Source organism: Triticum aestivum, chromosome 4B, assembly GCF_018294505.1.
Source record: "Triticum aestivum cultivar Chinese Spring chromosome 4B, IWGSC CS RefSeq v2.1, whole genome shotgun sequence".
NCBI classification, from domain to species: Eukaryota; Viridiplantae; Streptophyta; class Magnoliopsida; order Poales; family Poaceae; genus Triticum; species Triticum aestivum.
Genome location: NC_057804.1, coordinates 437,862,894 through 438,007,072, shown reverse-complemented (window position 1 = coordinate 438,007,072; position 144,179 = coordinate 437,862,894).

The window sequence follows — 144,179 nt, the reverse complement described above, 5'->3', positions numbered from 1 at the left end:
TGGTCAACGACCGACTTCCATCAGAAGAGTACTGTACATGGAGAGGCTGACAGCTGGGTCCACGACAGCCGCAAGGAAGTGCCTCCTTATTACGCGGAAAATAATTATTCCTCCACCTGACAGCAGGGACCCACCGGACGGGCCACCAGTATTTTGCGAAAAAACGTCTCCCCCCTGACTGCTGGGACCCACCGGATGGGCCACCGTATTTCGCGAAAAAATGTTCCCCCCACTGTCAGCTCGGACCCACCGGAAGTGCCTCCTTATTACGCACAAAAAAATGAATACCCCCCTGCTAGCTAGGACCCACCTTGGTGGGAGGCTGACTTGTGGGCCTACTAAGTTGACTGGGATGGAGGCCTTTGTCAACTTTAGTCAATATATGAACGATTCTAACTCAAGTGACCGTACAATGTCCATCCAATGGCCGTAGTGCTTCTTCAACCTCTGGTCTTCCTACTCCAGCCGCCCAAAGCAGCGCCGGTCATGCCGCCTGGTCCTGCCGCCTGTGGCCGGCTGTGATACCGCGGAGGCCTCACCGCCCCCTACTACTCCCACCGCTGGCCAGGCCATCCCTCTACGCACCCACACCCCCTGTTATTCTGCGGCGACGGCAGCCTCACACCGCAGCCAAACGAGTGAACCCTCATACTCCTCTACGCGTGGGCATCCACTACCGCGTCTTCCCCGGCTCCGTGCCGTCCTCTTCCTAGGCCTCGTCGTCGTCCACCACCCTGGTGCTCTCGGCGCGGCGTGGTCAACGTGGTCAAGGAGCGACTTCCATTGGACGTGGACTGTACGTGGAGAGGCTGACAGCTAGGTCCACGGCCGTAGCAAGGAAGTGCCTCCTTATTACGCGTAAAATAATTATTCCTCCACCTGACAGCGGGGACCCATCAGACGGGCCACCATATTTCGTGAAAAAAATGTTTCCCCCTGACTGCTGGGACCCACCAGCTACATCTTCACACGCAAGGAAGTGCGTCTAAAAAAATGATTCACCCCCATGACTGCTGGGACCCACTAGCTACATCTTCGCACGCAAGGAAGTGCCTGATAGTCCGGACCCACCTGGTCGAAGCATATGTAGCGTTGTCATTCTGGTCGCGAACGTGTACGTACATATATACTAGTCGATGTAGAGGCACACGTGTCGTAGTAGAGGCGCGTACGTGTCGTAGTAGAGGCACGCATGTAGCATGTACACGTACATACAACAACCAGTGTGCAAGAAAGAAAATATGGGCACGTATGTGTACATACGGGCGGGGTCTCGAACGCCTACTCGCGCATACGTACGGCCAGGGCTCGTGTACATGGTTGGGTCGGAACGGAGAAACAGCTTTGTTGTCGTGTTCATGGGGAGGCAACAGAATGCGTCGTGTTCATGGGGAGGCAACGGAATGCGTCGTGTTCATCGGGATGCAACGTAACGCGTGGGAGCCAACCGGCTGGGTCGAAATGGAATGCGTGGTCATGTTCATCGGGAGGGCTTGGATGGAACAGGCGATGGAAACGAGGCCTGGCGTACCGCAGAACGGAGGAAACGGCCTTGTGTTTGACCGGCCACGTTCGAAACGGGGTCTTGTTGATCAGGAGGGGTGTGGTGTACCGCAAAACGGAGGAAACGGACCTCCTACGGTCGAAACGGGGGTCCTGTTGATCGGGAGGGGTGTAGCGTACCGCAAAACGGACGAAACGGACCTCCTACGGTCAAAACGGGGGTCCTGTTGATCGGGAGGGGTGTGGCGTACCACAAAACGGACGAAACGGACTTGTGTTCGAGCGCTATGGTCGAAACAGTGGTCCTGTTCATCGGGAGGGGTGTGGTGTACCGCAAAATGGGACTCCACGGGATACTGTTCATCTCCACTATCGACCTCCTCCAGCCTCCATGGGCTATCGTCGACCTCCTCCAGCCTCCACGGACTCCTGTTCATCCAGCCTCCACCGCGCCCTACTCCAGCGGCTACTGTTCAACCACCCCTCCACGGGCACCCCTCCATCATCTACTATTCATCCAGCCCTCCACACCACGGGGTCCTGCATCCACCCCCACTGCTCACTGTTCATCCACCCCCCCCCCCGTAACACTCACTGTTCATCTAATCGATCGACTTCAACTAGCAGCAGTAGCGAAGGAATCGCTCGATCGGGTTCAGTTAACAGCCATCGATCGATCGCTCGGGTTCAATGACGCGTAGCCTGCAGTGCAATCGCTCGGGTTTAGTTAGAGCCCAATGCCTCGCTCGGGTTCAGTTAGAGCCAATGCATCGCACACACGCATGTACGTGTACGAGAGAAACGCGCATCGCTCGGCCCCCGACCTCCCACCGTAACCGGGAACTCCCTGAAATTTTCCTCGCCCTCGCTTCTACCACGGTTTTTCCGTCATGGACGGCCCAAAGAATGTCATGCAGCTGCGTCTCCGGCCCACCCAGGACGAAAAGCCCATTTTCTGTCATGATTTTTTGTCATAGAAGTAGGAGCCCACCACATCTGTGATGATACCGGGTTTTGTCACAATTATCATCATAGAAGTGTCATATGTATGATAGAAAAAAATTTCGTTCGGCCCAAAATGTCACGGATGTGTCTTTTTTTGTAGTGCTATGCCTTGTTTCCTACCATTGCAATACTGTTTACGCTCACTTTTATCATTAGTTACCTTGCTGTTTTTATATTTTCATATTACAAAAACCTTTATCTACCATCCATATTGCACTTGTATCACCGTCTCTTCGCCGAACTAGTGCACCTATACAATTTGCCATTGTATTGGGTGTGTTGAGAACACAAGAGACTCTTTGTTATTTGGTTGCAGGGTTGTTTGAGAGAGACCATCTTCATCCTATGCCTCCCACGGATTGATAAACCTTAGGTCATCCACTTGAGGGAAATGTGCTATTGTCCTACAAACCTTTGCACTTGGAGGCCCAACAACGTCTACAAGAAGAAGGTTGTGTAGTAGACATCAAACATCTTATGTTGCAGACTACTCAGACGACGAATAAAGTGCGATAGGTCGTTGTTTTGCACTCAGCTATACCGTTGGAGTTGATGGACTCATTTACCTTCGAAGCTTCCGCAGTTATCTAGTTTAGATGGCCTTGAGCCATGATATTTTTGTAATCATACTCTTTATGAGGACTCGATGTAATAAGTGTGTGATTGAAACTCTATTATAATTCCTCGAGTATTGTGCGTGTCAGCATTATAGATCTAGGGATGACACTGATGCACAGAGACTTGACTGTTTGAGGTCCGGTTGCTACAGATGGCCAACGTGGCTAGCTGGATGAGTTGGCGTCCAAGTGGAAGACGATGAACAAGGGAGTCAATGTAGTGGGCTGGAAGTTGTTTTGGGCATCGTTGGTTCTCTCTCTATATCTATCTATCTATCTATCTATCTATCTGAGTTTCTTTCTTCTTTTCCACCAAATAAACTAGCAACATGCCTGTGAGTTGCGGTGGGAGTTTTAAAGAAATATCATGTAACACCCTGATAGTTAAGCTACACTGGCCCCATGCTAAATGTGACATGTCATCAAGTTTTGCAAGGTTAATTGCCCCATTGATAAAAAACCAAATTCAAATTCAAATTACAAGTCAATTTGTTATTCCTTCAAATAGTAAAGAAAGTGTTTATTGGGTTGCAAATATTCACTAAGTAATTGTCATGAATTAACCAACATCAAATGGGTTATAAAAATGCCCTTACCATCTATTAGACACAACCAACATCATTAAATTGAGCCATTTCAATTTAAATAAATACTTAAACATTTCAAACTAAATTGAAACTGTTTGTGCTAACTCAAAATGTTGCCTAATAATTATGTGCTAAATATTAAGTTCAACTAAATTCATTTGCATTAAATAAAAATGCAAAACAATGAAGAAAATATATAACAGGAAAAGAAAAGAATAAAAGAAAACCTTCCACTGTTGGACTGGGCCACAAGTGCACGGTGTAGACCAACACGACTCCCCTCCCTTCTCCTTCATGCTCATCCATGGCGCATTGTACACGCACAGATCCACGCCCTTGATCTTCACACGTCGACCATCCCGTGACCCCCTGGTGGATAATGAGGCCACCCCCGATCCCCCTGCAAACCCTGCCCTCAGTTTTCCCCTCTGTCTCGCTCGCCCCTTCGTCTACATCGAGCCCTGACGCCATGGTCGAGCTCATTGCCATGGCCACCATCGCCCACGCGCCATGAGAAGGTGTCCACAAGCTCCGCCTCCCTCCTCTACTTCGACTACACTGATGGGCTCGACCTGGGCACCTCTACATCGCCGGGATCGAGCGCTTCTTCCCCTTCGGTCATCGACGCCTCTCCATGGAATGCACTGCCTCTGCTACTCCTAAGCCACTCATCGAGCCATCTTGAGCTCTATGATGAGCTCCTTGGCGTTTTCCCTCCGCTCTCTCCCTCGATCCATCGAGCTAGCACCACCATTGTCGTTCTTTACTCCGGCCGAGCTCTGTTCCCACCAGCGAGGCCGCCACTGTCACCCTTGTCCACCCTGTGTTGAACCATCACCTTTGTCGTGCTCCTAGGGTTCCCAGGATGCACGTGCATTGTTTAGCTCAATGAATAGGTACATGTGGCCTCGATTTCGTCTATGCGGAAGCCCGGCCACCACTGCTCATTGTCATCGTTGCTAGTTCCAACCAACTTTGGTCGAACCAGTGCCACTATTTGACGCGAGTTGTTGTGTGCGTTCGAATGCATCTAACCACACCCAAAATCGTGTCCTCTGGAGCGTTTCCGATGAGCTCCATGCATGCTGCCGCGTACTTCCGTCACCGCCGGTGCGTCGCCGTGGTTTAAACCGCATTGGGTCACCGACAGGTGGGCCCCAGTCATCAACTATTAGATTAGCTATTAATCTGCTTGGCTAACCTCGCTAACAGTAGGACCTACGTTCTATCGTGATTAATTTGGCCACAACCACTGACCCTGGATCCCACTAGATAATCAGATTAACCAAACAATTATATCCACTGTTTACTGGATGTCCCTATGACATGTGGGCCCCCTCGACTAATTAATTATCTTAAATTAATTCTAATATCAGCTAGTTAGATATCGTATATCTTTTAACCTTTGTTTGTTTCTGAAAATAAATTTTCCGTTCCAAGAATATCACATAACTATCCCAAACATTTTGAAGTTCGGGGTTCTTGGAAGCAAGCAGACCGTAATGTAATTCTAGACTTTTGGATCAAAGGACTTAAGTCTCGTTATCCATAGCATCAGCAGGAGAATACTTAAGCATCCAATAGAAACAATCTTTTTTGGCACTTTAGAGGACTATCCTCACATTACGTTTACCAATCATAAAGATTCAACCAGATAAATACGCAGCACCCAAGACGGGCACCTGAAGGCCCGAAGATCTTGATGGAGAGATAGACTCCACCAACTTGAAGCGGAGGACGTGTCCCTACACAAGATAGTGGGCACGGGCGAAGGTTTTTCCCCCGCGCCTAAGGAGCATGACGTGAGGCATGGGGAATTCCACGTCCACCCACGTGGCGCCATTGCAGCAGTCGCTCGTGCACAACCACGGCTGATCGACCTCCATCACCCTGGTGAAGGGGTGAGGGAGCCGCAGGCGGCTGCGGGGAGGATCGCACATCTTGATGGTGAACTCGAGCGTCGTGTACCCCGTATGCCCCACTACCGGGACGAAGCGGTTGGAGGAGAGACAACGAGCGCACCACTCCGTCCACCTTGACCGCGGGCCCTGCATCGACCCTGACCTCGCCCCACGACCCCGCCTCGTGCGCTAGAACCGGCCTCCATGGCTGCGGCCGAATCTAAAGCTTGGTATCAAGGAGAAGTTCTTGTCGCTGTGACCGAAGCGCGAGCCCGACCTCTTCCTCTCACCATGATGGAAGCAGAAGAAAAGGAAGAAAAGAAGGTGGATGAGCATCACCGCCCTCTTCCTCTCGCCATGATGGAAGCAGAAGAAAAGGAAGAAAAGAAGGTGGATAAGCATCACCGCCCTCGCACCCCTTCTTTTTATAGCGGGGAGCGTGGAGGTTGGCTCTCCACTACCCTGGGGTAACTGCCCCACTCCACCAATCTAACTCCCTACACCCATCATTGGTACCGCAAGCTGCTATAGCAATGGTTTTTAACCCCTTTCCACGATGGCATTTTAAACCGTCGCCAAGTGAGTGTGTGCGATACAGGGGTTCTTCCCACATGACTCAAAAACCGTCGGGGATAGGGATCCATGATGCAAATGCCTTGCCAAATGTAATCGTCTAGGATGCAGCACAAACCAAATTCTATCACATGTGTGGATCGATGGTTAAACGTTTCTAATGACACAATGAAACCAAACGGTCTGTCATAATGAACCGTTTGGGAAACATTATCTAAGGCACACTGGGCCAACATATGAACTGTGTGCGATATGTGCCCCATCGCACACGAGTTTTCTGCGGAACTCGTCTTCCATGCATGACTCCATCGCACACATTTCTGAACAATTACCGTGCGCGATAATGTTCTATCACAAACGGTTCAAGAGCCCCTTCGCACACATACAAGTGTTGCAGACCGTTTGTGATTTGCTGTGTATCACCAATAGTTGTGGTAAGAGTGACGTGTGCTTTTCGCTTAGGATCCCACACGTTTCCTAAAAAATTTACGATTGAGATTGTATTTTACATTGGGCTGGGTTTACTCTGAGGTCTCATGTGCGATAATGTGGTATCACAAACGGTTCCGGAGCCCCTACGCATATGTAGTAGTGCTGCAAATCGTGTGTAATCTGTTGTGTATCACCGAGGATTCTGCTAAGATTGGCGTATGCTTTTCGATGTGGATCGCACACACTCATCTAGTTGAACCGTGTGCAAAGCAATTGCCAGGTTAAGGCAAAAATATCCCATTTGAATCGCCATGCAAAAAGAAAATTCACCACAATATGCAATTGAACTAATAGTGTCCACACGAAGAACATTCATCAGATTTCGCAACAATTGCAATGGAACAAATGGTAGCTAAATTACAATGATTTGTCGACATATATATGCATTACATAATTAATCATAGTGTACAAAATACGAAGACCTCATCAGATAGAAAACAATGGATCCAAGCGTATATCTTTAGCGTCTAACTCTTACTCAATGTTTCAGGAGAAGGCATGCTGAAATCTTCGTTATCACCAATGGGATTGATGTAGTGATTCAGGAAGAAAACGCTGATAAATCTCCGAGCCATCAGCAATTCACCAGCGGGGAGTGGTTCATGGGTTCTCGGTTCTAAGATGAGTTGTAGTATTTTTAAGACCAGAATGTGCCATATGAGTGGAGTAGAAGATATTAATTAAGATAGACTTAGAGTACTAATTCGTGAGCATCTTCACAACTATCACCAGATTTGCATATGGAGATCATGTGTCTACAAACATAGTATCCATAAAGGTTGATCCCTGCTTGTTGCTGAGGGCACTGAATTTTTTTATACAGAATTAGTCATGTATTTGTCCTGTTAGGAACAACCTAACCGGTGTTAGATGTTTTTTCTTTGGACAGAAATAGAAAGAGGTTTATGTAGAACTTGAAAATTTGACTAGTGTAAGGAAAGGTATTTGCAGACTATTGGATACATTTTTCGAAAATAATGAATTTCAGTGTGTTACCGGAGAAACAATCTCGTGGTGCAGAGGTAGTTCCCTCTTGAACAGGTTCCCTGGTTTAGTTTTCCACAATGCGAACACACTGCAAATGAAGATGAATTTTCACAACATCAATTATTGAACCAGATATGAATGCAAATTAATTTCAACATCATAGAATTGAATACCTATCCATGAATTGCTGAAGATGCGTCAGATCCTGAGCATTTATTGACTCTCTGAGAGAATCCATGTAGTAAACTATGTTCTTGTTTGGAACAATGAATACCAATATCGAGTGATTGTTGCATATTAAGAAAGCCATGAACTTACGAATTATGTCGAAATCTTAAAGATAATCAGTGTATGTATGATTGTTTATTTGACTTACCGTTCATGATATGGTCAGAGAAATGATTTTGCATGGGATGTGTTTTCGAAGATACGGTCTACCGTGTTAATAGCCCACTCCCGTTCATCCTTACCATGTAATGTTGTGTCATTTGCTAATGCAGGATCTATGAAATACACACTCTCTCTTTTTCTTCTCTACGCATTTGATACGTCTCCAACATATCTATAATTTTTGATTGTTCCATGCTATTATAATATCTGTTTTGGATGTTTTATATGCATTGTTATGCTATCTTATATCATTTTTGGGACTAACCTATTAATCTAGAGCCCAGTGCCACTTTCTGTTTTTTCCTTGTTTTTGAGTTTCGCAGAAGAAGAATACCAAAACGGAATAAAACTTTATGATGATTTTTCTTGGACCAGAAGACACCAAGAGGACTTGGAGTCCAAGCCAGAAGACCCACGAGGCAGCGGTAAGGGTGGAGGGCGCGCCCCCTGCCTTGTGGCCCCTTAGGAGTCCCCTGACCTACTTCTTTGTCCTATATATTCACATATACTCCAAAACCCTCAGAGTAAGCCACCAAAATACTTTTCCTCTACCGCAACCTTCTGTTCCCGTGGGACCCCATCTTGGGGCCTTTTTCGACATCCTGCCGGAGGGGGGTTCGATCATGGAGGGCATCTACATCAACCCTATTGCCCTTCCGGTGAAGCATGAGTAGTTTACCTCAGACCTACGGGTCCATAGCTAGTAGCTAGATGGCTTCTTCTCTCTCTTTGATTCTCAATACCATGTTCTCCTTGATATTCCTGGAGATCTATCCGATGTAATCTTCTTTTGCGGTGTGTTTGTTGAGATTCTATGAATTGTGGATTTATGATCAGCTTATCTATGAATATTATTTGAATCTTCTCTGAATTCTTATATGCATGATTTGATATCTTTGTATTTCTATTCAAATTATAGGTTTGGTTTGGCCAACTAGATTGGTTTTTCTTGCAATGGGAGAGGTGCTTAGCTTTGGGTTCGATCTTGCATGATTTCACCCAGTCACAAAGTAGGGGTAGCGTACACATTTTGAATTGTTGCCATCGAGGATAAAAATATGGTATTTCCATCATATTGCTTGAGTTTATTCCTCTACATCATGTCATCTTACTTAAGGCGTTACTCCGTTCTTTATGAGCTTAGTACTCTACATGCATGCTGGATAGCGGTCGATGTGTGGAGTAATAGTAGTAGATGCAGGCAGGAGTCGGTCTACTTGACACAGACGTGATGCTTATATGCATAATCATTGCCTTGGATATCGTCATAACTTTGCACTTTTCTATCAATTGCTCGACAGTAATTTGTTCACTATTTGCCTTCAAGAGAGAAGCCTTTAACCTATGCCCCCCGGGTCTATTTTTCATCATATTCATTTCTGATCTACTATTTTGCAATATTTTATTTTCAGATCTATAAACCAAAGAAACCCCAAAAAATATCTTTATTTAGTTTTATCTATCTCTATCAGATATCACCTTTGCAAGTGACCGTGAAGGGATTGACAACCCCTTTATCACGTTGGGTGCAAGTGTTTGATTGTTTCTGCAGGTGCATCTATTGGGAACTTGTGCGTTTCTCCTAATGGATTGATACCTTGGTTCTTAACTGAGGGAAATACTTATCTCTACTGTGTTGCATCACCCTTTCCTCTTCAAGGGAAAAACCAACGCAAGCTCAAGAAGTAGCAGGAAGAATTTCTGGCGTCGTTGCCGCGGAGATCGACGTCAAGCCTACCAAGTACCCATCATAAACTCTCACCTCTTGCATTACATTATTTGCCATTTGCCTCTCGTTTTCCTCTCCCCCAGTTCTAAAATGATTTTTGAAATTTTTTGCCTTTTTATCCGCCCTTTTTCCTTTTGTCTTTTCATTTGCTTTTTTTGCTCATGTGTTAGATTGCTTGCTTTGTCACGATGTCTCTAGAGAATACAAAATTGTGTGACTTTTCTAATACTAATAATGATGATTTTATTAGTACTCCTATTGCTCCGGCCACTAGTGTGGAATCTTATGAAATTAATGCCGCTTTTTTGAATCTTGTTATGAAAGATCAATTTTCCGGCCTTCCTAGTGAAGATGTCGCATCCCATCTAAATAATTTCATTGAGTTGTGTGATATGCAAAATAAGAAAGATGTGGATAATGATATTGTTAAATTGAAGCTATTTCCATTCTCACTACGAGATCGTGCTAAAACTTGGTTTTCATCTTTGCCTAAAAATAATATTGTGGAATAAGTCTAAAGATGCTTTTATTTCCAAGTATTTTCCTCCCGCTAAGATCATCTCCCTTAGAAACGATATTATGAATTTGAAGCAACTTGATCATGAACATGTTGCACAATCTTGGGAGAGGATGAAATTGATGATACGAAATTGCCCTACTCATGGTTTAAATCTACGGATTAGCATACAAAATTTTTATGCTGGTTTGAATTTTGCTTCTAGAAATCTTTCCGATTCGGCCGCGGGAGGTACTTTTATGGAAATTACTTTAGGAGAAGCTACTAAACTACTAGATAATGTTATAGTTAATTATTCTCAATGGCATACCGAAAGATCTTCTACTAATAAAAAAGTGCATGCGATTGAAGAGACTAATGTTTTGAGTGGAAAGATGGATGAACTTATGAAATTGTTTGCTATCAAGAGTGCTCCTATTGTCCTAATGATATGCCTTTGTCTACTTTGATTGAGAATAATAATTAATATATGGATGTGAATTTTGTTGGTAGGGACAATTTTGGTAATAATGAGTATAGAGATAATTTTAATTCTAGGCCATTTCCTAGTAATTCCTCTAATAATTAGGGTAATTGCTACAAGAATTCTTATGGAAATTATAATAAGATGCCCTCTGATCTTGAGAACAATTTTAAAGAATTTATTAGTTCGCAAAAGAATTTCAATGCTTTGGTTGAAGAAAAAATGTTTAAGATTGATGATTTTGGCTAGGAACATGGATATAATTTCTCTTGAGATTGATTCTTTGAAAATTAGATCTATTCCAACCAAGCATGATATTAATGAATCTCTGAAAGCTATGAGAATTTCCATTGACTAGTGCAAAGAAAGAACCGCTAAGATGCGTGCTAAGCGAGATTGGTTTGTAAAAGCGTGTTCTTCTAGTTTTTGTGAAAATAATGATGAAGATCTTAAAGTGATTGATGTGACTCCTATTGAATCTTTGTTTTCTAATATAAATCTTGATAAAAATGGGACTGGAGATGAGTCAACTTTAGTTAAAAGGCGTCCCAATAATTTGGAGTTTTTAGATCTTGATGCAAAAATTGATAAAAGTGGGATTGGAGAGGTCAAAACTTTAAGTAGCGATGAACCCACTCTTTTGGATTTCAAGGATTTTAATTATGATAATTGTTCTTTGATAGATTGTATTTCCTTGTTGCAATCCACATTGAATTCTCCTCATGTTATAATCAAAATAAAGCTTTTACAAAACATACCGTTGATGCTATGATGAAATCTTTTGAAGAAAAGCTTGAATTGGAAGTTTCTATTCCTAGAAAACTTTATGATGAGTGGGAACCTACTATTAAGATTAAGATTAAAGATTATGAGTACCATGCTTTGTGTGATTTGGATGCTAGCATTTCCACGATTCCAAAAACTTTATGTGATGTGTTAGGTTTTCGTGAATTTGATGATTGTTCTTCAAATATCCATCTTGCGGGTTCCACTATTAAGAAACCTATGGGAAGAATTAATGATGTTCTTATTGTTGCAAATAGGAATTATGTGCCCATAGATTTCATTGTTCTTGATATAGATTGCAAACCTACATGTCCTATGATTCTTGGTAGACCTTTTCTTAGAAGGATTGGTGCAATTATTGATATGAAAGAAGGAAACATTAGATTTGAATTTTCATTAAGGAAGGGCATGGAACACTTTCCTAGAAAGAAAATTAAGTTGCCATATGAATCTATTATGAGAGCTACTTATGGATTGCATACCAAAGATGACAACATCTAGATCTATGTTTTTATGCCTAGCTAAGGGCGTTAAACAATAGCGCTTGTTGGGAGTGTCGGTGTCAAAACTGGAAGATCTTGGGTAGGGGGTCCCGAACTGTGCGTCTAAGGATCAAAGGTAACAAGAAGGCAGGGGACACGATGTTTACCCATGTTCGGGCCCTCTTAATGGAGGTAATACCCTACTTCCTGCTTAATTGACTTTGATGAGTATAGGGGTTACAAGAGTTGATCTACCTCGAGATCGTGATGAATAAATCCCAGATGTCTAGCCTGTATGATTGTGATTGCCCCTAGGGATCTAGGGTTGTACAGAGTCGGTTACAGAGAAAGGAAGGCACATGATCCGAACACCAAGCTTGCCATCCACGCAAAGGAGAGTCCCATCCGGCACGGGGAAAGGACCTTCTATCTTGTATCTTCACGGCCCATCAATCCAGCCCATGTCACATAGGCAGGTTCCTTCTCCGAATACTCCAAAGCAGTCCTCCACACAAAATAGTTGTATCCGGCTCCATCAAATAATCACAGCCTTAAGCTGTAAGGGAAAAATATTCAAAATGGGCAATTTTTCTGGTGAGGCATCATGTCCTCGCCTTGTTATTATGCCGAACCATTTCGCTGCCTTCGCTTCGTGTTTCGAGGCATGGCCATAGGCACGTCTTGTGAAAACAGAGATCTTGCTCCCTTATCACGGGATTATCATCAATAGGGGTTTGGGTAATCCAAACGTGTCGTTCACATGTCCCCTTGGGAATAGGCAAGATTTAAGGCTTGTTAGGGGACGCTTGACATCTACTGCCTCTATAAGAAGATAAGGATTTGTCTTTTTATCCCACGCCTTCTTCCTCCTCAGCCCATTCGCCATTCAAGCTCTAGCGCCCAAGTGCTAATCTTTTCCATTGCCACCAAACCCCCCGGCCATGTCCGGATCTGGAGTGCAGGGCAAGTGGATGGCTTCCTCTATCAAAGAGGAGAACATCAAGGAGCTCTGGGAGGCTGGGTACCTGGCCACGGATATAATCTACCGGCTCCCTGCCAAAAAACATATCATTCCCACTCTGAAGCCTAATGAGAGGGTAGTGTTCATCCCCCATTTCCTTCGCGGACTAGGGTTTCCCCTTCATCCTTTCGTCTGCGGTCTCGTGTTTTACTATGGGTTAGACTTTCATGATCTAGCCCCAAATTCCTTCCTCAACCTTTCGGCTTTTATCGTCGTGTGTGAGGCATTCCTCTGCGTCCCTCCCCACTTCGGCCTATGGATTAAGGTCTTCAAATGTGAAGCCGAAGGTGGTCGAAGGCCAACAAGCGGAGTGCGGCGGTGCCATGGTGAGAAAACTCCCCAATGTCACCTGGCAAAAGGGTACCTTTGTGGAATCCGTAAAGGGATGGCAGCAGGGGTGGTTCGATATCACGGAACCCCGTGATGCCACATGGACCGCCGCTCCTGAGTTCAAATCTTGGCCCCGATGCGGCTTACATCCTGGCTCAATAAGGGCCTAGATTGGGAGTCGCCTGATGAGGTGACGACGCTGGAGAGCCGCATCACGGGCATGATAAACAAGAACACCGGCCTCGCCGGCGTGATCCAGCTGATGCTTTTTCACCGGTTTCTCCCTTGTCAACGCCAGACTCAACATATGTGGGAATTCGATCCGGCCGGTCCTTGGACCCTGCAATGGTTCTTCGGCACAACGCACGAAGACATATGGAAGCTACTCTTCAAGGCTCAAAAGTCGTGGCCGGAGACAACCGAAGACCACGGCCTTCACTGCGCACGTCCGACCACTATCGTAAGTTTTATGATAACTTTTATTTGCAAATGCAAGGAGTATATTGAACTTTCTTACTCCCAGGGCTAGAAAAAGAAGGCGGAGCAGATCAAATGTCCGGCTCCGCTGCCCGAGGACCAGGCTACCCCCTTGCTGACAAAGATGCTGGTTCCGACACCATATCAGGTGTTGGAGAAGAAGGCCAAGAAGAAGGGCAAGGAGGCCAGAGGTGGCCTCCGTCGTAGGGGTGCTTCGGACACCGTGTCTGAAGATTCCGAGACCTCCTCCTCCCATGATGAAGATGTAGAGGAGGAAGAGAGTAACTCTCCCCCTAAGGGGGGTGAGAAGAAAAGGGTAGCTTCCACGGATCTAGAGGCGGAGGCGACCAAGAAGGGAAAACCCTCCCTTTCGGACGATTCTAAAGCGGATGCCGATGCCATCCCCGAGTGGCACCCCAGACCGAAGCCCTTAGCTGGATGTATCCGAAGACACCATACACATATCCGAATTTATGCCTTATTATATTAACATACTGAATTGCACATTGCAGACCGGCTCGCGACCTCCCCCAATGATCATCGTCATCTGGGAATTTGCTAGGGACGAACGCGATGGAGAGCGAGTCACCTCCGCAGATTTCTCCACCCACTGCTACGGATAACACCAAAGTGTTGTCCCGAAAAACCTCTCCAGGTCATGGGGAGGTGCAGGAGGCCGTGAAGGTGGCGACGGAGGGTAATACCTCTGTTGCCGGAGAGAGGGGGAAATCCACCCCCATGGAGACCAGCGACGGGGGACATGCTCAATTCGGCCCCCAACCAAATATTATTCCGGAGACCCATATGGCTCTGGAATCAGACCAACAACCTTCTTCGAGGGAAGAAGGCGCGCCATCTCCGCCGGCGTCCTCTATCAATCCGGAGGCGCCGGACACTCTGGTGGAAGCGCCTCAGAGTGCTTCCATTGTAGAGGAACACCGTACCCTTGTGGGTACAGTGGTTGAAAGGGTTGGTTCCACTAAGAGCGGATTAAACCAAGCCTACACCAGCCTTCTAACAGGCTTTGAGGTATGTGACGTAATATAATTTTGACTATTTGCCAAAGGAAAACTTGTATATAGATAGTAGCCCCTGAGACTCTGTTCGACGTTTGTGAAGAAAAACCGAACAGAGGATTGAATAATGCTTGGCAGGAGCTAACATATATGTTTATTTTGATGAAGAGGTTGCGATGCGAGTGGCAACTTCGCATGCCACCGAAGTGTCCTAACTAAGGCGGAAGTTGGAAGAAAAGCAAGGTATGTAATACCGAAGCATATCTGAAATGATGTGAGATCCAATTTGTTATCTCACTGAGCTTTATGATTATGCTCATAGTTGACACGTCGGAGGTCGAGGCCCTCAAGAGCGCACTGGTCGAGGCCAAAAAGGAGGCGGACGAGGAACGAGCCACCAGTTTAAAGCATGAGGCGAGGTTGGATGAAGTCCAACAAGAGCTCACTGATGCTATAAGCAAATGTGAGTCCTTGGAGCGCAAGGTGTCGGATCGAGACTCCGAACTTGCTATGGCGCTCAAAAGTGTGAAGGAGGCCCGGGTTGAAGCCTAAGGCGCTTGTCAGGAAATCCGAGAAGCCAAGCAGATCGCGGCGGGTAAGGCCTTTAATATGTAGAGCAAATTTGTAAGGACAAAATACACCTTTCTAACACGCATTTGGAGTTCTCCAGGAGTGTTTGCGGATTTGCCCCGAAGTGCTACAGATGCTGCGGATTTCTTCCGAGCCAATGAGGAGATCTCAATAGAGAAATTGTTCTGGTCGCAGTACCTTGCACCAGAGCAGCCCTTGCCCCTCAGTGATTAGCTGAAACAGCTGACCGAGCTACATAGGGTGGCCGAACTGGCCATGAAGGATGTCATAGTCCATCTTTGGCCAGCCGAACCAATACCTAGTTGCTACTTTGGGCTTGTGAAGCGGCTAGTCGATGCCTGCCCATGACTTGATGCTATAAAGCGGTCAGTCTGTATCGAAGGTGTCCGGATGGCCTTCGCCCGTGTCAAGGTGCAGTGGGCGAAGATGAATGCCACCAATCTTGCAAAGGAGGGACCACCCGAAGGAAAGGAGCATCGTACGCCGGAGAAATTTCAACGACATCCTTGAAGGATCCCTCATTATAGAGGGCCTGTGTTCGAAGGACATCATTTTTGAAGAAATGTATCCATGCTGCTCAAACTTTGTATAATGAAAACAAGGCATTTGTATAATTTTAGTCTTGTTTCATCTGAAATTATTTATCCTCTGTTGCGGCCATTTATTGAATCTGAGAGTTGGCCAGTCGTCGGCTTTAGCCTCTCACGTAGATACTACGGGGGTGTTTGGAACAGCACAAAAACACACGTAACCGAACAATTTGGTCCTTGAAGGAGGTGCTAGTGCGGTGAACTAGGCAATCAGACTTATGCGGCTTTATCACTCTCACTTAGCCATAGGAGTTTAACAGTTAGATTGTAGGCGCAGCCCCTGGTATTTTTCAGTGATCCAAACTCAGGTGTTGTAGACACCTGAGCAGGTAAAAACCCGTCCTCCGTGTGACACAGAAAAAATCGCAAGAGATTCATACTGAGTCGCTAAATAGATGACCAGCTCTCGCCGCATCATGACAGTCAGTTTCCAGCTTTCTCTACTGAGGTGTTTATCCGGCTAACCAGAAACAGAATCGCAGTAGTTCTACCTTAACTTCCTTAGCCGAACAATTAGAACGCAAGGTAGTAACCATAGGAGCCGGGCAACCCAACTATTGACCCAAGACCTGATTCAGAGCCGATGCATATAATGCTAGATTCGGAACGCCAAATTGCACTGTGAAAAGTGTTCGGACTTATGGTAAATTTAAGAAATGTACGTAGCTGAATGGAGCCCCTAGCGATTTAGGTCGTGACGAGGTGTACATGACAATCAGACAAAAAAGAATAAAAAATACAAAATAGGAAATAAGCCAGTACCAAATAGTTTGGACAAAAAATTGTTTCCATTATAGTCTGATTGATACGTCAAAACGTATTTGTACAGATAATGCTATAAGCATCGAGGCTATTTTACATGCCGAGCAAAAGGGAAAGCTGTGTACAAGTACTAAAAAAGGGGAGGAGGTGATCTTGAAAGATCCTTTAGGTACTCCACCGTACATCTGCGCAGCTTTTCGCCTTGGTGTGTGATCCTTTCAGAGGATTAAAGGATAGGTTTTCATAAGGGGCCAGAAAAAGGGCCCTTGACACCATAAAAAGTTGATGTGGGTTGTAAGGAACCTAAAAAGGAAAAATGAAGTTAAGAAAAAGATAGATGGGGGTCTTCTACCTCTTGAGCACTGCGTTGGTTTTCCCTTAAAGAGGAAAGGGTGATGCAGCAAAGTAGCTTAAGTATTTCCCTCAGTTTTTGAGAACCAAGGTATCAATCCAGTAGGAGGCTCCTCAAAAGTCCCTCGTACCTACACAAACAAACAAGAACCTCGCAACCAACGCGATAAATGGGTTGTCAATCCCTTCACGGTAACTTGCAAAAGTGAGATCTGATAGAGATAATAAGATAAGATAAATATTTTTGGTATTTTTATGATATAGATGGAAAAGTAAAGATGCAAATAAAAGTAGTTGGGAAACTTATATGATAAAAGATAGACCTGGGGGCCACAGGTTTCACTAGTGGCTTCTCTCAAGATAGCAAAAGTATATACGGTGGGTGAACAAATTACTGTCGAGCAATTGATAGAAAAGTGCATAGTTATGAGAATATCTAGGCATGATCATGTATATAGGCATCACGTCCGCAACAAGTAGATCGAAACGATTCTGCATCTTATTATTACTCCACACATCGACCGACTCCTGCCTGCATCTAGAGTATTAAGTTCATGAAGAACAGAGTAACGCATTAAGAAAGATGACATGATGTAGCGGGATAAATTCAAGCAATATGATATAAACCCCATCTTTTTATCCCCGATGGCAACAATACAATACGTGCCTTTATGCCCCTGCTATCACTTGGAAAGGACACCGCAAGATTTAACCCAAAGCTAAGCACTTCTCCCATTGCAAGAAAGATCAATCTAGTAGGCCAAACCAAACTGATAATTCGAAGAGACTTGCAAAGATAACCAATCATACATAAAAGAATTCAGAGGAGATTCTAATATTTCTCATAGATAAACTTGATCATAAACCCACAATTCATCGGATCTCGACAAATACACCGCAAAAAGAGTTACATCGAATAGATCTACAAGAAGATCGAGGAGAACTTTGTATTGAGATTCAAAGAGAGAGAAGCCATCTAGCTAATAACTATGGACCCAAAGGTCTGTGGTAAACTACTCACAACTCATCGGAGAGGCCTTGGAGATGATGTAGAGGCCCTCCATGGTCGATTCCCCCCTCCGGCGAAGCGCCGGTGAAGGCTCCAAGATGGGATCTCAAGGATACAGAAGGTTGCGGCGGTGGAAATAGTTTTTCGTGGTGCTCCTGGATGTTCTCGGGGTACGTGGATATATATAGGCAAAGGAGGTAGGTCAGGGGAGCCACGAGGGGCCCACGAGGGTGGGGGGCGCGCCCTCCTTCCTCGTGGCTTCCTCATCTAGTGCTTGACGTCCACTCCAAGTCTCCTGGATTGCGTTTGTTCCAAAAAGATTGCTCCCGAAGGTTTCATTCCTTTTGGACTCCGTTTGATATTCCTTTTCTTCCAAACACTAAAATAGGCAAAAAAAATAGCAATTCGGGTTGGGCCTCCTGTTAGTAGGTTAGTCCGAAAAATGTTATAGAAGTGTAAGGTAAAGCCCATAAACATCCAAAACGGGTAACATAGTAGCATGGAACAATCAAAAATTATAGATACATTGGAGACGTATCAAGCATCCCCAAGCTTAATTCTTGATTGTCCTCGAGTAGGTAAATGATAAAAACAGAATTTTTGATGTGGATTGCTACCTAGCATATTTCTCAATGTAATTTTCTTTATTGTGGCATGAATGTTCAGATCCAAATGATTCAAAATAAAAGTTCATATTGACATAAGAGTAATAATACTTCTAGCATACTAACAAAGTAATCATGTCGTCTCAAAATAACATGGCCAAAGAAAGTTATCCCTACAAAATCATATAGTCTGGCTATGCTCAATCTTCATCACACAAAATATTAAAATCATGCACAACCCCGGTTTCAGCCAAGCAATTGTTTGATACTTTAGTATTTTCAAACTTTTTCAATATTCACGCAATACATGAGCGTGAGCCATGGACATAGCACTTTATGTGGAATATAAGGGTGGTTGTGGAGAAGACAAAAAGGAGAAGATAGTCTCACATCAACTAGGCGTATCAACGGGCTATGGAGATGCCCATTAATAGATATCAATGTGAGTGAGTAGGGATTGCCATGCAACGGATACACTAGAGCTATAAATATGTGAAAGCTCAAAAAGAAACTAAGTGGGTGTGCATCCAACTCGCTTGCTCACGGAGACCTAGGGAATTTTGAGGAAGCCCATCATTTGAATATACAAGCCAAGTTCTATAATGAAAAATTCCCACTAGTATATGAAAGTGACGACATAAGAGACTCTCTATCATGAAGATCATGGTGCTACTTTGAAGCAGAAGTGTGGTGAAAGGATAGTAACATTGTCCCTTCTCTCTTTTTCTCTCATTTTTTCCTTTTTTTCTTTTAATTTATTTTGGTGGGCTTCTTTGGCCACTTTTCTCTTTTTTATGGGCTTCTTTGTCCTCTTTTATTATTTTTTCATAAAGTCCGGAGTCTCATCCCGACTTGAGGGGGAATCATAGTCTCCATCATCCTTTCCTCACTTGGGACAATGCTCTAATAATGAAGATCATCACACTTTTATTTACTTACAACTCAAAAATCTTAGAACAAAATATGACTCTATGTGAATGCCTCCGGTGGTGTATCGGGATATGCAATGAATCAAGAGTGACATGTATGAAAGAATTATAAAGGTGGCTTTGTCACAAATACGATTTCAACTATAGGATCATGCAAAAGCAATATGACAATGATGGAGCATGTCATAATAAACGGAACGATGGAAAATTGCATGGAAATATATCTCGGAATGGCTATGGAAATGCCATAAAAGAAGAGATGCTAGCAATGGTGGTTGTGTTGAGGAAGGTATATGGTGGGTGTATGGTACCAGCGAAAGTTGCGGGGCACAAGAGAGGCTAGCAATGGTGGAAGGATGAGAGTGCGTATAATCCATGGACTCAACATTAGTCATAAAAACTCATATACTTATTGCGAAAATCTATAAGTAATCAAAACAAAGTACTATACGCATGCTCCTAGGGTAAGGGTTGGTAGGAGTTAACCATCACGCGATCCCGACCTCCACGCATAAGGAAGACAATCAATAAATAAATCGTGCTCCAACTTCATCACATAACGGTTCACCATACGTGCATGCTACGGGAATCACAAACTTTAACACAAGTATTTCTTAAACTCACAATTACCCAACTAGCATGACTCTAATATTACCATCCTCATATCTCAAAACAATTATCAAGCATCAAATTGATCATAGCATCCAATTCACTTCCTATGATAGTTTTTATTATACCCAACTTGGATACCCATCATTCTAGGACCAAATTTATAACCATAGCAAATACCATGCTGTTCTAGAAGACTCTCAAAATAATATAAGTGAAGCATGAGAGATTAAAAAAATCTACAAAATAAAGCCACCGCCGTGCTCTAAAAAGAATAAGTGAAGCACTAGAGCAAAACTATCTAGCTCAAAAGATATAAGTGAAGCACATAGAGTATTATAATAAATTCTAAATCAAGTGTGTATCTCCCAAAATGTGTGTACAGCAAGGATGATTGTGGTAAACTAAAAAGCAAAGACTCATATCATACAAGACACTCCAAGCAAAACACATATCATGTGGTGAATAAAAATATAGCTCCAAGTAAAGTTACCGATAGACGAAGACGAAAGAGGGGATGCCTTCCGATGCATCCCCAAGCTTAGGCTTTTGGTTGTCCTTGGATTATATTGGGGTGCCATGGCATCCCCAAGCTTAGGATCTTGCCACTCCTTATTCCATAGTCCATCAAATCTTTACCCAAAACTTGAAAACTTCACAACACAAAACTCAACAGGAAATCTCATGAGCTCCGTTAGTGCAAGAAAGAAAAACCACCACATAAGTTACTGTAATGAAATCATTATTTATTTATATTGGTGTTAAACCTACTGTATTACAACTTATCTATGGTTCATACCCCCCGATACTAGCAATAGATGCATCAAATTAAGCAAACAACACACGAAAAAAAGAATCTGTCAAAAACAGAACAATCTGTAGCAATATGTAACTTTCGAATAATTCTGGAACTCTAACAATCCTACCAAAATAGGAAGTACTAGGCAATTTTTCTATTGATCTACTGCAAAAATAATCAACTAAAAATCACATTTCTGTGATTTATTAAAATTATTCTCGTGCGTGCAAAAGTTTCTGTTTTTCAGCAAGATCAAATTAACTTTCACCCAAGATGATCCTATAGGTTCTACTTGGCACAAACACTAATTAAAACATAAAACCACATCTAAACAGAGGCTATATGATTTATTTAATACTAAACAGGAGCAAAAAGTAAGGAACAAAAATAAAATTGGGTTGCCTCCCAACAAGCGCTATCGTTTAACGCCCCTAGCTAGGCATTAATAATTTCAATGATGCTCATATGAAAGACAAGAATTGAAGTGCAAAGAGAGCATCATGAAACACGTGATAAACACATCTAAGTCTAACATGCTTCCTATGTTAGCAAGCAAAAACTAGCATATGCAAGGAAGCGGAAAGAAACGATAGCAATCTCAACATAACGAGAGGTAATCTAGTAACATGAATTTTTTTACAACCATATTTTACTCTCTCATAATAATTACATGTGGGATCATGAGAAATTCAACAAAATAGATATCACACAAAATGTTTTCAACACAATCCACATGCATATGAAGTTGACACTCTTCCAAAATAGTGGGATTAACATTAACTAAAGTCTTGACCTCTCCAAACCCGCTTTTATCAAAAAATTCATAAGATTGAACATTATCCAAATTTGTGGGATCTAAAGTTGACACTCTTCCAAATGCACTTTCAGTATTATTGCAAACATTATTATCAATCTCATATTCATCACGGGGCTTAAATAAAATTTCAACATTATAAGAAGAATCACCCCAATCATGATCATTGCAACAAGTAGTGGACATAGCAAAACTAGCATCCCCAAGCTTAGGGTTTTGCATACCATTAACACAATTGACATTAATAGAATTTACAATAAAATCATTGCAATCATGCTTTTTATTCAAGGAGCTATCATGAATCTCTTCATAAATTTCTTCATCACAATTTTCAGATTCACGAATTTCAAGAAAAAACTCATAAAGATAATCTAGTGCACTCAAATCACTAGAAATTGGTTCATCATAATTGGATCTCTTAAAAAGATTAGCAAGCGGATGAGGATCCATAGATCTTAGGTTCTTTGTTTAGCAATAAATACACAACTATTCCAACAAACGAGCAAACGAGCCAAGTAAGACATCAAGGTAAACGAAAAGACGAACGGAAAAAGGGCGAATAAAACGGCAAGGGTGAAGTGGGGGAGAGGAAAACGAGAGGAAAATGGCAAATAATGTAATGTGCGGGAGCTAAGTTTGTGATGGGTACTTGGTATGTCTTGACTTGAGCGTGGACCTCCCTGGCAACGGCACCATAAATCCTTCTTGCTACCTCTTGAGCACTGCGTTGGTTTTCCCTTGAAGAGGAAAGGGTGATGCAGCAAAGTAGCGTAAGTATTTCCCTCAGTTTTTGAGAACCAAGGTATCAATCCAGTAGGAGGCTCCTTAAAAGTCCCTCATACCTACACAAACAAATAAGAACCTCGCAACCAACGCGATAAAGGGGTTGTCAATCCCTTCACGGTAACTTGCGAAAGTGAGATCTGATAGAGATAATAAGATAAGATAAATATTTTTGGTATTTTTATGATATAGATGGAAAATTAAAGATGCAAATAAAAGTAGATGGGAAACTTATATAATAAAGGATAGACCCGGGGGCCATAGGTTTCACTAGTGGTTCTCTCAAGATAGCATAAGTCTTACGGTGGGTGAACAAATTACTGTCGAGCAATTGATAGAATAGTGCATAGTTATGAGAATATCTAGGCATGATCATGTATATAGGCATCACGACCGCAACAAGTAGATCGAAACGATTCTGCATCTACTATTATTACTCCACACATCGACCGACTCCTGCCAGCATCTAGAGTATTAAGTTCATGAAGAACAGAGTAACGCATTAAGAAAGATGATATGATGTAGAGGGATAAATTCATGCAATATGATATAAACCCCATCTTTTTATCCTCGATGACAACAATACAATACATGCCTTGCTGCCCCTGCTGTCACTGGGAAAGGACACCGCAAGATTGTACCCAAAGCTAAGCACTTCTCCCATTGCAAGAAAGATCAATCTAGTAGGCCAAACCAAACTAATAATTCTAAGAGACTTGCAAAGATAACCAATCATACATAAAAAAATTCAGAGGAGATTCTAATATTTCTCATACATAAACTTGATCATAAACCCACAATTCACCGGATCTCGACAAACACACCGCAAAAAGAGTTACATCTAATAGATCTCCAAGAAGATCGAGGAGAACTTTATATTGAGATTCAAAGAGAGAGAAGCCGCCATCTAGCTAATAACTATGGACCCGAAGGTCTGTGGTAAACTACTCACAACTCATCGGAGAGGCCTTGGAGATGATGTAGAGGCCCTCCATGGTCGACTCCCCCTCCGGCGGAGCGTCGCCGAAGGCTCCAAGATGGGATCTCGCGAATACAGAAGGTTGAGGCAGTGGAAATAGTTTTTCGTGGTGCTCCTAGATGTTTTCGGGGTACGTGGATATATATAGGCGAAGGAGGTATGTCAGGGGAGCCACGAGGGGCCCACGAGGGTGGGGGGCGCGCCCACCCCCCTAGGGCATGCCCTCCTGCCTCGTGGATTCCTCGTCTACTGCTTGATGCCCACTCCAAGTCTCTTGAATTGCGTTTGTTCCAAAAAGATCGCCCCCGAAGGTTTCATTCCTTTTGGACTCCGTTTGATATTCCTTTTCTTCGAAACACTGAAATAGGCAAAAAAAATAGAAATTTGGGCTGGGCCTCCGGTTAGTAGGTTAGTCCCAAAAATGATATAAAAGTGTAAAGTAAAGCCCATAAACATCCAAAACAGGTAACATAATAGCATGGAACAATCAAAAATTATAGATACGTTGGAGACCTATCAAGCATCCCCAAGCTTAATTCATGCTCGTCCTCGAGTAGGTAAATGATAAAAACAGAATTTTTGATGTGGAATGCTACCTAGCATATTTCTCAATGTAATTTTCTTTATTGTGGCATGAATGTTCAGATCCAAATGATTCAAAATAAAAGTTCATATTGACATAAGAGTAATAATACTTCAAGCATACTAACAAAGTAATCATGTCTTCTCAAAATAACATGGCCAAAGAAAGTCATCCCTACAAAATCATATAGTCTGGCTATGCTCTATCTTCACCACGCAAAATATTTAAATCATGCACAACCCCGGTTTCAGCCAAACAATTGTTTGATAATTTAGTATTTTCAAACTTTTTCAATCTTCACGCAATACATGAGCATGAGCCATGGACATAACACTTTATGTGGAATAGAAGGGTGGTTGTGGAGAAGACAAAAAGGAGAAGATAGTCTCACATCAACTAGGCGTATCAACGGGCTATGGAGATGCCCATTAATAGATATCAATGTGAGTGAGTAGGGATTGCCATGCAACAGATGCACTAGAGCTATAAGTATATGAAAGCACAAAAAGAAACTAAGTGGGTGTGCATCCAACTCGCTTGCTCACGAAGACCTAGGGCATTTTGAGGAAGCCCATCATTGGAATATACAAGCCAAGTTCTATAATGAAAAATTCCCACTAGTATATGAAAGTGACAACATAAGAGACTCTCTATCATGAAGATCATGGTGCTACTTTGAAGCAGAAGTGTGGTAAAAGGATAGTAACATTGTCCCTTCTCTCTTTTTCTCTCATTTTTCCTTTTTTTTCTTTTTTATTTATTTTGGTGGGCTTCATTGGCCACTTTTCTCTTTTTTATGGGCTTCTTTGGCCTCTTTTATTATTCTTTCATAAAGTCCGGAGTCTCATCCCGACTTGTGGGGGAATCATAGTCTCCATCATCCTTTCCTCACTTGGGACATTGCTCTAATAATGAAGATCATCACACTTTTATTTACTTACAACTCAAAAATCTTAGAACAAAATATGACTCTATGTGAATGCCTCCGGCGGTGTACCGGGATATGCCATGAATCAAGAGTGACATGTATGAAAGAATTATAAAGGTTGCTTTGCCACAAATACGATGTCAACTACAAGATGCAAAAGCAATATGACAATGATGGAGCGTGTCATAATAAACGGAACGGTGGAAAGTTGCATGGCAATATATCTCGGAATGGCTATGGAAATGCCATAATAGAAGAGAGGCTAGCAATGGTGGCTGTTTTGAGGAAGGTATATGGTGGGTGTATGGTACCGGCAAAAGTTGCATGTCACAAGAGAGGCTAGCAATGGTGGAAGGATGAGAGTGTGTATAATCCATGGACTCAACATTAGTCATAAAGAACTCATATACTTATTGCAAAAATCTATAAGTAATCAAAACAAAGTACTATACGCATGCTCCTAGGGGAAGGGTTGGAAGGAGTTAACCGTCGCGCGATCCCGACCTCCACGCATAAGGAAGAGAATCAATAAATAAATCGTGCTCCAACTTCATCACATAACGGTTCACCATACGTGCATGCTACGGGAATCACAAACTTTAACACAAGTATTTCTTAAACTCACAATTACCCAACTAGCATGACTCTAATATTACCATCCTCATATCTCAAAACAATTGTCAAGCATCAAATTGATCATAGCATCCAATTCACTTCCTATGATAGTTTTTATTATACCCAACTTGGATGCCCATCATTCTAGGACCAAATTTGTAACCATAGCAAATACCATGCTGTTCTAAAAGACTCTCAAAATAATATAAGTGAAGCATGAGAGATTAAAAATTTCTACAAAATCAAGCCACCGCCATGCTCTAAAAAGTATAAGTGAAGCACTAGAGCAAAACTATCTAGCTCAAAAGATATAAGTGAAGCACATAGAGTATTCTAATAAATTCTAAATCAAGTGTGTCTCTCTCAAAAGGTGTGTACAGCAAGAATGATTCTGGTAAACTAAAAAGCAAAGACTCATATCATACAAGACGCTCCAAGCAAAACACATATCATGTGGTGAATAAAAATATAGCTCCAAGTAAAGTTACCGATAGACGAAGACGAAAGAGGGGATGCCTTCCGGGGAATCCCCAAGCTCAGGCTTTTGGTTGTCCTTGGATTATCTTGGAGTGCCATAGGCATCCCCAATCTTAGGCTCTTGCCACTCCTTATTCCAAAGTACATCAAATCTTTACCCAAAACTTGAAAACTTCACAACACAAAACTCAACAGGAAATCTCATGAGCTCCGCTAGTGCAAGAAAGAAAAACCACCACCTAAGTTACTGTAATGAAATCATTCTTTATTTATATTGGTGTTAAAACTACTGTATTACAACTTATCTATGGTTCATACCCCCCGATACTAGCCATAGATGCATCAAAATAAGCAAACAACACACGAAAAACAGAATATGTCAAAAATAGAACAGTCTGTAGCAATATGTAACTTTCGAATACTTATGGAACTCTAAAAATCCTACCAAAATAGGAAGTCCTAGGCAATTTGTCTATTGATCTACTGCAAAAATAATCAACTAAAAAGCACGTTCCTGTGATTTAATAAAATTATTCTCGTGCGTGCAAAAGTTTCTGTTTTTCAGCAAGATCAAATTAACTTTCACCCAAGATGATCCTATAGGTTCTACTTGGCACAAACACTAATCAAAACATAAAACCACATCTAAACAGAGGCTAGATGATTTATTTAATACTAAACAGGAGCAAAAACTAAGGAACACAAATAAAATTGGGTTGCCTCCCAACAAGCGCTATCGTTTAACGCCCCTAGCTAGGCATTAATAATTTCAATGATGCTCACATGAAAGATAAGAATTGAAGTGCAAAGAGAGCATCATGAAACACGTGACAAACACATCTAAGTCTAACATGCTTCCTATGCATAGGCATCTTATAGGCAAACAAATTATCATAGCAAGCAAAAACTAGCATATGCAAGGAAGCAGAAAGAAACAATAGCAATCTCAACATAACGAGAGGTAATTTAGTAACATGAAAATTATTACAACCATATTTTACTCTCTCATAATAATTACATGTGGGATCATGAGAAAATTCAACAAAATAGCTATCAGACAAAATATTTTCAACACGATCCACGTGCATACGAAGTTGACACTCTTCCAAAATAGTGGGATTAACATTAACTAAAGTCTTGACCTCTCCAAACCCACTTTTATCAAAAAATTCATAAGATTGAACATTATCCAAATATGTGGGATCTAAAGTTGACACTCTTCCAAAACCCACTTTGAGTATTATTGCAAACATTATTATCAATCTCATATTCATCATGGGGCTTAAATAAAATTTCAACATTATAAGAAGAATCACCCCAATCATGATCATTGCAACAAGTAGTGGACATAGCAAAACTAGCATCCCCAAGCTTAGGGTTTTGCATACCATTAACACAATTGACATTAATAGAATTTACAATAAAATCATTTCAATCATGCTTTTTATTCAAGGAGCTATCATGAATATCTTCATAAATTTCTTCATCACAATTTTCAGATTCACGAATTTCAAGCAAAACCTCATAAAGATAATCTAGTGCACTCAAATCACTAGAAATTGGTTCATCATAATTGGATCTCTTAAAAAGATTAGCAAGCGGATGAGGATCCATAAATCTTGGGTTCTCTGTTTAGCAATAAATACACAACTATTCCAACCAAACGAGCAAACGAGCCAAGTAAGACATCAAGGTAAACGAAAAGACGAACGGAAAAAGGGCGAATAAAACGGCAAGGGTGAAGTGGGGGAGAGGAAAACGAGGGGCAAATGGCAAATAATGTAATGCGAGGGAGATGAGTTTGTGATGGGTACTTGGTATGTCTTGACTTGAGCGCACACCTCCCCAGCAACGGCGCCATAAATCCTTCTTGCTACCTCTTGAGCACTGCGTTGGTTTTCCCTTGAAGAGGAAAGGGTGATGCAGCAAAGTAGCGTAAGTATTTCCCTCAGTTTTTGAGAACCAAGGTATCAATCCAGTAGGAGGCTCCTCAAAAGTCCCTCATACCTACACAAACAAATAAGAACCTCGCAACCAACGCGATATAGGGGTTGTCAATCCCTTCACAGTAACTTGCGAAAGTGAGATCTGATAGAGATAATAAGATAAGATAAATATTTTTGGTGTTTTTATGATATAGATGGAAAATTAAAGATGCAAATAAAAGTAGATGGGAAACTTATATAATAAAGGATAGACCCGGGGGCCATAGGTTTCACTAGTGGTTCTCTCAAGATAGCATAAGTCTTACGGTGGGTGAACAAATTACTGTCGAGCAATTGATAGAAAAGTGCATAGTTATGAGAATATCTAGGCATGATCATGTACATAGGCATCACGTCCGCAACAAGTAGATCGAAACGATTCTGCATCTACTATTATTACTCCACACATCGACCGACTCTTGCCTGCATCTAGAGTATTAAGTTCATGAAGAACAAAGTAACGCATTAAGAAAGATGACATGATGTAGATGGATAAATTCATGCAATATGATATAAACCATATCTTTTTATCCATGATGGCAACAATACATTACGTGCCTTGCTGCCCCTGCTGTCACTGGGAAAGGACATCGCAAGGTTGAACCCAAAGCTAAGCACTTCTCCCATTGCAAAAAAGATAAATATAGTAGGCCAAACCAAACTGATAATTTGAAGAGACTTGCAAAGATAACCAATCATACATAAAAGAATTCAGAGGAGATTCTAATATTTCTCATACATAAACTTGATCATAAACCCACAATTCATCGGATATCGACAAACACACCGCAAAAAGAGTTACATCGAATAAATCTCCAAGAAGATTGAGGAGAACTTTGTATTGAGATTTAGAGAGAGAGAGAAGAAGCCATCTAGCTAATAACTATGGACCCGAAGGTCTATGGTAAACTAATCACAACTCATTGGAGAGGCCTTGGAGATGATGTAGAGGCCCTCCGTGGTCGATTCCCCCTCCGGTGGAGCGCCGACAAAGGGTCCAAGATAGGATCTCGCGGATATAGAATGTTGCGGCGGTGGAAATAGTTTTTCGTAGTGCTCCTGGATATTCTCGGGGTATGTGGATATATATAGGCGAAGGAGGTAGGTCAGGGGAGCCATGAGGGGCCCACGAGGGTGGGGGGTGCGCCCACCCCCTAGGGCGCGCCCTCCTGCCTCGTGGCTTCCTCGTCTACTGCTTGACGTCCACTCCATGTCTCCTGGATTGCGTTTGTTCCAAAAAGATTGCTCCCGAAGTTTCATTCCGTTTGGACTCCGTTTGATATTCCTTTTCTTCGAAACACTGATATAGGCAAAAAAACAGCAATTCGGGTTGGGCCTCCGGTTAGTAGGTTAGTCCCAAAAATGATATAAAAGTGTAAAGTAAAGCCCATAAACATCCAAAACGGGTAATATAATAGCATGGAACAATCAAAAATTATAGATATGTAGGAGACGTATCAGGGTCCAGGTACGGTTGAGCCATATTGTGGACTTTATCCTCGATATGCCTCCATTGTCACCCATGGTATTTTTAGTGCGTAGTTATGAGCATGCAGTACATATGGCGCTGCTTGGTTGGGGCGAAGGCAGAGGCCGGATTGCTAATCGAGCTCCTGACGAGCTGGACTATCATTCTGCGGGGTGGTCCGGACTCTTTTGACAGGGTCCGGTGGCTTGACTGTCGATGTGGAGTTCGGCTTGATAAGGCCGACCTGCACTTCCGCTGCGAGGGCCACGATGTGTTCCTCAGTACGGAGGGAGCGGTCCATGTTTCCATGGACTGTTATAACACCGCGTGACCCTGGAATTTTGAGTTTTAGGTAAGCATAGTGCGGGACCGCATTGAAGTGGGCAAACGCAGTTCGTCCGAGCAGTGCATGATAGCCACTGCGGAAAGGGACGATGTCGAAGATCAAGTCTTTGCTTCGTAAGTTGTCCGGCGAATCGAAGATGACCTCCAATGTGATTGAGCCTGTGCAGCAGGCCTCTACACCAGGTATTACTCCTTTAAACGTAGTTTTGGTGGGTTTGATTCTTGACGAGCCAATTCCCATTTTCTGGATTGTGTCCCGATAGAGCAGGTTAAGACTGTTGCCGCCATCCATGAGGACTCTCGTGAGGTGGAATCCATTGCTAATTGGGTCGAGGACCAATGCGGCTGAACCTCCATGACAGATACTGGTCGGATGGTCCCTGCGATCAAAAGTGATCGGGCATGCTGACCATGGGTTGAATTTTGGGGCGACTGGCTCTATCGCATAGACGTCCCTTAATGTGCGCTTGCGCTCCCTTTTGGGGATGTGAGTAGCGTATATCATGTTCACCATCTTGACCTAGGGGGGAATTTCTTCTGTCCCCCTGTGTTCGGTGGACGAGGCTCCTCGTCGTCATCCTCGCTGGGTGACCCTTTCCCCGTGTGCTCGGTGTTTAATTTTCCTGCCTGTTTAAAGACCCAACAACTTTTGTTGGTATGGTTAGCAGGCTTGTCAGGGGTGCTGTGAATCTGGCAAGGTCGATCGAGTATTCGGTCTAGGCTAGGTGAATTGTCTTTGTTTCTTTTGAATGGCCTCTTCCATTGACCGGGCTTGGAGCCACCAAATCTGGCGTTGACCGGCGTGTCTTCGATATTTTCAGTGTTGCTCCGAAGCTTGTTTTTGTTGCGTTTGGGCCTGTAGTTTCCGTTCCTTGCTTTGAAAGAGCCAGGTTCACTGGTACTGTTGCTGCTACGGGCAAGCCAGCTATCTTCGAATGCGCAAAAGCCGGTCATTAGTTATGTGAGGGCTGCCATGGACTTCAGATTTTCTTGGTCAAGGTGTCGAGCAAGCCATTCATCACAGATGATGTGTTTAAAGGTTGCTAGAGCCTCGGCGTCCAGACAGTCAACAATTTGGTTCTTTTTGATTAGGAACCAGGTCCAGAATTTTCTGTCTGACTCTCCGGGGGCTACTGGACTATGTGACTGAGGTCATCGGCATCCGGAGGCCGGATATAAGTGCCCTGGAAGTTGTCTCTAAAGGCATCTTCCAGGTCTTCCCAGTGTGACGCCCCCGATTCAATCGTACACTAATCATGCATGCAAACGTGTACGATCAAGATCAGGGACTCACGGGAAGATATCACAACACAACTCTAAAAGTAAACTAAGTCATACAAGCATCATATTACAAGCCAGGGGCCTCGAGGGCTCAAATACAAGTGCTCGACATAAACGAGTCAGCAGAAGCAACAATATCTGAGTACAGACATAAGTTAAACAAGTTGCCATAAGATGGCTAGCACAAAGTGGGATACAGATCGAAAGAGGCGCAGACCTCCTGCCTGGGATCCTCCTAACTACTCCTGGTCGTCGTCAGCGGCCTGCACGTAGCAGTAGGCACCTCCAGTGTAGTAGGAGTCATCGTCGACGGTGGCGTCTGGTTCCTGGGCTCCAGCATCTTGTTGCGACAACCAGGAAGAAAATAAAGGGGGGAGGGAAGAAAAGCAACCGTCAGTACTCATCCAAAGTACTCGCAAGCAAGGATCTACACTACATATGCATGGTATATGTGTAATGAGGCAATATCGGTGGACTGAACTACAGAATGCCAGAATAAGAGGGGGATAGCTAGTCCTATCGAAGACTACGCTTCTGGCAGCCTCCATCTTGCAGCATGTAGAAGAGAGTAGATTGAAGTCCTCCAAATAGCATCGCATAGCATAATCCTACCCGGCGATCCTCCCCTCGTCACCTTGTGGGAAAGCAATCACCGGGATGTCTCTGGAACTTGTCTGGGTGTGTTTTATTAAGTATCCAGTTCTAGTTGTCATAAGGTCAAGGTACAACTTCGGGTCGTCCTTTTACCGAGGGACACGGCTATTCGAATAGATAAACTTCCCTGCAGGGGTGCACCACATAACCCAACACGCTTGATCCCTCTGGCCGGACACACTTTCCTGGGTCATGCCCGGCCTCGGAAGATCAACACGTCGCAACCCCACCTAGGCACAACAGAGAGGTCAGCACGTCGGTCTAACTCCTATGGCGCAGGGGTCTGGGCCCATCGCCCATTGCACACCTGCACATTGCGAGGGCGACTGAAAGAAGACCTAGCCTTCCTAATACAAGAGCAGGCGTTCCAGTCCAATCTGGCGCGCGCCGCTCAGTCGCTGACGTCAAGAAGGCTTCGGCTGATACCACGACGTCGAGTGCCCATAACTGTCCCCCCATAGTTGGTTAGTGCGTATAGGCCAGTGGCCAGACTCACATCAAATACCAAGATCTCGTTAAGCGTGTTATTATAAAGTAATCGCGAATGCCGACCAGGGCCAGGCCCACCTCTCGCCTAGGTGGTCTCAACCTGCCCTGTCGCTCCGCCACAAAGTAACAGTCGGGGGCTGTCTGGAACCCAGGCCCACCTGTACCGGGATGGAGCCACTTGTCCTTCCAGCCCCCACATCGGAATCACTTGCGGGTACTCAACGAGCCAACCCGACTTTAGTCACCATCTGTATAGTATGTAGGTATGTATTGTATATACCCGTGATCACCTCCCGAGTGATCACGGCCCGATAGTATAGCAAGGCAGACTGACGAGAATGTAGGGCCAATGATGATAAACTAGCATCCTATACTAAGCATTTAGGATTGCGGGTAAGGTATCAACAGATGTAGCAACAATGAGAGGCTATGCATCAGAATAGGATTAATCGATAACATGCTACACTACTCTAATGCAAGCAGTAGAGAGTAGAATAGGCAATATCTGGTGATCAAAGGGGGGGCTTGCCTGGTTGCTCTGGCAAGAAGGACGAGTCATCAACACCGTAGTCGAACTGGGGGTCGCCAGCAGTCTCAGGGTCTATCGAAAAGAAGTAACGGAGAGGGAACACAATAAATAACAGAGTAATCAAAGCATCACAAAGCGTAACAAGGCAATACGCGGTGTCCGGTGTTCCCTAGCGCGGTAGTAGGTAATACCGACGAAAGGGGGAAACATCCGGGAAAGTATCCCCGGTGTTTCACGTTTTCGGTCAGATGAACCGGAGGTGAAATGTTGCAGGTTCACTATGCTAGGGACGCGAGGCGGATGAACGGGCTGCGTATCTGGAGTCGTCTCGTCGTTCTGAGCAACTTTCATGTACAAAGTTTTTTCCATCCGAGCTACAGATTATTTTATATGAATTATCAAAATTTATTGCATTTTCAGAATTTGTTTTAATTTGTTTTTTAAAGGAAATTGCTAGGTGAACATAGCAGCAGCTTAGCTACAGTGGCTTAAAGTGGGGTCCAGTGGCTGGGTTGACCCAGTCAACATTTGACTAGCAAACACATGAACGGTAATAGTGGGCCCTGCATGTCATAGGCTCATATATTTTTTATTTGTTTTAACCTTTATTTAGCAGTAGGGTCCACATGTCATTTGGCTATACTTAATCACTAATTAGTCTACCCAAAATAAACTGATAGGCCAGGCACCACACGGCCATACGCAAAGGGACAAGGCCATGGACACGGCACGTACACGAGGCCTAGGTGCCTGCGGCCTCAAGCAACAACAATAGTAGCTATGGCAGTACAAGCAACAATGGGTAGCAGCGGCAAGTAAGAAGTAGCAGCAGTACACGGTAGCCAGCAGCAGCGCAAGAACAACAGCAGCAGGGAGCAGCATAGAGCCGTAGGCGGGCGCCGGCGGAGTGCGGCTGCAGGCAGCAGCAGCAAGCAGTAGCGTGCGCAGGCAGCGACGAGCGCGGCCGGGCGTGACGGGACGCGAGCGCGGCCGGGCGTGACGGGACGCGCGCGCGGAGGGGCATCGGGGACGGCAGGGCTAGCGGGGCGCGGGGAGATGGTTTGGTGAGTGCCGCGGGTTCCTGGGGAGCCAAGGAGCTCGTTGCAGAGCTCAGGCGGAAGCTCTACTTGCCATGGCTATAGTGACGAGGCGAAAGGCGGCGACAGATTTCGGCCACGATGGAGACTAGCGCTAGAGGATGAGCAGAAGCAAATTAGCATATGGGATTGACGGCAGAGCTCACCTAGGAGCTCAAGGAGGCTCGTTGAGTGAACTGGAGCAGCAGGGGTCGATGGATTTGGCGACGAACGCCAGCGACAGCAGAGGGGGACTCGGTTGATCCTGGCGCAGTGGCGATCTTCTGCCCAGGCTCGGGGTCGGAGAGGAAGAAGCGGGCGGCGGTGGTGCTTCAAGGCGTAGTCCTAGGCGGCGGGGAGGTCGCTGGCCACGCAGGCGAGGGCGACCATGGCGACGGAGGTCTCGGGTCGTCGCAGGGAAGAAGAAGCGGCGTGGGCGGAGGGGGAAAGTGGGGTTAGGGTTCGACCACAGGATCAGGGGAGGTCTTGAAGGCGCCGGGGGGCGCGGGATGGCCGCGACGGCCCCCCCTGCCGCACTGTAGCGAGAGGAAGGGGATGAGGTATGGCTGGGCCGGTTTTGCTAGACGTGCCAAGTGGCCCGATAGATTAGGTCTTTTATGCTTCTTCTTTTTTTCTTGTATTCTTTTCTCTTTTCTTATCTAGCTACTGTTTGTATTTTCTTTTTGCATCAAATTACTTTTGTAAAATGTGAAACCTTGCCATACAATTACTATGCATTATTTTTGCACTGCCACAAAAAGTTTAGGCCCAAAAATAATTTATTAAGTTTGAGTTTATTCTTAACTGGATAAGAAGGTGTTGTTGGTCCACTTTTAATATGCAGGGGCATTTTTATATTCTGTAAGATGTTAATTCTCACACAACAATAGTTAGTGATAATTTGGAACCCATCGAACATTTTTACTTGAAAGTTTGTAGAAATAATAATTTGACTTGTTTTTTTTTAATTTGAGTTTGACCCCAGTTTTCACCAAGTGGCAAAATGGCTTAGTAAAACATGATGACATGGCACATTTGGGTGAGGTTACTGTAGCTTAATTGTCCGGGCGTCATAATTCTCCTACACTACAAGAAATCTCGTCCCGAGATTTAAGCGGGGGAGTAAGGGGGGAGGTGCGGGTAGCGAAAAAACTAACGAGTCTTCTCGGTCTTGGCTGCCCTTTCGAAGAGGTTGATCCCTTTCGTTGATGTCTTCATTTCTCTGTTTCAAATGACCATGATCAAGTCGTCATTCTTTCTCCGGGATCTCCATCGTCCTACGAACGCGACCAAGGGGTAAAACTCCGGAAGAACGCATCTCCAGAAGGCTGGGCATCTGACGATGAACTCAATGGGAAATACACGAGGTACCCCACGAGTTGTATTTCAGTGAATTCGTTGAGTGCAATGTACGATTGTACCAAAGTTTCAAACGGGTAAGCAATCATTCGATGACTAGACAGAAGCTGGAATGGGGGTTTGAACAACGAGAATAACATGGTATTTGATTCCAGGATGAACAATGGTATAGCATTTAGCTCATTAATCACATACGAAGCCAGGTGCAAAGGATACATTAGAATCCGGGTTGTAGGGAAGAGTCAGGTTTCGATCCAGTGGACCTGTGGGTTATGGGCCCACCATGTGGGTTGAAAGTAGGAAGGGTGTTGACATCATGCACAGCCGCAACAGGGAGGCATGTCACTGAGTGAATAGCTTGTTAGCTATGCCGGCAACAATGTCGGTACCAAGAACGGGGAACAAAGAGAGCAATTTTCCTGCTTGTTGAACGTGGCGAACCAATTGGCAAAGTTATCACCCATCGGTGGTTACCGGAATGTCATCATCAATAGTAACAGGGTCTTACAGACAGTGTGGTACAACAAGGTGCCTACCTAAGCATGGAATTATCTCTACTTAGTTAAGTCAGATTCAGGAAAGGTTAAACAAAAGAATGGAAAGGAAAATACGATTATCAGATTAAACAGAACAATGGAAAGGAAAATTGTGATTACACACAATTATTAAGAGTATATCCTTCCCATGTACAAGCAGAACATGGCATACAGGGTAGGAGAGCAAGTACCCAACCATTCAAATAAGAGGCAAGGATTAATCAAGATGTTACCCATACAATGGTGTTTGCATAATTGACCAAGAAACATTTAGTATCGCGCCTCTAATGTTCTTGTTGATGGGCGAGGTATCATAGTCATGCTTCGAGGTAGCAATGATATGGTGTTCCAATCAAGGGCCAGACTTTTGATACACAAATGATCCATCAGGAGCAACTTATAAATTAAGTCTTACAATTTCCTCCAGGAAGAATAGCTATCCTTGCAAAAGAAATTATAATGATAGGTCCTCCAGCCAGGGATGCTAGGCATGACATCATATTACCGGGTCATCAAAGGACCAACATCATAACTCCTGGAAAGTTGTCCCAACCATCATATTTGACCGAGAATCAGATCCGATTGGTGTCATGATACCTTAGACTCAGGATGTCCGAGAAGAAAAGGGGCAACACAAATCGAAGAAATTACATTGCAAGATTCTCGGGAAATGAACTATGGGAGCGGGTTCCTAAAATAATAGTTCATCATTAACCCAAGGAGGGGATGAGGAGGTGGCTGATGGGCTCAGCGACAATTCATCGAGAATTCCAAACGGATGGATTTCCACGATAATGTGAACAAGAAGATGACACTTGTCAATTCAAATGATCTAACGTTGTATGCTCGAGGAAAACATACACCATCAATCATTAGTTGAAAGGTGTGCCCAAAATATGACCTTAGGCAGCAAGATCAATGTTAGAGTGACGATTCAATAACCATCAGCCTAAGAACGAACTGTCGATCATTACCTTCAAAGCAATAGGTTTGCTAGAAGTACAGAACTCAAGCAGCAACGTTAGCATATCGGTATCCCCGTTAAAGACAACACGGGGACCAAGGAAGAATGGTGATGGTGAGAAGTATCATCATAGCGAGAATTTCTAAGAGGTGGAGCAATCCCCACAACATTCTTGACATAAAAGACAGTAATACTTCAAGGCAGAACACAAAACTAGCTGGAGAGCAAGTTGTATTCATAATGTGGACAAGTTCGCGATGAAAGGAAGTCAAGGGTGTTGTCGATGATAATAAAAAAAATCATCAAGGGCAAGGAGGGTATTTCTCATCATGAACACAATTGACATCTCGGAAGAAGTCAAAGTGTTAAAGGTGATCCGACACATTTGCCGGGAGGTTTCAAGAGGATGCAACCAATCAACAACAGCAGCAAGCAAGGAAATGATGAAGTGGCAAGTTATAAGATGCAAGCTCGGAACCAAAGTTGCCTTTCAAGAGAAGCAACATGATGTTGAAAGCTCGACGTAAGTCGTGCTCACACACTGAAGAATTCGTGCACCAGAGAAGGACGAGGTAGCACAGTTAAAGATAGCAAGACCATGGCGCAGCCGATAGTCTAGGAATGACCAGATTGGGTTCAGAATTTCCCAGTAAAAATACTAGGGGTATTTGATTTGTAGTGCGGAATAATTTCACTAGTCAGTGTCCTCGGTTGACAACAACCCAGAACCCGTAGAGTGATTACGACAAGGAAATACATTACTTCAACAAAGTTAGTAAGAGGTGGTGCAATGGCAAGACATCTTCGAGATACCAGGTGTCGGTGTCAAAACCGGCGGATCTCGGGTAGGGGGTCCCGAACTGCGCGTCTAGGCGGATGGTAACAAGAGACAAGGGACACGATGTTTTACCCAAGTTCGGGCCCTCTTGATGGAGGTAAAACCCTACGTCCTGCTTGATTGATATTGATGATGTGGGTATTACAAGAGTAGATCTACCACGAGATCAAGGAGGCTAAACCCTAGAAGCTAGCCTATGGTATGATTGTTGTTATTGTTGTTGTGTCCTACGGACTAAAACCATCCGGTTTATATAGACACCGGAGAGGGCCAGGGTTACACTGAGTCGGTTACAATGGTAGGAGATCTACATATCCGTATCGCCAAGCTTGCCTTCCACGCCAAGGAAAGTCCCATCCGGACACGGGACGAAGTCTTCAATCTTGTATCTTCATAGTCTTGGAGTCCGGCCGATGATGATAGTTCGGCTATCCGGACACCCCCTAGTCCAGGACTCCCTTAGTAGCCCCTGAACCAGGCTTCAATGACGATGAGTCCGGCGCGCATATTGTCTTTGGCATTGCAAGGCGGGTTCCTCCTTCGAATAATTTGTAGAAGATTGTGAACACCAGGATAGTGTCCGGCTCTGCAAAATAAATTCTACATTCCACCGTAGAGAGAATAATATTAACACAAGCTCAATCTGCTGACATATTTCGTGGCGTGACGTCACACCACAACCAAGCCTTTACTTGAATCGTTTTTATTATACCACCTCAGCGCGTTTAGCGAAGCGGTTTCCTTGGCATGTCTTGTCGAAGCAGAGATCGTGTTCCCCTTATTCCGGGATTCCTATCAATACGGACGTTGGTAACCCAACTGCGTCGTTGATTGCGGTGCTTGGGAGAAAAGCGAGTTTTATTAGGCTGGTGGGGACGCATAGCTTCGTCCGCCCATATATAAGGGGATAAGGATCCACCTTTTTACCTACGCCTTCTTCCTCCTTTGCTTATCCATCTCTGCGCACTCGAGCTCCAGCGCCCAAGTTCGCACATCTCACCTCAACCTTCTCCAACTATGTCCGGAGCGGGAGGCAAGTGGATGGCCTCCTCCGTTACGGAGGGGCACATCAAGAAGCTGCGCAGTGCCGGATATCTGTCCAGCGACATCGCGCACCGGCTCCCCAACGAGGGGTAGCCCATCCCCACCCCTAGGCCCCATGAGAGGGTGGTATTCCTTCCCCATTTCCTCCGCGGACTGGGCTTCCCACTTCACCCCTTTGTCCGGGGGCTCATGTTCTACTATGGCCTGGATTTCCATGATCTGGCCCCGAATTTCATCCTCAACATCTCGGCGTTTATCGTCGTGTGCGAGGCTTTCCTCTGCATCCAGCCCCACTTCGGCTTGTGGCTCAAGACCTTCAATGTCAAGCCGAAGGTTGTGAAGGGCAGCCAAGCGGAGTGCGGAGGCGCCATGGTGGGTAAGATACCCAATGTTACTTGGCTCGAGGGCGCCTTCGTAGAAACCATCAAGGGGTGGCAATCGGGGTGGTTCTACATCACCGAGCCGCGTGACCCTAAATGGGCAGCGGCCCCCGAATTCAGATCTGGCATCCCCACACGGCTCACCTCCTGGAAAGAGAGTGGCCTGACTTGGGGCGATTCGGAGGAGCTGACCGGACTCCAAGCCTGCATCCAAAAGCTGGTGAACAAGAAGCTCAAGCTTGTCAACGTAGTCCAGGTCATGCTCATCCGCCGGAATCTCCCGTGCCAACAACGGGCCTTCAAGTTGTGGGAGTTTGATCCGGCCCAACACCAAACCTTGAGCGGGCTCTTCGACACAAGGTACGAAGATGCCTGGAAGGTGCTGTTCAAGGGTGCCGAGGCTCCCGCATCCGCTACCGAAGACCGCGGATTCAGCTCGCAGCGCCAGGCTAGCGAGGTAAGCGATTCTACCCTTTACGGGACACTTGTTTTTCATAGTTTGACTCTATGCAGGATCTAAACTCCCTCTCCTTTGACAGGACTGGCTGAAGAAGGCCGAGCAGACTAGCTGTCCGGCCCCCTTGCCAGAAGACCCAGCGGACGCCCGTTTAGCGGGGCTGCTGGTTCCGGCACCCCACGTGGTGCCGGAGAAGAAGGCCAAGAAGGAGGCCACGGGCACTCGAAAGAGTTCCCGTTTTCAGGTGTCCGATGACTCCGAGGCGGACTCCTCCCCCGAGGACGAGGAGGAGAAGAAAAAGGCCTCTCCCCCAGCGGGGGGAGGGAAGAAAAGGAGGGCCTCCCCAACGAGGGAGGCCGAAGGGTCCAAGAAGGGAAGAACTCTTCCCCGGACTGTTCCGCCAACGCCGGTGACGACGACGAGGATTGGCCTCCAAGGGCCAAGCCCCTGGCGAGATCGTAAGTATCCGGACTCCCGAATGACTTCATGATTTTTCTTTTGCCACATGGTGTCTTTCTAACGCCGCATACAACCCTGCAGTCCGCCCAAGGACGATCTTCCCGCTTCGTCGAGCGGGTCCTTGGGCTCGTCGGATGTGAACAGTACTTCACTTCCAACCGCCTCCTCTCCCCGTGACGCTGACGACGCCGAGGTGGGATCCCAGAGAGGGACCCACCCGGAGGAGGAGGACCCGGAGGTGCCACAGGGCGACCTCCCGGACTTCGTGCCGGACTCCGCACCGGAACCTGCAGTGGTTCCGGAGTCCGGCGGGCGGCCCCTTCGTAAGAAGGGCAAGACCGTGGCGCCGGCGGCCTCCGTCCAACCGGAGGCGCCGGATAACTTGCTGGAGGCGCTCAACGGCGCTTCCATCGAGGAGGAACACCGCACTGTCATGAGTGCGGTGATTCAGAAGGTCCAGCTCGCCAAAAGCGGGCTGACCGAAGCCTGCAGCAGCCTTCTATCAGGCTTTGAGGTAAGAATATTAATATATGTAAAATAGTACCGCATAGACAGTAGCCCCTGATGCTCGGTTCGGTGTTCGGAAAGAAAAGCCGGACTGAGGATCTAAAAAGATATACGCAGGAGTCTTAATAAATATGTCAATATGGGATTGCAGGCTGCGCTGCTGACCTCTGCCGCACTGACTGCGGAGGTCAATGCTTTGAAGCAAAGCCTCGAGCGGTCCGAGAACGAGCTCGGCCGTGCCAAGAAGCAGCTCGAGGACAAGGAAGGTGAGTAACACCTTATTAAAGTTGTACCTTACAGAAAAGGATTTGGTTGCAAGATAAATGACAAGGATAACGTGGGTACTTCAGGGGCCATGAACGAGGTGGCGACCTTGAAGGAGGCGGTGTCCGCGGCTGAACGTAATGCGGCCATGGAGCATGCTGGGCGAGAGAAGCAGGAGGCGCGGGTGGCGGAGGTACAGCAAGAGCTCCAGGCTCTCATGGAAAAGCATGAGAGTTTGGAGCGCGACTCGAAGACTCGAGAGTCCGAGCTTGCATCGGCTCTTGAGAGCGCCAAAACCGCTAAGGCCGAAGCCCACAAGGCCCTTCAGGAGATCGAGGCGTTGAAGAAAATAGCGGCGGGTAAGTCATTTTTCATGCAAAGCAAGCATGTGAATGTGAATTACCTGTTACTTACCCGAATTCGGAGCTCTCCAGGAGCGTTCGCAGATCTGCCCCGCAGCGTGTCCGATGCTGCCGCTTTCTACAGGGCCGAGGAGGGGAGCTCGACGGAGAAGGTCTTCTGGTCTCAGTATGCTGAGGCCGGACATCCGGTGCCCCTTAGCGACCAGCTGAAGCAGCTGGTCGAGCTCCACAAGGTGGCCGAACAGGCCATGAAGGGCCTCATAGTTCGGCTGTGGCCCAATGAGGCCATGCCTGGGAGCTACTTCGGCCTGGTGCGGCGGCTGGTGGATGCTTGTCCATGGGTTGAGGTCATCAAGCGATCCGCCTGTATTGAAGGTGCCCGTCGGGCCCTTGCCCGTGCTAAGGTGCACTGGGGCAAGATGGATGCTGAGAAGCTTGTGACGGACGCGCCACCGCCGGGCAAGGAGTATCGCACGCCCGAGATGTATTACAAGAGTGTCCTGAAGGGTGCCCGCACTATTGCGGGTGAGTGCTCCAATAATGTAATATTTGAGTAGACTCGCATTTTGTTATCCTGTGCGCTGAAAACTTTGTTCATATGCGCTAAGCAACGCTTGTTGATTTAAAATATTACCTTCTGTGCGGCTGTTTATCAAATCTGAGAGATGGCAAGTCGTCGGCTTCAGCCCCCATGCCACGAGTGCTGGGGTGTTCGGGATAAATTTGAGCACTCTTGTTCCCATATTTGGGTCCATCTAGGGAGGCGCTCAACACAACGAACTAGGCAACCGGACTTATAATGCTTGAACACTCTCACTTAGCCATAGAATTCTATAATTTTAAATTTCGGCGAAGCCCCTAGTGTTCGGAAGGCCGAATTCGGGGCGCTATCCACGCCTGGGCCGGACAAAGCCGGTTCCTCGCTCTAAGCGGCATAAGTCTTTAGGGACTCGAAAAAACCTCTCGAACAGCGACCGGCTCTCGCCTCATCATGACGGTCAGTTTTAGCTTTCTCCACTGAGGCGCTCGCCCAGCTCAACCGGGGCGCAATCGCAGTGGTTCTCCCAGTGCTACCTTAGCCGATAGAACGGAACGTAAGGTACCAAAACATGGGAGCCGGGCAAACCCAACTATTGACCCAAGACATGATTCGGAGCCGATGCATATAATGCTATAAGTTCGGGGTGCCGCACTTGTGAAAGTGTTCGGACTTATCACACCATAATGTGGGGAACTTAAGCCCCTGGTGTATTTAGCCGTACCAAAGTGTACGGATGCGGCATGTCATAAATGAACATATGTATAAGAAAGGAATGCAATTAAAAGCAAAAAGGTGCTGCATTGTTTATTCAAGAAATACTGCCATGAATGCAGGACGATACAAATAGTGCGATAAGCAAGGGATGGGACTATTAAACATGTCCCCCTCCAGGGGTAGGCTGCGGAATGGTGTATAAAATAGATTTAGTGCTCGTAATGGAGACCACCTGGATATTCGTCGTAGCCTTTCTCCTTCCCTGGCTGTTGCATCGTGAGTTCGGCCGGTCTAGTGCCGGACAGGGCCTCTGGTGAACGGAGTCCTGTGGGAAAGAAAAAAAAAGAAAAAAAGGAATGACACACTTGGGAGCCCCTGATGTGGTTGAGGCGCATTCTGGGCCTGTCGTGGTCGTGCCCCTTTCCCTATGCCCATGGTATCTCCAGAGCGTAATGATGTACGCGAAGGACCAGTCTTGCGATCTTGCGAGGGCTGGGGTTGGGGCCGCATTGCTACGCGTGCTCGGAACGTGCCAGGTGGTCTTGTTGTAGGTTACTCCGGGCGCGTTTAGCCGTGTCCGGTCGCTTAACGGCCGGACTTGAGAATTGCCTTAAGAGGCTGCATTGTACTTCTGCCGCGAGAGCCGCTGTATGTTCCTCCGTTCGGAGGGAGCGTTCGGTGTTTCCATTGACCGTGATGACTCCTCGAGGGCCTGGCATCTTGAGCTTGAGGTATGCGTAGTGCGGCACCGCGTTGAACTTTGCAAACGCGGTCCGTCCGAGCAGAGCATGATAGCCGCTGCGGAACGGAACTATGTCGAAGATTAACTCCTCGCTTCGGAAGTTATCCGGGGATCCGAAGACCACTTCCAGTGTGACTGAGCCCGTACAATTGGCCTCTACACCTGGTATGACGCCTTTGAAGGTCGTCTTTGTGGGTTTAATCCTTGAGGGGTCTATGCCCATCTTGCGCACTGTGTCCTGATAAAGCAGGTTCAGGCTGCTGCCGCCGTCCATCAGGACTCTGGTGAGGTGAAATCCATCGACGATTGGGTCTAAAACCAATGCGGCGAATCCGCCGTGGCGGATGCTGGTGGGGTGGTCCCTTCGATCAAAAGTGATCGGGCAGGAGGACCATGGGTTGAACTTCGGGGCGACTGGCTCCATCGCGTATACGTCCCTGAGTGCACGCTTCCGCTCCCTCTTGGGTATGTGGGTTGCGTATATCATATTCACCGTCCGCACTTGTGGGGGGAAACCCTTCTGTCCTCTATTGTTCGGCGGTCGGGTCTCTTCTTCGTCATCGCTATGCAGCCCCTTGCCATTGTTTTCGGCAATTAGCTTGCCTGCCTGCTTGAATACCCAACAGTCCCTGTTGGTGTGGTTGGCTGGCTTTTCGGGGGTGCCGTGTATCTGGCACGAGCGATCGAGTATTCGGTCCAAATTGGACGGACCCGTAGTAGTTCTTTTGAATGGCTTTTTCCGCTGACCGGGTTTGGAGCCTCTGAATCCGGCATTGACTGCCGTATCCTCATTATTGTCGCCGTTAATGCGGCGTTTGTTCTTGTTGCGACGCGACCTGCCATTGCGGTCCTTGGTATCCGGACTGCCAGAATTTTTGCTGAGGTTGTTGCTGCGGGCTAGCCAGCTGTCCTCTCCCGCGCAGAAGCGGGTCATGAGTGATGTGAGGGCTGCCATGGATTTCGGCTTTTCCTGTCCCAGGTGCCGGGCAAGCCACTCGTCGCGGATGTTATGTTTGAAGGCCGCGAGGGCCTCCGCATCCGGACAGTCGACGATTTGATTTTTCTTAGTTAAGAACCGTGTCCAGAATTGTCTGGCCGATTCGTCTGGCTGCTGAATTATGTGGCTTAGGTCGTCAGCGTCTGGTGGTCGCACATACGTGCCCTGGAAGTTATCAAGGAATGCGGCTTCCAGGTCCTCCCAACACCCAATTGATTCTGCTGGCAAGCTGTTAAGCCAATGCCGAGCTGGTCCTTTAAGCTTGAGTGGGAGGTATTTGATGGCGTGAAGATCGTCACCGCGGGCCATGTGGATATGAAGGAGATAGTCTTCGATCCAAACCGCGGGGTCTGTTGTGCCATCATAGGATTCAATATTCACGGGTTTAAACCCTTCGGGGATTTGATGATCCATTACTTCATCTGTGAAGCATAGTGGGTGTGCGGCGCCTCTGTATTGGGCTATATCGCGACGGAGCTCCAACGAGCTTTGTCTACTGTGTTCGGCCCGGCCGGACTTACTGTGTCCGGCGCGACGGTTGTCGTCACGTATCATGGGGCGCCCACGCGATCCGTAGATCGATCTTGATTGTCTTGCCTTATCCTCCAATATATCTCGCAAGTCCGGAGCGTTCCCCTGTGGCCTTGTGCTTTTCGAGCGATGCCGGGGTACGGTTCTAGTGGAGGGCCTAGAGGCCTCTCTGTCGCGGCCACGAGGTGGCCGGTCAGCCGTATTGTGCTCTGGTGATGCAGGTTTATATGCCTCCTCCTCTAATCGGGGGAGCAACTTGCGTTTGGGGTAGCTTTTGGAGGGGCGTTCGAGCTCATGCTCTTCGGCCGCAAGGACTTCAGTCCATCTGTCGGCTAGCAGATCCTGATCAGCTCTAAGCTGTTGCTGCTTTTTCTTGAGGCTGTTTGCCGTGGCCATAAGCCTGCGTTTAAAACGCTCTTGTTCGACGGGATCCTCAGGCACGACAAATTCGTCGTCGTCGAGGCTTGCCTCGTCTCCGGAGGGAGGCATGTAATTATCATCCTCGACCTCTTCGTCTGCCGCTCTCTCATGAGGGCTGGCATCTCCGTCCTCCTGCGCTGAATCTTGCTGGAGGGGGTTGTCTTCGGCACTGTCTGGGGTATTATTATCTCCGGTGCCGGAATCGCCATTCTTGCTGTGGCGGGATTTAGAGCGGCGCCGCTGACGCCGGCGCTTGGGCTGTTTCTTGGAGGGGTCTTCCTCCGCTGTTCCTTCGCCATTCCCATCCTTTGGGATATCCACCATGTATATGTCGTATGACGAGGTGGCTTTCCAGTGCCCAGTAGGCGCTGGTTCTTGGTCGTCTCCGGCATCGTCGTCCATACCGTCGATGTCTTCGGAGTCGAAGTCTAGCATGTCGGTTAGATCGTCGACAGCGGCTACTAAGTGGGTGGTGGGTGGGTCTTGAATTTCTTCGTCGTCCGCATCCCAACCGTCCTGACCGCAGTCCGGCCAGGGCTCTCCTGATAACGAGAGATACTTTAGCGAACTCAGGATGTCGCCGAAAGGTGAGTGCTGAAAGATGTCCGCAGCGGTGAACTCCATAATCGGCGCCCAATCGGATTCGATTGGAGGGGGCGCGGGAGGTTCGGAGTCCGGCAAGGAGTCCGGCACCTTGGAGTCACGAGCTTCAGAAGGGACAAAGTCAGTATTCGGCTCTATCGCCGTAGAGGTTGCAGCCCCCGAGGCGGTGTCTAACCACCCGTCCTCGATCTGCACAGCCGGCTCCGAATCGAGGGTCGGAGCGGACTCGTGTGCGGCCTCCAGGGCACTGTCCGGCAGCAGAGCTAAATCATGCCCATCGTGACAGTGCGGCGCGCTCGGCTGTGGCTCGAATCCATTGAAGATCAAGTCTCCGCGGATGTCAGCCGTGAAGTTAAGACTTCCAAATCTGACCTGACGGCCAGGGGCGTAGCTTTCGATCTGCTCCAGATGGCCAAACGAATTGGCCCGCAGTGCAAAGCCGCCGAATACGAAGATCTGTCCGGGGAGAAAAGTCTCACCCTGGACCGCGTCGTTGTTGATGATCGAAGGAGCCATCGAGCCTATCGGTGACGACACAGAGGAACTCTCAATGAAAGCACCAATGTCGGTGTCAAAACCGGCGGATCTCGGGTAGGGGGTCCCGAACTGTGCGTCTAGGCGGATGGTAACAGGAGACAAGAGACACGATGTTTTACCCAGGTTCGGGCCCTCTTGATGGAGGTAAAACCCTACGTCCTGCTTGATTGATATTGATGATGTGGGTATTACAAGAGTAGATCTACCACGAGATCAAGGAGGCTAAACCCTAGAAGCTAGCCTATGGTATGATTGTTGTTATTGTTGTTGTGTCCTACGGACTAAAACCATCCGGTTTATATAGACACCGGAGAGGGCTAGGGTTACACAGAGTCGGTTACAATGGTAGGAGATCTACATATCCGTATCACCAAGCTTGCCTTCCACGCCAAGGAAAGTCCCATCCGGACACGGGACGAAGTCTTCAACCTTGTATCTTCATAGTCTTGGAGTCCGGCCGATGATGATAGTTCGGCTATCCGGACATCCCCTAGTCCAGGACTCCCTCACCAGGGGTAATACTCGAAGGTAGAACATGATAGAAGTAGAACCGGGTCATTGACCTATGACAGTAGATACTTCAAACTTGCCAAAAATAGACAAGGCACTGGAATGAATTCCCATCAGATATATTAGATCAAGACAGCATGGTCGGGACCATAACTGTAAGGAATCAATTCCAAGAATGCTGAAAGAATCATACAGCTGGATAATCATTTTGCAAGAAGCTTCCGAGACGGTCTACATCATTTTCATGGGCATGAACACAAAGTTCAAGGTCGACTCCCACTTCTTTAATGCATATCATTTCATTCACCTCTCGCTTTGATAAAATTGTAGTGTTAGAATTTTATCTGGTAGAACACCAGAAGAGTATGACTTGTGAAAACTTTTGGGTTCTCACGGATTAGGGGAAGGCATAGGTTCAACCCATCAGGCATCTTAGTAACATATACCACAAGTTTCGAAAGTAAATACACAAGCTCAAAAGCAGAGCATGGTTGTCCAAGCAGAGGATACAATTTACCAATGGCATTATGTATCAGGGGAAGAACTCACAAGGTGATTGAATATGAAGGACACTGTCAGATCAAAAAATCCAACAATGGATCGGGCATTCCATAACGGAGCTGATGTGAGTATCGGTACTCACTCAGAGGAAGAAAGAATGCAGAGGCATCAGATTCAGGAATCACCTGATTAGTCTGTTGCTTAAATAGAAAGAAATTATGGTTTCCAAAACGAAGGATCAGAAGCAAACACTCTGATCAAGGATGGATAAGTTGAAAACACTTAGTTGGACAATCAATAAAGGTTTGAATTGCCGAGAACCAACTCATGTCAGGAATGACGTCTGAGTCGGAAAGATAACTTTAAAAAGGATAACCTGATGACTGCGTGCGTACACACATATTGAATCAATAGGCTCAAAATGACTAAGGCAAGGGATGCTATCAAGGACTAGTCATATGGAATTAACCATAATGCAAGCAGGCGAGAATTTCAAGAATAACAGGTTGCAGAGGATTTTCGAATGATTGAAAAGTATTCCGAAGAATTATGTGAGACACATGAACAGTTGAGAAGAACAGATCCTCGATAAATGTGAGGAAAAACCATAAGGGTTTTCATGAGAAATAAAACTGCACGACAGTAAACTCAAAAGATTCTCGGGACAATCGGAGGATATCTCGAGGCATCTTGTAACAACAAGAGCGACGAGGAATGATCAAGAGAATGACAAGTGCATGCAGATATCCATAGGGATATATTGGTGACAGTGAATTGCAAAGGCGATGTGCACAAGGGTCTCGAGAAAATATCGAGGGATATCCTCAGAATCTTTTGACAAAGCAGGTGAACTTCCAGAATGAGGGCTCTCCAGGAGAAATAGTTACGAGAACCTAGAGTTAGAGTTAGCAAAACCATTTAACCCGAATAGAAGAGAGATCAGAGTCCCAGGGTATAGACGAGGAGTAAAAGATCCTAATACCATCCAATGGCGACGTGGGCCCGTAAGCCGCACAGCCATGTTAGTAAAAAACTTTTTTCAGTGACTAGACTCAACTTCGGCCAAGGAGTTTGGAAGGGGGATTCCTACAGGCAGTCGGCTCTGATACCAACTTGTGACTCTCCCGATTCAATCGTACACTAATCATGCATGCAAACGTGTACGATCAAGATCAGGGACTCGCGGGAAGATATCACAACACAACTCTAAAAGTAAAATAAGTCATACAAGCATCATATTACAAGCCAGGGGCCTCGATGGACCGAATACAAGTGCTCGACATAAACGAGTCAGCGGAAGCAACAATATCTGAGTACAGAAATAAGTTAAACAAGTTGCCATAAGATGGCTAGCACAAACTGGGATACAGATTGAAAGAGGCGCAGCCCTCCTGCCTGGGATCCTCCTAACTACTCCTGGTCGTTGTCAGCGGCCTGCACATAGTAGTAGGCACCTCTAGTGTAGTAGGAGTCGTCGTCGACGGTGGCGTCTGGCTCCTGGGCTCCAGCATCTGGTTGCGATAACCAGGAAGAAAAGAAAGGGGGAAAAAAGGAAGAAAAGCAACCGTGAGTACTCATCCAAAGTACTCGCAAGCAAGGATCTACACTACATATGCATGGGTATATGTGTAAAGAGGCAATATCGGTGGACTGAACTGTAGAATGCCAGAATAAGAGGGGGGTAGCTAGTCCTATCGAAGACTACGCTTCTGGCAGCCTCCATCTTGCAGCATGTAGAAGAGAGTAGATTGAAGTCCTCCAAGTAGCATCGCATAGCATAATCCTACCCGGCGACCCTCCCCTCGTCGCCCTGTGGGAAAGCGATCACCGGGATGTCTCTGGAACTTGTCTGGGTGTGTTTTATTAAGTATCCAGTTCTAGTTGTCATAAGGTCAAGGTACAACTCCGGGTCATCCTTTTACCGAGGGACACAACTATTCGAATAGATAAAGTTCCCTACAGGGGTGCACCACATAACCCAACACGCTCGATCCCTCTGGCTGGACACACTTTCCTGGTTCATGCCTGGCCTCGAAAGATCAACACGTCGCAGCCTCACCTAGGCACAACAGAGAGGTCAGCACGTCGGTCTAACTCCTATGGTGCAGGGGTCTGGGCCCATCGCCCATTGCACACCTGCACGTTGCGAGGGAGGCCAGAAGCAGACCTAGCCTCCCTAATACAAGAGCATGTGTTCCAGTCCAATCCGTCGCGCGCCGCTCAGTCGCTGACATCAAGAAGGCTTCGGCTGATACCACGACGTCGAGTGCCCATAACTGTTCCCGCATAGTTGGTTAGTACATATAGGCCAGTGGCCAGACTCAAATCAAATACCAAGATCTCGTTAAGCGTGTTATTACGAAGTAATCGCGAACGCCCACCAGGGCCAGGCCCACCTCTCGCCTAGGTGATCTCAACCTGCCCTGTCGCTCCGCCACAAAGTAACAATCGGGGGCCGTTGGGAACCCAGGCCCACCTCTACCGGGATGGAGCCACCTGTCCTTCCAGCCCCCACATCGGAATCACTTGCGGGTACTCAACGAGCAAACCCGACTTTAGTCACCATCTGTATAATATGTAGGTATGTATTGTATATACCCGTGATCACTTCCGAGTGATCACGGCCCGATAGTATAGCAAGGCAGACTGACAAGAATGTAGGGCCAATGATGATAAACTAGCATCCTATACTAAGCATTTAGGATTGCGGGTAAGGTATCAACAGATGTAGAAACAATGACAGGCTATGCATCAGAATAGGATTAATCAAAACAGTAACATGCTACACTACTCTAATGCAAGCTGTAGAGAGTAGAATAGGCGACATCTGGTGATCAAAGGGGGGGCTTGCGTGGTTGCTCTGGCAAGAAGGACGATCGTCAACACCGTAGTCGAACTGGGGGTCGCCGGCAGTCTCGGGGTCTATCGAAAAGAAGTAACAGAGAGGGAACACAATAAATAACAGAGCAATCAAAGCATCACAAAGCGTAACAGGGCAATACGCGGTGTCCGGTGTGCCTTAGCGCGGTAGTAGGTGATACCGGCGAAAGGGGGAAACATCCGGGAAAGTATCCCCGGTGTTTCACGTTTTCGGTCAGATGAACCGGAGGTGAAATGTTACAGGTTCACTATGCTAGGGACGCGTGGCGGACGAACGGGCTGCGTATCTGGATTCGTCTCGTCGTTCTCAGCAACTTTCATGTACAAAGTTTTTTCATCCGAGCTACGGATTATTTTATATGAATTATCAAAGTTTATTGCATTTTCAGAATTTGTTTTAATTCGTTTTTTAAAGGAAATTGCTAGGTGCACATAGCAGCAGCTTAGCTACAGTGGATTACAAGTGGGGTCCAGTGGCTGGATTGACCCAGTCAACATTTGACTGGTCAACACATGAACAGTAATAGTGGGCCCGGCATGTCATAGGCTCATATTTTTTTTTGTTTTAACCTTTATTTATTAGTAGGGTCCACGTGTCATTTGGCTATACTTAATCACTAATTAGTCTACCCAAAATACACTGATAGGCCGGCCACCACACGGCCATACGCAAAGGCACAAGGCCATGGCCACGACACGTACAGGAGGCCTAGGTGCCTGCGTCCTTAAGCAACAGCAATAGTAGCTATGGCAGTACAAGCAACAACGGGTAGCAGCGACAAGTAAGAAGTAGCAGCAGTACACGGTAGCCAGCAGCAGCGCAAGAACAACAGCAGCAGGGAGCAGCACAGAGCCGCAGGCGGGCGCCGGCGGAGCGCGGCTGCAGGCAGCAGCAGCAAGCAGTAGCGTGCGCAGGCAGCGGCGAGCGCGGCCGGGCGCGACGGGACGCGCGCGCGGAGGGGCGTCGGGGACGGCAGGGCTAGCGGGGCGCGGGGAGATGGTTTGGTGAGTGCCGCGGGTTTTTGGGGGAGAGAATTTCTTATTTGGTCCTTTCTTAAATTTTGCTTCCCTTTTTGGCCCTAAAAAATATCTTTTTCCCTTTTTGACACATAATTTTTATTTTGTTCCCTATATGGCACTTCCGTCAATTTTGACACATAACAGTGTTAAGTCTAACATGAAAAGACCATTCTACCCCCAGTATATTATGTGACCAAAATTATTTACAAGTCAAAAGCAGCCGTGATGTGATATGTTTTCTCTTTTGAAACAAGAGTGGCAGATTTGAGCTGAACAGATTCCCGCAAAAAAAAAAACGATTTGAGCTCACTAGACATCTCATGCGCATTCGTTTTAGTACTTGATGTATAGTTATTCCGGTGCATTCGGTTTACCACTTGCGAAGCCGGCCGAAATGAGACAGGTTAAGAGTGACCGTGTAGTTCCAACAAAAAAGAGAAGCCGTAACAAGTATATACAACCCTGCAGTTGGTTAGTTGGTGCGTATCTGTCCGGCGCCGATGAACAAGTAGATATTGTTGGTGTTCTGCGCAACAAGTGCGGGAGTGGTGTTGCCGGAGGTGAGTGCCTGGTCGGGGACGACGCCCTTGGTCAGGAGGGACCGGAAGTAGCCAGCGCCAGCTCCGCCGCCTTGGTCAGGAGTGCCCGAGGCCATGGGTGCTGCAGGTCCGACGTCCATGCCTCCGTTGCACTCCTCTGTCGTCCCTGCATGGCCGCCAGACGCCAATACCGCACGGCCCTCCGCCGCTGCCCCGCCATGACCATCCTCCTCTTCCCGTCCATAGTTGCCCGAGGCCGGGCTGCACAGGTCACCCTTTGTTAGAGTCTACAGTTATTCTCATGAGAGTCTACAGGCTAAATCACTCGATCACAGAGACGATTAGACGAGAGTTTTGCGTCGCGTACGAATGTGAAGCATTCTTCTTCTTCTAGTATTTTTTTTTTGTACAGAAAGAAAGTGATGGCCGGTAGTTTTCCTACCCAGGCGCCACGACCTTGTAGACTCGTGCCATCCCACGAGTTTTTTTTTTAGAACTGCCATCCCACGAGTTCGCGTCATGCAAATCACGCGGGCCCTGTGACATGGTAACGTCACGCTATGGGCCCTTCCAGTTTTTTTTTTTGGAATTATAGGTCCATGCAGCTGTACGTGCAAGTTCTGCTAAAAAAAGCTGTACGTGCAAGTTGCCTAAAAGAATAACTGTACGTGCAAGATTGTACGCTCTCAGCCTCGCCCCGCCGCCGCTATTTGCCTCGTACGGTCGTATCGCTTACCGTCTTACAGTTAGCGCTCGGGTGGATTCGGGAGAGAAGGTGCGGTGGGGATTTTTTGTGCCAGTGAGCTAAAGCAGGGGTAAAAGCGACTATTCATGTTGCACTTCACGGTGGTAGTTGACAAAACTGACAGAAGTGCCATGAAAGGAACAAAATAAAATTTGTGTGTCAAAAAGGGAAGAAAATGTTTTTAAGGCCAAAAAGGGAAGTAAAATTTAAGAAAGGGCCAAATAAGGAATTCTCTCTTCCTGGGGAGCCAAGGAGCTCGTTGCAGAGCTCGGGCGCAAGCTCTACTTGCCATGGCTGTAGTGACGAGGCGAAAGGCGGCGACAGATTTCGGCCACGATGGAGACTAGCGCTAGAGGACGAGCAGAAGCAAATTAGCATATGGGATTTACGGCAGAGCTCACCTAGGAGCTCAAGGATCTTGAGGCTCGTTGAGTGAACTGGAGCAGCAGGGGTCAATGGATTTGGCGACGAACGTCGGCGACAGCAGAGGGGGACTCGGTCGCGCGGTGGCGATCTTCTGCCCAGGCTCGGGGTCGGAGAGGAAGAAGCGGGCGGCGGTGGTGCTTCAAGGCGTAGTCCTAGGCGGCGGGGAGGTCACTGGCCACGCAGGCGAGGGCGACCATGGCGACGGAGGTCTCCGTTCGTCGCAGGGAAGAAGAAGCGGCGCGGGCGGAGGGGGAAAGTGGGGTTAGGGTTCGACCACAGGATCAGGGGAGGTCTTGAAGGCGCCGGGGGGCGCGGGATGGCGCCGGAGGGGGGAAGTGGGGTTAGGGTTCGACCGCAGGATCAAAAAGAATTACCGTTTTCTATATTGGTTTACAATTTCGATAAATGTTCACGAATTTCAAAATTTGTTCTTCTTTTCAAAAATTGTTTGCAATTTCAAAAAATATTTGTGTTTCAAAAAATGTTCTTGTTTCCGTAATTTGTCCACAATATTGAAAAATGTTCGTGTTTCAAAAAATGCTCTGGATTTCAAAAAATTTGTGAACTAATTTAAAAAACGTTCAAAATTGTTTGAAAATTTTAAATTTTGTTCACAAATTCATAAATGTTCGCAGATTTTAAAAATGTTCCTCTTTTCCAAAATTTGTTCATAAATTAAAAAATGTTTGGTCATTTCATAAAATGTTCGTATTTTCAGAAAATACGTTTATTTATGAAAAAAATGTTTCTGTTTTCATAATTTGTTCAAAGATTCAACAAAAATCACGTGTTCATAATTTGTTCGCAAATTTAAAAAAAATTCGGGAAATTTCACAAAATAGTTGTGTTTGAAAAAATGTTCATAATTGTGGGTCGTTTTTCATATTTGTTCCTGTTTTAGAAAATGCTCGCATATTGAAAAAGTTGTTCATGGTTTGAAAAATGTTCTCGTTGTCAATATTGTTCCCTTTTTTACAAAACATGTTTGAGTTATGAAAAGTTAGTTTGCAAATTTCGAAAATGTTTGTTTTTCTAAATATATTGACATTTGTGAAAACGAGAACATAATTTGTTTGGGTAATTTCGTAAAATGTTTGCATTTTGAAAAATGGTTTATTTATTCAAAAAATGTTTCTAAATGGATATATTTAGAAAAATCATGTTCAAAAAAATGTTTCTAAATGGATATATTTAGAAAAATTATGTTTCTAAATGGATATACGCACACACGTTTTGGCCAAAAATTTTACCGATCTGTTTTCAGAATTTTGCTGCTGCCTTTCATTTCTTTTGGTAGCGCGTTGCACATTTTAAACTAGGGTCAGCCGGTCATTGCTGGCTAGGTGCGCCGTCCTCTATTACACAGGGCGCGGGTTCGATTCCCAACCTTGTCGCCCGTTTTCTTTTATTTTTCACAGCGCCAACCGTATAATGGGCCGGCCCAAGTCATTTATCCCCTGCGCGAACCATCGACAGTTTGCCGCAGAAAGCGGCAAAAAGGAGGTCCCCCTGCCGCACTGTAGCGAGAGGAAGGGGGTGAGGTATGTATATTTTTAGTTTGAGGGGTTAGGTCCCTGCACATTTTTATATGCAGGGACGTCGCCCGTTTTCTTTTATTTTTCACAGCGCCAACCGTATAATGGGCCGGCCCAAGTTATTTATCCCCTGCGCGAACCATCGACAGTTTGCCGCAGAAAGCGGCAAATAGGAGGACCCCCCTGCCGCACTGTAGCGAGAGGAAGGGGGTGAGGTATGTATATTTTTAGTTTGAGGGGTTAGGTCCCTGCACATTTTTATATGCAGGGACATTTTTATATTCTGTAAGATGTTAATTCTCACACAACAATTAGTTAGTGATAATTTGGAAACCATCGAACATTTTTACCTGAAAGTTTGTAGAAATAATAATTTGACTTGTTTTTTTTAATTTGAGTTTGACCCCGGTTTTCACCAAGTGGCAAAATGGCTTAGTAAAACATGATGACATGGCATATTTGGGTGAGGTTACTGTAGTTTAATTGTCCGGGCGTCACACCCAGCTTCCAATAGAGTTTTTTGGGAGGCTGTTTAACCAGTGTTGAGCTGGTCCCTTTAGTTTGAGGGGGAGGTATTTGATGGCATGTAGATCGTCACCGCGAGCCATGTGAATGTGGAGAAGGAAATCTTCAATCCACACTGCGGGATCTGTAGTGCCATCGTATGACTCGATGTTCACGGGTTTAAACCCTTCTAGGAACTGGTGCTCCATTACCTCATCAGTGAAGCATAGGGGGTGTGCGACTCCTCTATATCGGGCCACGTCATGACACAGTTCAGATGGAGTCTGTATGCGGTTTTCAGCCTGGGTGAAGTTGTGCTTGTCGCGCCAGGCTTGATGGTCGTCTTCTCGCGCTGGGGCCCGCCCCTTGATCCATATATTGATCTAGTCTGACCGACTCTATTATCCAGGTCCTGTCATAGGTCGAAAGTGTATCCTGCAGCTGTTGTCTCTCTACCTTTACGGCATGGTCGTGCAGGCGGGTGTTCGGCTTGAGTTGCTGCTCTGTCCCGGCCACGTGGTGGTCGGTCAAGTTCATCGGCAGCGTTACACGTGGGCGGTATAGGCTCTGGGGCCTCATCGTCGAATTGGGTTAGCAGCTTGCACTTCGGGTAACTCTTGGTTGGGCGTTCGAGGCTGTATTCCTCGGCTGCCAGGACATCAGTCCATCTGTCATTGAGCAGATCCTGATCAGCTTGAAGCTGCTGCTGCTTCTTTTACAGGCTTCTTGCAGTGGCTATTATCCGGCGCTTAAAGCGCTCTTGTTCGAGGGGTTCCTTTGGCACGATGAATTCTTCATCGCCGAGGCTCTCGTCCTCTTCGGAGGTCGGTAATTAGTAACTATCCTCTGAGCACTCGTTCCCGATGGGATCGTTAGGGTTGGCTTGCCCATCCTCCCAATCATCATGCTTGGATGTCGGTTCGATAGGGGCTTCTTGATCTTCAGCGTTATCCGGAGTATTGTTGTCTTCAGCCCGGTATTACTGTCCTTTTCGCGGCGCAATTTCGAGCGGCGTCGCTGACGTCGACGCCTTGGTGGTGCCACGGGGGGCTTGTCGTCGACTAGGTTTTTACCGCCATCACCATCGTCCTCTTTGGGTGTGTTCACCATGTACACATTGTACATGGGAGTAGTCGTCCAGCGTCCGGTGAACGGCAGGTTCTGGCTTTGTTCTTCTCCGTCATCGTCGTCCATGCCGTCGATGTCTTCGGAGGCATAATCGAGCATGTCAGTTAAGTCCTTGAAGTTGCTATGAAGTGGGTGGTGGGTGGGACGTAAAATTCCCCGCCCTTAGCCCCTAGTGTGGGCTGGGTGTACCTTGGCAGTGATCCTTCCGTAATGGCAAGGGATTGCATTAAGTCCATGGCCTCCTTTAAGAATGAGGTTTGGACAGGGAGGCGAGAGCCCGTGGAGCAGGGCGAGACAAGAGTTCCTCGGCCGAACTCGCGTAACACGGACCTTGAGAGTTCGGATATGGTGTTCGGGGATGAGTCTGGCTCGATGAGGATAGAGGGAGCCTGGCATGACTCCCGACCTATCGGTAATGCAATCCCCTCCAGTTTTCCAGTGCAAGGCTCTATAGCCGCAGAGAGTTCGGCGGACTTTAAACTCCCGTCTTCGGACCTAGTGGTGCGCTCTGGATCTTCAGCCAGAGCGGTGATTGGGGTCGCGAGCCCTTGGAAGATCAAGTCTCCTCGGATGTCGGCAACATATTTTAGATTTCGAAACCTGATCTGATGACCAGGGGCATAGCTGTCGATCTACTCCAGATGGCCAATCGAGTTGGCACGCAGTTGGAAGCTGCCGAACATGAAAACTTGGCCGAGGAGAAAAGTCTCCCTCAAGGTAGTATTGTTGTAGATGATCGATGGAGCCATCGAGCCTTCTAGTGACAACACAGTGGAACTCTTAATGAAAGCACCAATGTCGGTGTCAAAACCGGCAGATCTCGGGTAGGGGGTCCCGAACGGTGCGTCTAAGGGTCAAAGGTAACAAGGAGGAAGGGGACACGATGTTTACCCAAGTTCGGGCCCTCTTAATGGAGGTAATACCCTACTTCCTGCTTGATTGACTTTGATGAATATAGGGTTACAAGAGTTGATCTACCTCGAGATCGTGATGGTTAAACCCTAGATGTCTAGCCTGTATAATTGTGATCGCCCCTAAGGACTAAACCCTTCGGTTTATATAGACACCGGAGGGATCTAGGGTTGTACAGAGTCGGTTACATAGAAAGGAAGGTACATGATCCGAACGCCAAGCTTGCCATCCACGCAAAGGATATTCCCATCCGGACACGGGGAAAAGATCTTCTATCTCGTATCTTCACGGCCCATCAATCCGGCCCATGTCACATAGGCCGGCTTCCCGAGGACCCCACAGTCCAGGACTCCCTCAGAGAGGCAACCCAATTTTATTTTTGTTCTTGCTCTTTTGGTTCTCTTTTTCAATAAATTTTCCATCTAGCCTCTAGTTAGATGTTTTTTATGTTTTAATTAGTGTTTGAGCCAAGTAAGACCTTTGGGATGGCTTACGGTGATAGTTGATTTGATCTTGCTGAAAAACAAAACTTTTGCGCCTAATAAAATAACTCTCATTTTTAACAGAAGCGCGACAAAATACTAATTATTTTTGAAAAAGATTTATATACATATTGCCTCTATTGTCCTAATTTGTGAGAACTTTTGGAGTTACAGAAGTATTCGAATTTTACAGATTGTTACATAATGTTCTATTTTTGACACATTCAGTTTTCTATGTGTTGTTTGCTTATTTTGATGAATCTATGGGTAGTATCGGGGGGTATCAACCATGGTTAAGTTGTAATAAAGTAGATATTACACCAATATAAATAAAGAATGAGTTCACAATAGTACCAAAAGTGGTGATTAACTTTCTTATACTAACGGATCTCATGAGTTTTTCTATTGAGTTTTGTGTTGTGAAGTTTTCAAGTTTTGGGTAAAGATTTGATGGACTATGGAATAAGGAGTGACAAGAGCCTAAGCTTGGGGATTCCCAAGGCACCCCAAGGTAATATTCAAGGACAAGCAAGAGCCTAAGCTTGGGGATGCCCCGGATGGCATCCCCTCTTTCGCCTTCGTCTATCAATAAATTTACTTGAGGCTATATTTTTATTCATCACATGATATGTGTTTTGCTTGGAGCGTCTTGTATGATGTGAGTCTTTGATTTTTAGTTTGCCACAATCATCCTTACTGTACGCAACTTTTGAGAGGGACACGTATGAATCGTGAGTTATTAGAATACTCTTTGTGCTTCACTTATATCTTTTGAGCTAGGCAATTTTGCTATAGTGCTTCACTTATATCTTTTTAGAGCATGACGATGGCTTTATTTTATAGAAATTGTTGAACTCTCATGCTTCACTTATATTATTTTGAGATTCTCTCTGAACAACATGGTAATTTGCTTTGGTTATGAATTTAGTCCTAATATGATGGGCATCCAAGAGGGATATAATAAAAAGTTTCATATAAAGTGCCTTGCATACTATGTGAAGTTTGATTCCTTATGATTGTTTTGAGATATAAAGATGGTGATATTAGAGTCATGCTAGTGAGTAATTGTGGATTGGTAGAAATACTTGTGTTAAAGTCTGTGATTCCCGTAGCATGCACGTATGGTGAACCGTTATGTGATGAAGTCGGAGCATGATTTATTTATTGATTGTCTTCCTTATGAGTGATGGTCGGGGACGAGCGATGGTCTTTTCCTACCAATCTATCCCCCTAGGAGCATGCGCATAGTACTTTGTTTTAGTGACTAATAGACTTTTGCAATAAGTATGTGAGTTATTTATGAATAATGTTGAGTCCATGGATTATACGCATTCTCACCCTTCCACCATTGCTAGCCTCTCTAGTACCGCACAACTTTCGTCGGTGCTTTACACCCACCTTATACCTTCCTCAAAACAGCCACCATACCTACGTTTATGGCATTTCCATAGACATTCCGAGATATATTGCCATGCAATTTCCACCGTTCTGTTTTATTATGATACCTCCATCATGGTCATATTGCTTTGCTTGATCATAAGGTAGCTAGCATGATGTTTACATGGCTTGTCTGTTTTTTTATGTCATTTGCTACGCTAGATCATTGCACATCCCGGTACACCGCCGGAGGCATTCATATAGAGTCATACTTTATTCTAAGTATCGAGTTGTAATTCTTGAGTTGTAAGTAAATAAAAGTGTGATGTCATCATTATTAGAGCATTGTCCCATTTGAAGAAAGGATGATGGAAGCTATGATCACTGGTACATTGAGGTGCTATACAAAAGATTTTTAACCCCTTTCCGCAACGGCATTTGGAACCGTCGCCAAGTGAGTGTGGGCGATAGGGGGGTCCTTCGCACACGACCCTGAAACCGTCGGGGATATGCCCTCCTCGCACACACGCTCGGCAAAATGAGGTCGTGTGGGACCGGCGAGCGAGAAAATACGGTTATACGTATATTAGTGCTCAAAAGAATACAGTTATACAAGCAAATCATTTCCGTTCGTAAGTATATCCCACATAGTCAGTCCCCGCTAAATGTTTTCGTTCGTATATACATCCCACATTGTCGCTCCAAGGAAAATGTTTCCGTTCACAGGTACATCACACACAATTTTCCCCATTAAATAGTTTGTGATAGCGTTGCCATTGCACACAATATTAACAATTTTATCGTTTGCATTATTGAATGCATCACACACTATGCGTAGAAGAAACTGTGAGGCAAATGTTGTCCATCACACTCAGTTTTTATGTGGTAAACGTTTGCGCAAGGTGGCCTAACGCAAACAGTTTTGAAGAGAATGTTGTGTGTGATTGTTCATCGATCCAACACGGTTTACTCTTAGAAACTATGTGCGTTGCCTTAGGTCATCGCCCATGGTATTTTCTCAATAACCATTTGCAATAGCAAAAACCAATTAGCATGCTAATTCGCCATTAGCAGGCTAATTGCCCTATTATTAATAATCCATTTATTAATCTAATTGACATTCATATTAAACACATAATATATTTCATTCCCATATTAAGGAAGCATGATTTCATAATTGAAATACATCAGAGTACAACATGATATAGCTTCAGCACTTAGCTACCCCATTACACAACTGCACCAGCACCAAGTTTCACATGCAACATCTAGAACCTTTCGAAATTAGCATCATAGACGGTACATAGACAGAGGCATCTCATCTGGGAAACTGCTGAATCGGAAGGCCAATATTGAGCCTTCATTGATGTTGAAGGTCTTTGTAACTTTAGGCCAGTACCTGTGGATGATTGACCGTCCATCCTTCGTCCTCTTCAGGAACACTTCAATATTGAACCATGGGTGTTGTATGAATACCTTCCTTTCCTCCTAACCATACAGGTGGTTCGAGAGGTAATCATCAGTGAATTGCTTTGGAAAGGCCTGAAAACAAGGATGTGCATAAATATCTTCTCTGTATTGGAAATGGGGCAAAGGAATAAAAAAGACAAGGTATAATAGTTAGTACCATCCTGTAGTGAATTGATGTCTTCTTCATTGTGCAGACAAAGATCTTGTTATTTTTTGTCACTAATTTCTTTATCCTAACAATCTTTATGAGTTTCTTGACTTGACTGATATTCATGGACAACTCATTTCCCCATATGCAAAAAGGGTCGAACAGTGGGCCAAAACCTCTCACAGCAGGACATACATGTGCAAGACCAAATTGTTTAAAACCTAAGTATTAGAATGGTTCTTGCAATTGCACAATAATGTGCTATTAGTCAAAGGACCATGCATTTGCAAACCTCGATTGTAAACTTCAGTGCTTCCAATTGTTTCCCTGCAACACATATAAGGTAGTTAGTGATCAGGTTAAGTGAGGGTTCACATGCTATTAGTAAATATGTTGATGAAAAATAAGCACATTGTAGATTCATCAGATTAATTCAAGCCGCATGGAAAACCCATTTATCCAAACCAAGCATGATTAAGAACTAGGAAATATAGCAATTGTATATGTTTCCCATGTATTAAGTGCAGCCAAATTTGATTATTCCTCACATGCACAACAATAAAAAATTCTACCCATGAAAATTGGACATTGCATTGCAGAATTGAACCAAGCAGTTAACTAAACACCACAACAAATGAACCAAACATTAACTAAGCACCACATTACACAATATAACATACTCCTAATAGAAGATCAGAAAGTTAACCAAACTAGGCATGCTTAACAACTTGGAAATATAGCAATTGTATTTGTTTCCCATGTATTTAGTACAACCAAATTTGATTTATTTCTCACATGGTATACAATAACAGAATGCACCCAAAACAATTGAACATCGGATTGCTAAGTGGAACCAAACAGTTAACTAAACATCATAACAAATGAACCAAACGTTAACTGAGCACCACATTGCACAATGCATAACATACTAAACGATCAAATAGTTAACCGAACCAAACATGCTTGACAACTTGGAAGTATAGCAATTGGATTTGTTTCTCATGTATTTTGTAAAGAAAAATTCAGTTTATTTCTCACATGGAAGACAATACTGTAGCGACCCGACCTCAGATGGTCAAGTCTTTGTGCTTCCGTGTCATCCCTGGATCGGTAATGCTGACACACACAGTACTCGAAGGACTTATAACAGAGTAGCAATCATACACTTATTACATCGAATGTCTCAAAAGAGAACTTATTACAATAATATGGCTTAAGGCCATCTAATGCGATAACAGCGGAAGGTTTGGAAGATAAAGTGAGTCCATCAACTCCAACCACATAGCTGAGCTGCACGGCAACGACCTACGAACCTTACTCCTCGTCTGAAAAGTCTGCAACATAATACGTTGCAGCCCGAGAACGGGTCAGCACATGGCATATGCTGGCAATGTAACACAAAAGAGCAATAACAGAATAATACTACCACTACATGCATATTTGGCTGGTGGAAAGCTCTATAGTTACAGTTTTGCGAAAAGCCAAATTTTCCCTACTACAAAGGAATAAATTTTAATTTAACTATCATGGTGGTTGAAACATCATTTGAGAAGGTAACCCCAATTCAATGATCCCAATTAAAATAGTTAACAACCCAGCAAGATTAATTAGAAGTGTTGAGATACATGCGAATACTCAAGTACTAGATACTCAGAATTGTCCATAACCGGGGACACGGCTAACCATGATTAGATTGTACACTCTACAGAGGTTTGCACACTTTTCCCCGCAAGACTCGATCGCCTCTGCTGATTCCTCGCACTACATGATGTTTGAGAAACGGATGACCGAGACACAGTCTTTCAGAAACATTAACTCTCTACTCCGGGCAGACCATACCAAACCTACAAACCCACTACCTGCTGATCCACCTCTTCAAGAGCTTCACGTGACTTACTCAACTATGCTAGAGCCCATAATAGTTTGCGGCTGCACACGGAAGTTTCTAGCATGAATAGACTCAGTTCCCTTTGAGCCTGGGTGGCGGTCCATAGGAGAATCACACGGTAACCCCGGGATTTCCAAAAATAAAACAGGCAATCACTGGATACCCCAGGTGCCTCAATCCACCCAGATGTGTATTAAAGTTGCCACCTTAAGTAAACCATTAATTTAACAATCTCACATCTATCATGGAAATCACTCAAACCCAATCCACGTCTACGAGCATAGCATGGCAAAATAAGCAACGCGTAGAAGTAACTCCCAAGGGTTTGATAATAAACAGGGCAATAGGTTCTACCTCAGCAACTACTTCCCAAAACCCACATATTAAAGGCATCCTAGTCATGCAATGTTTGAGGATTGAAACTAATGCATAAAAACTGGGTATGAAAAGAGTATGATCAATATGTTACTTGCCTTGCCGACGATCCGTGAATCCTAGAGACTCGTAGTAACACGCTTCGCACTCCGGGAATTCTATCGCAAGCAAACAATAACATACATAAGAAACAATCAAAGATGCACAAGTAGAACTCCAAATAAAAGAGTTTGACCGGAGAGTTCAACTTAAGAACTCCGGTTTGCAAAAAGAATCAAATCAAACGGAGCAACGAAACTCAAACGGCAAAAGAAACAAGATCCGTTAACTAATCTGAACTAGGGTCAAATTTTACAAAGATAAAAACTTGTTTGAGTTGATTATTCAGAAAGAAGGTTTCGAGATGAAACTCCAGGCGCTTGAATCGCCTGATTCCGATAAACGAGCGAAAAGATAAACAGGTTTGAACATCGGATCAGAAATCATGATCAGAAAAATCGCGGAATAAATCCGATAAAAAGAAAAACGATGAACGGCTAAACGAACGAACGCTCGTTAATAGAAACTAAACGGTGAACACGTTCGTTAGAACGAATGGACGAGCGAACGCTCGCTAAATAAATAAACTGAAGAATAAAACCGATCTATATAAAAAAACGAACTAGGGTTTTAAAAAAACGAAGGGGTTTATTTTAAAAAAACCGGCGGCGAGGGGGGAGGGGTGTGGCTACCTCCGGCGAGGTCGTTCAGCGGGGCGGGCGGCTCCGGCGGCTCGGCGAGGGGTGGCGGGGCTCGGGAGGGCGCGGGGTGGCGGGGGAGGTGGCGGCGGCGCTAGGGCGGCAGCGGCGACTCGGCGGCGGCGGCTCGGGGCTCGGCTCCAGGCTCCGGGAGGCGGCGGCGGCGGTGGTGGTGGCTAGAGGGGCGGGGGCGGCGCTATATAAAGGGGCGGGGCGGGGTGACTTGGAGGAGGGGGCAAGGCGCGGCGGCGGAGTCCGGGTCGGCGGCGGCAGGGCGCACGCGCACGCAGGAGGCGGCGGCGGCGGGCGGCTGGGCCTTTGGCCCAGTCGGGCGCGGTTTTTTTTAAAACATTCCACCGACTAGAAAAAAAAATCCTAGAAAAATATAAATAAAAATCTAAAAATTCCAAAACAAGTTTTCTCCGTCTACATAAAATATTTAGAACAAGCTGAACTTTTCTTGGCCCCTAAAATACAATTTTTAAAACATGCAAATTTTTCTAGGGCAAATAAAATTCCGAATAAACTCAAATAAAATCCAAATAATGATTTTTAACATTTTTCCTCCGATATTTCAATTGTTTTGGAGAAGTCATATTATCTCCCTTCATTTATTATTTTAAAATGAAATATTTTCCGGAGAGAAATAATTAAAAATCAAAATCCTCGTCTTCACTATTTGATAAAAATTTCAAATATGAAAATTGGAAAATCCCCAACTCTCTCCGAAGGTCCTTGAGTTGCTTAGGATTTCGAGGATTGCAAACGAAAAAGCAATAAAATATGATATGCATGGATGACCTATGTATAACATGCCAAATTGGAAATTTGGGATGTTACAAATACGAAATTGCACCCTAAAGAATTGAACATCACATTTGCATAATTGAACCAAACAGTTAACTGAACACAACAACTAATTAACCAAACAGTTAATAAGTGAGCTCCACATTGCATGACATATAGAACATATACACTAGAGCAATAGATTGCATGGTAAAAGTAGATAGCACAATTCACTAGGATTTGTTAAGGAAAGGCAGTAGCTAGCAAACTGAACGTGGGTCCTTATAGTGATATAATAAGACAAGCTACTCCTCATTGTCAGAGATATCGATGACGATTGGCTCCTTGGACATGGAAGAGGGCGAGGCCTTCGCATCGTGGGTGCCCTCGTCGTAGTGGTGAGTTGCTTGAGCCGCTCCGGGCACCAACCTTCTGGCTCTCGAGTTCAGCACTACAAAAAAAAGACACATCTATGACATTTTGGGCCGAACGAATTTTTTCCTGTCATGCTTATGACACTTCTATGACGATAATTGTGACAAAACCCGGTATCATCATAGATGTGGTGGGCTCCTACTTCTATGACAAAAAATCATGACAAAAAATTGGCTTTTTGTCTTGGGCGGGCCAGGGACGCGGCTGCATGACATTCTTTGGGCCGTCCATGACGGAAACAACCGTGGTAGAAGCGGGGGCGAGGAAAATTTTGGGGAGTTCTCGGTTACGGTGGGTGGTCAGGGGCCAAGTGATGCGCGTTTCTCTCGTACATGTACGCGCGTGTGTGCGAGGCATTGGGCTCTAAACGAACCCGAGCGAGGCATCGGGCTCTAACTGAACCCGAGCGATTGCACTAGCTATGTTACTGAACACGAGCGATCAATCCCTTGCTGTTAACTGAAGTCGAGTGATTCCTTCGCTACTGCTGCGAACTGAAGCCGATCGAACCCTGCTGCCTCCTTTCCTTGATGGACAATGAGTGTTGTTGGGTGGTTTGGATGAATAGTTCCCTGTGGGGGTGGATGAAAAAAACCCCATGGTGTTGCCTCTGGATGAATAGGACCCCGATCGAGCCGGTTGGGGGTGGATGAACAGGACCCCGTGGAGGGCTGGATGAACAAGATGACCCCGTGGAGGGCTGGTTGAACAGTAGCCGGTGGAGGGTTGGATGAACAGTAGACCGTGGATGGGTGGTTGAATAGGACCCCGTGGAGAGGGCTAGTTGAACAGTAGCCGGTGGAGGAGTGGTGGAGGCTGGATCAACAGGAGCCCGTGGATGAACAGTCACAGGTGGAGGCTGGAGGAGGTCGACAGTGGATGAACAGTAGCCCATGGAGGCTGGAGGAGATCGACGGTAGAGATGAACAGTATCCCGTGAAGTCCCGTTTTGCGGTATGCCAGACCCCTCCCAATGAACAGGACCCCCGTTTCAACCGTAGCACTCCAACGCAAGTCTGTTTCCTCCGTTTTGCGGTATGCCACACCCGTCCCGATCAATAGGACCCAGTTTCGACTGTAGGAAGTCCAACAGAAGTCCGTTTCCTCCGTTTTTTGGTACGCCAGACCCCTGTCGATGAACAGGATCTCGTTTCGACCGTGGCCGGTCGAACACAAGGCCGTTTCCTTTGTTCTGCGGTACGCCAGGCCTCATTTCCATTGGCTGTTCCGTCCAAGCCGCCGGTTGGCTCCCGATGAACAGCACGCGTTCCATTGCCTCCCGATGAACACGAAGCATTCCGTTGCCTCCCCATGAATACGACGACGATGCAGTTTCACCGTTTCGACCCAACCATGTACACGAGCCCTAGCCATACGTATGCGCGAGTAGGCGTTCAAGACCCCGCCCGTATGTATGTACGTGGCCGTATTTACTTTCTTGCACCCTGGCTGTTGTACTTACGTGTACATGCTACGTGCGCATCTCTACTACAACACATGCACGCCTCTACTATGACACGTGCGCGCCTCTACATTGACCAGTATGTACGTACATGTTCGTGACCAGAATGAAAACGCTACGTATGCTTCGACCAGGCGGGTCCCGACTGTCATGCACTTCCTTGTGTGCAAAGATGTAGCTGGTGGGTCCCAATAGTTAGGGGGCGAATCGTTTTCTTTTTTCCCGTAATATGGACGCACTTCCTTGCGTGCGAAGATGTAGCTGGTAGGTCCCAGCAGTCAGGGGGGAAACGTTTTTTTCACAAAATACGGTGGCCCATCTGGTGGATCCCTGCTATCAGGTGGAGGAATCTTTATTTTCCGCATAATAAGGAGGCACTTCCTTGATGCGGCCGTGGACCCAGCTGTCAGCCTCTCCATGTACTATAATCTTCCAATGGAAGTCGGTCATTGACCACATTGACCACGCCATACCGAGAGCACCAAGGCAGTGGATGACAGCAAGGCTTAGGAAGGGGACGACACAGAGCCGGGGAAGACGCGGTAGTGGATGCCCACGCAGAGAGGAGTATGAGGGTTCACTAGTTTGGCTGCGATGTGAGGTTGCCGTCGCCATAGAATAACATGGGGTGTGGGTGAGTGGAGGGATGGCCTGGCCAACGGTGGGAGTAGTAGGGGGCGGTGAGACCTCCGCGGCAGCACAACCGACCACGGGAGGCAGGAGCAGGCGGCACGACTGGCGCTGCTTTGGGCGACTGGAGCAAGAATGCCAGAGGTTGAAGAAGCACTACGGCCGTTGGATGGACATCGTACGGTCACTGGAGCTAGAATCGTTCATATTGACTAAGTTGGCAAAGCCCTCTGTCCCCTTCAACTTAGTAGACCCACAAGTCAGCCTCCCACTATGCTGGGTCCCAGCTAGCAGGGGGAGTACTCATTTTTGTGTGCGTAATAAGGAGGCACTTCCTTGCGTGCGAAGATATAGCTGGTGGGTCCGAGCTGTTAGCGACGGGAACTTTTTTTCGCGAAATACAGAGGCCCTTTTGGTGGGTCCCAGATGTCATGTGCAGGAATCATTATTTTGCGCGTAATAAGGAGGAATTTCCTTGTGTGTGGCCGTGGACCCAGCTGTCAGCCTCTCTACGTACAGTCCACTTTAGATGCATGTCGGTCATTGACCATGTTGACCACGCCGTGCCGAGAGCACCAGGGCGGGTGGACGACAACGAGGCCTAGGAAGGGAATGCCATGGAGCTAGGGAAGACTCGGCAGTTGTTTCCCATGCAGAGGGGAGTACGACTGTACGAGGGTTTACTGGTTCATCTGTTGTTGCTGAAGAATAACATCAGGTGTGGGTGAGTAGAGGGATGGCTAGGCCAGCGATGGGAGTACGATGGGGCGGTGAGGCCTGTGCGGCAGCACAGCCGGCCGCGGGAGGAGGGAGCAGGTAGTCCCGCCAGAGCTTGTTTGAGCGGCGGGAGCAGGAAGAGCAGAGATTGAAGAAGCACGACGGCCGTTGGATGGACATCCAATAGTCACTGCTTATGCGTCAACCTTTTTTTAGGAAAGCCTCAAATCTGTGGAACACACCATATAACCAATCTGCCATTATTTCTAATAATTTACAGCCCATTTGCTAATTCTTAAGGTTTTTTTGGAGCCCATATTCTTTTTGTTAGCATTACAACCCATATTGTGGCCACGGTTAAAAAATTATATGAAATTTTTCTTATTTCGGTGCGGTCCGAACAATTTTTAATCCCGAAATTTCGAGTCACATTGAAAAATGTTTATCAATATAAAATCCAATAAATCTTCCACGCATAAAAATCAATGTAATTTAAAATCTCGAAATGAAAAAAAAGAAATTGAAACTAATTGTCGGTTTGATGTGTTTTAAAAATGTACAACCCATTTCTCATTACTGATAGGCCATTTTCTCGGCCAAGCGAATGAAGCACTCCTCGCCATGAAAGATTTGCAGCCCAACAGTCCTGACAAAGCGACTTACTTGACAAATCACAAAAAAAACTGGGCTAGCCATTTTCAGAGAGAAAAAGAAACTACTAGGCTGGTCTGTGGTAAACATAAAAGAAAAGGCTGTCTAGACAGGCCAGAGTGCCCCGCACAGCCCAGTTGAGACCCTGCTTCCGTCTCAAAAACAAATTAGAGAAATGCCACTCCAATTATGGAGATTCATAAAAATGCCACTGCAATTTCCAAACTTTGAAAAATGCCACTGCAATTTTTGCAAACTTTAAAAAACGCCATTGCAATTTGCATCTTTGAAAAATGCCACTCCAGACTTCAAAAAATGCCACTCGAAATGGCATGAAATGGCATTTTTCAAAGTTTGGAAATTGCAGTGGCATTTCACGGAATCACCAGATTGGAGTGGCATTTATCAAATTAACCCAAAACAAAAATAACTGGGCGAGCTGCTGGGTCCCTAGTGTTAGCCGCTCATTATGCAATTCTCTCGTTTATTGACTACGTTGACAATGGCATGGGACCCAGTTGTCAGAAATCCATTAGGAGGAGCCATATATTTATTGGCTTGAAATAAGGACGCACTTGCTTGCGTACTGCCATGACCTTGGCGGGTCCCTGCTATCATCCTCTCCATGTACAATCATCTCCTAATTGTGTATGTGTCAACCTGGTAGGCCCACAAGTCAGCCTCTAAACCCGTGGCGGACAAATACAACCCATTTAAAAAATAACAGTCCATTCCATACGTTCAAACAGAAAGTTCAACATTTAGAGCAAAGTAACTAGTCTGATCCAGATATAGAGTACTGAACTTCCAGGTTGACAACCATCATAGCCAAGTTAACTATCTACTCCCACTAATACTCTAGTAGCATACAAGTACTAACTTACTCTTAGCTAACTAGATGATGCCGACTGCCATCTCCGGTACACGCTAAACACTGGCATCGGCATCCTCCGCCTTGCCTCGGACTTGCCAGAGGTGCGATAGGGCGCGTTGCTCGCGCGCGTTGGCCCTTTCCATGCCGGCGTGGTCCACGGAAGCTTCGGCTTCTAAGCGGGAAACCCACTTGACGAGCTGGTAGTAAAATTTGGTGTCGTGAATGCGTGCGTGCCCGATAGCCTCCAAGGTTATTTGCGGGGCGCCAACCTCCATGTAGTCAGCCCAGTTGCGGGCGCTCTGCTCGCGACTCAGAGCATCGGTGCACTGCTGCTCCATGTCCCACTGGCGGCGCAAATCAGCGATACGCTGCTCCTACGCCAGGCGATCGCGCTCCAACAACTCCTCATACTCGCATTGCCATCTAAAGAGCGATAGAATGCCTCCTCCCTCCGTCTGCCTTCCGGTGAAAAACCGAACACTAGTTTCGGCGGTGACCGCCTCCGGCGTCGCCTATCGCGGACGGGCGGGGGCATGGCAGATGTGGCGAGAGCAAGGATAAGTGGCGAGTGACGTTGGGCCATTGGGGGCTTATGAGGATAGGGCGAGTTGGGTGATGGTGCCACCAGAGAAGGCCAGAAACAGTAATTATAGGCGGAAGGGGACGAGGATCCCCTGCTGTGGCCTAGCCTACCTTTGAGTCACTCACACATGGGTCCCATAGAGCATGGGGCCCACCTGTCAGTGACTCAATGGCAGGGTATGGCAGGGATTACAAAGTCACAGGATCCACGTCCGGTAGAAGGTAGGCGAACCAGCGTGTCACGGGAAACGCGACGGTCATCGCGGTCAACGGAATTCAATGCATAAGCAGGTTCGTGAGACTTTTGAATTAAGCCCTGCAAACCAGAAAGGAGGTAGTACATGCGTGATCCGCTATTTATTCGTGTAGGATCGAGTAGGTCGGTTTTTGAATTGAGCCCTACAAACCGGAAAGGAGGTAGTACGTGTGTGATCCGCTATTTATCCGTGTAGGATCGAGTAGGTCAGATAGTGTACATGTAGGATCGAGTAGGTCGGGTGGTGTACGTGTATGATTGCTGGGAGATAAGGCATTTGCGAACATTTTTGCTGGCAGTTTCTTCAGATTCACATGGCATTTTCTTCAAAGCAACTTGTCAGTTTCTTCAGAAGTAGGCATATTTTTTCAAAAAAACTGCCACTTAGGATCTTCCGTTGCAACTAAAACTACCAGGAGCGCATTAGTAGGCTAGCTAGTGATCGATCAGTAACTTATAAACACTGAGCGAACAGAAATAAGGAATTGTTAGTAACTTGTAAACATTGAGAACACAGAAATAAGGATCATGCTATGCACAGCAGTAAGAGACGATCCATTCAAAATGTTCACACGAGACTCACAGGCCTGCCATTGTAATATGTTCACATTAGTAGCCCAAATTTAAAATCAACTAGTACAATTCCCATACATAAGATGAACATGTTAATGCATGTCAATGATTCATAGATCATATACAAATATGTAGCTCCAAAAGCAAAGATCTAGAAAAAACATCTGTTCTTCCTACTAACATGGATGCTTCTCTTGGCCAACATTTAGTACAGAGTGAAAGAAAAATTTGTTTGTGAAGCCTACAATTCCTCTTGCAAACGTAAGTGGTTTCACAAATAGCTGGAACCATGAGAATGAACCACACATGATGGAGGAACATCCACTACAATATGATTTGGTCTTCTCTCGATCACTCTTGATCACACGACGAGACTATTTTCGGAATACAAACTTTAATTTAGGCAAAATGATGCCCATTGTACAATCAGACCAAAGCAATGAAGCAGCTAGTGTTGGCCAATAAATAGTACAATACTACTTTTCTGCAGTCCATGAAGTGACTATCCAATCTTTCTGTGTCTATTTTCAAATGGCACTGCATGCAGTGACTATACTATTCTCTTGTGCAGTTGAACCAAAATTGCAGTCACTTTGTTTGTTTGCCAAATAGCAACGGGAAAACATCTCTGTCTGCACAAATATCAAGCAGCTAGTGAACACATACCCCACCTTGTATTTTTGGTGTAAACACGTCTCTTCCGCTTAGCATCTGTCATGTTTTGCACTAGACAATTTGATACAGTCATGTTTTGCCCTGGACAATTTCAGACTGAATTGATTTGTTGGTTCAGAGCGGAAATATAGCGCCTATTCTTCATCAGACCAAGGATATCCATGTTCACAATGATGGAAGAGGTGAAATCAATATAACTGAAATTGAGCATCCAATCATTGAATCCTGTCCTGCACCTCCAATGTAGGTCCACCCTGCCAATAAATTCACATGCAAACCACTAGTATTACTATCTAATGACAGTACAAAAAGATTAGCAAGATAGTAGCAAACCATGTACCTTCGTAATGAACAGCTCTTAGTGCCGCCAATTGGATATAAAGGTTTGGAGGAAAACATGCTCCTAATGTTGAACCATTTGGACTTTTTGTGCAGTTCCACTAAAATCGAGCATCCCTATTTGCATAGATATTGAAAGTGTGATTACTATAAAAGTGGCACTAGTTGAAGCATAGACTCAAAAATATAAGCATTCCAATTTCTTAATGGGAAAAGGTAACAAGACTGTTTCTAACCACCTGTTTGAAGGAATAAATAAGCAAGAGCGGATGATGTCAGGAAGGCATACATAGTTTTTTCTGAAAAATTGAGCCATTCCTGACATTTCCTCTCCTTTTAAGAATATTTTGTGCAGTTCAACTAAAATAAAATGCCATCACCGCCTTGACAATTCGGTGACATTATACAAAAGGAAATGACTTAACATTACATCATGATCTCTGGTATGTAGTCGACAGGCATTAGAGACAAACATACAGACCTCCTCCGATAACATAATGAACATTAATTTTAACAAAGGTGTGACTAGCTTTATCGGGATAATTCGAGTGAACTCTACACCCTCTGTTCCTTAATATAAGACATTTTCACAGTTCAATTTAAAGTATCCAAACGTCTAGTATTTAGAAAAACAGGCAGTAGTTTTCTTGAGCACATATCTGGGAAAGCTGGCCGCACTTTATATATGTCCATACGCTAATGCAACACCATTCGAATAGTACAAATATACACTAATCCAGTGGCTAGTGCAACAGTAGAGTAGTTATTTTATTACAAGGTACAGTACAATGGTTTTACTGAACAGATTTCCATAAGCTCTAGCACTGGAAGATTTCTATAAGAATTAACAATACAAAATGTAAAGGTAACAAGTTTCAACATTGGTATAGTAGCTGTGCAAGAGCATTAAACCAAATACAAATGTTTGAAGGTAACTAGCATTATTAACTAATGACAGTATAAAAAAAATTGAAACCATGTACCTTCAAGGTAAATATCATTTCGAACTCGAGGGGACCTAAAAATTGCTATCCCAATCTTGATAATCGGTCAAACATAAAAACTTGATTGAACGAATCAAGAGAACAACCGGAGGAGGAGGTTCCCACTCTTGACCTTTCCTCTTGACACTGTACAAATTTTTTTGACTTATCTCATGAAAGTGAGGTATGTAATCTATAAGCATTAACAGTGCAAAAATCTGAAGGTAGTAACAAGATTCATTGTTGGTATACTGGCTGTGCAACAACATTAGAATGCCTTAGCTGAAAAATCTTTAATACATCCACAATCAACAGCTAACCCTGAAATAATCCAGTGACATTAAATGGCATTGCTTAAATTTATCGGTGGCATTAGACTGAGTGCGGCATTAGTTAAATGTGGCATCACTTTAGCAGTAGCATTGCTTGACTTGACCGCTGGCGTTATACTAACAAAAAAAATTGGCAATAAGAGCATGGGAGGCCCATTCGGACAGTGGGCACACCAGTACGATGTACCTCCACAGATGCATAGAGTGGTGAGGGAGGTATGGTTGCCCAGAGCAACAAATATCCAGGCAGCATATGTGGATCACGTCCCTTTTTGTTCTCTTTAGCCACCTTTTCCTATGTGAGGAAAACAAACCAATCGACCTGGTCATTCTCTATTGCATTGTCATTCCTTTCTACCCTTTTTCAACCAAGAGACACGAGACTCGTTCCTTAGCTACTGCTTTTTTTCAACCTAGATGCGGGTTCGATGCCTACTCTCTTGGACAGTACAGTCTCCCTTCCTTTCCTTATTCAACCCAGACATGGATTAGTCTGCATGAAGTAGGGTTTCCTTTAATAGTGCAAATTAAGGTTTTCGTCTGCGTGACCAGCAGAGCAGAGGATAGCAAATTGGGAAGGTGGTGGAGTGGAAAAAGATCCAGATGCAGCGATGTGGAAGATGGGACAACAGAACAAGGGTATGGTTCAAAAAGAGGTAGCATACCTAAGGGACGGCGAGAAGTGGCTTCGCTCGTGGTCTTCGTCCTCCGCACACACTACAACAACAAGCTTGGGGACAGAGGCCATCCCGCACGGGCGCTAGGTCTGAGAGGACGGCCTTGTCGTTAGTGCATGACCTCGCTCGCCGACGACGAGTGTGTCAACGCTGCACGTCCTTTTCCTCCCCGGCGGATCTGTGACTACCGGTGAGGAGGGAGAGAGAGGCTATCTTTTTCAGATTTGGAGAGAGGGTGATAGTGTGAGAAGCAAGTGGGCAGCCCTTAGCAAGAAAACGCTGAATCTCTAGCCTATATATATTTTTTATACCGCTCTAAATGACGTGCCGCTGCAAGAGCCGCCTATATTAATTAACCATGCTCTAAAAAGGTGGGCCAACTTTGGCTATAGTATACTACACTGTACTAGGTTAGTAGGTGACCTTGCTCTTGGCTCTTCTCCTCTTCCAGAAGTCGAACAATAATGATGGTACTACAGTAGTACTTCTGGCAATCTGATACCAAATGAACTGTTGCACGTCCACCGCTTGTAAGAAAAAGTTTCTCCTCGTGCTGCGAGCCACCGCGCACACGTTGGCGAGGGAGAAGGCATAGTAAGCAAGCTTCTCGTCGAGTTGACGGGACACATCAAAGTTATTTAGTACTCTCTTCATAAAGAGCCACCATGTCCATGGCTACCATCCCGTGCTCTGTCATTGAGTACATGCACTATTCACGTGCCATCGAGGAGAAAAAATATTGCGTAGTACTAGGTGCCATCGAAGTACACAACTCACTGACGCACTGCATATCTCCATTTTCTTGCATGATATGTCCACCTTGATGCTAGATGTCCCGCGTGTCAGCAAAAGGATGAACAAAGCTCATGTCTTAAACGAAAGAGTGGAAGAACATAGATTCCCGACGACCGAGAAGGAGCAACAAACCTAGCGATGGAGCGTCTGCACTCATAATATTTTATATTATTCAGCGATATAAAATCAACCAAATCTCTCCACGTTCCTATACCATTCTATAGTATGAGAATAACTTTGAACGTAAGCGATTGATTCACTCTATCCAATGTTCATAGTTGGAAAATCCAAACAAAACCAAGCATTGGATCAACTCTTTTAGCACTCAGATTGTTGCCGCCTACACACCTAGCCCACCTATATATCCACTCACGTGTGATGACCACAGGAGCTATCCACTCGTATTGTATGTTAAAAAAATAAAGGTCGATAACTAATGCGGCACCTCGGGCCAAAGCGGCCAGATCGCATTTTGCACGAGAAATTACACACCATGTTTCATTGACATGTGGTCCCGTTCCAACATGTCAGTGAGATGACGGCGAGTCCTTTTGTACAATTTCCTAACGGACATCTATGTAGGCTGGGGCGCCTCTTCGTGCACCGTGGCAATTGTCCACCGCCTCTTCGCCTTTCCCTCTCGATTTGGAAATGTGTCGCACACTCTTCCACCCTCCTCCATTTGCCTTCACCTTTCCTTCTGCCATTGTTCGATCGTCTTCTCCATGGAGGGAACATGCCGGAAACGACCCCGTTATTCTTGCCCCAATCTGAAAGATGACGTGGTGTAGGAACTCATTAATCGGTGCAATGTCATCACCTCGGCTAGCATGGCAGGTTCCTTCAAGACCATTCTCGACTCAACTAATAACATAATTACAAGGAACCCAAGGGTCCAGGAGTAGTTTGATCTCCCCTATCTTCTTCGCCGTGACCTTGCTGACCGGTGCATGGACGATGAAGGCCTCGCCTTGTGCAAGTTGATGCCGCTTGATAATGATACGTGTGATGTTAAGATGCCATCACTTGAGGGTAAGGCTTGGGCAGGCGCAAATGGAGATTGGGTTGTTTATATTGGGTCCAACTGCGGGTAGGAACTTGTGAATGTGTACACTCGTCACCGGGTTCCACTTCCAAAAATCTCAGACTGCCCAGAGGTTGAGCACATCAGTATTCTACGCACATTCAAATATGATCATGGTGATTGTCATCTACGGAAGATAGCAATTTGTCGAGTTCCCAACTGCTCTTGGCATTACACGAACTATGGAGTTGTTTCTATCTTCGACAAGCTTGTTGCCTTCCTTCATGGTTCGACTGGATGGATATTGCTCAAAAAATCAGTTTCTATACACGGATGTGTACTGTGATGCAATTTAATACGAGGGTCTTGTGTTTTCTTCCACCACTCGTGGCACTGTTTTTGCATGGAATCCTTATGCTTTCAGTACGTTTGTCATCCACCGTAATTATAATTATTTTGTCCACATGCATGCGGGTTAGCTAGTTTCCCTTTACTAATTAACCTTCTTGTGTTTCCAAGGTCCTGTGAACATTCCACCACCTATACTTGATAATTTTTATAACCAAGGGGGAGATGACGACGATGATGATGACGAGCATGAGTACCCATATACTCAGTGGCACCTGGCAACTTATTCCGATGGATCACCTCTTCTTGTCTGTGTACAGGGCACTGCTGATGATACTAAGGAAGCAGGTGTTGTCTCGCATGGTCGCACTCTTCGGACCTATTCCAACATCCATTGCAGGGTATTCAGGATGGATACTAGTGTGATAGCGCCAACACCTTCTCACTGGTTCAGTATTGATAGTCTTGAAGGAAACTCGCTCTTCCTTGGACAAAACTATCCAATGATGGTGAAAGGCGGTCCAACTGTTGTTGACACAATGTTACTACCATTTATGAGAAGCAACTGTATCTATACCTCAGACATTGCTCTGTTTCCCTACCGTGGCCTTCACAATATGTGTCCTGACATAGGGCGCTTCAGCCTGGATGATCAGTCCTGCGTTGGTCTCGATATTGACAGTAGCTGGCCCTTCCCAGAGAATCACTTCTGGTTCAAAGCAAGCGTTTCCAACGCCGATGAGTGGTTGAGCTGAAGTTCATTGCATTGCTTGTTATTTGTTGTGTGATGAAAACTTTAGTATTTATAATGTATCCTCGTTGTCGTTGTGGGTTGATGACTTGTCGTATGTAATAAAATGATATGCCTGTGATAAACTTACTAAATTTACGAATGGCTTTTGAGTCACTTCTCTGAGTGGGTGCTGCAACAAGGCAAAAAAATATTTTCCGAATACATAATTGTACATGCATTGCAACAGGTTATCAGATGAGGCCAATCAACAATAGTACTACTATTTGTACTAGCTTCACATGCTTCGCACGTCGGGTGCGTGTTTTTACTTTAGCTGCGAATCCCATCATCGTAGGTCCTCGGATGAGTCTAGTAGAAATTGTATTATGATGTTTGGGGTTCAAACTTTCAAAATTGCCGCACTATCTCTACGTCTACGTATACATAATACAACAAGTTTTAAACTTGAGACCAGCCACCCACCCTCACAAAGAACACTTTTTAACCTAGCACAGACTCCAGGAAATTTGGCCACAGTGTGAGGTGGGCCATATGTTAATGTGTTTGCTGTACGTAACCAGCACCTCGAATCCTCGATACTATATAGTAGGGTGGCATGGGCCAGAACAAGCATTCACGTGCAGGAGTACGACACACGCCACTAGCACGACTTCCATCTCACACCATATTTCTTGGAGTTTGTGCTACAACTATCTCTTCAACCTCGTCATTTCTCTAACTCAGCCATCACGCGGCGGGCGAGGTGGGGGTTTGCCGATAGTCGGTTTCCTCAACTGCAGTCCCACCTGTAAGGACAACTCCAACACACGACCCCAAACGGACCTCCGTTTTGCCTGGATTCTGTCCATTTGGGTAGAGCAATGTGGTCGTGTCCGGGCCATTTCTCGGATGCAGTGGCTGTGCGCCCAATGCGCGGACGCATCCCGGTCGCGTACATTTTTCCTTGCAAACACATATCTTTTTTTCATCATTGTTTTTTGGTACATGGAAATACATCACCAATATTTGACTAGAAAAGCAAGATCAGAGAAAACAAGAACCACAAGAATACTTTTTAGAAGATAGTATCCAACTTCCATAACTGCTCCTGTAAGTTGGATTAGTGCCTTCTCGATGCATTCATTGTTGATCTGCGGAGGCTCGATCTTGCGTGCTTCTTTCTTCTTCGAGTGTAAACAAGTATACGTTGCTTCCTCGCATCTAGTCTCATGTATAGCCTCTATTCTATCATCAAGTGCACTAGTCTCATCTCTAGCCTCTATGCTAGCTAAAAGTGCTAGAACATCTACTAAATTGTGCTCTATCAATATATCGATGTACTCTTCTTCCCAATACCAAAACTTGCATCCATTCTACACAATAAAATTTTAGGTTAGCACAACTAGTCTAATCCGAGAGCACAACCAAAGATTTTGTCGAGTTCTTCCTCCTTTTGCCGACACGTGGGACATCCAGCATCCAGGTCGTGTCATGCAAGAAAATGAAGTGGTAGTTGAAGCCACGTGATGTGCATCTTGGGTTAAACTGTAAATAGAATCTTACTACTCTTGAGTAACTCCAAAAGCGGCCACCAAAGATCTTTATTGGATTTGTTTTTCATCACGAGCATGTCAAGGTGAAAGATGTGCAGGTTCACTGGGTCCTCTTGCGTTTTCACTGACATGTGGGACCGCATATGAGCAAACAAACGATGGGCTCTGTGCGTCTACTGGCTGGCTGAGAAGAGAGATAGAGGAGGCTGAGCATGGACTCCAGGAAATTTTTTCTACGTAACCAACACCTCGATATAGGCTCGATATAGTGGGGTGGCATGGTCCATAACTAGCATTCACGTCTAGCAGTACGGCACACGCCACCCAACGAGTCCCATCCGACACCAATTTTCTTGGAGTCCATGCTACAACCATCTCTTCTCCCTCCTGTTTTCTCAGCCATCGCGTGGTGGGTGGGCTGGGGTTTTTTCGATAGTCGTTTTGCTCAACTGGGGTCCCACTTGTAAGTGAAAATGCAACACATCACACATTCCCCCTTGAGCGGCGTGCCGGACCAACCGTTTGGGGGTGCAACGCGAACACGACAGGCTTTTCGTTTTGAACTTGTAACTTGTAAAATTTGGTTCTGCTCCATGGCGCGACCGATGGATAGAAATAACGATTTCCCTAGAGTAATGAGAAGTTTGGTTCTGGCGCGGTTCATGCATGGAGTATATACAAAAATATGAAGTTGATGTGAAAGGTAAGATAATTACTAGTAGTACCATATACTACTACATGGATTTGATGGAAAGATAAAGATACATACAGATCCATCAACGACCGCCTCACGCCCTAGTGCACCGGGTCACCAACCGATGTGTGAGGAGCAGCGGCGTTGGTGGCGAGCTCAACATGCTTCTGAACAATGTCGTCCGAGGTTGCCCTGCGGTCCAAGAAGGCCAGCATCCTAGAGTCCTCCTCTTGCATGTAGTAGTCCTTGTGGATGATTTGCGTGTAGACGTGGGTGATTAAGTCGATGGTGTCTTGCTGCGCTAGGCGCTGCGCAGCGAGCGCGACCTCGAGGTGGACATTCTCCGGCACGATGGCGGGCAGTCGCAGGGCCACCAGTGCGTCAAAGAGGTTGTCACCATAGAGGTCGTTCAGGGTGGCGGGCATCGCAGAGCCTGGGCTGGAGGCGTACGCCAAGGTCGTCCGCGAGCTTCTTGACGATGGTGAACTTGTCGAGGAAGCCGACGAGGACCTCGTCGAACAAGGAGACAAAGCTATCGTCCAAGTGGCCCCTCGCCTTGGCGGCTTCAAGCACTACCTGGAGACATTCCTTGGTGCCGGGCCGCAGGCCGGCATCGTGGACCATCTTGCACAGCCGGCTGATGCTCGCGCTCATCGCCTCCATGGGTCTAGCTTCTAGTCAACTGATCTTGCGATTGGAGTGATCACTCTTGCCCTTGGTTAGGGTGCGTAGGTGCGTAGGATTTCGTAGATTGGACTAGCGGGGAGCCTTTATATGAGAAGTGCAGACTGTGTTGAATTCACGTGCATGTTGGCCATCTACTCCTCGACCCTCTATTGCACCTGCCTTTGGCTATATGACAGGTGGGCCATCCACCCGTTGGGACCACGTGTCATACACCCAAAGGCAGGTGCAGTAAGTCAATGAAGTTGCGTCCGCCCCTGTGCCGGTGCAGTATAGTCACTGACCAGACCTCTAGTTGGGGCCAAACGAGAGAACTTTGATGTTTACTGGCTTATTGGCCCCCTTTGCATTTGCACCAAGTTTTGACCTTTGATTTAACTAATAAAATGTTAATGCATGTAGCCAAAAATGTTGTGTAAGTCACCTTGCAAAAACAAAATAATCCCAAAACACTTAGGCATGGTACATTAACTCCCTACTCGTTTCTTATTTCGTGACATATCAACCAATGAGAGATGTGGGTCGTGCATGCTTTCAATGACTTGAGACTACCAAACACAACATGAAGTGGTTAGTTCATTGCATGTAATCCTATTAATTAGCAAAAGACATTAAGTTCTCTCCCCGATAGGAATAAAACAATACACCGTGTATTTATTTACAGAGGGAGTAGTACATTTTTTGTGACATGCATTACTAAATATTGCTAGTCAAATACTAAATCCAGATGGACGTGGTACTACTACTAAATCCAGACGGTAGTGCTAGTACTAGTAGTAGTACTACCAATGTAGTAGCACTGTACTACCTGTTGGTCAAATTATTACGTGCTGCTCCTCACAGTGAAGTGACAAGACCCTGCGCCGGAGATGACACCTGAGTATAGGCGCCGTGTTCGGCATACTATAGTCAGCCTCATCGTCTGCCGTCACTATCATCATGGTTGTAGAGCTAGCCTGCTTACAACTAGCCGTGTTCGACATAATTTCCCGTGCGTAGATGCCCGTGCATTGCACATAACACAAAGATTGGGGGTGGACGGCGCCGGTAGCAGCCCTCACGCCAGATTTTTGCATGGCCTTCTAGATGTAGTGGGGAGGATATAAGGCTGATTGTGAGAGACAAGGAGTTGTTTGTAAATAGGGAACAAGTGCGTGCATCTTTTTGCAAAACTGGAGAAGTTTGGTTTGTATGCGTCAGATCTAGATCCGACGGCTATTGGTGAAAGATGGCAGGCACAACATCATCACCAACTGAGGACCTCTTTGATTCGCAGGATTTTGAAAATGCAGGAATAGGACACGGCAATATTACAAGTTTCAAACTAATATTGCAAATGTTAGGAGTAATGCTGCACCTACGAAGAGGGAATTACTAGGAAGTTTACGTAAGAACTTTTGTTACATTAGGTGGATGCGGCATTATCGTACAAAATAAAATCCACCGCCCTGACAAGTCATGAATGGGAAAATAAATTTTCGAGTCTCTGGCCACTTGATGTTTCAAAAACAAATTCATCTTCTGTGGAGACTTTGTCATTTAGGCTTAGACGCTTGCGGTGATCAGCACGCCATTCATTGTTGCACCAGAGAACGCCAAACCTCATTACCTTGAGCACACTTGCCTCCAGAACAAAGAACCTGGCCAATTTAATCTCAGATGTGCTACCTCGGTAGTCGATCAAATCAATTTTTGTAAGATGGAGATCAAGGCATTCGATGAGATTGTTATAATGCAGCACATTTTTCACTTTCGAGTCTTTTTTTATCTGCAAAATAAGAGAACATATTAGAGCAGCTGGTTGTATAAGATTGCCATGTCATCAAGAGGTACCAATGTCATTCGCTCATACGAGAGGGTTGGCTGGCTAGTGATATTTTTTCACTCTCTCTCTCTTTCTCTTTCCTCTCATTTACCTAGGAGCACGTGAAGAGCTTGGTCATTTGTTGCCTTCCACTATGTGGTCGATGCCATATTTCTCAAAAGTATGCCACATAATACGCATCGATGTCAAATCAAAAGATTTTGGCACCGCTCTTGCGATGTGAGAGAGTTGGCACCACTGTGCACACAGACCCACATATATAAAACAATCAAATCAAACCAACTACACCAGCCTCTCACTCTCCTAAACAAGTGTTTTTTATTGCCTCAGTCCTCTCTCTGTCCCACGCAAGTGTTTTTTCATTGCGTGAGTTAATTTGGCACCGGAGCAAAGTAGATGATCCAAATTGGGGCACCAGGTGAGCAATGGAGGGGCATCGATGCCAAATGCATCACAAGTGAATTTAGCATGTGTTTTGGGCTACATAGTGGAGGGCCTGCTGGGTGTGCGCGAGTGCGTCCTTCTGTACATGTCGTCGTGTAGTGGTGAATTGAGCGCGAGTGCGTCCTTCACATGGAAGAAGTGTGTCCTTAATGCACCCTCAATTTACTATCGTGCGGGGTGCTACCCCGAGTGGTTTCAACTTTGTTTACTTCACCGCGTGTCAGATGGGCCTCTAGTTTATTTATTTTCACTCACTACCACATGGGCCAGCACACGAAGATATAGAACGCGAGCTGACAAGGCAGCATGTGGACTAGTTGACCGGTCAACTAAACAATATATGGATCTATACGCTGACACGGTGAGCGTATAATCCATTGTTATAGAGAGTTCGAGTGAGAGGGGAGGCCCGTGAGAGATAGCAGAGAGAGAGAAAGAGCTACTCCCTCCATTCAATAATGTAGTGCCAACATTTTTTTGAAGTCAAACTTTTGAAACTTTGACCAAGTTTATAAAGAAATTACTTATATCTACAATACAAAAGATAAATGATAGTATGAAGTAAGTACATGTTGTGATGAATCTAATGATCGTTCCAGATGTAAATGTTTTTCTCCACATATACCTGGTCAAACTTTTTTGAGGTTTGACTTTTCAAAACATCCATATGCTTATGGACGTGAGAGAGTCCCTAACTAGAGAGAGAGAGAGAGAGAGAGTGTGAAATATAAAGAGTGAGTGAAAAAAGTGTGTGTGCATGTGTGAAAGAGACATGGACAACACATGATAAAAGTAGAGAAAACGTGTGTGTGTCTTATGCAAACATATCACACATGCATCTTTGACAACAGAAGCAAGGTGAGGAGATAGTGTGTGGTTGTTTGCAACCGAGAGAGAAAGAACCGTAGCACATGGCCAAGAGGGGTCTGACAAACAGGGGAGAGAGGTGGAGAGAGACGTATGGAGAAAATGCAGACATGGGGAGGAGAGAGTGTATGTTTGTCATAGAGAGATCCCCTGGATATCGTGATGGGACTAAATGGGTGGGAGATTAAGTGACAAGGTGTGTGCGCGATAGAAGATACCCTGAGAGATATCGAGATAGACGTATGGATGGAAGGAGACAATACGTGTGTTCTTGATGGCTAGTGAGAGATAGTCATACTTAGGGGGGAGTGCCCGCGCCTATGATGGAGTGAGGGACTATGGTACTTAGGGGGGTGCACTACAAAGAAAGACACATCTGTGACATTTTGGGCTGAACGGATTTTTTTCCTGTCATAGTTATGACACTTCTATGATGATAATTGTGACAAAACCAGGTATCATCATAGATCTAGTGGTCTCCTACTTCTATGACAAAAAATCATGACAGAAAATGGGATTTTCATCCTGGGCGGGCCGGAGACGCAGCTGCATGACATTCTTTGGGCCGTGTGAGGGAGTCCTGCACTAGGGGGTGTCCGGATAGCCGAACTATCATCATCGGCCGGAACCCAAGACTATGAAGATACAAGATTGAAGACTTCGTCCCGTGTCCGGATGGGACTTTCCTTGGCGTGGAAGGCAAGCTTGGCGATACGGATATGTAGATCTCCTACCATTGTAACCGACTCTGTGTAACCCTAGCCCCCTCCGGTGTCTATATAAACCGGATGGTTTTTGTCCGTAGGAGAACAACAATAACAACAATCATACCATAGGCTAGCTTCTAGGGTTTAGCCTCCTTGATATCGTGGTAGATCTACTCTTGTAATACCCACATCATCAATATCAATCAAGCAGGACGTAGGGTTTTACCTCCATCAAGAGGGCCCGAACCTGGGTAAAACATCGTGTCCCTTGTCTCCTGTTACCATCCGCCTAGACGCACAGTTCGGGACCCCCTACCCGAGATCCGCCGGTTTTGACACATTGGTGCTTTCATTGATAGTTCCTCTCTGTCGTCACCGATAGGCTCGATGGCTCCTTCGATCATCAACAACGACGCGGTCCAGGGTGAGACTTTTCTCCCCGGACAGATCTTCGTATTCGGCGGCTTTGCACTACGGGCCAATTCGTTTGGCCATCTGGAGCAGATCGAAAGCTACGCCCCTGGCCGTCAGGTCAGATTTGGAAGTCTTAACTTCACGGCTGACATCCGCGGAGACTTGATCTTCAACGGATTCGAGCCACAGCCGAGCGCGCCGCACTGTCACAATGGGCATGATTTAGCTTTGCTGCCGGACAGTGCCCTGGAGGCCGCACACGAGTCCGCTCCGACCCTCGATTCGGAGCCGGCTGTGCAGATCGAGGATGGGTGGTTAGACACCGCCTCGGGGGCTGCAACCTCTACAGCGATAGAGCCGAATACTGACTTTGTCCCTTCTAAAGCTCGTGACTCCAAGGTGCCGGACTCCTTGCCGGACTCCGAACCTCCCGCGCCCCCTCCAATCGAATCCGATTGGGTGCCGATTATGGAGTTTACCGCTGCAGACATCTTTCAGCACTCACCTTTCGGCGACATCCTGAGTTTGCTAAAGTATCTCTTGTTATCAGGAGAGCCCTGGCGGGACTGCGGTCAGGATGGTTGGGATGCGGACAACAATGAAATTCAAGACCCACCCACCACCCACTTAGTAGCCGCTGTCGACGATCTAACCGATATGCTAGAATTCGACTCTGAAGACATCGACGGTATGGACGACGATGCCGGAGACGACCAAGAACCAGCGCCTAGTGGGCACTGGAAAGCCACCTCGGCATACGACATATACATGGTGGATATCCCAAAGGATGGGAATGGCGAAGGAACAATGGAGGAAGATCCCTCCAAGAAACAGCCCAAGCGCCGGCGTCAGCGGCGCCGTTCTAAATCCCGCCACAGCAAGAATGGCGATTCCGACACCGGAGATAATAATACCCCAGACAGTGACGTAGACAATGCCCTCCAGCAAGATTCAGCGCAGGAGCACGGAGATGCCAGCCCTCATGAGAGAGCGGCAGACGAAGAGGTAGAGGATGATAATTACATTCCTCCCTCCGGAGACGAGGCAAGCCTCGACGACAACGAATTTGTCGTGCCTGAGGATCCCGTTGAACAAGAGCGTTTTAAACGCAGGCTTATGGCCACGGCAAACAGCCTCAAGAAAAAGCAGCAACAGCTTAGAGCTGATCAGGTTCTGCTAGCCGACAGATGGACTGAAGTCCTTGCGGCCGAAGAGCATGAGCTCGAACGCCCCTCCAAAAGCTACCCCAAACGCAAGTTGCTCCCCCGATTAGAGGAGGAGGCATATAAACCTGCATCACCACAGCACAATACGGCTGACCGGCCACCTCGTGGCCGCGACAGAGAGGCCTCTAAGCCCTCCACTAGAACCGTTCCCCGGCATCGCTCGAAAAGCACAAGGCCACAAGGGAACGCTCCGGAGTTGCGAGATATATTGGAGGATAAGGCAAGACAATCAAGATTGATCTACGGATCGCGTGGGCGCCCCATGATACGTGACGACAACCATTGCGCCGGACACAGTAAGTCCGACCGGGCCGAACACAATAGACAAAGCTCGTTGGAGCTCCGTCGCGATATAGCCCAATACAGAGGCGCCACACACCCACTATGCTTCACAGATGAAGTAATGGATCATCAAATCCCCGAAGGGTTTAAACCCGTGATTATTGAATCCTATGATGGCACAATAGACCCCGCGATTTGGATCGAAGACTATCTCCTTCATATGCACATGGCCCGCGGCTACGATCTTCACGCCATCAAATACCTCCCACTCAAGCTTAAAGGACCAACTCGACATTGTCTTAACAGCTTGCCAGCAGAATCAATTGGGTGTTGGGAGGACCTGGAAGCCGCATTCCTGGATAACTTCCAGGGCACGTATGTGCGACCACCAGACGCTGACGACCTAAGCCACATAATTCAGCAGCCAGACGAATCGGCCAGACAATTCTGGACACGGTTCTTAACTAAGAAAAATCAAATCGTTGACTGTCCGAATGCGGAGGCCCTCGCGGCCTTCAAACATAACATCCGCGATGAGTGGCTTGCCCGGCACCTGGGACAGGAAAAGCCGAAATCGATGGCAGCCCTCACATCACTCCTGACCCGCTTCTGCGCGGGAGAGGACAGCTGGCTAGCCCGCAGCAACAACCTCAGCAAAAATTTTGGCAGTCCAGATACAAAGGACCGCAATGGCAGGTCGCGTCGCAACAAGAACAAACGCCACATTAACGGCGACAATAATGAGGATACGTCAGTCAATGCCGGATTCAGAGGCTCCAAACCCGGTCAGCGGGAAAAGCCATTCGAAAGAACTACTACGGGTCCGTCCTATTTGGACCGAATACTCGATCACTCGTTCCAGATACACGGCACCCCCGAAAAGCCAGCCAACCACACCAACAGGGACTGTTGGGTATTCAAGTAGGCAGGCAAGCTAATTGCCGAAAACAATGGCAGGGGGCTGCATAGCAATGACGAAGAAGAGACCCGACCGCCGAACAATAGAGGACAGAAGGGTTTCCCCCCACAAGTGCGGACGGTGAATATGATATACGCAACCCACATACCCAAGAGGGAGCGGAAGCATGCACTCAGGGACGTATACGCGATGGAGCCAGTCGCCCCGAAGTTCAACCCCGTGGTCCTCCTGCCCGATAACTTTTGATTGAAGGGACCACGCCACCAGCATCCGCCACGGCGGATTCGCCGCATTGGTTTTAGACCCAATCATCAATGGATTTCACCTCACCAGAGTCCTGATGGACGGCGGCAGCAGCCTGAACCTGCTTTATCAGGACACAGTGTGCAAGATGGGCATAGACCCCTCAAGGATTAAACCCACAAAGATGACCTTCAAAGGCGTCATACCAGGTGTAGAGGCCAATTGTACGGGCTTAGTTACACTGGAAGTGGTCTTCGGATCCCCGGATAACTTTCGAAGCGAGGAGTTAATCTTCGACATAGTTCCGTTCCACCGCGGCTATCATGCTCTGCTCGGACAGACCGCGTTTGCAAAGTTCAACGCGGTGCCGCACTACGCATACCTCAAGCTCAAGATGCCAATCCCTCGAGGAGTCATCATGGTCAATGGAAACACCGAACGCTCCCTCCGAACGGAGGAACATACAGCGGCTCTCGCAGCAGAAGTATAATGCAGCCTCTTAAGGCAATTCTCGAGTCCGGCCGTTAAGCGACCGGACGCGGCTAAACGCGCCCGGAGTAACCTACAACAAGACCACCTGGCACGTTCCGAGGATGCGTAGCAATGCAGCCCCAACCCCAACCCTCGCAAGATTGCAGGATTGGTCCTTCGCGTATATCATTACGCTCTGGAGATACCATGGGCATAGGGGGAGGGGCACGACCACGACAGGCCCAGAATGCGGCTTAATGACATCAGGGGCTCCCAAGTGTGTCATTCCTTTTTTTCTTCTTCTTTCTTACCCACAGGACTCCGTTCACCAGAGGCCCTGTCCGGTGGTAGACTGGCCGAACTCACGATGCAACAGCCAGGGAAGGAGAAAGGCTACGACGAATATCCATGTGGTCTCAATTACGAGCACTAAATCTATTTTATACACCATTCCGCAGCCTACCCCTGGAGGGGGACATGTTTAATAGTCCCATCCCTTGCTTATCGCACTATTTGTATCATTCTGCATTCATGGCAGTATTTCTTGAATAAACAATGCAGCACCTTTTTCCTTCTAATCACATTCCTTTCTTATACATATATTCACTTATGACATGTCGCATCCGTACACTTTGGTACGGCTAAATACACCAGGGGCTTAAGTTCCCCACATTATGGTGTGATAAGTCCGAACACTTTCACAAGTGCGGCACCCCAAACTTATAGCATTACATGCATCGGCTCCGAATCATGTCTTGGGTCAATAGTTGGGTTTGCCCGGCTCCCATGTTTTGGTACCTTACGTTCCGTTCTATCGGCTAAGGTAGCACTGGGAGAACCACTGCGATTGCGCCCCAGTTGAGCTGGGCGAGCGCCTCAGTGGAGAAAGCTAAAACTGACCGTCATGATGAGGCGAGAGCCGGTCGCTGTTCGAGAGGTTTTTTCGAGTCCCTAAAGACTTATGCCGCTTAGAGCGAGGAACCGGCTTTGTCCGGCCCAGGCGTGGATAGCGCCCCGAATTCGGCCTTCCGAACACTAGGGGCTTCGCCGAAATTTAAAATTATAGAATTCTATGGCTAAGTGAGAGTGTTCAAGCATTATAAGTCCGGTTGCCTAGTTCGTTGTGTTGAGCGCCTCCCTAGATGGACCCAAATATGGGAACAAGAGTGCTCAAATTTATCCCGAACACCCCAGCACTCGTGGCATGGGGGCTGAAGCCGACGACTTGCCATCTCTCAGATTTGATAAACAGCCGCACAGAAGGTAATATTTTAAATCAACAAGCGTTGCTTAGCGCATATGAACAAAGTTTTCAGCGCACAGGATAACAAAATGCGAGTCTACTCAAATATTACATTATTGGAGCACTCACCCGCAATAGTGCGGGCACCCTTCAGGACACTCTTGTAATACATCTCGGGCGTGCGATACTCCTTGCCCGGCGGTGGCGCGTCCGTCACAAGCTTCTCAGCATCCATCTTGCCCCAGTGCACCTTAGCACGGGCAAGGGCCCGACGGGCACCTTCAATACAGGCGGATCGCTTGATGACCTCAACCCATGGACAAGCATCCACCAGCCGCCGCACCAGGCCGAAGTAGCTCCCAGGCATGGCCTCATTGGGCCACAGCCGAACTATGAGGCCCTTCATGGCCTGTTCGGCCACCTTGTGGAGCTCGACCAGCTGCTTCAGCTGGTCGCTAAGGGGCACCGGATGTCCGGCCTCAGCATACTGAGACCAGAAGACCTTCTCCGTCGAGCTCCCCTCCTTGGCCCTGTAGAAAGCGGCAGCATCGGACACGCTGCGGGGCACATCTGCGAACGCTCCTGGAGAGCTCCGAATTCGGGTAAGTAACAGGTAATTCACATTCACATGCTTGCTTTGCATGAAAAATGCCTTACCCGCCGCTATTTTCTTCAACGCCTCGATTTCCTGAAGGGCCTTGTGGGCTTCGGCCTTAGCGGCTTTGGCGCTCTCAAGAGCCGATGCAAGCTCGGACTCTCGAGTCTTCGAGTCGCGCTCCAAACTCTCATGCTTTTCCATGAGAGCCTGGAGCTCTTGCTGTACCTCCGCCACCCGTGCCTCCTGCTCCTCTCGCCCGGCGCGCTCCACGGCCGCATTACGTTCGGCCGCGGACACCGCCTCCTTCAGGGTCGCCACCTCGTTCGTGGCCCCTGAAGTACCCACGTTATCCTTGTCATTTCTCTTGCAACCAAATCCTTTTCTGTAAGGTACAACTTTAATAAGGTGTTGCTCACCTTCCTTGTCCTCGAGCTGCTTCTTGGCACGGCCGAGCTCGTTCTCGGACCGCTCGAGGCTTTGCTTCAAAGCATTGACCTCCGCAGTCAGTGCGGCAGAGGTCAGCAGCGCAGCCTGCAATCCCATATTGACATATTTATTAAGACTCCTGCGTATATCTTTTTAGATCCTCAGTCCGGCTTTTCTTTCCGAACACCGAACCGAGCATCAGGGGCTACTGTCTATGCGGTACTATTTTACATATATTAATATTCTTACCTCAAAGCCTGATAGAAGGCTGCTGTAGGCTTCGGTCAGCACGCTTTTGGCGAGCTGAACCTTCTGAATCACCGCACTCATGACAGTGCGGTGTTCCTCCTTGATGGAAGCACCGTTGAGCGCCTCCAGCAAGTTATCCGGCGCCTCCGGTTGGACGGAGGCCGCCGGCGCCACGGTCTTGCCCTTCTTACGAAGGGGCCGCCCGCCGGACTCCGGAACCACTGCAGGTTCCGGTGCGGAGTCCGGCATGAAGTCCGGGAGGTCACCCTCTGGCACCTCGGGGTCCTCCTCCTCCGGGTGGGTCCCTCTCTGGGATCTCACCTCGGCATTGTCAGCATCACGGCGGGAGGAGGCGGTCGGAAGTGAAGTACTGTTCACATCCGACGTGCCCAAGGACCCGCTCGACGAAGCGGGAAGATTGTCCTTGGGCGGACTGCATGGTTGTATGCGGCGTTAGAAAGACACCATGTGGCAAAAAGAAAAATCATGAAGTCATTCGGGAGTCCGGATACTTACGATCTCGCCAGGGGCTTGGCCCTTGGAGGCCAATCCTCGTCGTCGTCACCGGTGTTGGCGAAACAGTCCGGGGGAAGAGTTCTTCCCTTCTTGGACCCTTCGGCCTCCCTCGTTGGGGAGGCCCTCCTTTTCTTCCCTCCCCCCGCTGGGGGAGAGGCCTTTTTCTTCTCCTCCTCGTCCTCGGGGGAGGAGTCCGCCTCGGAGTCATCGGACACCTGAAAACGGGAACTCTTTCGAGTGCCCGTGGCCTCCTTCTTGGCCTTCTTCTCCGGCACCACGTGGGGTGCCGGAACCAGCAGCCCCGTTAAACGGGCGTCCGCTGGGTCTTCTGGCAAAGGGGCCGGACAGTTAGTCTGCTCGGCCTTCTTCAGCCAGTCCTGTCAAAGGAGAGGGAGTTTAGATCCCGCATAGAGTCAGACTATGAAAAAAAAGTGTCCCGTAAAGGGTAGAATCGCTTACCTCGCTAGCCTGGCGCTGCGAGCTGAATCCGCGATCTTCGGTAGCGGATGCGGGAGCCTCGGCGCCCTTAAACAGCACCTTCCAGGCATCTTCGTACCTAGTGTCGAAGAGCCCGCTCAAGGTTCGGTGCTGAGCCGGATCGAACTCCCACAATTTAAAGGCCCGTTGTTGGCACGGGAGAATCCGGCGGATGAGCATGACCTGGACTACGTTGACAAGCTTGAGCTTCTTGTTCACCAGCTTCTGGATGCAGGCTTGGAGTCCGGTCAGCTCCTCGAATCGCCCCAAGTCAGGCCACTCTCTTTCCAAGAGGTGAGCCGTGTGGGGATGCCAGATCTGAATTCGGGGGCCGCTGCCCATTTAGGGTCACGCGGCTCGGTGATGTAGAACCACCCCGATTGCCACCCCTTGATGGTTTCCACGAAGGCGCCCTCGAGCCAAGTAACGTTGGGTATCTTGCCCACCATGGCGCCTCCGCACTCCGCTTGACTCCCCTTCACAACCTTCGGCTTGACATTGAAGGTCTTGAGCCACAAGCCGAAGTGGGGCTGGATGCAGAGGAAAGCCTCGCACACGACGATAAACGCCGAGATGTTGAGGATGAAATTCGGGGCCAGATCATGGAAATCCAGGCCGTAGTAGAACATGAGCCCCCGGACAAAGGGGTGAAGTGGGAAGCCCAGTCCGCGGAGGAAATGGGGAAGGAATACCACCCTCTCATGGGGCCTGGGGGTGGGGATGGGCTGCCCCTCGTCGGGGAGCCGGTGCGCGATGTCGCTGGACAGATATCCGGCGCTGCGCAGCTTCTTGATGTGCCCCTCCGTAACGGAGGAGGCCATCCACTTGCCTCCCGCTCCGGACATAGTTGGAGGAGGTTGAGGTGAGATGTGCGAACTTGGGCGCTGGAGCTCGAGTGCGCGGAGATGGATAAGCAAAGGAGGAAGAAGGCGTAGGTAAAAAGGTGGATCCTTATCCCCTTATATATGGGCGGACGAAGCTATGCGTCCCCACCGGCCTGATAAAACTCGCTTTTCTCCCAAGCGCCGCAATCAATGGCGCGGTTGGGTTACCCACGTCCGTATTGATGGGAATCCCGGAATAAGGGGAACATGATCTCTGCTTCGACAAGACGTGCCAAGGAAACGGCTTCGCTAAATGCGCTGAGGTGGTATAACAAACGATTCAAGTAGAGGCTTGGTTGTGGTGTGACGTCACGCCACGAAATACGTCAGCAGATTGAACTTGTGTTAATATTATTCTCTCTATGGTGGAATGTGGAATTTATTTTGCAGAGCCAGACACTATCCTGGTGTTCACAATCTTCTATAAATTATTCGGAGGAGGAACCCGCCTTGCAATACCGAAGACAATATGCGCGCCGGACTCATCGTCATTGAAGCCTGGTTCAGGGGCTACTGAGGGAGTCCTGGACTAGGGGGTGTCCAGATAGCCGAACTATCATCATCGGCCGGACTCCAAGACTATGAAGATACAAGATTGAAGACTTCGTCCCGTGTCCGGATGGGACTTTCCTTGGCGTGGAAGGCAAGCTTGGTGATACGGATATGTAGATCTCCTACCATTGTAACCGACTCTGTGTAACCCTAGCCATCTCCGGTGTCTATGTAAACCGGATGGTTTTAGTCCGTAGGAGAACAACAATAACAACAATCATACCATAGGCTAGCTTCTAGGGTTTAGCCTCCTTGATCTCGTGGTAGATCTACTCTTGTAATACCCACATCATCAATATCAATCAAGCAGGACGTAGGGTTTTACCTCCATCAAGAGGGCCCGAACCTGGGTAAAACATCGTGTCCCTTGTCTCCTGTTACCATCCGCCTAGACGCACAGTTCGGGACCCCCTACCCGAGATCCACCGGTTTTGACATCGACACCGTGCATGACGGAAAAAACCGTGGTAGAAGCGAGGGCGAGGAAAATATTGGGGAGTTCCCGGTTACGATGGGTGGTCGGGGGCCGAGAGATGTGTGTTTCTCTCGTACACGTACGCACGTGGGTGCGAGGCATTGGGCTCTAACTGAACCCGAGCGAGGCGTCCCCTAACTGAACCGGACCGATTGCATTGCAGGCTACGCGTAACTGAACCCGAGCGATCGAGCGATTCCATCGCTACTGCTGCTAACTGAAGCCGATCGATGCTGCCTCTAGATGAACAATGAGCATTGCTGGGGGGGGTTGGATGAACAGTTCCTGGTGGGGGTTGGATGAATAGGACCTTGTGGTGTTGTCGTTGGATGAAAAGGATCCCGATCGATGGAGCCGGTTGGGCATGGATCAACAGGACCCCGTGGAGGGCTGGATGAACAGGACGCCGTGGAGGGAAGGTTGAACAGTAGCTGGTGGAGGGCTTGTTGAATAGTAGCCGGTGGAGGGCTGGATGAACAGTAACCCGTGGAGGGGTGGCTGAACAGGACCCCGTGGAGAGGGCTGGTTGAACAATAGCCGGTGGAGGAGCGCGCGGTGGAGGCTGGATGAACAGGAGCCCGTGGATAAACAGTCGCAGGTGGAGGCTGGAGGAGGTCGACGGTGGATGAAAAGTAGCCCGTGGAGGCTGGAGGAGGTCGGCGGTGGAGATGAACAGTATCCCGTATAGTGCCATTTTGCGGTACGCCACACCTCTCCCGATGAACAGGACCCTCGTTTCGACTGTAGCGCTCCAACACAAGTCCGTTTCCTTCATTTTGCGGTACGCCACACCCCTCCCGATCAACATGACCCCGTTTCGACCGTAGGAGGTCCAACAGAAGTCCGTTTCCTCCGTTTTGCGGTACGCCAGACCCCTCCCGATGAACAGGATCATGTTTCGACCGTGGCTGGTCGAACACAAGGCCGTTTCCTCCGTTCTGCGGCACGCTAGGCCTCGTTTCCATCGGCTGTTCCGTCCAAGCCCTCCCGAAGAACATGACGAGGCATTTCGTTCCGACCCAGCCAGTTGGCTCCCCGTAAAAACGATGACGACACAGTTTCTCCATTCCGACCCAGCCATGTACACGAGCCCGGGCCATACGTATGCGCGAGTAGGCGTTCGAGACCCCGCCCGTATGTAAGTACATGGTCGTATTTATTTTCTTGCACCATGGCCACTGTACGTACGTGTACATGCTACGTGTGCGCCTCTACTATGACATGTGCGCGCCTCTACATCGACTAGTATGTACATACATGTTCGCGGCCAGAATGAAAATGCTACGTACGCTTCAACCAGGTGGGTCCCGACTGTGAGGCACTTCCTTGTGTGCGCTAATTTAGCTGGTGGGTCCCAGCAGTCAGGGGGCGAATCATTTTTTCTTTGTAATATGGACACACTTCCTTGCGTGCGAAGATGTAGCTGGTGGGTCCTAGCAGCTAGGGGGAGAAAACATTATTTTTGAGGGTAAAAAGGATGCAGTTGCATGCATGCGTCCATGGGCGTGGTGCATCCCACTGTCAGCCTCTCATGTATAGTCATCTTCTGATGACTCTCGGTTGTTTACCATGTTGACCACACCGTGCCGAGCGCACCAAGGCCGGTGGACGATGGCGAGGCCCCAGACTGGAATGACCAGAAGATGGGGAAGACATGGTAGTGGAGTCGCAGATGGAGAGGAGTGGGAAACTTGACTGGTTCGGGCACGCGGCAGCACTGCCGCGGTGCCGCCCACGGGAGACAGGAGCAAGAACAGAGGTTGAAGAAGGAGCATGACTGTTGGATTAACATCCAACTGTCCAGCTGCTAGAATCATTTGTTGATTAAGTTGACAAAGCCCTGCATACACGTCCGCTTAGTAGGCCCACAAGTCAACCACCAAATCAGACGGATCCTGACTGTCAACGGGAGGAATAATTTTCTTCGCATAACAAGGAGGCACTTCCTTCCGTGCGAAGATATAGCCGGTGGGTTCCAGCTGTGAGGGGGAGGAAACATTTTGTCAGCATAATAAGGAGGAACTTTCCTTGCGTGCGACCATGGACCTCATGCGTCCCAGCTATGAGGTTCTCCATGTACAGTCCTCTTTCAATGACTCTCATTTGTTGACCATGCCATACCGAGCGCAGCGAGGCGATGGACGATGGCGAGGCCCCGGACGGGAACGACCCGGAGATAGGAAGACGCGGCAGTGGAGTCGCAGTGTGGGGCGGTGCGGTGTGGGGCTGCAGTTGGTGGAGAATAACAGGAGGTGTGGAGGGGTGGAGGGATAGCCTAGGCGGTGGTGGGGTAGCGCTTTGCAGTGATGCGTGCTAAGCAGAGCCACTAGCCCCCGAAGGCCGGACCAAGCGGTCTCGGCGACGCTGGAGGAAGAAGACGAGAGATTGACAGTGCATGCCAGCCGTTGGATATAAATCCAATGGCTGTGGATGTCATAATCATTTGTTGACCAAGTTGACAATGCCCTACGTAGGCTTCGACCTATTGGCCCACATGTCAGCCTGCAAAAAGTGGCATATTTTTAACCCATGTTTTCTAGAATGTAAGTCTATTTGCTAGGCTGGGTGAACAAATAATATTGCGTCAATGCGGCCCATTTATATTTTCTAAGAAATCCCAGCCCATTTGCAATTTCTTGAAATACACGAATTAGCTAGGCTCGTTCTATATATAATGTTAGGTTAGAAGGAGCAATTAATATAAAAAATAAACCAGGGAGACACATTTTTATATATAAAATTAACAAATTAGCGAGTTATTACTCAGAATAAAAATGAGCGCGTTATTATTACATTGGTCCTGAAAATCTTCGCAAGCTTTTGTACGCAATCACCAGGATTTTCCTTGCGTGTGGGTCAAAAACAACCAGGATTTTCCTTGCCAACTTCTGTTAAACATTTACTTTTATAAGTTAATAACACATGGGATGTTTTTATAATGTATAGATAAGTCTCTATAAAATAAATGATAATAGTAATAATACAAATATATATAATGTGGTTAGAAGGGAAAACATAAATTGGACACATCATTATTATTCTTATATATTGATAAATAGAACAGAGATCTGCGTTTTATTAAAAAAAATACATTGGGATGCCGATCTTTAAGGAAAAGCCCATAGGCCGGTATGGACCCCAAAAAATAAGTTGAAACCACTGTCTCCGTATGTCATGGGCTACGCATGTTAAAAAACAAAACCTAGGCCTAGCTGATACTTGTTCGCCCTCTGGAAAAAAATGATACCAGCTAGATCCCCAAGCGAACTGGAATAAAGAGGGAGCCGGCAGCGCAACTGAAGAAGCACATCAGGAGTGATTTTTTTTCTTCAGTGGATGGCTCTCGATGGCGTTTTTTACTTGCCTGTACACCATACAACTTGTATTTTTACCCTCCCAGTCCGTGGTGGACCAACAACCCATTTGCTGGGTGGCCAACCTACAGAAACCAACACTCGATTTTTCATCAAGCCCCAAAAATACAGTACTATGTTTGTTTTGAGGCCAAAAACATTATGATAGGGGTTGAGCGGGGGAGGGGAAGACAGAGCAAAAAGATTAAAAAGAGCTGATGCGTTGTTGCTACCCTAACAAAGCAGGTGATATTCTTCTCGAGAAGAAGGTGTGCCGTTGACACCCAAACGTCACATATCCCACAGTAGGCATACTAACAAGTTCACACACAAGTACAACAGAAAAGGTAAACATTCATATCAAACTCAGGTTCATAGGACACGTTCATATTCATAGCCAACATTCACAATCAACAACTCAAAAGATTCATATATACACAAGTTCAGCATGTCTATGCATCCAAATGATTGATAGATCACACGACAATATTCATAGATAATTCACAAAAAGATTCGGATATACACATGTTCAGTATGTTTATGCATCCAAATAATTGAGATCACAACCAATATCATCTATGGACGAACTTTAATTACCTAGGGTACAGACTGGTAAATGGTGTTCAGTCGGAGGTACTTCTTGCTAAAATTAATGCTTGTACGAGTAAACTTTTGAGTACATAAGAGGCAGCACAGACAATCTGAACTTTGCTTGTAGATTTATCCTCAAATAATGGCCTCGTGCCAAGGGAGGTTTGAGAAACTTGGCCACTACTTTCATCCAACTAGTTTACTGACTCATCTTGGTCTTGTAGCTCGCCAAAATTCTACATTGCACACAAGAAAGGAGGCGGTTGAGAAAATGAACCACCCAAATTTTTTGTGCAGTTCAACTGAAATGGAGCATCCCTGGCGTGTAGACTGATTAAGTGCCAGATGAATATACGTGTCAACCAACTTTTTTGGAATCTTTAGACTCCATGCCAGACAGTTTGCTACCATATCCGCCGATAACCAAAAGGCACAAGTTGGGACCAAAGATTGGACTGTATTTTTCTGGGCTATGCGCCAAGCAATATTTTTGGCATTCACTCTCCTAATACTTGGAGTTTGACAACTGGTTGATGCGAGTTGATACTCAAATGAATATAGGCACTTCTTATTGTCAACATCGATGCTTGTCTGAGTGAACTTTGGAGTACATAGCAACAACGTAAGTATCTATCCATCTGATCTTTTTGTGCAGTTCTACTAAAATCACCCAATGTAATGATTTGCCTGCGATTTCAGGCTCCAAGTTACTCCTTTATAAAATTGGCAAACAGTAGCACAATACCAAATTACCAATACATATGACAAGCACAATAATCAGGATAAAGACCAGTACCAACCTGTGTGAGGCAGCATATCAATTACTATTTCCTTTGACTGGAAGCAGAGATAAGCGAAGCGACTGACAGCAAAGGAAGGAAGCATGTCCAGATTAGCGACTGATAGGAAAGGACAGAAGCTATCGAGGCAATGAAGCACCCAAAGTTTTTGTGCAGTTCCACCAAAATCGAGCATCCATGTTGGCACATATATTGAGAGAGTGAGATTACTGTAATAGTGGGACTATTTGATGAAACATACACTAAGAAATAGAAGCACCCTCATTATCTTAATGGGTAAAGTTAGCAACATAGTAGTCTTGCTTAAAGAGAGGTAATAGTTTATTTAATCAGTGCCAATTAGCTCAACACTCAAAGCATTGCCATGTATCATAGGTTGCAAAACTTTAACATGCAAATATAAAGGAGTTTCTCATGACAGTAGCATGATACAAATAGAGATGACAACAAACTAATATGGATGAAGGCCTTAGGCCTTTACCAACCTGAGGAAAGATAAAGCACTCACTGGAATCACTCAATAGTATATATTTTTGTGCACTTCAAATGTATGGTTGAAATCACTCTTGTTTACCAGTGCTGAGATTATATCGAAAGATTATCAAGAACTTCTAGCAGAGTTAAAGCACTGGCTGGGATATAGTTCATTGTATTGTCTTGTGTAGTTCCACTAAAATGTATGATTGGCACAACATGATCCCTGTTTGCACAAGTAGGAACAAGGTGAAACCTTCATTAGCTTAGTGAGAAAGGATAGAAAGACATTAGCATATTACACTAACAGTAGCATCAAATTCATGATGGACAATACGCAAAACATTGCCTCATTGAACCAATGGCAATAAATTGAAATGCAAAACAATAGCATTATTATGTCATGACACTAATAATATTCCCTCCCTGCTCCACCACACGTTTCACCTCCATAGACAAACATACACACGTACATGATTCAACATGGGGTGCTACTGAAGATTTGTTTAACTCCACTAGGAAAATTAGGCAGCAATAAATTTGTGGTACTTAAGTACTCCTAATTAATTAAGTTACCTTGCAGGAGAGACAGCAGAAGTGGAAGGGCTCCCTGGAGGATCGTCTCACATGTAAGGTAGACGTTTCCGGAGCCCTTGAATGGCCTCGACTGAGGCCTCTGGCTTAAGCAAGATCACCTTGGCACTGTTTATTCTTCTTCCTCCTCTTCATGCTCTGTTTCTCTTTCTCCTCACCAGTTGGTGAAACCAAGTACATGATTGGCCTTCTATTTCAGAATTGGTTTTGTTAGTGAGGGAGTACAAGTGTACTAGTAAAAAATAACATTATTTTCTCATGACAGTCGCAAAATAGAGATGAACACATGCATTAAATATCATTCTTACCTAAAGGAAGGTTATGGTGCCAATATGGATGATGAGGATTGGAATACAGATCTCCCTTTGTGCAGTTCCACCGAAATGAACCAACTATTCCATTCTGACATTCCAGTTAAACAACACAAAAGTCACTTCTTTTAAGAATTGTTTTGTGCAGTGCACCAAAAGGTCACAACAGTAACCAGGTGAAATGGATATCTCTGTTTACACAAAAAGCTATAGAGGAAACAGTCAGAGTCTCAAACAAATACATGCAAAAACATTTGGCTAAACTTGTCATGGCTTATAACAGTGGCATGGCTTCATTATACCAGGGGCATTAGATTAAGTACAACTAAATATTTGGTATAAGGGCATGGGATAGTGGGTGCACCAGCAGTCCAACACCATGTACCTAAACAGGGGCATAAAGTGGTGATTCATAGTTTGTTGCCCCAAGAAACAAACATCCAAGAAACATATTTGGGTTGGTCCCATTTTTGTTCACTCTATCCACCTACTCCTATGTGTGGATATCAAATCTAGTCCCGGTCATACCACTATGTACATCGTTACCCCTATATTTCCCTTTTTGACCAAGAGACCGATTGGATGACCAGTCTGTACTACTTTCCCCCCTTTCCTTCCTGTTTGTACCAAGTCCGATGTACATACTAAATTCCCCCACCCCCACTTTATTTCTTGTTTGAACCAAGTACAAGATTCGACTCCATGAAGTAGCTTTACCTCTAACAATAGAATAAAAAAAAGGTGACGTTGGACCATCCGATCGAGAGGGGCTGAGAGGTAGAAAATAATGCACATGCAGTGACGTAGTGAGCTAGGGAAGTAGAGCTAAGGCGGTTTCGAATGAAGATATACCTGAAGGTCGTCGGGATGTGGATAGGTGGGCGGCGGGAGGCCGGATCCACCCATAGGCAACGACGAAGGGATCGGAGGACCTCCCGCACCGGCGCTCGGCCAGAGATAACGGTGCGGCCGGCAGTGGGTCTCCTCCCTCGCTGTCGACGACGGCCTAAACTCTGCCCCTCCTCCCCTTCACCGACGGAGGGGGATACGTACAGATCTGTAACCAGCGGTGAGGATAGAAAGCCAGTGTTTTTTGAAGGGAGAAAGACAATGTTACCACCGCTATCTTGTTTAGATCTAGAGAGGATGAGAGTGTGTGAATAGAGCAACCCTAGCAAGCAAGCGCGGAGGCTCCAGCCTATATATACGTAGTGGGGTAGTTTTCTTTTCACTCCATCAAAACAATCGTTTAAAATTGTGTACAAGCCAGGTCGCCTTTTTTGTTTTTAGTTGTTGATTGTTTTTTGAGATAGCTACCCGCTTATTCCAAGTGGTGTTACGGTGTGCCAGGTCGCACTTTGTATCGTTCAAGTCTGGTACAAGTCCCTCCATTAAATGAACAACCACCCCTGGTAAAAATTGTGAACAAGCCCACGGCTAAAATTATCGGAAATGTGGGCTGCCCCAACATGCATTATTATTTATATTTTCTACTCCCTCCGTTCCTAAATGTAAGCCTTTTTAGACATTTTCAAAGGACTACAACATACGGATGTATGTAGACATATTTTAAAGTATGGATTCGTTCATTTTGCTCCGTATGTAGTCACTTGTTAGAATCTTTAAAAAGAATTATATTTGGGAAGAGAGGGAGTATGTGGGAGTATCCTCAAAACAAAATGTGAGAGTATAATATTTATTGGGCCCCTTTGTAATTGGTGCTAAATCTTGACCAAAGATTTAACTGACAAAATGTTAGTGTATGTTAACAAAAATTGTATCATTTGATTCGTATGTTTGGTTCCGAGCCACACCTTGCCACACTTTGTCACACCTAACCTTAGGCAAGTTTGACCAAGTTAGGTAGGTGTTTGGTTCTAGCCACACCTAAGGAAAGGATTTTTTATGAGCAGTGAGCCCCACATGTCATAGACACAAAAAGTGTGGCAAGATTCCATTAGGCAAGCCAAAGTGTGGCTAACAATTTGAGGAACTCAACTAAGGCAAGTGTGGAAAGTGTGGCAAAAATCATGTGGCAATATATGGCAAAGATAGTCACAATCCAAACAGCCCCATAGTTTTCAATGATGTAGGGGTTGTTTGGTTTCCAGCCACATATTGCCACACTTTGCCACACCTCACCTTAGGCAAATTTGACCAAGTTAGGTGGGTGTTTGGTTTTAGCCACACCTAAGACAATAATTTTTTTATTAGCAGTGAACCCCACATGTCATAGACACAAAAAGTGTGGAAAAATTCACTTAGACAAGCCAAAGTGTGTCTAAAAATTTGAGCAACTCAAGTTAGGCAAGTGTGACAAGTGTGGCAAAAATAATGTGGCAACATAAGACAAACATAGTGGCAATCCAAACAGCCCCGTAATATTTTGTGACATGCATGAACATTTGGTTAGTTAAATTTATAGTCAAAATTTGGCTAGGTGCATCAAATCAACACATGCAAGTATCAAAAGTAAAGTCACGGCATGCATGCATGCGTTGTACTCCCTCTGTTTCCAAATATAAGTCTTTTTAGAGATTGCAACAAGTGACTACATACAAAGCAAAATGAGTGAATCTACACTCTAAAATATGTCTACATACATCCGTATGTTGTAGTCCATTTGAAATGTCTAAAAAGACTTATATTTAGGAACAGAGGGAGTAACTAATACATCGGTAAACACAAATTATTGAAATATCGCGAGTGCAGTGCTTTGATGTGCCGCATCAACTCGTACAAGAGAAGTTTGATTACTACAACGCCCTCTCCCTTGCGGACTGAGCTCTGGTGCCTTAACTGCACCTGCCTTTGGCGGCATGACACGTGGGCCACCCACCTATTGGGCCCACCTGTCATAGATGCAAAGGAAGGAGCATTAAGTCAATGAAGCTGCATCCCTCCCTCGCGCATGAGCGTGGTGGATTGAAGGACTAGGAGAAGCTTTCGCTACACGCTATCCCTCTCGCACGCAATGGACGGACATGCAATAGTGGATTCGATAATGTAGAAGTAGTAGTAACATCATTGTTCGTCTTATCGAAGAGGCAAAGAGCCAAGTACAACCCGAACGTGGCAATTGCGAACACTCGCGTGGCATTCTTTGTGTAGGGGTGGGGCGTGGGGCGGTGCCTTGGAGCACGCTTATAGCCAGGCTCTTGAATGAGACAGAATTGCTATTTGAGCCCACTATTGTAGTACTAGTACTTGCTAGTATATACCTGTAAACTGGAAAGGAGTATTTGCCTTTCTAGAGATTTCAACAAGTAACTAGACTACACCACGTGTAGTACTCCCTCCCTTCTAGTTTATAGGGCTCAAATCTCAAATCTCATCAACCAAGGCATTTTGTGAATGGAGGAATGTATCTCGTACTTTACAAAACTACCCTAATTAAACTCATGCATTAATTACTAGTTCTCTCATTTTCCTCTCCGCCTTTGTCGTGCTGCACAATATTGAGCACTCCTATATGTGACTACCCGCTCTATCTACATGCGGGACATCAAAGCATTCGGGCCCGCGTGCCATCCACCAAATCACAACGAGGTGCTATAGTCGAGACTCATTCGTCACCCCGGTGTGGCCGTCATGACCCGTCATATCAAAAAACCCACACCTTTACCACCAGTGGTAAAGCGGCCTCTAAGTTGGACTGGACAAAACAACCATCATTTCACTGGAACGCTCGTTGAAGCCCTTTCTCCCCTTTCTTGAAGAAAACCTCACTCCAGGCTACTCACTTCTGCCATTTTTCTTCTGTACCGACGAAGGAAAGGTGGGCGAATCAGTGATGCTGCTATATTTTCATTCCAAGAATCTTCTTTTTGTGAAGCACCGACCGATTCTCACAGCCTATTCTTTTCCCGTTTTCATTGCAATTGTGGTTTCCTTTTGATTGCTTTTTGTTTGCTAGTTCATTGATGGATCCTGGAGCACTAGGCAAAGAGTTGTCGGCGGACAATCCACTGGAGACAGCGATCTCCAGGAAGCGAGCACCGACCACCGAGTTGACCATGTTGGCAAGCCAACCCATGGAGATAAAGAACTCCAAGAAACAAGCACTGGCCAAAGAGTTGACTATGTTGGCGGACGAACTCCTCAAAGAAAGTTGGAAGAACAGCAAGGGCCCCACCGTGCCTACCCGAGAAACTCTAATGGCCACCTATGCGAGGCTCAAGGCCGAGTTTGAGGAGATAGTCGCCTTTGAGAAGAAGTATTCCCCTGGCAAGGTGATGGCCCCCATCGAGTACGAGGAGATGGCCCCCGGAGGGATGGGATCCCCCGGTGAGCTTCACAAGGTAAAAAATAATGGCTTACCATAGTTGTGGTTTTTGATTATTTGCATTGTGCTTGCTAATATGTTAGGGTTGTGCAGGTGCCGGTGGACGTCCTTGATGATTCCGATGTCACGGCCTGTCCTGTGGACAATGCCCCAGGGATCGTTTTCGATGTCGCGGTCCGTCCTATTGACATCACCCCAGAGATCGATTCCGATGCCGCTGTCCATCCTATGGACATCGCCCCAGAGATTGATTCCGATGTCGCGGTCAGTCCTGTGGACATCGCCCCAGAGATCGATTCCCATGCCGTTGTCTGTGCTGTGGTCATTGCCTGAGAGATCGATGACAAGAAATAGTTGGTCGCGCTAATCCTTCAGGGTAGTTTGCATTGCCCTGTGTTTAATTACCAGAACGATGCATGTTATCAAACCATCTTAGGGCTAGGGCATTGTCTTGTGTGGGTGGTACTTGCTACCTGTGTTTGATACTGAATCATGCGAACCCTCTCTGAGTTATGGAAACAGATGTATCCTCACCAGCTTTTGATGTAATATATGGCAGGCTTAGATGTAAGTTTGAACTGTTTATCATATCAGCAGGGCTTGTTTGATGATTCTTGGTGTTAGTAGGCTAGCTACTATGCAAGATATAGTACTTGCAAAATAGTCACCGAAGAGAAACGTTGGGGCTGACGAGCTTGTGGTACGCTTATACTTATCCTTCATTGAACGGCCAATAGCCCAAGCTCCTAAAATTGTAGGCTTAGCGATCGATCAGACAATAGTCGACACGGATACATTCATGCCTCATTTGGTTCATAGGGTAGGAAAATCGTAGCAAAAGTACAGAGACGTACAACACAAAATCATAGCAATACAGAGACGTACTCCCTCCGTTCCAAAATAGATGACCTAGGCGGGCTAGTTTGTCCTAGTGGGTTTCAGTGATATGATGTGGTACAGTGTCGTCCAGTCTTCGCGTGTGGTAGAAGTATTTTGGGTACAGTAAGTTTTCTTGAAGAAGTGGAATTCAATGAAGTCATGATGGTTCCTTCGTTCGACCAACTTACAGTGGGAAAGGTTGGGCCTGCGCTACGACCGGGGTGGACCAGGATATTTTTGTGCATGGCAGGTGGACCAGGATGGTCGACGTCCCACATGTCAGCAAATGAAAGTATTCTTTCTGATATAGATACGAGCAACGAATATTCATTGTTTATTTTTGATGAAAGCTATTGTCTCCACAGTTACGACGGAGGAGTGTGAAACACGGCAGCCCAGTGAACTTGGCATGTGCACCACTCCCTCCTTTCTCATGTAATACTACCATAGTGTTGACTATAAGGTTACAACTTTTTCTCACTTTCTCTCTATCTATTTCCTCTCAAATGTTTTTTACCTTTCTTTTTTTAGACACAATTGTTTTTTATGCCTCTTTTTAGAATTAGTTTTTTATACCTAGGAGCACGTGTAGAGACGGGCTCTTGCAGAGCCCACTCCTTGACTTTGACAATGCCTCTCTCTCCTACACATAAGCGGGCTTATAGCCCAGTATTTTACTGGTACTACTTGCTATGAATGTGGGCAACTGGCGTCTGAGGGGGGAGCACGTGCAGGGAGGTGGGGGGGGGGGGGGGGGGGGGTTCTGGTGGGCCAGGGCGGTCAGAAGCGGGCTTGGAAGCGGTCCGGACTCCCACATGGCCCACCTCACATTATCACCATATATTTCTTGGAGTCAGTGCGTGGTGGGTGGGTGATCTCTTCTCCCTCCCCCCTCTCTCTTCTCAACCGATGCCAGCCGAGCGATTAGATTTCGGCTATCGATGATTTATTCAATTGCAGTCCCACATGTCAGTGAAACTGCAAGACAACGTGTGTCCCCTCTGGTGAGTGGCGTGCGAGCCGGACTGTCGGGGGTGCGACGCGTACGAGTCGTAAGTGTGCCACCTTTTCCTTTTGAATGCAAAGCGTAACATTTTTGTGCGATCGATCGATAGAAATCTAGGACAAGATGACGAGGGCGAGGCTTTCCCGCGCGTTAGGCGGGCTAGTTTGAGTGATATGACGTGCTACAGCGCCGTCCACTTGCTCCATTTTTATGTAAGCAAGAGTTTACACTCTTATGTGGGAGGAGTGTGAAACACAGCGGATCTGATTTTGATCGAGGGATAATTGTTCTCTGCTAAATAATGGAGCACTGTTGGCGATTATAGCATGATAGTTAGGGCATCTCCAGCGCTAGCCCACAAATTTACACTCGCGTCTGTCCGAGGACACTGATGGATGCCACCCAATGCTGCCCGCATACCTTTCGACAACTATATGAACTAACCAGACAAAATTTGTGCAAACAAAGCACATTTCAAATTAACCGGATGAAATCATTACATTTCGAAAACTTTTCCTACAAACTAGACGAAATTCATTACATATTTCGCACAAACCGTACTAAAACCTACTGTAAACCTAATCTAAACAATCGCCGGTGCCCGACCACCATGTCCGACCATGAACCCGAGAAAGCCGGCCATTGCCTTTGCCTCCTCCTCATCCGCCTCGATAACCTCCTCCTCTAGAGCACAAGGTTCTGAAGATTTCCGCCTCCACGTCGCTGTCAAGCGGCTAATCGGCCGCCGATGTTTATCCCACCAAGCTTGGTGTCGACTGAGTGGAGTAGCGGTGGACTTCCTGGGACCAGAGCTGCGGCGACCTACCGTGTGCTACTCTTCCTCGCTGCCGGCTGCGCCCGCGCACGCGCGCCGGCTTCGTGGTCGTGGCGGCGGAGGGCGGCCGTGGGGGAGCCGGTGATCTCCTTCGTCTGCTCCTATGACAGTACATCAAAGAGAGCTTTGGAGCGTGCCCGGAGCGGAGCCGCCGATGTCCTTCATCTGCTCCTACGACAGTACGTCCAAGAGAGCTTTGGAGCACCAGGAGGCCATGGTTGGAGTGGTGCCAACAGAAGGAAGGGACCGGAGGAGAATGAGTGTGGGTCTTTGGCTATGGCTGGGAGCTGGGGCTCAAGTTAATATAGCGGGCGAATGGCAATGAGCCGCGGCAGACGGATGGACAGCTGGCGCCGTAGTAGGTTCGTCGGGCGTGAATGCGGATGCTGCTTCAGTGACTTAACTGCAGGTGCATTGGGTCACTGACATGTGGGTCCAACGGGCATCTGGCCTGCATGTCAGTGACACACCAACTGCACATCTAGTTAAGTCTGGTGAATGCGGCATTGATGTTCTGGAGAGATGGTGATCATTTCAGGCGGGAAGCGCGCGCTAGCGATGGAAGGGGTTTCGGTAGGCCAGGGCGGTCAGACGCTGGCGTGGTGGTAAAATGTGAACTCACGGATGACGAGCCTTTGAAGCGTATGCGGCACATATTGATAATCAGGCGTCCATGCCACCGCTCTTGTCGCCAGCTAGCCTTCGACGACCACCATTAGACACCACACAACCATGCATAACTTACGAATAATGGACGAATCGATCAGACACACACTCGTGTGAAGTGGCACTATGATCGGTCGCTCATGATAGTACATACTCCGTACCATAGTACCCTCTCTAGCTAGGCTATTTTATGGATTGTCGTTGTGATGGACGATATACATGAGCAAGGCGCCGAGTCCCGAGTATGACCGTTGGTGTTGAGCCAGGTGAATACATGCTCGGCGTTTGTGGAGGCCTCCATCAAACGTCTAAATAGTAATGTCAGGCACCGCCGGGGCGCGTAGGTGACGGGCTCGCTGTTTGCGTGGCGCCATGAGCAGGACTTTGATTGAGAGGGTGACGTGCATGCGTTACCATGGTTTGACAGTGTGAGCGTGAGTATCTGCACACGTACATGCTACTTGCCTCTATGGACGGTGTGCACTAATGTGTGCATCACGTATAGTATAAAAAATCCGTTTGTGCATTTAACACAAAGTATTTCATTTTCATTTGGCTGACGAGTGTGCATTGCAGCGACGAGTCCGTGGTTTTATTCCTCATATACGCATAAATTTTGGTTTTTATTTATTTCTACACTGACAGGTAGGCCCACCTAGATAGATAGATAAAGAACACGAGCTGATGAGGTGCATGCGGACTGTTTGACTGGTCAACCAGACAAATACAGAGCTATACGCTGAACTAGTGGCCGTATAATTACCATATCTTGTATACAATTATCAAAGTGAGCTATCAAGACAAGTTCGATGGCTGCCAATGCATTTTACTCGGTAATAAATGACCAGGATTGAAGGGGAATCCAAATTTCCTTCGTCTTCTATCCTTGAGCTCTTGACAAACCAATGCACTATATGGTTGTCCGGCCACTCCACCGTAGAGCTCTCACCAAGCGTCATTCATGCCACCGTGCCGCACACTAACCGGTAAGGAAGCGATGGCATCCCGCCGTGTCGAGTTCCTCGCCACCCACGACCACACACAAAATGGTAGGGAAGCGATGGCATCCCACCGTGCTGAGTTCATCGCCGCTCGCGACCTCACACCTACGTGGGCGGAATTTGAAGCTGCCAAGGCCGAATTGGCAGTAGAACAAGAGGCGGCCAAAGCCGCACAGAGGGAGCGGAAAAGTCAGAAAGCATTCAAGAAAAGAGAGGCCCGCCGCTGCAAGAAAGAAGAGGACGCACGCGCTGCTGCAGAGAAGTCGGCGGAGGTCCAAGCACGGTGGGGTGTCACCGACAAAGCTGGGAAGGAGAACGACGGTGTCTGGCCAGCATGTGAGAAGTAGTAGTACTAGTAGTTAGTGTGTGTGTCCGTGTCTGAGTACAAGCATGTACCAGTACTACTAGTTACTACTGTAGCTTTTAGAGCAAATTACTAGTACATTAGCCTACACTCAATGGAAAAATTCCTATCCTATGCATCAAATGGCATCTCTTTCTCCATAGGAATTGAGATGCATGTCATCTCACTTCCTATGATTTTCATATTCCTATAAAATTCCTATCCTATGAACGAAAGGAGGCCTCTGCTGGAGTAACTACTGTAGCTAGCAGTACTGCTGGTATAGTAGTTTCCTTCAAGAGGCAGAATTCAACAAAGTCATGATGGTTCCTTCATCCGAGCAACTTCACAGTGGGAAAGGTTGGGCCTGTGATTTGACGGCTCATTAGTCATTATTACTGCGGCGCGACGACCGGGTTGACTCTCCCTTGGAGTTCTGTGTGCATGGCAAGTGGACCAGGATGGTCGACATCCCACATGTTGGCGGATGGAAGTATTCTTTCCGATATCGAGGAGCAAGGAAACCGTGTGGTATAGTATCGCTGCTGATTTATATTTATTTTTTATTTCTGATGAATGCTAGCGTTTCAACTCTTACGACAAAGGAGTGCCAAGCACGGCACGTGCTGGATGTCCCACACGTCAGCAGGAGTGGGACATGAACAACGTGGTAGAGCATCTCCACTTCTTCCACTTCTGGGTCGGAGACCACATGTAGTAGTACTAGTGGTATGAACGATACAAAGTGCGACCCGGAAAGAAAGACACATCTAGTTGGAAGGTCTCGGGGCATACACGTAAACAAATATAAAAGCTAATATGTGCCTCCAATTAATATAGTAGTAGTAGAGTACTTAGGCACGTACTCCATAACATCACCGTGCATTGTACGTACAACATTTAGTGGTACGTAGTAAGAGATAAATGCCTATATGACACGCATGTTCATACTATTTGTGCCTTTCTACTTCACTTACTATGCTACATTACTCAGGTTCGTACGTCCACTCCTGGGTACAAGTCCGTCTCGTAGTTCCAGTCCCACATGTTCTTCATAGATGGAACGATCCATATCATCGCAGTTAGTGTGGCTCCCCACGATGGAGACTCATCCAAACTATGGCCAGCCTCGACGCGGAGTAGTCGTGTGCACCAGGAAGCGGCGCTCACTTGGCCGTCATGCTGCTTCAAAGTCGGCGCCAGTGAGAGGTTGCCTCCGCTCTAGCCGGGCATTAATGCGGCACTGACGCTCAGGGCGACACTGACCGTTTCATGCGGCAAGCGCGTGCTGGCAAGGGAGTATTGGTTTTGAACTGTTTCAGGTGTAGTACTGGTAGTTTGCAAAACTACTCAATTATTGCACTCAGTTTCCTAAGAAATTGTGGTAAAAAACATTACTCCATAGCCCGCTTCCCTTCTCCTTCCTCTTCCACCGCCCACGCACGTCTGCGGGAAGCGACCGTTCAACCTTATATGGCATATGTCGTTACCTTCGGCCGGGCCATGGCTACCGGGTGATGGCGACCAGAGAAGAGGGAGCGGGAGGGGAATGAATGCATCTCCTGTTTGGGTTCGCCGCCCAGCTTAAATAAATGCGCGCCATCACGTGCACCCGTGGGTGCACAAATTGTAACATATGTGTCTGCTTAAGTGGGCATCACGTAACTGGTGTGTGTGTGAGAGAGATTCTGAAAGATAAAGTGCGTGTGTGCGACTCTACTCTTCGGACATGTACTCAACCTTTTGCGTTGGGATATAAGTTTAATGGTATTACACTTTAGCTAGTGATTTACGTGGCCATGTTAACGTGGTTGTGTAAAAAAATGTCAATTCCTGCTCATGATTTGTGTTATATAATTACAAGCAAGATGCTCGTACATTGCACGGAACATCATTCTGCATTTTTACAAAACACCTGTTGTGATTGACCCATGCAGGAGTAATCCCATGTGTAAAAACTAATGATATCTCGAGAATTTTATCGGAAAACTGGTATCTCGAGAATTTCATCGAAAAAATGAAATATGAGAGATAAGGTGAGGAGGACTGGAGGATGGTGGTGACTGGTGTTCGGACTGGGCGGAGGCATGGGGATGGATGGCGCCGGCAGGCGGCAGCGGCTACCATGCTAGATTGTTCCAAAGACTTCCTTTTTTAATTGTTCAACAATGGGGTTGTGGGAGATAAGGATGTGGAGAGAGGTGCGGGTATCTTTTGTAAAATTATCATAGTTTGCTTTCTATATGTCAGATATAGATTGGACGGTCTATATTACAAGATGGTAGGCACACCATCATCACCAACTCGGTTTTTTATAATAGTATAGATGATAAGTTTGCTAACTACTAAAGTAAAGCGGAATTTGTCCATGTTATACAAGTGAATTAAGGTGATTGTTTATCATGCGGGTATGGTTGGATGAAGGGTGGTAGGAACAAATGCTCTGCCTAGAGCATGTGTGTGTGAGATGGAGTCTTAGTGTGTGTGTGTGTGTGTGTGTGTGTTTGTGTGTGTGAGATGGAGTCTTAGTGTGTGTGTGTGTGACGCGGGGTCCTCGGTGGCGGATGTAATATAAGTGTGTGTGGCTTCATCATAGAGAGGTGATGTGTATGGCAGAGGCCACCAACAATCGGGTGCAAGAGAGAAAAGGCCCGTAGAGGGGGAAGAGAAGGTGTGTGCGCATGAGAGGAGTCGACATCGAAAAAACGTGTTTGTTTGAGAGACACCGAGGAAGACTACTATATACCGATGGTGCATGTAGGCGGGAATTAAACAAAGGGATGGTCTTATTGGTTTCAGGGATATAGGGGAAGAGTGAGAGGGGGGTAGCTAGAAGGAGATTGTTAAGTGTGAGTGTGTGTTTTACCCATCCAGGCGGAAGTTATGTGCACACAAGAAGAGAACGATTTGATGTGGTGTTAGGGTTGAGGCTAATTAACTATGTATGGAGACATAGAGACCTTGAACGTGCATGTGTGAGAGGTATACATGTATACGTGGGATGTGTGTGTGTGTGCGCGTGTGCATGATCGAGGTAAAAGAAAGAAGACATAAGTCATAAGATCAACGACATGGGAGAGATCGGTATGACAATATGCATGCATGTGAGAGTGCAGGGAAGAAGGCCCGACAATTGAGCATGTGTTTTTGTCTTTAAGAGATAGTGGCATGGGCTAGAGCATGCATCTATGGCGAGCAGAGGGAGTGAGACACAACAATTGTGCAAAAGAGATCAACCTATAAATGCATGTATGGAGAGACGTATATAGTGTGGGTGATAGGAAGCAAGAGTGCGTGCGAGAAAGAAATGTTGACGGAGAAACTACAGATAGATACAGAGATGGAGGTGCTAGCTAGAGGGACATCTGCTAGTTTGAGTGTTGGAGATGACCACCGGGTGGTTCAGAGGGTGAAGTTATGTGTGTGTGAGAGAAAGATAAAAAGAGGGCACTTGACTGCATGTAGAGAGAAACATATGTAGTGTGCATGATAGGAAGCAAGACTGAGGGTGAGAAAGAAGGTTGATGGAGAAACAGATAAATAGAAAGATAAAGATGCTAGCTAGTGTGCGTTAGAGATATGAGTCGAGTGGATCAGAAGGCTGAGTTATGTGTGTGGGTGTGAGAGAGATAGAGAGAGGGAGCATGTGAGTCACATACAAACAAACATCATAGAGAAATGAGATCCCGAGAGACGGAGTTTTGTGTCTGCGAGAGAGAAATATATTTCACAATGAGAGTGATAGCTAGAGAGACATATCAGGGAACGCAAGATATCTCTAGGGAGAGAGTGTGTGTGTGAGCGACATAGAAGAGAATGGTGGAGAGATATGAGACCCTTGGAGACAGAGTTTGTGTTTGTGTGTGAGATAGAGATATTTAAGAGGAAGAGTGGTAGCTTCTCATACCTAAGGAGCGAAAGACACCTCTGTGTGAGAGGGGGTGTGCGAGTGGCACACAGGGGAATAGTAGAGAGAAATGAGACCCCGGGAGACAAAGTTTGTGTTTGTGTGAGAGAAAGAGATTCCACACGGAGAATCATAGTTAGAGACACATAGCAGGGAGTGAGGTATACTTAGAGAGATATAGAGTGATGAAGGTCGAGGGAGAGAGTACCGTTAGTGTGTTACAAAGATAAAAGATCATTGTCGACATACAGGTAGCACGAGAGATACCCAAGAGACGATGAAAATGTATAGGCCTAGAGAGATACTCCTATATAAGCATGAGTGATAGCTATATGAGATGAATATCTGGATTAAAGGGGATTCAAATATTTAAACTGGAGATCACGACATCGATAATATCATAACGCAAATTGGTGTACCAAACATGCGTATTCATTTGAATTTGGGGACACGTGTAATGTTATATAGTTTATCAATATTAGTGATCCATAGATTCTTTAATTAGAGATAATGCATGGTTTATATGCAATTAATGTCTAAACCGGATTACACTATATGTTGCATGTGTGAAACACATTATACATGTTTGAGAAGTAAAAAAAACCCGCAGGAAACACACATTAATTGGAGACAGTTAGCGAGGAATGCATACATTGGATTTCAACATAAAGTGGTTTCAGATATTTGAAAATCAAAATTAAGATGGATACAGCCTTATGAATCTGAGATCATGCCATTCGTATACCATATTTATGTATAAAAGGTATTGTGCTTTTGAAAGTATATATAAAAAATGATGTATATAGAATTTTATCCCAATCTAAAATGGATCCTACCCGAACAAAAATAGAATACAAATGGGATTTGAATTGAGTTGGGACGGTAAACATGCACTCTGCAAAATTTGAACGAAGCGGGGAAAGTCACAGTAACCGCCCGAAACCAAAATCTGCGAGATGAAAATTACTGCCTATCCCTGCCACGCAAAGCTTATCGGCTTGATTTCTATAGGTTTTGATAGGGGTAGGTTTGTAATCTCACTCAAACGTGACATAGCCGCCTCTCACCCGGATTCATACATGGTGGGCGCCAAAACATAGTGTCTCCTCGACCGAAATCGACTCCCTCCCCGATTCATTCACGGTGGGCGCCAAAAACAAACTCTCGTCGACAAATATTTGGTGTATGCGATATTACCGTCCTATCCCCAACCGACTAATATTGCTGTGATGTAGGAAATTTGAAACGGGGGCTAAGTTTGTAAATTTCCTCGCATTTGAGACAAGCGCGCCCTAAAGACATGGTTCCCCCTTCCTCTCTCCCTCCATTTCCCCATTCGTACTTCGTGGGCGCCAAAACACCCTCTCTACCCCATCCTCCTTCGTCCACCACCCCATCCACTACCGTCCTCCTCCACCATGCCGGAGCTGATACCCCGAAGCCGTCGTCCATTACAAGAGATCGACCTCTCTCATCCACGGATTCGGACCAGGATCCTTGCATCCCATCCTCTCGCTTCATCCCCGCCGTCGTCCACCTTGCCGGCGCCACTCCTACGACCGTCTCGTCCACCGTGCCTCGCCGCCACCGTCTACCCTCCTAGATCTGCTTCCACGCTGCCGACAGCCATTGCTACCATAGCACCGTCAAATTCTCAGCAGATGCATACACGGCGCCGCACCAGAGGCGGTATTTTTTCATATCTTCTCAACTTATTTATCGCATCAAGAAAATAGATCACCACTGCTTTACTCTGATTTCTTGTCCATCACTTACTTGAGAGTTGGAAGCAAACATTGGTTGCGAAGTTGCCTTTGTCTGGTTTGCACCTTCAGATCCGCCATGGCACGCTCAACACTATACTCGCAATGCTTATGGTTTTCCCCTTTTATATTCCACACTAGTTAAATGACAGTAAACTAAATTTCAAAATTGGGTCGGTTGATTTTTCAGAGCTCGCCGGAGTTCGCCGGTGCAAAGGAAGGGGCTCGGGTGGGGACGGTAGTTGTGTGTGTGTGTGGGGGGGGGGTGGTGAGGCCTCGCCGAACGAAGAAAACTCGACGCGGGTGGGGCCGGGGGTGGGGGTGGGGGAGGGACACAGGCGGTGGGGGCCGGTGGTCCGGCCGGCGGCCCGTGCGGTGTTCTGTATGGGAAGAATCAGAGACGAGGAAGAAGAAGGGTTAGGAGACGTACGATCTTCATCCAACCGCCTGAAATGGTCGACTGACCCAAATGTCAAAAGTCACGCGACTTGCATGCAGACATGCCTTTATATTCAGTACCATCGTCGTACCTGCTTAGCACTGCTCCTGAATCCATCAAGCTAAATAACATGCCACTCATAATTCCAAACTTGTTACTCAAATACGAATCTGATATGATGCTGATATTACTAAAATAGATAACGTTTAATTGGTCAGCTAATGCTCCTACGTTACTTTCGAAAAGCATGTGAACCACATATAGAGAGACAGCAGGGAGTTGCATTCTTAATGCGCTCTGGTTCATCATGTGTGGGCACTGCACAATGAATATTTTATTATCCAAAATTTGCTTGCTCTTCTTTAGCATGTTCCTCTTCCGTTCTTCTTTAATAAGTACTCTCTCCGTTCCTAAATACAAGTCTTTGTATAGATTCCACCATGGACTACATATGGAGCAAAATGAGTGAATCTACACTCTAAAATGTATCTATATACATCTGTATGTGATCCATAGTGGAGATCTCTACAAAGACTTATATTTTGGAACAGAGGGAGTATGATAGTAGTATAGTATGTTCCTTGTAGTGAAGATGAGCAGGGACATTTGCAGTGTAGAGGTCTATACGGTCGGTTGTGATGGACACTTTGAACTCTTCGGGCCTCTTTGATTCGTAGGATTTTGTAAACATAGGAATAGGATTTGTAGTGGCCTGCCCACTTGAATCCTATAAGAGTAGCAAGGAAATATAGGGAGCTGTGTCGCCTTTGAGAGTTACACTGATATTAACAGTACCGCACCTTCAGTTGAAGAGAGCTGGTATCCGAAGCCTTCCTAGCCGTACTGGAAATACTAGCACATATATTCCAGCAAGTTCCACTTTGCTGATTTTACTCTGATGCTTACGTTTTCCTGTTATATCTACACTATGATCTGTGTAGCTGCTTTGTGTCGCACTAGCAGTAGTCCACTCTTGAAGCTAAACATTGCAATGACTTACAAAATTGGCACCAATGCATTGAGTGCCATTCTAGATGCAATGAAACTCATACGCTCCCCACCCATAGATTCTTGTTCAGAATAGGATCCTAATGACTATTCTAACCTCGAGGAGTCAAAGGCAGATGGCCTGTCCTGTTCACCCATCAAGGTGCCTGTTCTAATTTGGCAAGGTTTTATTGATGGCGCGTATCTTGCATATGTTGTCTTGCATTTCTTCTACTTTGCTGCACCGCTCTGCTTAGTTTACTAATCATATATGTCAAGATGCCATGCCCATCCATTATCAATACATATTCCATCTGTCATCATACCATGTTTTCCCACTCAAATGATGTTCTTGTGCATCAGACATCAAAGAAGAGGGTGATTGCCAAACCTGAAGGAGCACCAGCAAAGTCCTTGAAAAACGTGGTGGTGCCGGAGAAATTAGACAGCACCCCACTTATATTGGCTGTACAACCAGTGACACAAAACGTAGGACCGACTCCAGTAGACTGTACCCATACTTCACTAGCCACACCGCTAGCCCCACCACACAAGACCTGCACTCCAACAAAAGGTATGGCGATTTCAGTTTCCATAGCACCAACCGTACCACGGAAAAATCCCACTCCAGCAAAAAGTACAGCAAGTCCACCGGCCGAAGACCTATCCCAACTGCAGAGACGACCAATTCCTGTAGATTGGAACCCCATTCCAGTTATTCCCAGTTTAAAAGACAATGCTTTCAATGTTGTCAAGGACTACGTGCATATATTCCCATCATGGGAAGATTATATGAAGACAAACACCATTTTCACATCTTCCTGTCCCACTTACGTGTAAGTGCTATTATTCATGGTGATTATTTTCCTATTTTCTGCTGATTGAACACATCGATGATTTACATTACATTGTTGTAAGTAGGCGAGGGTCAATCTGGATAGTCATGATGAGCAAAGCTTGCTTGCGCTTTTCAAGGAAGCATTGCAACAGTATCGGTGTTATCTGAGGAAATCACACTTTGATGGGAAGTCTATAAACAAATTTCTGGTGAAGTCTCCTGTCCTAAATTTAGAAGACATCGAATGCAAAAACCTTGTTATGCACTGGTCTCGTTCCCAGGATGAGGTACTGTCTATGATATCACATGACAATTTGAACTTCTACTTTTGCACATGTGCCTTACGAATATTTTTTGCATGAAATCTGCTCGAAGAAGAATTCCGGTTTGAAAAGAACGATAGGATATCGCAAATATGTTGCCTGATAACCCACAAGTATAGGGGATTGCAATAGTTTTCAAGGGTAGAGTATTCAACCCAGATTTGTTGATTCTACACAAGGGGAGCCAAAGAATATTCTCAAGTATTAGCAGCTGAGTTGTCAATTCAACCACACCTGGAAACTTAGTATCTGCAGCAAAGTGTTTAGTAGCAAAGTAATATGATAGTGGTGGTAACGGTAACAAAAGTAAAGGCAGCAAAAGTAATGTTTTTGGTATTTTGTAGTGATTGTAACAGTAGCAACGGAAAAGTAAATAAGCGAGAACCAGTATATGCAAAACTCGTAGGCACCGGATTAGCGATGGATAATTATGCCAGATGCGGTTCGTCATGTAACAGTCATAACATAGGGTGACACAGAAGTAGCTCCAGTTCATCAATGTAATGTAGGCATGTATTCCGTATATAGTCATACGTGCTTATGGAAAAGAACTTGCATGACATCTTTTGTCCTACCCTCCCGTGGCAGCGGGGTCCTATTGGAAACTAAGGGATGTTAAGGCCTCCTTTTAATAGAGAACCGGATAAATGTTAAGGCCTCCTTTTAAGGCCTCCTATTGGAAACTAAAGCATTAGCACATAGTGAATACATGAACTCCTCAAACTATGGTCATCTCCGGGAGTTGTCCCGATTATTGTCACTTCGGGGTTGCCGAATCATAACACATAGTAGGTGACTATAGAGTTGCAAGATAGGATCAAGAACACACATATATTCATGAAAACATAATAGGTTCAGATCTGAAATCATGGCACTCGGGCCCTAGTGACAAGCATTAAGCATAGCAAATTCATAGCAACATCAATCTCAGAACATAGTGGATACTAGGGATCAAACCCTAACAAAACTAACTCGATTACATGATAAATCTCATCCAACCCATCACTGTCTAGCCAGCCTACGATGAAATTACTCACGCACGGCGGCGAGCATCATGAAATTGGTGATGGAGGATGGTTGATGATGACGACGACGATGAATCCCTCTCTCCGGAGCCCCGAAAGGACTCCAGATCAGCCCTCCGAAGAGAGATTAGGGCTTGGCGGCGGCTCCGTATCTTAAAACATGATGATTTCTTCTCTCTATTTTTTCTCCCCAAAAGCCAATATATGGAGTTGGAGTTGGCGTCGGAGGGCCACCAGGGGGCCCACGAGGTATGGGGGCGTGCCCAGGGGGGGGGGGGGCGCCCCCCACCCTCGTGAGCAGGGTGTGGGCCCCCTGGTCTTCATCTTTTGCGAGGATTTTTTATTGTTTTTTCCAAGGTGTTCCGTGGAGTTTCAGGACATTCCGAGAAATTTTATTTTCTGCACAAAAAACAACACCATGGCAATTCTGCTGAAAACAGCATCAGTCCGGGTTAGTTCCATTCAAATCATACAAGTTAGAGTCTAAAACAAGGGCAAAAGTGTTTGGAAAAGTAGATACGACGGAGACGTATCAACTCCCCCAAGCTTAAACCCTTGCTTGTCCTCAAGCAATTCAGTTGACAAACTGAAAGAGAAAAAGAAAAACTTTTACAAACTCTGTTTGCTCTTGTTGTTGTAAACATGAAAAGCCAGCATTCAAGTTTCAACAATTATTATGAACTAACCATACTCACAATGACACGCAGGTCTCACAATTACTCATATCAACAGCATAATCAGCTAGCGAGCCATAATAATAAAACTCGGATGACAACACTTTCTCAAAATAATCATAACATGATATAACAAAATGGCATCTCGCTAGCCCTTTCCGAGACCGCAAAACATAAATGCAAAGCACCTTTAAAGATCAAGGACTGACTAAACATTGTAATTCATGGTAAAAGAGATCCAGTCAAGTCATACCCAATATAAACCAATAATAATGAATGCAAACGATAGTGTGCTCTCCAGCGGGTGCTTTTTAATAAGAAGGGTGATGACTCAACATAAAAGTAAATAGATAGGCCCTTCATAGAGGGAAGCAGGGATTTGTAGAGGTGCCAAAGCTCGGTTTTGAAAATAGAGATAAATTATATTTTGAGCGGCATACTTTCATTGTCAATATAACAACTAAAAGACGACGATATCTTCCAGGCTAAACAGATTATAGGCAGTTCCCAAACAGAATGGTAAAGTTTATACTCCCCCTCCTCCACAAGCATCAATCCATGGCTTGCTCGAAACAACGAGTGCCTCCAACATTCAACGGGTCACAGGGGGAGTTTTGTTTGCAGTTACTTTGATTTAGTTTGCATGAAGCATGGGACTGGGCATCCCGGATACCAGCCATTTTCTCGCGAATGAAGAGCGGAGTCCACTCCTCTTGAGAATAACCCACCTAACACGGAAGATAAGGGCAGCTCTAGTTGACATATGAGCTATTCGAGCATGCAAAATAGAATGTTTATTTGAAGATTTAGAGTTTGGCACATACAAATTTACTTGGAACGGCAGGTGAATACCGCATATAGTTAGGTATAGTGGACTCATATGGAATAACTTTGGGGTTTAAGGAGTTTGGATGCACAAGCAGTATTCCCGCTTAGTACAGGTGAAGGCTAGCAAAAGACTGGGAAGCGACCAACTGAGAGAGCGACAACAGTCGTAAACATGCATTAAAATTAATTCACACCGAATACAAGCATGAGTAGGATATAATCCACCATGAACATAAATATCATGAAGGCTATGTTGATTTGATTCAATACATGTGTGAACATGTGCCAAGTCTAGTCACTCAATACATTTAAAGGAGGATACCATCCCATCATACCACATCATAATCATTCTAATAGCATGTTGGCACACAAGGTAAACCATTATAACTCATAGCTAATCAAGAATGGCACAAGCAACTATAATCTCTAAATGTCATTGCAAATATGTTTACTTCATAATAGCTTAATCAGGAACGATGAATCATCATATTTACAAAAACAAGAGAGGTCGAGTTCATACCAGCTTTTCTCTTCCCAATTAGTCCATCATATATCATCATTTTTGCCTTTCACTTGCACGAGCGAACGGTGTGTATAATAATAAGAGTGCACGTGCATTGGACTAAGCTAGAATCTGCAAGCATTCAACTCAAGAGAAGACAAGTAAAATGGGCTCTAAGTTAAATAAACAATCATGCATATAAGAGCCACTAAGCATTTTCAATATGGTCTTCTCGACCCCCAAAGAAAGGAAAAGAAATAAAAAACTATTTACACGGGAAAGCTCCCAACAAACAAAAGAAGAACGCGACATATATTGGGGTTTTCTTTTTAATTACTACAGAAAAGAAATAAACTACTAATTTTTTTGTTTTTCTTAAGGTTTATTAAACACACAAGAGGAAAGCAGGAAAAATAAAATAAACTAGCATGGGTATTACAGTGAAAGAGTATGAGCACCGACATCTAGCAATGAGTGTGTGTGTGTGAACATGAATGTAATGTCGGTGGGAAATACGTACTCCCCCAAGCTTAGGCTTTTGGCCTAAGTTTGTCCATTGCCAGGGATAGCCTGGCGGATATCCGTAAGTGAAGCTGGGGTCGTATTGCGACGCAGCGGCTATTGCCGCCTGAGCTGTAGCGTGGAGTCGAGCAGCCTCGGCTCTCCTTTCGTACTCATCTGCCACCTCTCTGGTAATAATATATCATCTTTTTGCCTGAGAATGAAAGAAAGCAGGGGCAGGAAGAGCAATATGGACTACACGACGTCTGTCAAAGATTAGTCGATACTGGAGAGGTGATTCAGTCCTCTCAACAAACTGGTGGGAAACCATAGAATCAAAATCTAAATTAGAAAGTGTCAGGACCCCGACTCAATGCCACATCGATCTAGCATGTAACACCTCATATCACTTTGCGGCCTCACGCACGGTATTCCCACGGGTGTCGCCTTACCTTTGCCCGGGACTGTTTGCGCCTTTTGGCACACGTATATGATAGTGTCGCTAGCATCCATATGATAAGGAGCCCAGGCTGACATGACTAGTCGTAAACCCAAAGTGGCACAGACTTACAGGGACAGGCATCCATGACCCAGCATCGAACGTGTCGGTCATCAGCAAGTGGGTCCAGGCTGTAGCTCTGGGCTAGCAGGATTCCGGTAAACCGGGCTGTAGCGGGCTAACAGGACTCCGGTACTCAATGCGTGACATTTCCCCGAAGGGACAGACACTGGAACGAAGAAGGACACATGCCAGCAAGCCTAAGTGTTCCGGAGCAGTAGCAAGCTACCAAGGCTCAATGGAAACACTAGGAGACATTTCCCGGTAAGAGAGACTACTAAGGATAAACAACTAGATAGTCAGATCCCACACATACCAAGCATTTCAATAACATACACACAATATGCTCGATATGTGCAAATACAACATGGCATCACAACATGACTCTACGACTCAAGTATTATATTCATTAGGCTCTGAGGAGCGGGATATTACAAACAGGGGTCTCATGACCCAACATTCAGAGCATACAAATCAAAGCACATGCGGAAGCTATGATGTCTGAGTACAGACATCTATAAATGAAAAAGGCTGAGAAGCCTGACTATCTACCAGATCCTACCGAGGGCACAAGATCGTAGCTGAGGTAACAAGCTAAACGTCGAAGTCCACGTGGAACTACTAGTGAGACTTGTCACATCCCTAGCTTCTGGTGTTGCCTAGTGTTTGCATCATGTTTAAATTTCTGAAACTTGAACTGGGGAAATTTGGAAGCCTCAAAACCCTAAATAAAAGTAGGGAAAAAACCCTAAAATCTCATTCATTGTTCCAAAATGCTCTTCTTAAATGTTTGATAATTTTTGGAAAGGGTTCTGGTCCCAACCAAAATATTGAACATTTTTAAGGACTTAATCTTGGGACTTTGAATTTAAATCATTAGCTATTTGAATTGGAATTATATTCATATAATTAGAATATAATTTCAAATACCCCTAAAATATTTTATGAGCTTTTGGAAAAGTCCATCTAGCAAAATAAAAATATTTAGAGGAGTTTTTGGCATTGTTTGGATTATTATAAATTCAAAACAGTGGCAAAAGATTAAATAAAAGAAAGCAGAACAGAAATATAAAAAGGAGCAGAAGCCTACCTGGGCCACCTACCTGCAGCCCACCTAGCGCCCCACCTGGCGCCAGCAACCGGCCCAGCTCCTGTGCTGGCAGCCCACCAGTGCGGTCCAGCCCACCAGGCGCCTCCCCCTGTCGCCTTCCTCCTCGTGCCAGTAGGAAGAGGAGGGACACCGCGACGCCGCCGTGCGCGCCACCTCCACCCTGCTCTGGCCACCTCCTGCTTCGCGCTGGAGGCTCGTCCTCCTCCCTGACCCCGTGCCTGGATGACGCCATGCTGCCCCGACTCCCTCTCGCACTCTCCCTCGCCTCATCCCCTCCTCTGTCTCTCTCTCACACGCACGGCCGTCGCCACCGACGCCGTTCGCCGCGGCCACAGCCACCGCCTCGCCTCTCCGACACGCCCACGGGCTCCGCCTCGTCCCTCTCTTCCTCCTCACCGAGCCGTCGGACGCCGGAAGCCCCTGGACGTCGCAAGCACCGCCGTTCCCCTCGTCGGCCACCGGAGATCGCCGCCGTCAATTCTCCGTCGCAGAAGCTTCCCCGAGCCCATTGAGCTGCTCTACGTGTCCGCCGTGAGCCCCTCTTCCTTTCCCCTCACCTCTCTCTCTCGCGCGTGCCCTGTAGCCGCCGCCCCACGAGCACCCGAGGCCGCCGTCCGCCATGGCCGGTGAGCTTCGTGCTCCCGAGCTCCTCCACCTGCGCTCGTTGCCTCCAAGTGCTCCTGATGACCCCAGTAACCCGTAGAGCACCTCAGCTGATCTCGCCGTGCCGTGTAACGCCGAACCCGAGCAAGCCCGAGCTCCGGCCGCCGCTGCCGAGCTCGAGGCCATCGTCTCCGGCCGCCCTAGCTGCTGTTGCTTGCTGAAACGGGCGCGGATGAGCTCCAGCTCTCCGTAGCCGCTCTCCTCCGTCCATTTGGACGCCGGAGGAGCGAGCCCGAGCCCTCCGCCGCGCCTGTTGCCACCGGCGACGAACCGCCAGCGGGTTAGTCCCTGTTGTCCAGGGGTTTGACCTCCCCTGGGTCCATGACAGGTGGACCCCGCCATCAGGTGATTAGCTTAAGCTAATCACCACCTAATCTAACCCCCTGACACTGTCATGTGGGCCCTAGTGCCCCTAATCTTTAATTAAACTAAACTAACCCCCCTGTCTAACCCGTGTCACTGACGTGTGGACCCCACACGTCAGGTTTGACCCTAGCCAGCCGCAATTGACCTGCTGATGTCATGCTTACTCAATGCTGACGCAATAATGTTTTCTGGATTTATTTTATTCAGAAAATTCCAGAAAATAGCCAAAACTTCTAAAAATCATAGAAAATCAACCGTAGCTCCAAATCAATCAAGTTATATATGAAAAATTATCAGAAAAATTCAAGGAATCCATCTGTACCATTTGCATGTTGGAACAATGTTTGTCCTCTGTTTTGGACAAAACAAATAAAGTGCATTTAAATAATCATATATGGAGTTGGAGTTTGAATCATGTATTCAAACCAACTTCATTTAAATCATAGCTAAGTGCATTAGCCCAAAACACATTCATATTGCCATGTCATGATCATGCATCATACTGTGCATTGCATTGATCGTGTTTCTTCTGTGTTTGCCGGTGTTGTTTCCCCTCGGTAGACGCTGTACCGATGATGTGATCGTTGACACCGATGAAGAGCTATATTATCTTCAGAAGTGCTAGACAAGCAAAACCCCCTTGTTCATTCCGATACAATCCTACTCTCTCGCCCTGCTCTCTTTTACTGCATTAGGACAACAACGAGTCATTTGTTACTTGCTGCGGTAGCTGAACCCCTTTATCCTCTGCATGACCTGTCATTGCCACAGTAAATAGATGAAACCCACTAGTATGAGTAGGAGTTGTTTGAGCCATGTTGTGCCTACTCATTCATGTTTGTTTGTCATGCCTGCTATTGCTTAGAGTTGAGTCAGGTCTGATTCATCGGGGGTGAATCAGAGGAGTGTGAACATGTCCTACTGTGTGTGAGCTAAGTGTGTGAACACGATTTGGTAAAAGGTATCGGTGAGAGGCCACGTAGGAGTACATGGTGGGTTGTCTCATTGAAGCCGTCCTTAGGAACTGAGTTCTGTGTTTGTGATCCATGATTCAGCTACTACCATGCATTGGGCCCTGAAATATGACCCCGCTCGACTTCTAATTCACCCTTGTCCTCTGTCCAGGAGTTGCAAGTAGTTTCTGGTGTTTGTAGTATGCTGGAGGCCGTGGACAGCACTGACCGTAGGGGTGGGCTGTGATGCGGTAGGCACGTGGCCGGGTGTACCGGATACCCGTTAGGTATCTCGGGAACCCTGCACACATCGTTTGGGGCTGTGAGCGAAACTCCGGCCGGATCTCCTCATGGATGGAACCCGAATAGGCGATAAACCTGGACTAGAGACTTGAGTGATTAGGTAGGTCGTGGTCTACACCCACGTCGGCTTTCGCTTGAAGTCTGCCGAGCACATGTCGTGTGCAGACGCTAAGTGGTGGAAACATGTATGAAGAAGTACACCCCTGCAGGGTTAACATCATCTATTCGAATAGCCGTGTCCGCGGAAAAGGACTTCTGGGTTGCCTATATTAGTTCATAGACAAGTGAAAGTGGATACTCTAAAATACGCAAGATAAGCATGAGTGCTATGGATGGTGTTCTCGTAGGGAGACGGGAGCGGTACCATAGTGGTGTATTGGTTGGTGAGTATGTGGACTCGTGTGCGCCACCTCAAAAGAGTTACTTGCAGTCGTAGTTTAGGTTAGCCACCGAGTTAAAGCTGGCTTGCTGCAGTTAAACTCCACCATCCCCTTTGTTGATAATGATGCATATGTAGTTAGTTCTGATGTAAGTCTTGCTGGGTACATTTGTACTCACGTTTGCCTATTTTATGTTTTTGCAGAGAGACTTCGGTCTCGCTAGTAGTTCCACGTGGACTTCGACGTTTAGCTTGTTACCTCAGCTACGATCTTGTGCCCTCGGCAGGATCTGGTAGATAGTCAGGCTTCTCAGCCTTTTTCATTTCTAAATGTCTGTACTCAGACATGTTAAGCTTCCGCATGTGCTTTGACTTGTATGCTCTGATTGTTGGGTCATGTGACCCATGTTTGTAATATCTCGCTCCTCAGAGCCTATTGAATAAATACTTGAGTCGTAGAGTCATGTTGTGATGCCATGTTGTATTTGCACATATCGAGCATATTGTGTGTATGTTATTGAAATGCTTGGTATGTGTGGGATCTGACTATCTAGTTGTTTATCCTTAGTAGCCTCTCTTACCGGGAAATGTCTCCTAGTGCTTCCACTGAGACATGGTAGCTTGCTACTGCTCTGGAACACTTAGGCTGGCCGACATGTGTCCTTCTTCGTTCCTGTGTCTATCCCTTCGGGGAAATGTCACGCGAGGAATACCGGAGTCCTGTTAGCCGGCTACAGCCCGGTTCACCGGAGTCCTGCTAGCCCAGTGCTACAGCCTGGATTTACTCGCTGATGACCAACACGTTCGATGCTGGGTCATGGATGCCTGTCCCTGTAAGTTTGTGCCACTTTGGGTTTACGACTAGCCATGTTAGCCCGGGCTCCTTATCATATGGATGCTAGCGACACTGTCATATACGTGTGCCAAAAGGCGCAAACGGTCCCGGGCAAAGGTAAGGCGACACCCGTGGGAATACCATGCGTGAGGCCGCAAAGTGATATGAGGTGTTACATGCTAGATCGATGTGGCATTGAGTCGGGGTCCTGACAGCGTTGGTATCAGAGCTTGACTGCCTGTAGGATTACCAAGCCAAACTGGTCGAAGTTGAGTCTAGAAATTCTTTAGTTATGTAAGGGAATTGATTGTGGGATGGAATGTAAGGCTCTTTGTACTCCTTATACCTCATGCCCTTCTGATCTGAGTCATCTTATCTTTTCTACGGGGTTAAGGAACTAGGTTTTCTCTTCTTTCTATCAGGATCACGTGTTACTAATCCGTAGACCTATAGAACTGTTGGACTTAAGCCTCAGTCCAGTTCCTACGACTTCTATATGTTAACTGTTGATCTCAAAACCTTGGTATTGTGCTTCTGAGTGGTTATGCCACCATTTTTGTGATTGTCTCAAATCTTTTTGAGCATTTGCAGCCGTTATGCTGTCCGAGTCACCCCAGGTTTCTAAACAATCTGATGCACTTGCAAGTCCTTCCCCTCTGGTTTTTATGTTCCTTTGGGCCAGGTTAATCACACTAATTGCTGAGTTGAGGTATTCTATTGCCTTGACATATATGTTGGAGTTCCTATTATGACCCTAAGTGCTTAGGGGATCATCTAGTGGTCTAGCCATGATCTGTGTTTCCAGTGTGATGATTCTGGCCGTCATTATCGAAAGCATCCCGTGATGCCATTTAGTTAGTAGGCATTCTATTTCTGGGTTCTTGAACCCGAGATTCACCCTACTTACATCGTGTTGATAGTGTTGCTAGTTCCTTTAGGATATTAGTAACCTTTGCGATAGTCCTCGAGGTCCGTGGTATATCGTTCTTCCAAATACCATGAACCATTCTTGGCAGGAGTTCTTCTGAACCAAAATATGACAACAAGAGTGCTCTCGATGAGTTCTCCATGCTATATTGTGACTCTGCCAGCTCAACCTTTCTGCATGGGTTATCCGAAAGAATTATGTTGAACTTGGTTCGACATACTAATCTATGCATCCACAACTCAGAAAGTTATATGTTCCTTTGAGTTGTCCCTCTTAGTTGTCTTCTAACCCTGGTCTATCATTTGATAGTCAAGAGTATGCGTGCATTCCTATTACTCTTGTGGTCCGTCAAGCCATTCTATTCCGGAATGACTGGGAGAAACAAACTCCAGTACCTTGTCCATTTCCAGGATTGGGTCAAAGAAGTCGTACTCCGCAGATCAAATTGCTAATCTTGCTTTTGCTCTGTTCTACTTTGGAGTATTACCATCTTTATATCAAGAATGTCATGGGAATTGCACACCATCCTATGAACTCTTGGTGCAGTGATACTTCTGTCCATCATTATTCATTTCTCAGTTTCCGTGTTGTTATAACTGGAATGTCGACGAGTGAATCATGGTGTGTGAAATCAATACTCCTAGCAACTCCGTTGCTTGGTAGTTAAATGGACGATAACCTCATTCTTAGCGTGTTGATTATTGAATCGTCACCCTAAGGTTGATTGTGCTACCTAGTCCTTATTTCTGGTGCACTCTCCGATCAATGAGTTAGGATTTTGTCAAGTCCTCGCTCATTTGATCATATCGTCTTGCCCTGAAAAGCAAGATTGTTCTCGATCTTAGTAACATATCGGTGGTTCGTTATTTTCCGAATATCTTCTCGAAAGTATCACCAGGTTGTCACCTGACTGTTATGTTAAGCTCGTGATCAAGTTGGTTTATCCTGTAAACCACCCTTTATCCAAGAATCCGTGTTGGATACACCTGAGCTAGTTGGTTAAGCTATGCATCAACTTGGAGAGTTGGAAGATAGAAGCTTGTCCGATATAGTTCATTATAAGGGATGTCTTGTATGTGTGTTGAAGAAAGTTGATATTCTCATCGACTGAACCTCGTGATCAGTTAATGGACCTATCATTTTTATCCAACCTTTGATTGGAGTATGGGATATCATCCAATCATACCAGAACCAACAATATTCGTAATGTTGTCTTACTCGTGGTTGATCCCTCGAGCATACACCATTATATCTTTTGGGTCTGACCCATGCTATCACTTGTTCACTTAACTATGGAATTCCTTTTAAAAGGAAACCCAGATGAATTGTTGTTGAGCCCATTGACAACATCCTTATCTCCTCCATGATCTTGTTGGACAACAAGTTAGTGTTGGAAACTTTTGAAAGCATTTTCTTCATGCTAGCTCATGAAGTATTTGTTTGATGAAAGGAGTGACTTCCTCTTATACACGTGCATTTGGTGAAAGTTGCCGCCGTGAATTTGAGAAAGTTAGTTTTGCTTCCTCTGGAATCATCCCAAGTCAGTCATGCATACGTGCAAAGTATTCTGTGGTCTGGAGACTTGCAACCTCCATTCTATATGTGTCCCTAGCACACCAAGCCACTGATTGATTTTTTCAAGGAGAAGAAGTTCCTTCTTAAAAGTATACCTTATGCAAGGACTTCGATATCCTCGATGATGGTTCCCCTCCTGAACTCGGTAGTGTTTTATTATAAGACTACTTTGTGGTCATGCTTGTCTGGGACAACGTGTTCACATGTTTGTAGCAGAACCAGCTCATGTTTTGGAGCTTACTATCGTAGTTCATTTCCCGAGAATCTCGCAATGTCATCTCGTCGATTTGTGTTGCAAACTTTCGTTTTTCTTCCTAGACTCGATGAGTCTGGAATATCCTGACACCAACCAGATCTGAATCTCAGGCGGATGTGATGGTTGGAACATTTCCCAAGAACTATAATATTGGTCTCTCGATAACCGGTAAGGTGGATGTCGTGGCCAACACACCCATCCGGTAGACCTATTATTATAGTATCTTGTTTGAGGAAGTTGGCCACCTCCCCATAAGGACTTCGTAGGATTTACCCCCTAGCTATGCCTTATGATTTTAGTGTTTCCGAAGTACGACCTTTACCTGATGTTCTAGATACCAGATCATTTCAAGGAATGGGATACGCTAGTACATCAAGGAGAACATTAGAAGCGGAGTGCTAAATGTCTCTCGGTCGATCATCCAGATTTCGTCCCCTTGGCCTCGCTAAGGTGAAATATGAGAAAGTGTTATCTTCCTTTGCATCTACATCTTCCACCGGTATTCATCATGGTAGTATGATGTGTTGCCAGGATCCTCGACACGGATATTGGTAAAATCTTGATGATTATGGAAATGCTCAAGTTCTTGAGAGCACGCGCAAGTGCTAGGTTTGATCGTCGGCATTAACTGTATAGTGTTCTCAGTTTCCTCGGCAATGCTATGACCTTTTCAAACAGTTAATTCACTCTCTATTGTTGGGTTCTTCCCCAGTTACCAGAATCATTCCCAGCATTTGCATTCTGTTCCCAGCTTGCACCGCCATTGTGCCATTCTACCATGGGTCTCTTCCATTTCCGGTGGTAAGCAAAATCATCCATTACGTTGTCTTCAACAAGGTAATCCACATCATCCAAGTCCGAGTATGCCATTCTACCGACCCCCTCCAAACGATCGCTCGAGAATTGCCTTAGGCTGGTTTAAAGAGTCTCAATGATCTCTGAATCAAAGGTAATTCTTTTTGCCACTTAAAGGGATATATCTACGAGTCACCATCCCTAAGGTGCCTCGTTGTGGTATCATGGCAACTCAACTCCTCGCTACGTTGACAATCGTTTACCACCTTTTTAAGTGTGGAATTGTAGTCTACCTGGTAAACCTACGTCATTTGTTCCACTCCTTTCCGCTAGAGGTGTGCTTCATCTCTCAGCTCAAGAGATGTTGCTATGTCTCATTCCGTGAGTTAATCCTGAGTTGTTCGACCTTCGAGAAGATAGATTCTTCTAGAGTTTTCCTTCCCTCTTCTCGTCATGTTAGCTGGAGTTCTCAGAGGAAGACGTCGAGACAAAGATGGTGATTGAATCAACGTTCATTTGAAGTGCAACCTGGATCGTCAAGACTGTACTAGTTTGCGTTTCCCCTTCATCTTACCCTACGGTTGAATCTCGGGACGAGATTCTTGTTTAGTGGGGGCGAGTTGTCACATCCCTAGCTTCTGGTGCTGCCTAGTGTTTGCATCATGTTTAAATTTCTGAAACTTGAACTGGGGAAATTTGGAAGCCTCAAAACCCTAAATAAAAGAAGGGCAAAAACCCTAAAATCTCATTCATTGTTCCAAAATGCTCTTCTTAAATGTTTGATAATTTTTGGAAAGGGTTCTGGTCCCAACCAAAATATTGAACATTTTTAAGGACTTAATCTTGGGACTTTGAATTTAAATCATTAGCTATTTGAATTTGAATTATATTCATATAATTAGAATATAATTTCAAATACCCCTGAAATATTTTATGAGCTTTTGGAAAAGTCCATCTAGCAAAATAAAAATATTCAGAGGAGTTTTTGGCATTGTTTGGATTATTTTAAATTCAAAACAGTGGCAAAAGATTAAGTAAAAGAAAGCAGAACAGAAATATAAAAAGGAGCAGAAGCCTACCTGGGCCACCTACCTGCAGCCCACCTAGCGCCCCACCTGGCGCCAGCAACCGGCCCGGCTCCTGTGCTGGCAGCCCACCGGTGCGGCCCAGCCCACCAGGCGCCTCCCCCTGTCGCCTTCCTCCTCGTGCCAGTAGGCAGAGGAGGGACACCGCGACGCCGCCGCGCGCGCCACCTCCACCCTGCTCTGGCCACCTCCTGCTTCGCGCTGGAGGCTCGTCCTCCTCCCTGACCCCGTGCCTGGATGACGCCACGCTGCCCCGACTCCCTCTCGCACTCTCCCTCGCCTCATCCCCTCCTCTGTCTCTCTCTCACACGCACGGCCGTCGCCACCGACGCCGTTCGCCGCGGCCACAACCACCGCCTCGCCTCTCCGACACGCCCACGGGCTCCGCCTCATCCCTCTCTTCCTCCTCACCGAGCCGTCCGATGCCGGAAGCCCCTGGACGTCGCAAGCACCGCCGTTCTCCTCGTCGGCCACCGGAGATCGCCGCCGTCAATTCTCCGTCGCAGAAGCTTCCCCGAGCCCATTGAGCTGCTCTGCGAGTCCGCCGTGAGCCCCTCTTCCTTTCCCCTCACCTCTCTCTCTCGCGCGTGCCCTGTAGCCGCCGCCCCACGAGCACCCGAGGCCGCCGTCCGCCATGGCCGGTGAGCTTCGTGCTCCCGAGCTCCTCCACCTGCGCTCGTTGCCTCCGAGTGCTCCTGATGACCCCAGTAACCCATAGAGCCCCTCAGCTGATCTCGCCGTGCCGTGTAACGCCGAACCCGAGCACGCCCGAGCTCCGGCCGCCGCTGCCGAGCTCGAGGCCATCGTCTCCGGCCGCCCTAGCTGCTGTTGCTTGCTGAAACGGGCGCGGGTGAGCTCCAGCTCTCCGTAGCCACTCTCCTCCGTCCATTTGGATGCCGGAGGAGCGAGCCCGAGCCCTCCGCCGCGCCTGTTGCCACCGGCGACGAACCGCCAGCGGGTTAGTCCCTGTTGACCAGGGGTTTGACCTCCCCTGGGTCCATGACAGGTGGACCCCGCCATCAGGTGATTAGCTTAAGCTAATCACCACCTAATCTAACCCCCTGACACTGTCATGTGGGCCCTAGTGCCCCTAATCTTTAATTAAACTAAACTAACCCCCCTGTCTAACCCGTGTCACTGACGTGTGGACCCCACACGTCAGGTTTGACCCTAGCCAGCCGCAGTTGACCTGCTGACGTCATGCTTACTCAATGCTGACGCAATAATGTTTTCTGGATTTATTTTATTCAGAAAATTCCAGAAAATAGCCAAAACTTCTAAAAATCATAGAAAATCAACCGTAGCTCCAAATCAATCAAGTTATATATGAAAAATTATAAGAAAAATTCAAGGAATCCATCTGTACCATTTTCATGCATGTTTGAACAATGTTTGTCCTCTGTTTTGGACAAAACAAATAAAGTGCATTTAAATAATCATATATGGAGTTGGAGTTTGAATCATGTATTCAAACCAACTTCATTTAAATCATAGCTAAGTGCATTAGCCCAAAACACATTCATATTGCCATGTCATGATCATGCATCATACTGTGCATTGCATTGATCGTGTTTCTTCTGTGTTTGCCAGTGTTGTTTCCCCTCGGTAGACGCTGTACCGATGATGTGATCGTTGACACCGATGAAGAGCTATATTATCTTCAGAAGTGCCAGGCAAGCAAAACCCCCTTGTTCATCCGATACAATCCTACTCTCTCGCCCTGCTCTCTTTTACTGCATTAGGACAACAACGAGTCATTTGTTACTTGCTGCGGTAGCTGAACCCCTTTATCCTCTGCATGACCTGTCAGTGCCATAGTAAATAGATGAAACCCACTAGTATGAGTAGGAGTTGTTTGAGCCATGTTGTGCCTACTCATTCATGTTTGTTTGTCATGCCTGCTATTGCTTAGAGTTGAGTCAGGTCTGATTCATCGGGGATGAATCAGAGGAGTGTGAACATGTCCTACTGTGTGTGAGCTAAGTGTGTGAACACGATTTGGTAAAAGGTATCGGTGAGAGGCCATGTAGGAGTACATGGTGGGTTGTCTCATTGAAGCCGTCCTTAGGAACTGAGGTCTGTGTTTGTGATCCATGATTCAACTACTACCATGCATTGGGCCCTGAAATATGACCCTGCTCGACTTCTTATTCACCCTTGTCCTCTGTTCAGGAGTTGGAAGTAGTTTCTGGTGTTTGTAGTATGCTGGAGGCCGTGGACAGCGCTGACCGTAGGGGTGGGCTGTGATGCCGTAGGCACGTGGCCGGGTGTACCGGATACCCGTTAGGTATCTCGGGAACCCTGCACACATCGTTTGGGGCTGTGAGCGAAACTCCGGACGGATCTCCTCATGGATGGAACCCTAATAGGCGATAAACGTGGACTAGAGACTTGAGTGATTAGGTAGGTCGTGGTCTACACCCACGTCGGCTTTCGCTTGAAGTCTGCCGAGCACATGTCGTGTGCAGACGCTAAGTGGTGGAAACATGTATGAAGAAGTACACCCCTGCAGGGTTAACATCATCTATTCGAATAGCCGTGTCCGCGAAAAAGGACTTCTGGGTTGCCTATATCAGTTCATAGACAAGTGAAAGTGGATACTCTAAAATACGCAAGATAAGCGTGAGTGCTATGGATGGCGTTCTCGTAGGGAGACGGGAGCGGTTCCATAGTGGTGTATTGGTTGGTGAATATGTGGACTCGTGTGCGCCACCTCAAAAGAGTTACTTGCAGTCGTAGTTTAGGTTAGCCACCAAGTTAAAGCTGGCTTGCTGCAGTTAAACTCCACCATCCCCTTTGTTGATAATGATGCATATGTAGTTAGTTCTGATGTAAGTCTTGCTGGGTACATTTGTACTCACGTTTGCCTATTTTATGTTTTTGCAGAGAGACTTCGGTCTCGCTAGTATTTCCACGTGGACTTCGACATTTAGCTTGTTACCTCAGCTACGATCTTGTGCCCTCAGCTGAGGTAACAAGCTAAACGTCGAAGTCCACGTGGAACTACTAGTGAGACTGAAGTCTCTCTGCAAAAACATAAAATAGGCAAACGTGAGTACAAATGTACCCAGCAAGACTTACATCAGAACTAACTACATATGCATCATTATCAACAAGGGGGATGGTGGGGTTTAACTGCAGCAAGCCAGCTTTGACTCGGTGGCTATCCTGAACTACGACTGCAAGCGACTCTTTTGAGGTGGCGCACACGAGTCCACATATTCACCATATCAATACACCACTATGGATCTGCTCTCGTCTCCCTACGAGAACGCCATCCATAGCACTTACGCTTATCTTGCGTATTTTAGGGTATCCACTTTCACTTGTCTATGAACTGATATAAGCAACCCAGAAGTCCTTTACCGTGGACACGACTATTCGAGTAGATGATGTTAACCCTGCAGGGGTGTACTTCTTCATACATGTTTCCACCACTTAGCGTCTGCACACGACATGTGCTCGGCAGACTTCAAGCGAAAGCCGACGTGGGTGTAGACCACGACCTACCTAAACACTCAAGTCTCTAGTCTAGGTTTATCGCCTATTCGGGTTCCATCCATGAGGAGATCCGGCCGGAGTTTCGCTCACAGCCCCAAACGATGTGAACAGGGTTCCGTGACACCAAACGGGCACCCGGTATACCCGGCCACGTGCCTACCGCATCACATCCCACCCCTACGGTCAGCGCTGTCCACGGCCTCCAGCATACTACAAACACCAGAAACTACTTGCAACTCCTGGACAGAGGACAAGGGTGAATAAGAAGTCGAGCGGGGTCATATTTCAGGGCCCAATGCATGGTAGTATCTGAACCATGGATCAAAAACACAGAGCTCAGTTCCTAAGGACGGCTTCAATGAGACAACCCACCATGTACTCCTACATGGCCTCTCACCGCTACCTTTACCAAATCGTGTTCACCACTTAGCTCACACACAGTAGGACATGTTCACACACCTCTGATTCATCCCCGATAAATCAGACCTGACTCAACTCTAAGCAATAGCAGGCATGACAAACAAACATGAATGAGTAGGCACAACATGGCTCAAACAACTCCTACTCATACTAGTGGGTTTCATCTATTTACTGTGGCAATGATAGGTCAGGTAGAGGATAAAGGGGTTCAGCTACTACAGCAAGTAACAAATGACTCGTTGTTGTCCTAATGCAGTAAAAGAGAGCAGGGCGAGAGAGTAGGATTGTATCGGAATGAACAAGGGGGTTTTGCTTGCCTGGCACTTCTGAAGATAATATTGAGTCTTCATCAGTGTCAACGATCACATCGTCGGTCCAACGTCTACCGAGGGGGAACAACACCGGCAAACACAGAAGAAACACGATCAATGCAATGCACAATATGATGCATGCTATGACATGGCAATATGAATGTGTTTTCGGCTAATGCACCTAGCTATGATTTAAATGAAGTTGGTTTGAATACATGATTCAAATTCCAACTCCATATATGGTTATTTAAATGCCCTTTATTTGTTTTGTCCAAAACAGAGGACAAACATTGTTCAAACATGCATGAAAATGGTATAGCTGGGTTCCTTGAATTTTTCTGATAATTTTTCATATATAAATTATTTCATTCTGACTTACGGTTGATTTTATATGATTTTTAGAAGTTTTAGCTATTTTCTGAAATAAATAAATCATTTAAGATTTATTTAAATTCCAGAAAGGAATTATTGCGTCAGCATGACCTCATAGTGACGTCAGCAGGTCAACGGGCTGGTCCAGGTCAAACTGACCTGTGGGCCCTGCGTGTCAGTGTCTGGACTAACTAACCTAATTAAAATTAACCCTAACTAACTTGGTTAGCCGGGCGGGGCCCGCATGTCAGTGGGGGAGAGGGGAGAGTCAAACCGGGCAGTGGGGTCAACCCACGCTGGTCAAGGGTCAACGGTCGCCGGCGTTTAGCCGCCGGCGAAGCCAGACGCGGCGGCGTGCTGCGGGTTTTGCCTACGGGGCTCGGTTTTGGACGCGGTTTGCGGCTATGGAGAGCTGAGAGTCTCGCGCATCCAACGGAGGCAACAACTCGCACCGGAGTGGATTAAATCGACGACAGCGGCAACTTTTGCGGCGGCCGGAGTTCGGGCACCGACCGATTCGACGCTATGGTGCACTATGGGAGGAACTGGTGGTGGCTACAGGCTCCTGGCGATGTGCTGAGCACGGTGACGCGCTCGGGAACGAGCTGCGGTGGCTGTGGCCACGGCTACGCCATGGCCGGCGGCGAGGAGCTCTCGGGTGCGGTGGAAACGACGGCTACGGAGAGAAATAAAGCACGGGGAGAGAGGGGTTCGGCAGAGGAGCTCACGGTGAGGTCGATGAGTAGCTCAGCGGACTCGGGTAGGCGGCCAAGACGACGAATCGGACGGCGGCATCCGGCGGCCGTGGTCGGGGAAGAAGGCCACAGGCGTCGTCTTGGGGCCGTCCTGGCTCATGTAGCTCGGCGAGGAGGGAGAAGAGGTTGTGGCCGAGCCTCTGCGCTCAACGGCAGGGCGAGGGGTGGCCGGTGGTCACGGGGGTGCTCGTCGGCGTTCTCGGGCGGTCACGGCGATCGCGGGAGAGAGAGACAGAGGGGGAGATGAGGACGAGGGAGAGTCCGAGGGGGTTCCAGGGGGTGGTGTGGAGCTGCAGGAGACGTCCAGGGAGAGGAGGAGGCAGCCAGGCAGGGAGGAGGTGGCCGGCATGTGTCCACGCGCGCCGGGCACGTGCCCCTGCCTACTGGCGCGAGGAGGAAGGCGACAGGGGGGAAGCGGCGGTGGGCTGGGCCGTGCTGGGCTGGTTGGTGGCGCCAGGTAAGTGGCTGGAGGAGCTGGGCCGGGTAGGTTTCTCTCTCTCCTTTTTCTAATTATAGTTTCTGTTTTCTATTTTGCAGTTTTTGTTTTAATTTGGTTTCTTAACCAAATTATTTTTGCAGCTCTCTGGAAATTATTGTGGATGCATTAAGGTTTATCCTAGAGCTCCAAAAAATATTCCAGGATTATTGGAGCAATAAAAATATTTATAGAATTTATTTGCTCCAACTCAAATACAATTATGAAATAATTCAAAAACCATAAATGCATTGGAAAAATGTGCATGACCTCTGATTAAGGTTTTAACCTTTTCCTAGAAATAATGAACATTTTTGGAGGGCATTTTGGGTCCAATGAAAATATTTGAATTGAACCTAGTTAAAATTATTATCTGCTAGGGTTTGAACATCCCCACTTCAAAATTTCATTTGAATTTAGACATGATGCATGGATGCTTATGCAGAGTCAGGCAAGGGCTTAGCTAGGGCTGTGACAACTCACCCCCACTAAACAAAAATCTCGTCCCGAGATTCAAGCGTAGGGTAAGATGAAAGGGGAATGCAAGCTAACACAATCTTCATGATCCAGGGTGCACTTCAAATGAACATTGATTCAATCACCATCTTTGTCTTGTCATCTTGCTCTGAGAACTCCAGCCAACATGACAACGAGAGGAGAAGGGAACTCTAGAAGGATCAATCTTCTCAAAGATCGAACAACTCAGGATCCACTCACGGAATGAGACATGGAAACATCTCACGAGCTGAGACGCGAATCACACATCTAGAGGAATGGGGTGAAGCAGATGACGAAGGTTCAAATTGGTAGGCAACCATTCCACGCTTAGGTAAAATGGTGGATGGTGTCAAGGTGGCGAAGAAATAACTGCCAGGATTCCGTAACGGGCACCTTGGGAAAAGTGACGCAAAGAACTATTCCCTTAAGTGGCAAAAAGAATTACTTTTGATACAAAGATCATTGAATCTCTTTATACCAGCCTAAGGCAATCACCAATGATCGTTTGGAGGGGGTCGTTAGAATGGCATACTCGGACTTGGATGATGTGGATTACCTTGTTGAAGACAACGTAATGGATGAATTTGCTTACCACCGGAAATGGAAGAGACCCATGGTAGAATGGCACATTGGCGGTGCAAGCTGGGAACAAAATGCAAATGCTGGGAATGATTCTGGTAACTGGGGAAGAACCCAACAATAGAGAGTGAATTCACTGTTTGAAAAGGTCATAGCATTGCCGAGGAAACTGAGAGCATCCCAGTTAGTGTCGACGATCAAACCTAGCACTTGCGCGTGCTCTCAAGAACTTGAGCATTTCCATATTCATCAGGGTTTACCAATCTCCGTTTCAAGGATCCTGGCAACACAACATACTACCATGATGAATAATGATGGATGATGCAGATGCAAAGGAAGATAACACCTTCTCAGATTTTACCTTAGCGAGGCTAAGGAAACAAAATCTGGATGATCGACCGAGAGACATTTGACACTCCGCTTCTAATGTTCTCCTTGATGTACTAGCGTATCCCATTCCTTGAAATGGTCTAGTATCTAGAACATCAAGTAAAGGTTGGACTTCGGAAACACAAAAATCATAAGGCATAACTAGGGAGTAAATCCTATGAAGTCCTTATGGGGAGGTGGCCAACTTCTTCAATCAAGATACTACAATAATAGGTCTTCCGGTGGGGTGTGTTGGCCACGACATCCACTTTACCGGTTATCGAGAGACCAATATTATAGTTCTTGGGAATTGTTCCAACCATCATATCTGCCTGAGATTGAGATCTGGCTGGTGTCAGGATATTCCAGACTCATCGAGTCTAGAAAGAAAAATGAAATTTTGCAACACAAATCGACGAGATGACGTTGCGAGATTCTCGGGAAATGAACTATGATAGCAGGCTCCAAAACATGAGCTGGTTCTGCTACACACATGTGAACACGTTGTCCCAGACAAACATTATCACATGGTAGTCTTACAATAAAACACTACCGAGTTCAGGTGGGGAACCATCATTAATGACATCGAAGTCTCGACGCGTGGAAGTCCAAAGATTTCACCTTGGACAGACTCCTTTATCTTTGAACAACTCAATCAGTGGCTTGGTGTGCTAGGATATACATATGGAATGAAGATGATCAGTCTAACAGACCACAAAATTCTTCGCACGTGCATGACTGACTTGGGATGATTCCAAAGGAGGTAAAACAAGCCTTCTCAAATTCATGGCGGCAACTTGCATCAAGTGCACATGAATTAGAGGGACTCACTTCTTTTGTCCAAACATATGCTTCACGAACGAGTCATGAAGATAATGCTTACACAAATTTCCAACACTAGCTTAATGTTCAACAAAATCATGGAGGAGATAAGGATGTTGTCAATGGGCTCAACAATAATTCATCCAGGTTTCCATATTAGTGGAATTCCACAATTATGTGAACAAGGTGATAGCATTGGTCAGACCCGAAAGATATAATGGTGTATGCTCGAGGAACAACCACGAGTAAGACAACATTACGAATATCGTTGGTTCTGATTTGATTTGATGATATCCCATATTCAAATCAAAGGTTTGGGTAAGATAATAGATCCAACAATTGATCACGAGGATCAACCAATAAAGATATCATCTTTCTTCAACACACATACACAAAAAAAAATATCCCTTAAAATGACTAAGCCAGACAATCTTTTATCTTCCAACTCTCCAAGTTGTTGTTTGGCTTAACCAACTAGCTCAGGGGTATCCAACACAGATTTTTGGAGAAGGGGGTGGTTTACAGGAATAAACCAACTTGTTCACGAACTCAACATAGCGGTCAGGTGACGACCTGGTGATACTTCCGAGAAGATATTCAGAAAATCACGAACCACCGGTATGTTACTAAGCTTGAGAACAATCTTGCTTTTTAGGGCAAGACGATATGATCAACAGAGAAAGGTATTGACACAATCCTAACTCATTGATCAGAGGGTGCACCAGAAATAAGGACTAGGTAGCACGATCAATCTTAGAATGATGACTCAATAATCAGCACGCTAAGAATGAGGTTGTTGTTCATTTAACTACCAAGCAACGGAGTTGCTAGCAGTATTGATTTCACACATCACGATTCACTTGTCGACATTCCGGTTGCAACAACACGGGAACCGAGAAATGAATAATGATGGAGAGAAGTATCACTGTGTCAAGAGTTCATAGGATGGTGTGCAATTCCCATGACATTCTTGATATAAAGATGGTAATACTCCAGGGTGGAACAGAACAAAAGCAAGATTAGCAATTCGATCTGTCGAGTACGACTGCTTTGACCCAATCCTGGAAATGGACAAGGTACTGGAGTTTGTTTCTCCTAGTTATTCCGGAATAGAATGGCTTGACGGACCACAAGAGTAATAGGCCTCGATAAACGAATGCACGCATACTCTTGACTATCAATTGATAGATGAGGGTCAGAATGCAACTAAAGAGAACAACTCAAAGGAACATATAATTTTCTGAGTTCTGGATGCATAGATTATTATGTCGAGCGAGATCAACATTTCTTCCAGATAACCCATGCAGAGAGGTAGGACTGGCAGAGTCACGATTTATGAATGGAGATCTCCTGAAGAGTACTCTAATTGTGATCTTTTGATCCAATAAACATCTGCCATAAGCGGTTCATAGTATTTGGAAGAAGGAAATACCACGGACCTCGAGGACTATCGCAAAGTTACTAATATCCTAAATGAACTAGCAAACACTATCAACATGAAGTAAGTAGAGTGAATCTCGGGTTCAAAACCCAGGAATAGAATACCTACTACTAAGTAGCATCACGGAATGCTTTCGAGAATAAAGGCCAGAATCATCACACTGGGACACAAATCATGGCTAGCTTACTAGGTGACTCCCTAAAACTCCTAGGGTCATAATAGTAGCTCCAACATATATACCGAGGCAACAGAGTACCTCAACCGGTGATTAGTGTGCTTATTCTGACCAGACGGACACCAAAACAGAGGGAAAGGATTTTGCAATTGCATTAGATTATTTAGAAACCTGGGATGACTCGGACAGCATAACGGCTGTAAATGCTCAGAAAAGATTTAAGACATTCACAAAAATGGTGGCATAACCACTCAGAAGCACAATATCAAGGTTTCGAGATCAACAGTTAACATACGGAAGTAATAGGAACTGAAACGAGGCTTAAGTCCAACAATCTTACAAGTCTACAGATTAGTAACACGTGATCCTGATAGATAGATGAGAAGGCCTAGTTCTTAATCCCCGTAGAAGAGAAGAGGATGACTCAAATCAGAAGGCCATGAGATATAAGGAGTAAAAAGAGCCTTACGTTCTATCCCACAATCAATTCCCTTACATAACTAAAGCATTTCTAGACACAACTTCGACCAGTTTGGCTTGGTAATCCTACAGGCGATCAGGCTCTGATACCAAAGCTGTCAGGACCCCGACTCAATGCCACATCGATCTAGCATGTAACACCTCATATCACTTTGCGGCCTCACGCACGGTATTCCCACGGGTGTCGCCTTACCTTTGCCCGGGACTGTTTGCGCCTTTTGGCACACGTATATGATAGTGTCGCTAGCATCCACATGATAAGGAGCCCGGGCTGACATGACTAGTCGTAAACCCAAAGTGGCACAGACTTACAGGGACAGGCATCCATGACCCAGCATCGAACGTGTCAGTCATCAGCAAGTGGGTCCGGGCTGTAGCTCTGGGCTAGCAGGATTTCGGTAAACCGGGCTGTAGCGGGCTAACAGGACTCCGGTACTCAATGCATGACATTTCCCCGAAGGGACAGACACTGGAACAAAGAAGGACACATGCCGTCCAACCTAAGTGTTCCGGAGCAGTAGCAAGCTACCAAGGCTCAATGGAAACACTAGGAGACATTTCCCGGTAAGAGAGGCTACTAAGGATAAACAACTAGATAGTCAGATCCCACACATACCAAGCATTTCAATAACATACACACAATATGCTCGATATGTGCAAATACAACATGACATCACAACATGACTCTACGACTCAAGTATTATATTCATTAGGCTCTGAGGAGCGGGATATTACAAACAGGGGTCTCATGACCCAACATTCAGAGCATACAAATCAAAGCACATGCGGAAGCTATGATGTCTGAGTACAGACATCTATAAATGAAAAAGGCTGAGAAGCCTGACTATCTACCAGATCCTGCCGAGGGCACAAGATCGTAGCTGAGGTAACAAGCTAAACGTCGAAGTCCACGTGGAACTACTAGTGAGACTGAAGTCTCTCTGCAAAAACATAAAATAGGCAAACGTGAGTACAAATGTACCCAGCAAGACTTACATTAGAACTAACTACATATGCATCATTATCAACAAGGGGGATGGTGGGGTTTAACTGCAACAAGCCAGCTTTGACTCGGTGGCTATCCTGAACTACGACTGCAAGCGACTCTTTTGAGGTGGCGCACACGAGTCCACATATTCACCATATCAATACACCACTATGGATCCGCTCCCGTCTCCCTACGAGAACGCCATCCATAGCACTCACGCTTATCTTGCGTATTTTAGGGTATCCACTTTCACTTGTCTATGAACTGATATAAGCAACCCAGAAGTCCTTTACCGCGGACACGGCTATTCGAATAGATGATGTTAACCCTGCAGGGGTGTACTTCTTCATACATGTTTCCACCACTTAGCGTCTGCACACGACATGTGCTCGGCAGACTCCAAGCGGAAGCCGACGTGGGTGTAGACCACGACCTACCTAAACACTCAAGTCTCTAGTCCAGGTTTATCGCCTATTCGGGTTCCATCCATGAGGAGATCCGGCCGGAGTTTCGCTCACAGCCCCAAACGATGTGAACAGGATTCCGTGACACCAAACGGGCGCCCGGTATACCCGGCCATGTGCCTACCGCATCACAGCCCACCCCTACGGTCAGCGCTGTCCACGGCCTCCAGCATACTACAAACACCAGAAACTACTTGCAACTCCTGGACAGAGGACAAGGGTGAATAAGAAGTCGAGCGGGGTCATATTTCAGGGCCCAATGCATGGTAGTATCTGAATCATGGATCACAAACACAGAGCTCAGTTCCTAAGGACGGCTTCAATGAGACAACCCACCATGTACTCCTACATGGCCTCTCACCGCTACCTTTACCAAATCGTGTTCACCACTTAGCTCACACACAGTAGGACATGTTCACACACCTCTGATTCATCCTCGATAAATCAGACCTAACTCAACTCTAAGCAATAGCAGGCATGACAAACAAACATGAATGAGTAGGCACAACATGGCTCAAACAACTCCTACTCATACTAGTGGGTTTCATCTATTTACTGTGGCAATGAAAGGTCATGCAGAGGATAAAGGGGTTCAGCTACCGCAGCAAGTAATAAATGACTCGTTGTTGTCCTAATGCAGTAAAAGAGAGCAGGGCGAGAGAGTAGGATTGTATCGGAATGAACAAGGGGGTTTTGCTTGCCTGGCACTTCTGAAGATAATATTGAGTCTTCATCAGTGTCAATGATCACATCGTCGGTACAACATCTACCGAGGGGGAACAACACCGACAAACACAGAAGAAACACGATCAATTCAATGCACAATATGATGCATGCTATGACATGGCAATATGAATGTGTTTTGGGCTAATGCACCTAGCTATGATTTAAATGAAGTTGGTTTGAATACATGATTCAAATTCCAACTCCATATATGGTTATTTAAATGCCCTTTATTTGTTTTGTCCAAAACAGAGGACAAACATTGTTCAAACATGCATGAAAATGGTACAGATGGGCTCCTTGAATTTTTCTGATAATTTTTCATATATAAATTATTTCATTCTGACTTACGGTTGATTTTATATGATTTTTAGAAGTTTTAGCTATTTTCTGAAATAAATAAATCATTTAAGATTTATTTAAATTCCAGAAAGGAATTATTGCGTCAGCATGACCTCATAGTGACGTCAGCAGGTCAACGGGCTGGTCCAGGTCAAACTGACCTGTGGGCCCTGCGTGTCAATGTCTGGACTAACTAACCTAATTAAAATTAACCCTAACTAACTTGGTTAGCCAGGCGGGGCCCGCATGTCAGTGGGAGAGAGGGGAGAGTCAAACCGGGCAGTGGGGTCAACCCACGCCGGTCAAGGGTCAACGGTCGCCGGCGTTTAGCCGCCGGCGAAGCCAGACGCGGCGGCGTGCTGCGGGTTTTGCCTACAGGGCTCGGTTTTGGACGCGGTTTGCGGCTATGGAGAGCTGAGAGTCTCGCGCATCCAACGGAGGCAACAACTCGCACCGAAGTGGACTAAATCGACGGCGGCGGCAACTTTTGCGGCGGCCGGAGTTCGGGCACCGACCGATTCGACGCTATTGTGCACGACGGGAGGAACTGGTGGTGGCTACGGGCTCCTGGCGATGTGCTGAGCACGGTGACGCGCTCGGGAACGAGCTGCGGTGGCTGTGGCCACGGCTACGCCATGGCCGGCGGCGAGGAGCTCTCGGGTGCGGTGGAAACGGCGGCTACGGAGGGAAATAAAGCACGGGGAGAGAGGGGTTCGGCAGAGGAGCTCACGGCGAGGTCGATGAGTAGCTCAGCGGACTCGGGAAGGCGGCGAAGACGACGAATCGGACGGCGGCATCCGGCGGCCTTGGTCGGGGAAGAAGGCCACATGCGTCGTCTTGGGGCAGTCCTGGCTCATGTAGCTCGGTGAGGAGGGAAACGAGATTGCGGCCGAGCCTCTGGGCTCAACGGCAGGGCGAGGGGTGGCCGGTGGTCACGGGGGTGCTCGTCGGCGTTCTCGGGCGGTCACGGCGATCGCGGGAGAGAGAGACAGAGGGGGAGATGAGGACAAGGGAGAGTGCGAGGGGGTTCCAGCGGGTGGCGTTTAGCTGCGGGAGACGTCCAGGGAGAGGAGGAGGCAGCCAGGCAGGGAGGAGGTGGCCGGCGTGTGTCCACGCGCGCCGGGCACGCGCCCCTGCCTACTGGCGCGAGGAGGAAGGCGACAGGGGGGGAAGCGGCGGTGGGCTGGGCCGTGCTGGGCTGGTTGGTGGCGCCATGTAAGTGGCTGGAGGAGCTGGGCCGGGTAGGTTTCTCTCTCTCCTTTTTCTAATTATAGTTTCTGTTTTCTATTTTGCAGTTTTTGTTTTAATTTGGTTTCTTAACCAAATTATTTTTACAGCTCTCTGGAAATTATTGTGGATGCATTAAGGTTTATCCTAGAGCTCCACAAAATATTCCAGGATTATTGGAGCAATAAAAATATTTATAGAATTTATTTGCTCCAACTCAAATACAATTATGAAATAATTCAAAAACCATAAATGCATTGGAAAAATGTGCATGACCTCTAATTAAGGTTTTAACCTTTTCCCAGAAATAATGAACATTTTTGGAGGGAATTTTGGGTCCAATGAAAATATTTGAATTGAACCTAGTTAAAATTATTATTTGCTAGGGTTTGAACATCTCCACTTCAAAATTTCATTTGAATTTAGACATGATGCATGGATGCTTATGCAGAGTCAGGCAAGGGCTTAGCTAGGGCTGTGACAGAAAGGGGGTAATTCCATATCACCCTCACGAATGTCTATCTCAAGAAAATTAGCTAAACGGGTTGCATAAATTCCTCCAAAGAAATCTCCGCTATGTCTATTCTATTGCAACCTGCGAGCTACAATGGCACCCATATGATAAGATTGGTCTCCTAACATAGCTCTCCTAAGAATACTGAGATCAGGGACACACATGTGACATGCTTCATCCTTAGCATTTATGCATCTACCTATGAAGAGAGTAGAATAATGTATAGCAGGAAAGTGAATGCTCCCTATAGTAGCTTGCGTTATATCTCTAGATTCCCCCACAGTTATTCTAGCAAGAAAGTCTCTATATTCAGATTTAGGGGGATCCCTGACATTAGACCAAGATGGAAGTTTGCAAGCAGAAGTCAAATCCTCTAAGTCCATGGTATAAGATTTGTCATAAAGGTCAAACATGACTGAAGGAGAATTACGAGAAGATGAAAACTCAAACCTCCTCACAAATGAACTTGTGAGATCATGATACTGGGGGCATTTGTCAGCTTCAAAGTCCTCAAGACTGGCGTTACTCAAATATGTGCTAAATTCTTCTTTGATTCCCACTTGATTCATAAAAATTTTCGATGGCCATTCACAAGGCCTCACGGGAGCGTCTCTTGGTGGTTCCTCGTCAGCATCACGTATTGCAAGCCTTGGGACCTTGCTTCCTTGAAGGACCACCTTGGAACATCCTCCTAAGCATACTGTTTCCTCTGAAAAATTTCTGAAATTTTTAGTAACTTCAAATAAAAGTGAACCAACTTCAATAAAATTGATAGTAACAACTCCCACAAGTGCCTGGAGCCTATATAAA